Genomic DNA, 144,179 nt, shown 5'->3' on the forward strand with positions numbered 1-144,179 from the left:
AACTTTCCCAATCTAGCAAAGCAGGACAATATTCAACCCCAGGTAATACAAAGAACACCACAAAGATATTTTTCAAGAAGAGCAACCCCAAGGCACATAATCATTAGATTTATCAGGCTTGAAATGAAGGAGAAAATACTAAGGGCAGCCAAAGAGAAAGGTCAGGTTACCCACAAAGGGAAGCCTATTAGACTTACAGCAGCTCTCTCAGCAGAAACCCTACAAGCCAGAAGAGAGTGGGGGCCGATATTCAACATCCTTAAATAACAGAACTTTCAGCCCAGAATTTTATATCCTGCCAAACTAAGCTTCACAATTGAAGGAAAAATAAAATCTTTTATGAACAAGCAAGTACTCAGAGATTTTATTACCACCAGGCCTGCTTTACAAGAGCTTCTGAAAGAAGCATTATACATAGAAAGGAACAACTTCAGATTAGCCTTTCTAAAAATATACCAAAAAGTAAAGAGCATCAACATAAAGAAGAATTTACATCAATGAATGGATAAAATAGCCAGTTAACATCAAATGGCAGTAACCCTAAATTTAAGTTGACTAAATCCCCTAATCAAAAGATACAGCCAAAACCTAATGGTATGCTATATCCAGACCCATTTCACATCCAAAGATACACAAAGACTCAAAGGGATGGAGAAAGATTTACCAACCAAATAGAGAGCAAAAATAAATAAATAAATAAATAAAAAGCAGGAGTTGCAATTCTCACATCTGATAAAATAGAATTCAAAGCAGCAAAGATATAGTGGTAAAAGGATCAATGCAACAATAAGATCTAACGACCCTAACACCCAGATACATAAGACTCATAAAGAGATTTAGACTCAATGAGACAGAAAATTAATAAGGATATCCAGGACTCGAACTCAGATCCAGAACAAGTAAACTCAATAAATATTTATAGAGCTCTCCATTTTAAATACACAAAATATACATTCTCCACCTTAAATACACAAAATATTGATCGGCCATTATTAATACCCATTTTTAGAATAAAGCTACTTTCCCATTCTCTCTCTCTCTCTTTTTCTTCCTCTTTCTCCCTCCCCTTCACTCCTTTTTTTTCTTTCTTTCCAAAAAAAAATAAAAAGGAATGCTTGTGATTTTTGCACATTGATTTTGTATCCTGAGACTTTGCTGAAGTTGCTTATCAGTTTCAGGAGATTTTGGGCTGAGATGATGGGGTCTTCTAAATATACAATCATGTCCTCTGCAAATAAAGACAATTTGACTTCCCCCTTTCCTATTTGAATACCCTATATTTCTTTTTCTTGCCTGATTGCTCTGGCTAGAACTTCCAGTACTATATTGAATAGGAGTGGTGAGAGAGGGCATCCTTGTCTAGTGCCAGATTTTGAAGGGAATGCTTGTAGGTTTTGCTTATTCATTACGACACTGGCTGTTGGTTTGTCATAAATAGATTTGATTACTTTGAGATACATTCCATCAATACCTAGTTTATTGAGAGTTTTGGCTTCTCTGCATCTATGGAGATAATCATGTGGTTTTTGTCTTTGGTACTGTTAATGTGGTGAATTACATTTATAGACTTGTGTGTGTTGAACCAGCCTTGCATCCCAAAATGAATTTTTATTTTTATTATTTTTTTGAGACACAGTCTCACTCCCCCTCCAAGGCTCAAGTGATTCTCTTGCTCAGTCTCATGAGTAACTGCGATTACAGCCACCCACCACTAGGCCTGGCTAATTTTTGTATTTTTAGTAGAGACGGGGTTTCACCATGTTGTCCAGGCTGGTCTCAAACTCCCAACCTCAGGTGATTCACCCACCTCGGCCTCCCAAAGTGCTGGGATTACAGGTGTGTGCCACCGCCCCCAGCCCATAACCCCAGTTTCTTTTTACCATCATTGATTACAGAACTTGCCACGAGACCCAGATCCCCATAATGCAAATTTTTCTCCCCAATTATAACTGCCAGTTTGTTTTCATCCAAGAAAAACAAAACAAGACAAACAAAAATTGAAATGCTAGTCATTTCTGTGGACAAAAAGATAAGTATGGCCAGGTTCGGTGGCTCATGCCTGCAATTCCAGCACTTTGAGAGGCTGATGCGGGCAGATCACTTGAAGCCAGGAGTTCGAGACCAGCCTGACCAACACGGTGAATCCCCCTCTCTACTAAAAATACAAAAATGAGCGAGGCAGGGTGGCATTCACCTGTAGTCCCATCTACTCAGGAGGCTGAGGCAGGAGAATCGCTTAACCCAGGAGGCAGAGTTTGCAGTGAGCAGAGATCATGCCACTGCATTCCAGCCTGGGCAACAAGATCAGAACTCCAACTCAAAAAAAGGAAAAAAAAGTAATGTGACTGCTATTTTCTGGTTATAATCACAGAGTTCATGTGGAAAAGCTAAGCAATATGAAAAAATACAGCGTTAAAGTTTTTAAAAATTACCCCACATTGGATCAGCAAACCTTTTTTTTTTTTTTTTCCTCGAGACAGACTAGGTCTTGCTGTTGCCCAGTTGGTGTGCAGTAGCACAATTACAGATGACTGCAGCCTCGAACTCCTCAGCTCGCTCTGTGCTCCTGCCTCCCAAGGAGCTGGGACTACAGATACACACCCCTACACCCAGTTAATTTTTTGTTTGTTGGTTTTTGTAGAGGTGAAGTCTCACTATGTTGCCCAACCTGGTCTTGAACTCCTGGCCTCAAGTGAACCTCCCACCTCAGCTTTCCAAAGTGCTGGGATTACAGGCATGACCTTATCTGGAGACTGGGTCATTACAGACGTCATCAAGTTAAAATGGGTCATGAAGGTGGGGTCCTGATTCATATAACTGGTGTCCTTACAAAAAGGGAAATTTGTTGCCAGTAAAAGAAAAAGAAAGAATAAAATATTTTTTCTTGAGACAGTCTTGTTCTGTTACCCAGGCTGGAGTGTAGTCGTGTGACCATAGCTCAATACAGCGTCAATCTCCTGGGTTCAAGTGATCCTCCCACCTCAGCTTCCTGAGTAGCTGGGTCTACAGGTGTGTTCTACCATGCCCAGCTAATTTTCTGTATTTTATGTAGATGTATCTCACTATGTTTCCCAGGCTGGTCTTGAACTTCTGGCCTCAAGCAATCCTGCCTCAGCCTCTCAAAGTGCTGAGATTATAGGTGTGAGTCATTGTGCCTGTCCAAAGGTAAATGGACAGACATGCATAGAAGGACAATGGCCAGTATAAGTCAAGGGATACCTGAGCCAGGAGAGAGGCTGGGACAGATTTTTCCCCAGAGCCTCCAGAGGGAGCCTGGCCTGTGGACACCTGACTTTACACTTCTGGCCTCCCAACTGGGAGACAACAACTTTTTATCTTCTCTATTTATCAAAACAGGGTCTCGCTCTGTTGCCCAGGCTGGAGTGCAGTGGTTCAATCTCGGCTCACTACAACTTCCACCTCCTGTGTTCAAGTGATTCTCCCACCTGAGCCTCCCAAGTAGCTGGGATTACAGGTGTGCACCACCACACCTGGCTCATTTTTATATTTTTGTAGAGATGGGGTTTCAACATGTTGGCCAGGCTGGTCTCAAACTCCTGACCTCAGGAGATCCACTTGCCTTGGCCTCCCAAAGTGCTGGGATTACAGATCTGGGTCACTGCCCCCTGGTCGATTTCATGTTTTGGCTGGGTTGGGTCTGGCAGGTGTATGGTTAATAAACCAGGTCTAAAGATTTCTAGGCTGCTGGTGGCTCGGACACGCACTGACAGCAATGTTGTGCGTGGTGATATTGGCTTCGAACATGGATGAAAACAAGAGCTGGTCTCCTTTTTTTCACCCAGACGCTGTCGATGAGCTGACCTAGGAGATAAAAGGACAGGTACATGAGGCCATGTGTACATCCTGGGAAAGGGGATGCCAACTTCTGGGACCCCAGCCCCCCTGCCACCACCCAGCAGACCTGGCCAGTGGCTCTTCCATGTTCATTACAGCTTTTGAGAGATTCGCTATTCAAAGGAGGATGAATCAAGGAAAGTACAGAACTGTGGCACAATTCTGTTAAACATGACAAGGAATATGATTTGGTTCAAGAAAACCCATGGCCAGGCATGGTGGCTCACGCCAGTAATCCCAGCAGTTTAGGAGGCTGAGGTGGGAGGATCACCGGAGGTCAGGAGTTCGAGGACATCATGGCCAACATAGTGAAAATATCTCTACTAAAAATACAAAACTTAGCCAGGCGTGGTGTCACATGCCTGTAGTCCCAGCTACTGTAGAGGCTAAGGCCAGAGAATCCCAGGAGGTGGAGGTTGCAGTGAGCTGAGACCACATCATTGTACTCCAGCCTGGGTGACAGAGTGAGATTCTGTCTAAAAAATAAAAATAAAATGAGAAAACCTGACCCTTCTGCCAGGCATGGGGGTGCATGCCTGTAATCCCAGCTACTAAGGAGGCTGAGGTAGGAGAATCGCTTGAACCCGGGAGGCATAAATTGCAGTTAGGTGAGATTACACCACTGCACTCCAGCCTGAGGGACAGAGCAAGACTCCCCCTCAAAAAAAAAGAATTCAGAGAAGACCAAGATATCCGCAGATAGTGTACCATGTCATTTTCCCTGTGTACTTTTCCTGCCTCTTGGTAGACAGCTCCTAACATCACCATGAGATCCTGGTAAAGGAGGGGTGGATACTGGGGTTGCTACAGTTTAATGAACCATCTTTCCCCCAGAGAGAGATGCTCATCTTCTGTCAGATTCCCTTGAGTGTTTTCCCAACCCCTGCTGTGGGCAGTTTATGCTCAGGGCACTTCTCCATGTAGCCACCAGGTGGCGACATTGCTGCATAAATGAAACAAACTGACTCAAGATTAGAAAATCGTGTTCTCTTTTCTTTGAGGTGGTTGGGGTGGGTCAAACCTGTAATCCCAGCACTTTGGGAGGCTGAGGTGGGTGGATTACTTGAGGCCAGGAGTTCGAGACTAGCCCGGGAACATGATGAAACGCTGTCTGTACTAAAAATACAAAAATTAGCCAGGCATAGTGACACACGTCTGTAATCCCAGCTAATTGGGAGGCTGAGACAGGAGAATTGGCTGGGAAGCAGAGGTTGTAGTGAGCCAAGATCGTGACACTGCACTACAGCCTGGGTAACAGAGCAAGACTTCATCTCAAAAAAATAGTATTCCTAAGGACTGAGAGGGGAAACTGAGGTAGGCAGACTGGAGTTGGGGTGGGGCTTGCTGAGATAATGGGTTCAAGTAACCTGTGAAGGAATCTCAGAAAGTCACAGCAACTTAAAAATCATTTATTCTACCCCCCACTTCCACATTTTCCAGATATAGAAACCAAAGCTGATGTTGGTAGGGAGCACCCAAAAGCACCACGTTGGTAGGGAGCAGTGTTGCCAGAGAAAACACAGGACATTCAGTGAAGTGTGAGTTTCAGACCCTCAAATAATGCATGAGACTTAAACTACAACCTTATTCACTCTTTGTCTTCAAAGGTAACTGTGCATCTGTATGATGATTTGCTAATTCTGACAACCCTCATGAGGGTGAAATCAAGATTAGGAAAATATTTAAATGTAGTAAGTAAACATGCAAAATGAAGACAACTCTGTTCCCATTTTGCAGCCAAGGGAATTGCACGTTAGGGAGGCGACTTGCCCCAAGGCCACCCTCACAATCATCAGAGTTAGGATTTGAACCCAGTCCTGATTCCAGCGGTCTCAACTTCACTGTTGTGGCCGGGAACACCCCGCAGTCCTACTCCTGTGTGTGCCTGTTCTGTCTTGAATATGACTCTCTCCCCATCATGTAAGTGGACCATTCCCCTCCCTGACATTGAAGGACCCCATCTTCAGCAGGTGCCTCCTGACCCAGCAGACCTCCATGAGCCCAGATCCCTGGGACCTGGTGGCTGCCCTTATCATCTTCCCATCTTAGGACCAAAGACTGACCCCCTTCAGGATCTGCAGCTGTGTTACAGGAAAGGGGACTCAATTCAGACCCCAAGGGAGGATTCTTGGATCTAGTGCAAGAAACAACTCACTGTAAAGTGAAAGCACATTTTTTTTGTTTGGTTGAGTGGGGTTTTTCTTAAATTTTTTATTTATTATTATTATTATTATTTTTTTTTTTGAGATGGAATCTCACTGTTGCCCAGGCTAGATAGAGGGTAGTGGTGTGATCTTGGCTCACTACAACCTATGCCTCCCAGGTTCAAGTGATTTTCCTGCTTCAGCCTCCTGAGTAGCTGGGATCACAGGTGCTTGCCACCACCTGGCTATCTTTTATATTTCTAGTAGAGACAGGGTTTCACCATGTTGGCCAGGCTGATCTTGAACTCTTGACCTCAGGTGATCCGCCTAAAGGCCAGTTTTTTAGAAAAGTAAAGATGGAATGGCAACTCCATAGAGCAGCCCAGCGGGCACTGGTGCCCATCTTTAGGGTTATTTCTTCATGACATGCTAAATGAGGGGTATTCATGACTCCCCTTTTTTAGATCATATAGGGAAACTTTCTGATGTTGCCATGGCATTTCTAAACTGTCATGGCGCTGGTGGCAATGTATCACTGAGGACAACCAGAGGTCACTCTGGTCGCCATCTTGGTTTTGGTGGGTTTTGGACTGGCTTCTTTACTGCAGCCTGTTTTACTGGCAAGGTCTCTGACCTGTGTCCTGTGCTGCCCTCCTGTCTCATCCTGTGACTTAGAATCCCTTCACCGCCTGGAAATGCAGCCCAGTAGGTCTCAGCCTCCTTTTACCTAGCTCCTATTCAATATAGAGCTGCTGTGCTTCACACACCTCTGGCAGCTGGGTTCCTCGGGATCTCCTGACGTTCTGTCCCCTCTGTCCCCAGCTCCTGGGTCCCTTGACCATCGCTGTCTTCCTGAGCCTCCTCCCTCTGAATTTATTCATCACCAAGAAGAGGAATCAGGGTCAGGTTCAGCTTTTGGGAAAGGGATGGACCAGGCAGGAAGTAGGGAGTAAAACAGGCCTTGGCGTGGGCGATGGGGAGGGGAGAGATGAGTGGGAGCTGGTGGGTCTGGCTTTATTCTTGTCTCTGTGTGTTGTTCATTGTGCAGACCTTCCCCATTCCTTCCCCATCGCAGTGGATGGCGGCTCCTCCGTCCAGTGTTCAGCCCCAGGTCCTGGGTCAGATCAATGCCTTTTTCACCATCAGTCAGCAGATTTGCTTGGCGTCATCTTGAAAATGCATCCAGCAGCAAGGCCCTGGCTCACTTCCTACTTCTGCCCCAGCCTCTCTCCACTCCCAGCCACAGGAGACCTGTGTGAGCTGAATCCATTGCACCCTCCTCTGCTCAGACCCACAGTGGCCCCATTTTCCTCAGTCTAAGCCAGACGCCCCACAGTGGCCAACCAGGCCTGCCCTGAGCCACCTCATTGCCTCCAGCCTCACCTTCCACCCGTCTCCCTCCCTTTCCCATCTACCCCACTTCCCCATCCTCACACCTGCCTGATATTCACACATCTCTCCAGACATCTGCTTTAGCTGTTCCCTCCACCAGGACCACCCTCACTCCAGAAGACCCTTATGCCCTCCAGCACCCGCTGTAGTCAGGGCAGCCTCCCTCACCACTGTCCAGCAAGGATATGGCCCACCCATCTCTCTCCTCCCAGCAGCTACCTTCCTTGGCCTGTCCTGGGTTCATTTTTGCTTTTCCCCAGCACTTCCCACTTCCTAAAGGGCCCTGCAGGAAGTGCCTGGGAGGGGCTGATGGCCTCGCTCTCCTTAGACTGGAAGCTCCACAGCAGCATGAGTCACTCTCTGTGGCAGACTCAGTATCTAGTTAGTGTTTGGCATGCAGAAGGTGCTGGATCAGTGTTTGAGAACTACAGAAAAAAGGAGGGAGGTGAGAAATGTAGGAGAGAGGAAGGGAAGAATGGAGGGAGAATAGAAAGAAGGGAACTCTTATATTTAAGTCTTTAGTCCATCTGGAGTTAATTTTAGTGTAAGGTGTCAGGAAGGGGTCCAATTTCTGCTTTCTGCACATACCTACACAGTTTTCCAAACACCATTTATTAAACAGGGAATCCTTTCCCCATTGCTTGTTTTTGTCAGGTTTGTCAAAAATCGGATGGCTGTAGATATGTTGTGTTGCCTCCAAGGCCTCTGATCTGTTCCATTGGTCTATATCTCTGTTTTGGCACCAGTACCATGCTGTTTTGATTACTGTAGCCTTGTAGTATAGTTTGAAGTCCAGTAGTTTGATGTCTCCTGCTGTGTTGTTCTCTTATTGACTTGGCTATGCAGGCTCTCTTTTGGTTCCATATGAAGTTCAAGGTGTTTTATTCCAGTTCTGTGAAGGTCATTGGTAGCTTGATGGGGATAGCATTAAATCTGTAAGTTACTTTGGGCAGTATGGCCATTTTGATTATATTGATTCTTCCTAACCATGAACATGGAATATTTCTCCATCTGTTTGTGTCCTCTCTTATTTCGTTGAGCAGTGGTTTGTAGTTCTCCTTGAAGAGGTCCTTTACATTCCTTGTTAGTTGTATTCCTAGGTATTTTATTCTCTTTGTAGCAATTGTGAATGGCAGTTCGTTCTTGATTTGGCTCTCTTTAAGTCTGTTATTGGTGTATAGGAATGCCTGTGATTTCTGCACATTGATTTGTATCCTGTGACTTTGCTGAAGTTGCTTATCAGTTTCAGGAGTTTTTGGGCTGAGATGATAAGGTCTTCTAGAAAAACAATCATGTCATCGCAAATAGAAATAATTTGGGTTCCTCCTTTCCTATTTGAATACCATTTATTTCTTTTTCTTGCCTGATTGCACTGGATAGAACTTCCAGTACTATATTGAATAGAAGTGGTGAGAGAGGGCATCCTTGTCTAGTGCCAGATTTCAAAGGGAATGCTTCCAGTTTTTGCCCATTCAGTATGATATTGGCTGTTGGTTTGTCATAAATAGCTTTTATTATTTTGAGATACATTCCATCAATACCGAGTTTATTGAGGGTTTTTAGCATAAAGGGCTGTTGAATTTTGTCAAAGGCCTTCTCTGCATCAATTGAGATAATCATGTGGTTTTTGTCTTTGGTTCTGTTTATGTGGTGAATTACGTTTATAGACTTGCGTATGTTAAACCAGCCTTGCATCCCCGGGATGAATCCTACTTGATCATGGTGGATAAGTTTTTGATGTGCTCTTGCAATCAGCTTGCCAGTATTTTATTGAAAATTTTTGCATCTAGGCAAAACCATTCAGGACATAGGCATAGGCAAGGACTTCATGACCAAAACACCAAAAGCATTGGCAACAAAAGCCAAAATAGACAAGTGGGACCTAATCAAACTCCACAGCTTCTGCACAGCAAAAGAAACAGTCATTAGAGTGAATCAGCAACCAACAGAATGAAAAAAAATTTTTGCAGTTTGCCCATCTGACAAAGGGCTGATATCCAGAATTTACTAGAAATAAAACAGATTTACAAGAAAAAACAAATAAGCCCATTTAATAGTGGGCAAATGATATGAACAGACACTTTATAGAAGAAGACATACATGAGGCCAACAAACATGAGAATATGCTCTTCATCACTTGTCATTAAAGAAATGAAAATCAAAACTACATTGAGATACCATCTCATGCCAGTTAGAATGGCAATCATTAAAAAATCTGAAGACAACAGATGCTGGAGAGGATGTGGAGAAATAGGAATACTTTTACACTGTTGGTGGGAGTGTAAATTAGTTCAACCATTGTGGAAAACAGTGTGGCGATTCCTCAAGGACCTAGAAATAGAAATTCCATTTGACCCAGCAATCCCATTACTGGGTATATATCCAAAGGACTATAAATCGTTCTACTATAAGGACACATGTACACGAATGTTCACTGCAGCACTGTTTACAATAGCAAAGACCTGGCATCAACCCAAATGTCCATCAATGATAGACTGGATTGGGAAAATGTGGCACATATACACCATGGAATACTATGCAGCCATCAAAAAGGATGAGTTCGTGTTTTTTGCAGGGACGTGGATGAAACTGGAAACCATCATTCTCAGCAAACTGACACAAGAACAGAAAATGAAATACCGCATATTCTCACTCATAGGCGGGTGTTGAACAATGAGAATACATGGACATAGGGAGGGGAGCACTATACACTGGGGTCTGTTGGGGGAAACAGGGAGGGACAGTGGGGGATGGGGAGTTGAGGAGAGATAGCATGGGGAGAAATGCCAGATATAGGTGAAGGGGAGGAAGGCAGCAAATCACACTGCCACGTGTGTACCTATGCAACCATCTTGCATGTTCTTCGCATGTACCCCAAAACCTAAAATTCAATTTAAAAAAATGAGGGAGGGGGAGGAGTGAAAAGGAGGGATTGACAGAAAGATAGGAAAGGGGAGGACAAATGGGGGGAAGGAAAGAGTTGAAAGAGGAAAAGAAGGAATGAGGGAGGGAAGGAAGAAAGGTAGGAGAGAGGGAAAAAAGGAGAGAGGGAAGAACGAAAGGGCAGGAGAGCAGAAGAAAGGAGTAGGGAAGAAAGGAAAGAAAGGCAGGAGAGAGAGAGGGAGGGAAGGGGGATGGAGGGAAGAAACCTGTTTCCTCTCTGGGCCCAGCTATCTGTCACTTGGACTGTTTCTCCAGCCTTCTGCATGGCCTCATTCGGGCACAGTGACTAACACCTGTAATCCCAGCACTGTGAGAGTTCGAGGCAGGCCGATCACCTGAGTTCAGGAGTTCCAAACCAGCCTGGCCAAAATGGCAAAATGCCATTTCTATTAAGAAATACAAATATTACCTGATCATGGTGGCAGGCACCTATAATCCCAGCTACTCTAGAATCTCAGGCAGGAGAATCACTTGAACACAGGAGGCAGAGGTTACAGTGAGCCAAGATCATGCCACTGCACTCCAGTCTGGTAACAGAGCAAGATTCCATCTCAAAAAATAACAAAAAACCTTCTCCAGGCAGCTGCCTTCTGATGATGCCCCTCTCTTCCGGTGAAGCCCAGGAGACCCCAAACTCCTGGCTGACCCTAAAGTGCCAAGTGACCCTGCCCACACACTCCTCTGGCCAAACTGAGTGTCCTCCAAGTCATGTTTCTCCCTGTGCCTGGGTTTTTGCCTTGTGCCTATCTCAAAGCCTCCCCTCCCTCTTCCTGGCTCTATCCCCCTATCCTCTGCCTTCCCAGCACCTACCTCCTGGTCATTTAATGTGTAGCTCATGCTGTAATCCCAGCACTTTAGGAGGCCAGGGGCAGAGGATCACTTGAGCCCAAAAGCTTGAGGCCAGCCTGGGCAACATAGTGAGACCCCCCCCCAAATTCACCAAAAAAGTAAAAGAAAGAAAAAAAATGTAGCTCAGGCATTACCCACCTCCAGGTAGCCTTCCTGATGGTGCCATCCCCAGGTGGGCTCAGGAGCAGCCTCTGTTCTCTGGGCATCAGAAGCTGCCACCTCAGGGCAGTTGTCCCGGGTCAGCTCCTGCAGGAGTCCAGGCACAGGATGATGGTGGATGGATCAGGACTGAGGGTCAGAGATGTGGAGGCAGACAGCTTTGGGACACACTTGGTGAGATCAGTGGGATTTGCTGCAGGGTGACTGTCAGGGTACAGGGGAGAATTCCGGACAAGCCATGTCTTCATTTCTCTCTCCCCTCCAATCCCAGGAGAGCAAATCAGGTAGAAGGACTTGTGGGCCCGGCTCACCAGCTCCATCCTCAGGAACTTGAGGACCATCAAGTTTCATGGCTGGGAGGAAGCCTTTCTGGAAAGAGTCCTGGGCATCCGGGCCTGGGAACTGGGCACCTTGCGGACCTCTGGCCTCCTCTTCTCCATTTTGCTGGTGTCCTTCTAAGCGTCTACATTTCTGGTGATGTCACTCTAGTCTCAATGCTGAGCAGGACTGGGGAAAAAGTGTGGGGGTCAGGAGGTGAGGTAGGTGGAGCCTCCAGATTCTACCACCCTGTCTATCAAAACCCACACGTTCTGGATCCTATTCTATCAGGGATCCTGCTGTCTTCTGTGTGAACGAATGAATCACATAATTCTGGTGAAGGTGACAGTGGCTGGTGAGGTCTGCTCTTCTGAGAGTTCCAGGCCTCTACTGATGTGGGGAGGAGGGTTCAGGGGCAGGCAGGTTGCAGAGGTAGAATCCGGGATCTGAGTGGCTTTCCTGCTGCTGGCCAGCAGATATCCACAGCCACCCTGTCACTGATGTGATCTTTCTCCTGCCTTTCTGTCATTTATTTCTGATGGCTGTCAGAACACTCTACCTAAAGAACAGCTTTCAGAAGAATTTAAACATGTTGATGCATAGGCCAGGCACAGTGACTCATGCCTGCCATCCCAGCTCTTTGGGAGGCTGAGGTGGCTTGAACCTAGGTGGTGGAGATTGCAGTGAGCAGAGATTGTGCCACTTCACTCCAGCCTGGGCAACAGAGCAAGACTTTGTCTCAAAAACAAAACAAAATAAAACGACCACAAATGGGACAAACACCTAGAGCCCTCCCATGCTACTCTTCCCAGAAGTCCCCAGGCTCAGCCCTCATGTCTATCACCTTCACAGAGGCCTTTCCTGACCACCTTCACCACCACCAAGCACCCCTGCTTGTGCTAATGCACTCTAACCTGCACCTGATTTCTCTTTACTTTTTTATTTTTGAAGACAGAGTCTTGCTTTGTTCCCCAGGCTGGAGTGCAGTGGTGCAATGTCAGCTCACTGCAACCTCCACCTCTTAAGTTCAAGCAATCCTCCCTCACCCTCCTGAGTAGCTAGAATTACAGGCAGGTGCCACCACGCCTGGCTCATTTTTTTTTCTTGTACTTTTAGTAGAGATGGAATTTCACCATGTTGGCCAGGCTGGTCTTGAACTCCTAACCTCAGGGATCTATTCACCTCAGCCTGCCAAAGTGCTGGGATTACAGGTGTGAGCCACCGCACCTGGCTGCATGTGCTTTAGTATTTATTCTTCATAGCGCTCTCCACCTGATGTGCTGTGTGTGTTAATGGTTTGTTTATGGATCACCTGTCTCTTTCCCCCTCATTAGAATGATAGATCCATTAAGAGAGCAGCAACTTTGTTTTGCTCAGTGCTGTTTTCCCAGAGCCCGGAACCCTGCCGGGTATATGATAACCAGGCAGTAGTTATTCGTAGAATGAATGGACGTACGAATGAATAAATGGCTGGGTGCTGTGGCTTATGCCTGTAATCCCAGCACTTTGGGAGGCCGAGGTGGGTAGATTGCTTGAGGTCAGGAGTTCAAGAACTGCTTGGACAACATGGTGAAACCCCATCTCTACTAAAAACACAAAAGTTAGGTAGGAATGGTGGCATGTGCCTGTAATTCCAGCTACTCGGGAGGCTGAGGGAGGAGAATTGCCTGCACCCAGGAGGGGGAAGTTGCAGTGGGTCAAGATTATGCCACTGCGCTCTAGCCTGGCAGAAAGAGAGAGACTGTCTCAAATAAATAAAAATAATTTAAAAAGAGAATGAATGAAAGACAAGAAGGCCTAGATAGAAGGAATAAGTTACAGTAATCAATAGTGCACAAGGGAAGTTACAGAGATCTGGCCACCAATAGGTACCAGTCTGTAGCCTGTTTTTCTTTTTCTTTTTGTTTTCATTGAGACAGAGTCTCACTCTTTGCAGTGGTGCGATCTCGGGTAAATGTAACCTCCACCTCTGAGGTTCAAGCAATTCTCCTGCCTCAGCCTCCTGAGTAGCTGGAATTACAGGCATGTACCACCACACCTGGCTACTTTTTATATTTTTAGTAGAGGCAGGGTTCCACCATGTTGGCCATGCTGGTGTAAAACTCCTTACTTCAGGTGATTCACCCTCCTCATTCTCCCAAAGTGCAGGGATTACAAGTGTAAGCCATTTCACTAGGCCTTTATTTATTTGTTTGTTTGTTTTTTGACGTGGAGTTTTGCTCTTGTTGCCCAGGCTGGAATGCAATGGTGTGATCTTGGCTCACTGCAACCTCCGTCTCCCGGATTCAAGTGACATTCCTTTCTCAGGCTCCCAAGTAGCTGGGATTACAGGTATAAGCCATCATGCCAAGCTAATTTTTGTATTTCTAGTAGAGACAGGGTGTCTCTATGTTGGTCAGGTTGGTCTCAAACTCCCGACCTCAGGTGATCCACCTGCCTCAGTCTCCCAAAGTGCTGGGATTACAGGTATGAGCCACCGCGCCAGGCTCACCTGTTAGAAACTGGCCGTCAGCCCTGCAGATAAGCAGCAGGTGGGTGAGGGAGGTTTCATCTGTGTTCACAGCCACTCCTTATTGCTGGCATCATCACCTGAGCTCCACCTCCTGTCAGATTGGTGGCGTTGCTAGAGTCTCATAGGAGAGCAAGCCCTACTGTAAACAGCACATGAGAGGGAGCTGTACTGCATGCTCTTTATGAGAATCCAATGCCTGTTGATCTGTCACTGCCTCCCATCACCCCCAGAAGGGACCCATCTAGTTTCAGGAAAACAAGCTCAGGGCTTCCACTGATTCTACATTATGGTGAGTTGTGTAAGTATTTCATTATATATTACAATGTAATAATAATAGAAGTAGGCCGGGCACAGTGGCTCATGCCTGTTATCCTAGCACTGGGGGAGGCTGAGGCAGGTGGATCACCTGAGATCGGGAGCTCAAGACCAACCTGACCAACATGGTGAGACATTGTCTCTACTAAAGACATGGTGACAGTATCCCATAATCCAAACTACTTGGGAGGCTGAGGCAGAAGAATTGCTTGAACCCAGAAGCAGAGGTTGCAGTGAACCATTATCATAGCATTTTGGGAGACTGAAGTGGGCTGATCACCTGAAGTCAGCAGTTCGAGACCAGCCTGGCCCAGTGGTGAAACCCCGTTTCTAATAAAAATACAAAAATTAGCTGGGTCTGGTGGTAGGAGCCTATAAGCTGAGCTACTCAGGAGGCTGAGGCAAAAGAATCGCTTGAACACAGGAGGTAGAGGGTGCAGCAAAGTGAGATCATGTCCCTGTACTCCAGCCTCAGTGACAGAGCAAGATTCTCTTTTTTTTTTAAAAAAAAGGGCAAGCCAGTTACAACGGCTTATACCTATAATTCCTAGAACTTTGGGAGGCCAAGGTGGAAAGATCACTTGAGGCTAGGAGTTCCAGGTAAACCTGGGCAACATAGCAAGACCTCATCTCTACAAAACATTTTTTAAAAATTAGGCACAGTGGCATGTATCTGTAGTCCCAGCTACTCAGGAGGTTGAGCCAAGAGGATTGCTGGAGCCCAGGAGGTGGAGGCTGCAATAAGCCATGCTTGTGCCACTGCACTCCAGGCTGGGTGACAGAGTGAGACCCTGGCACTCAAAAAAAACCAGAATTCAGAGTAGAGAAAGGTATAAATTGTAAGTTCAAGCATGCCACGTCCCACATTTCCTTCAGAAGTGTTGATGCACGCCCCAAGAACTCTGCATTCATTTCCCAGCACTGCCTTAACAAAGTACCCTAAACTGTGTGGCTTCAACCACAGAGATTTATTCTCACAGTTCTGGAGGCCAGGAGTCTGAAATCAAGGGGTTTTTGATTGTTTGTTTGTTCTTCCTGTGAAGGCTGTGAGGGAGGGTCTGTCCCAGGTCTTGCTCCTGGATTCTCAGAGCCTCCAGAGTTCCTTGGCTTGTAGGTGGTCTTCTGTCTCTGTCTTGACTTTGTCTTCCCTTTGTAGGTATCTTTGTCCACACATCCCCTTTTTACAAGGACACCAGGCACACGAGATTAGGATTCACCCTCATTAGCTCAGCTTAGCTTGATCACATGTGAAGAGCCTATTTCCAAATAAGGTCGCATCCACAGACCCTGCGGCATAGGGCTTCAGCGTCTTTCAGGGAGACACAGGACAATGCATAATCCTATAGATTTGCAAATATTTTTAGTTTGAGTTTCTGGGTTTTATTTTTTCTTTTTTGCATCAGATGGGTGATGTGATGATACCGTAACAAATTGTGAGTAAGGCACATATCATAAAATAGCATGAAAACCCAATTGTCACGCTTATGTTTTTGTTTTTAATTTTAATTTTAATTTTTTTCTTGAGGCAGGGTCTTGCTCCATTACTCAGGCTGGAGGGCAGTAGTGCAAACATGGCTCACTGCAACCTTGACCTCCTGGGCTCCAGCGATCTTCCCACCTCAGCTTCCAAAAGTGCTAGGGTTACAGGAATGAGCCACCACCCCAGCTCTTTCCTATTTTTTGTTTGTACCTTGTTGGTTTTACTCAAAATTATACCTTTGCAGCTGGGCATGCAGGCTGATGCCTGTAATCCTCAGTACTTTGGGAGGCCAAGGCAGGTGGATCACTTGAGGTCAGGAGTTCAAGACCAGCCTGGCCAACATGGTGTAATGCTTTCTTCACTAAAAATACAAAAATGAGCTGAGTGTGGTGGTGTGTGCCTGTAATTTCAGTGACTCGGGAAGCTGATGCAGGAGAACCACTTGAACCCTGGAGGCGGAGGTTGCAGTGAGTCAAGTTCATACTACTGCACTCCAGACTGGGTGGCAGAGTGAGATTCTGACTCAAAAAAAAAAAAAAAGGTAATACACACACACACACACCTTGACAATTTTTTTTTTTTTTTGAGACGGAGTTTTCGCTGTTGTTACCCAGACTGGAGTGCAATGGCGCGATCTCGGCTCACCGCAACCTCCACCTCCTGGGTTCAGGCAATTCTCCGCCTCAGCCTCCCGAGTAGCTGGGATTACAGGCATGCGCCACCATGCCCAGCTAATTTTTTGTATTTTTAGTAGAGACGGGGTTTCACCATGTTGACCAGGATGGTCTCGATCTCTTGACCTCGTGATCCACCCACCTTGGCCTCCCAAAGTGCTGGGATTACAGGCTTGAGCCACCGCGCCCGGCCCGACAATTTTTTTATATATCATCATTCGCTGGTACAATTTAAATTATATGGTAGATTTCATTTAGATTAATACAATCTAAATACTATTCTATTAGGTTCTACAACTAAAAAAGTAGGCAATGCATTTAAATTATTCAAAGTTTAAAAACTATGAAAGAGTATAGAAATGAGTCTCCCATATGGCAGCCAGTGGCATATGTGTTTATTGAAGTCTAAGTGAGGCCAGGTATGGTGATTCATTCCTGTAATCCCAGTGCTTTGGGAGGACGAGTCAGGTGGCTCACCTGAGGTCAGGAATTTGAGAGCAGCCTAATCAACATGGTGAAATCTCATCTCTACTAAAAACACAAAAAGTAGCCAGATTTGGTGGTGAGCCCCTGTAACCCCATCTGCTTGGGAAGCTGAGGCAGGAGAACTGCTTGAGCCTGGGGAACAGAGGTTGCGGTGAGCCAAGATCACGCAGCTTCACTCCAGCATGGGCAACAGAGTGAGACTCCATCTCAAAAAAGAAAAAAAAATCTAAATAAATTAACGTTAAAGAAAATGAAGGATTTGGTTCTTTGGCTGCCTGGGCCACATTTCAGGTGCTCCATGGCTGCAGATGGCCTGGAAACATGGTTCTCATTGCAAAAAGTTCTATTGGTTGGTGCTGGTGCAGCCTTAAAGCTGCTCTCCCACCCCTCCCGAAAGCCATCCACTGTTAGGGTTTCTTTGGTGATTCCTTTCTGAGATGATCTATGCACACAATCAGCACGTGGCGTTAATATATCCACCTAAAAAATCGGTGTCTCCAGTGTAGTGCGAATGATCATATAATAGTCCATGGAATGGAATGTATTAGGCTGGGTTAATAATGAAGTGCTCTTGAGTTTCTCCCAGGTTTCCTCTCTTACATCTATTCTGTGGTGAACAGATAATTTGCTTTCTCTCCCTCCCTCTATTTCCTCTTTTCTCTTCTTCCTACCTCTTTTCTTCCCTTTCCCTTCTCTCTTCCCCTACATTTTCTCTCTTCCCCCGCCTTTTCTCTCTCCCCCACTTTCCTCTTTCTTTTACAAGGTCTTCTATGCAATGGCATAATCCTAAATCACTGCAGCCTTGAACCCCTGGGCCCAAGCGATCCTCTTGCCTCAGCCTCCCAAGTAGCTGGGACTAAGGCCTGTGCCACCATGCCCTTCCATTTTTTCATTTTTTTTTTCCTTTTTTGTGGAGATGGGTCTTACTATGTTGTCCAGGCTCATTTTTATCTTAGTAGGTGCTTTTCATGGGTTCTTACCCAAGAGTACCTGGATGGAACTTAGTCACTTGAAGCCCTTGTCATTGTGTTGAAGTTTTGTGTCTGTCTCCTCCATCCTGGGGAGAAGATTTAAAACTTCCATCCCCTTTTCAAGTAGATCGGTGACTTCAAAAAGTGTAAATATGTTGGGAGGTGAGGCGGGAGGATCATATGAGGTCAGGAATTTGGGACCAGGCTGGCCAAGAAGGTGAAACCCTGTCTCTACTAAAAATACAAAACTTACCTGGGTGTGGTGGTGCACGCCCATAGGCCCAGCTTCTCAGGAGGCTGAGGCAGGTGACTTGCTTGAATCTGGAAGGTGGAGGTTGCAGTAAGTTGAGATCGCACCACTGCACTCCAGCCAGGGTACAAATAGCAGCTTTAGACTTGACCCCACCAGGCATGATCACTGGGCATGTTCAGCAGTGGATCACTTGATTCTGCCTCAGTTTCCTGTGTCTTCTCAGAGGGACGGAGTGGAGCGTCTGAAGCCGGGCTGAATGTCTTGCTGCATAAATACCCTCTCCACTTCCAGAAGACCCATGATAGGGGAGAGCTGTCTTCCTCCTAAAGCCTCACCTGTCTGATGGTTGAGACTTCTGCCTCATTTCCAGAACTCCCAGGGGTCCTTGCACGTCTTGTTGTTTGCTAAATGTGCAAGCACAGATTGCCTGTACCTCCCCTCGGACTTCCTGCCACTCCCTGTATAGCTGTCTGAAGCCTGGAAATGTTTATTTGTCTTTGGAGAAATTCTAGTTCCATCCACTGCAGACTCATCACAATTACAGTAACAGTTGGTGCTCTGACATTCTGGAGCCTGTTCCAGCAGACAGGAGGTCCCTTCTTCAAGTCCTCTTTGTAACCCCATACAAGATGAGGAAACTGAAGCCGATGAGCTCATGAATACAAAATTCCAGAGCTTGGGTTCAATTTGTCTCATGAATACAAAGTGCCAGAGCTTGGGTTCAACCTCAAATCCCTGGGCCCAGGGGTTTGAGGCTTGGGTTCAACCTTAAAGTTTGTGGGATTTAAAGTTGGTGTGGGAAGTGTTCTGTTTGGCACCCTCCATTCCGGTGTGTGTGGGTGGGGTCCTGGGTTACATGGAGAGCCCCAGTTTATGCCTGCTGACCTGATGCATTTGTGACTAGTATTCTCTTTAACTGCAAAGTGTTGTGGTTTGGGAGAGAAATTCTGGGCTCACCCTGTTCACGTGCACCCTGAGGAAGCCCTGACACCACCGTGCAGCCTCTAATACACACTGGAGAAAGATGGCGCTAGGATGTGCCTGTCAGCAGGAAGAGCTGCGAGCATCTACATCCACATGTAGACATATCTGTACACATACATTCACATACACACATCCACATATATACACACGTCTTTACATATATCTGCACACATGTCTGTATACCCACACGTTCATACACATGTCTACATATAGACACATCAATGTACACATCACTGTACACACACATGCATATCCACACATTCATACACACATACCTGTGTATTTCCATATATCTGTATACATACACATCTACACACATCCATGTACAGATACATCTGTACACGCACACATGTTCATACACACATCTGCACACACGTCGGTGGGGATCAGGGAAACAGCATTAAGTAGTGATGGTCTGGTAATAGCGAGTATTGTTTGGACATCTTTTAGGTGAACTGACTAGCTAGTGGCTATCGGAGGGGTGTGTGGGGTGTGCCTGCAGGTTGGCAGGGCCATCAAAGATGATATTTGTAGTTGCTCATGGCTTTTCTAGAGTATCTCCCATGTGGAGCCTTGGAGTGTAGTGAGCTGCCCCCGTGGCCCACCTGCAAGTGTCTGTACCAGTGACCAACAAAGTTCTGGCTTCATGGGCCTCAAAAACTTTGGATTGTACTGTAAGAAATGCTAGTGCGCCATCACTGGACATGTCTGGTCACCACGTGGATATCAGTTGCCAGTGGCAGAATGCGAGCTGGGAGAGCCAGGAGGATGTTGCAGTCAGGCAAGCTCGATAACCAGGACTGGAGCTGGTGTACAGCAGAGGTGGCAGATGGGGTTGACTCTAGTCACATTCCACAGCGATGGTCGACTGAGTTCCTGATGGATCCAACGAGCGGGTTGTCAAGGAGAGAAGAGGAATCCTTTGGGTTTATGTCTGAGTTTATAACACAGTTTTCTTATTTTGAGAAATCCGGAGTTTAAAAAACTGGGGAAGGGATGCGCATAGTGGTTCACACCTGTAATCTCAGCACTTGGGAGGCCAAGGCGGGTGAATCACTTGGGCTCAGGAGTTTGAGACCAGCCTCGCCAACATGGTGAAACCCCATCTCTACTAAAAATACAAAAATTAGATGGGCATTATGGTGTGCATCTGTCATCCCAGCTACCTGGGAGGCTGAGGCAGGAGAATCCTTTGAACCCGGGAGGCGAAGTTTGCAGTGAACCTGGATCCTGCCACTGCACTCCAGCCTGGGTGACAGAATGAGACTCTGTCTCAAGAAAAACCAAAAATTGGGAAAGGATCGGCATAGAAATCCATTAGCTGGGCTGTCTTTTGCCCTCTCTCCAGTCCCAGCTTGTGTGATCATGGATGGGCTTGCTGGCCAAGCCTGTCATTCCAGGTGACACCACAGCCTTTTCAGAGCTAGAGACCTGCAGTCACCCATGGTCGGCAAGGCTGAGTGGTTCCAGGCACAGCTGGAGATGAAACTGGTGATGGGGGCAGCCCTGTCATCTTTATAGGGAACCTCACATGGCAGGCGGGCAGTAAGCTGGCCTCTCTGCATCGCTGAGCTATCTGCTGAGTGACCAGTCCCACGTGACAGGTAGGAGATGAAACCCCTTGTGCCCTGTCTCCTCCATGGCCAGGCTAGGATGTGGGCCAAATGTCTCCTGATGGTCCTCATCACCCCAGCCTCTCAATATCAACATCTCATCTAAGGACAGACGCAGGCTCAGTGTGAGCCCCCAGAACCTCCCAAAACCAACTGCCCCCACAAACCTTAAAATAGCAGATTTTGGGCAGTTTTTATTTTCACCCATGATAAGAAACATATGTAACATTTTGACCTAAAATACACGGGGCATTTAAAACACACACACAGGCTGAGCAGGTGCTGGCCCTGTGTCAGAGCCAGGGTGGTGACGCCTGGGTGTGCTGCTTATGTGTTCTGAAAGATTCCAAGGTAAGGACAGGAGCTGGGGCTGGGGGCACTTGGAGCAGTGGCTGTTGACCACCTCGTGTGGGTGTTTGGGAGTCATAACAGCTGGCCCATTTCCACCTGTGTGTTTTAGATGACCTTCAGTGTTGCAGAAGCTTCAGAAGGTGAAATTTACCCTACAACTTACGACGTGTGATTAATTCTGTCATCTGTCCTATTGGATTTTGTTTCATTCTACTTTTTTTTTTTTTTTCAGACAGAGTCTCACAGTGTTGTTGGGACTGGATGCAATGGTGTAATCTTGGCTCACCACAGCCTCTGCCTCCTGGGTTCAAGTGATTCTCCTGCCTAAGCCTCCTGAGTAGCTGGGATTACAGGTGCCCACCACCACACCTTGTTGTTTATTTATTTTTTTGTATTTTTGTAGAGACGGGGTTTCACTATGTTGGCCAGGCTGGTCTTGAACTCCTGACCTCAGGAAATCTGCCTGCCTTGGCCTCCCAAAGTGCTGGGATTACAGGCATGAACCACTGTGCCCAGCCTCATTCTACTTTATTCTTAAGCCAAGCACAGTGTCCCATGCCTATAATCCCAGAACTTTGGAAACCCAAGGCAAGAGAATTGCTTGAGCCCAGGAGTTCAAGACCAGCCTGGACAACACAGTGAGACCTCTGTTTATACAAAAAAAAAAAAAAATATATATATATATATATATATACACACACACACACACACAAACACACATATATACAAAAATTAGCCAAGGTGGTGGCACATGTCTGTAGTATCAGCTACTTGGGAGGCTGAGGTAACAGGATGGATTGAGTCTGGGAGGTCAAGGCTGCAGTGAACCATGATCAGGCCTGTCTGTGGGCTGCTGAGCAGGGTACGTGTTGACTCTTCAAGGAGCCCCCCAACCCAAGGCCCCTGAGGTATCCCGAGTCCCCTCTTTGCCTGGGGCTGGAGGTGTTGGTCCCTGGGGGCTGACCCTTTCACTGCCTGCTCTGTCCCTGCAGTACTGCTGGAAAGGAAAAAGGAGGATGGATGGTGGGTGGCTGCCCTGGATGCCAAGGTATTCATGCCAGGGCTGGTGGGGCTGCGTGCCCTTGGCCTGCTGCAGCAGCGGGACTGGCTCTGCACCAACTTCATGAGCATCCAGTACAGCCTCCTGGGTAGGGCACTGCGTGCCTGGCTGTGGGGCAGGTGGAGGTGGCAGGGCCTGCCCCATTTCCTGTGGCTGTGGTTCTGTGAGCTAAGATATGCTGTCACCACAGGATTTTCCATTAGTCATTCTGTGGGCTCTGAGTAGGACTTAGTCCCTGCTCATTAAAAAGAAAAGATGTGTCTGTTGAGGGGACATTTATCCATCTCTTAAGACCTCCCCATGGACAGGTTCTAATGGAGTGACAGTTGAAGCAGAGCACAGGGCGGGGAGTACATGGCTGAGGCCAGGCTGGGCTGAGCCCTCCTCCTCTTGGAGTGCTGGTGGAGGGCTGCCTGGCAGAGGAGGGCAGAGGTCCCTTTATCAATCCTCACAGTTCAGGCAAAGCAGTCAGCACACCAGTGCAGCACCAGCCAGAAGCTGCAGACAGAGAGCGACTCAGATGGCGCCTACAGACTGGAGCTGGGCCATGAGCTCCACTGCACACAGATCCCAGCCTTCAGCCACAAGGTGGGTGCCCAGGCCAGGTGGGATGTCCAGAGAGAGCACCAGAGTCTGGCAAGTGGTGATCTGAGTACCTTGAGCTCATCCCCAAAGAGATGAACTTGCTCCCAATAGCATAGCCATTTAGGAATGGATCCAGGGCTGGCACTTCAGCCTCAGTCTTATGTCTATTCATCCAGAATTGCTTCAGCCCAGGAGGTAGAGGCTGCAATGAGCCAAGATGGTGCCACTGTACTCCAGCCTGGGCAACAGAGTGAGATCTTATTCCTAAAATAAACAAATAATAAATTAAAAAACAAAACAAGGCCAGTCGCAGTGGTTCATGCTTGTAATTCCAGCACTTTGGGAGGCTGAGGTGGGCGGATCATGAGATCAGGAGTTCAAGACCAGCCTGGCCAACATGGTGAAACCCTATCTCTACTAAAAATACAAAAATTAGGCAGGCGTAGTGGCGGGTGCCTATAATCCCAGCTTCCCCAGAGGCTGAGGCAGGAGAATAGCTTGAACTGGAGGTGAGCTATGGGAAGAACTGGGACAAGAGCAGCAACAAAAGGCATCTCTGTGACAGCCAGACCTTCAAGAATGACTCGAGGCCCACTGTGAGCAATCACTTCATGGAGGTAAGCCCGGTCACAGCAGGAGAGCCGTGCCCTGTGAGTCCAGTGTGGCCAGCGGGAGCTAGGGAACTCCTCATGGCCCTCTGGCCCTTGCTGTAAGGATGCAGGCAGCTGAAACTCAGCCTTGGTGACTTTCCCTTTTGCATCTCCAGCCCCACATCCCCAGGGGTGAGAAACGCTTGTCACAGTGCCAAGGACTGGAAGGAGGGCTTGGGAAACACAGATGTCAAATCGTAAAAAAGGCATTTTGGAAACAGCAGTTCGCTTTGAGTTTTTCCCAGAGTACGGGTCCTTTTGCTGAGTGAGGAATGTTGGTGTGCTCAGCAGATGAACAGGTGGTGGTTCTTCCACAGCATGCATTTAACCCTGTACATTTTTTTCCCTTTTTACATCCAGTCCTGAAAATGGTGGTGGTTTATTTATTTTTTTTTTTTGAGATGGACTCTCGCTGTGTCACCAGGCTGGAGCGCAGTGGCACAATCTCAGCTCACTGGATCCTCTGCCTCCCATATTCAAGCGATTCTCCTTCCTCAGCCTCCCAAGTAGCTGGGACTACAGGCATGCACCACAATGCCTGGCTCATTTTTTTATTTTTAGTAGAGTTAGGGTTTTGCCATCTTGGCCAGGATGGTCTTGATCTCTTGACCTCGTGATCCACGGGCCTCAGCCTCCCAAAGTTCTGGGATTATAAGTGTGAGCCATCGTGCCTGACCCAACCTTCTTTTTTTCATGGGCTTCTGTCTTATTCTTATAAGGTCTCCAAGCTAATATCCCTTATGCCTCCTGCCTCAGTTTCTTCAGTCTTCTTCCTGCTTTCCTTTGAGTGTACAGCCTTGTTTCTGTGAAGCTCACTGCCACACGGTCTCTTTTGGGTTCCACTATGAGCTCTTTGCTGCCGTGTGGTCGTTAAACGCTCACAGCGGCTGCCCCAACTGCCCTCCTGGCAGGACCAGGAACTTCTGGCCTCTCCACCATCCGGGGCTAAGACCTTGCCCAATTCCAGGGTGGATATCCCTCTGAATGGCTATTGAATGTCACCTCCACATCCTCTGCTGTCCCAGAGTCCCATGGCCACCCACAGGGCAGTGAATTTGGAAGAGTGCTCCAGGACTCGGCACAGAACACTGTGCTGTTCTCAGCTGTCATTGACTACAGTGAGAGGAGGCAGGAATGTCAGCACAGGGTAGGGGGCTGGGGCGGAGTCCAGGGGGAACCAGGGCCAGCACCCAGTGTCCTCTCCCAGTCCCTGCACCTTCTCACAGGATGCACTTGGCTGTTCCAGCACTATGTCACCCAGGGTGTTTAGCGGGGCTGCCTAATTGGCAGGTGCTGCTTGGCTCAGAGCACACTGTCAGACTCCGAGGCAAGCAGGGGTCTGGCACAAACCACGTTTTTACAATCAGTTCAGGTGCAGAGAGCCTCATATCATTTCTAGGATCGGGCGAACCCTCCCTCAATCCAAGTTCCCAGACAACTTATGAGCAGGCCATGCAGAGGCGGCTTGGGTCTGCTGTAACAACTCACCTGCAATCTTCAGTGCCTTCTGCTCTATTCCTTTTCCCCCACTCCACCCACCATCTTAATCCCAGGAACAGGCCCTATCTCCTCGAGGCCTGGGCTGGGCCTCTGAGCTGCCCAGAGGACTCATGATGGGTGGTGGCTGCCCATTGTAGGGTCCCTGGCCACACTGAAGAACGCCTTCCTTGAAGTGATGCTGCAGCCCCTGAAGGAGGTGTGGTGCGAGTGGGCAGAGGAGGCCATGTGGTGGCTACAGCCCTGGGTTCTGGGAATGCCAGGCAACTGGGGTCCCAGGCCCATCAGGACAGCCCTGGGGGCTGTGAAAGTCACCCTGGAGCTGGAGAGTGAGACCAAGGATGGGGACATGGCTGGCAGTTGAGGATGACCAAGACAGCTCTCACTGTCCCCTCCCTCTCCAGGTGGCCCACCAGATGCTGTCCTGGGTTTAGGCCACGTTCTCATGGGCACTGAAAAGGCTCTGCAAACCCCTGCTGGACCTGTATGACCACGTAACCAGATAATGCAGGGTTGGGAGTGGCACATCCAGCATTCCTGCCACATATCAGGTGCAATGCTGAATGCTTCAACACGCTCTGACTCACTGACTACTCTGACCGCTCTACACCAAGGCTTCTTCACTCCCCATTTCACAGGAGAGAAAGCTGGGGTTTCTTCCTCACTCCACAGAGACCTCGTGAGCATGGTCCCAGTGCAGGCAGGATTTTAGTAGCTGCTGCGGAGGACCACAGTGGGCAAGGCTGACCCCTGCCTTCAGGAAGCTTTACTCAGAGACAGACACAAAGCACAAGAAATGTACAGCAGGGTGTGCACTGCTCCCTGCAGAGAGCCTGAGAGTCACCTCTTAAGCAGGCCATTCTGCTCTGTCACATTTCCTTGCTCTTCTTTTGTAATCATCTTTTTTTTCAGATGGAGTCTCGCTCTGTCTCAGTGGTGTGATCTCAGCTCATTGCAACCTCTGCTTCCTATGTTCAAGTGATTCTCCTGCCTCAGCCCTCTGAGTTGCTGGGACTACAGGTGTGTGCACTACTGCACCTGGCTAATTTTTTTCATTTTTAATAGAGACAGGGTTTTGCCACTCCAGGCTGCTCTCAAACTCCTGACCTTCAGTGATGCAACCCCTTTGGCCTTCCAAAGGATTGGGATTACAGGCATGAGCCACCACTCACCTGTTTTGTAATCTTTTAAACACATAAAAGCCCTTCTTTCTTGCAGGCTGTGCAGAAGCCAACCACAGGCTGAGTGTGGCCCACTGCCCATCATTTACCACCACTGAGCCATACATTAGGTGGCAAATGCTGGAGAAGGAACATTGTTGAGTTGGTGGGCTGGGGATTCTATGGTGTGGCCACGGCCAGCTTTGAGGAGAAGGTACAGTTTGAGCAAGAGCCATGGGGCCAGTATGGGAACAGAGCTCCAAGTGTGGGCACCACTGCACAGAGACCTGGGAGAGGAATGTGCTTGGCCTGTTTTTGAGATGGAGTCTCGTGCTCTGTCACCCAGGCTGGAGTGCTGTGGTGTGAACTCAGCTCACTGCAACTTCTGCCTCTCAAATTCAAGTGATTCTCCTGCCTCAGCCTCCCAAGTAGCTGGGATTACAAGCATTCACCACCATACCCGGCTAATTTTTGTATGTTTAGTAGAGATGGGTTTCACTATATTAGCCAGGCTGGTCTCCGAATCCTGGGCTCCAGAGACCCGGTGCTGTGATTATGGGCATGAGCCACCTTGCCTGGCCTGTTTGAATAGCAAGGTGATGGGGCTGATGCAACTGGGAGGTTCCAAGGCTGGGGGTGGTGAGGGGAGGAGTCTGGCTTCTGCTGTGACCTAGGAAGGACGTGATCACCCTTTCACTTCAAAAGGCCCCTTCTGTCCCTGTGTTGAGAACATGGGGGTGGTGGATAGAAGTGGGGAACCCAGCCGAGAGCAGGGGCCTGGGGACCCAGTATCCTTTTCCCTCACAGCCATGAGGCACAGGCAAAGGGGCTCCAGGCAAGGGGGCCACCCCTTCTTCCATGCTGGTGGCCTTGCAGAGCATCTGAACTCTGGCTCTGCCTCTTACTGAGATTCCTCTGCATCGTCTCTGTTTGCCTCAGTTTCCCCAGCTGTAGAATAGGAACTAAACCCACATCATGGGGAAAAGTCTCCATGTAACACAAGTTCCTGCTCCTGCCACCTTGCGGTCAGAATGTAGGCTGAGGAAGGGAAGAGCTCCCAGGGCGTGGCTTTGGCTTGGTTGAAGAATTACCTGCCTGGTTATTCGCTTACCTGGTGAGTGGGATCCGGTGGGGGTGCCAAAAAATGGATTCAACTGGCAGCGAGGGTGTTGAAGTTGCTTCCTGCCCCCAGCTGCAGGACCTCTGTGCTCCCTAAAAGGTAAGTGAGTCCACCTGTTCATCCCCCTCACCGGCCCATCTACAACGATTGTGCAGTGTTCCTCTTCCCACTCCACCCCGACGTGAGCCAAGATCTCCCTGATTATTGAGATCTCACAGGCTTGACCTACTCTACATATTGAGAAAGTTTCAGTCCCCCCCGTCGACTATAGAAATTTCCTAGGCCTGTTGGTCAGGCACACTGGCTCATGCCCTTAATCTCAGCACTTTGGGCATATCACTTGAGGTCAGGAGTTCGAGACCAGCCTGGCCAACATGGTGAAACCCCGACTCTACTAAAAATTCAAAAATTAGCCAGGCATGGAGGCTGAGACAGGAGAATCGTTTAAACGCAGAAGGCAGAGGTCGCAGGGAGTCCAGATCATACCACTATACCCGAGCTTGGGAAACAGAATGAGATTCTGTCTGAAAACAACAAAATTTCCTACACCTTCCAGCTCCTATCCTTGGCGTCCACACACACAGGCCCATGCTGCCCAAGACCCAGGGGGCAGATCAGACATGACATCAAGGACTGCCCCTCCCCGAGAGACATCCCAATGCTCTCCATGCCAGAGCACTTCCTGCAGACCTATGAACCTTCTGCCGCCAAAAGCAGCAAGGCTCGGCTAGGCATAGCGACTTGTCCTGTGTGTTCCCTCTAGGAACTACTCAGTGGTGGCAACGTTGCCACTGCCACCTCGGGGGCATGAGCCCCCAGACATGGTCCAGGTGACCAGCTACCTGGTGGAGTAGAAGCTGCTGCGGCTGCTCCGAGAGCTGTCCAGGGCCAACATGCTGGCCGAGTTCTACCAGCTCAGATGCTGCCTGCTGCAGGGTCTCTGGGAGTGCGAGTCCTGCCCCAAGCTGTGCCACCCTCCTCCCTGGGAGCCCCCTGCCCTGTGGGCACAGCAGCAGGGCCGTGCATGGGCAGGTACCGTGAAGGCACAGGGAAACTTGCAGAGGCTCATGGCATCACAGTGCCAGGTCCAAAGCTTATTGGACTTCCCAAGATCCTATGGGACTAGGGCTGAGGCTGCACATCCTGCTTTTCTCCAGATTATAAGGCCTGGCCCAGCAGTGCAGACAAGGGCAGTGCTGGGATGACCAGCTCTGGGCTCCTGGGGAGCTTGCATGTGGCTCAGGTGAGTCTGCTAACCTCTGTGGACTCAGCTTCCTCTACTGTGAAACGCAGGTAACCACGTGGCTCACTCACATAAGTAAGGGGCATGTACATTCTTAATGCATGAGGGAGCCCCTCATGTCCATGGGGGAGCCACGGTACCCAGGCTTGGCAAAAAGCAGTTTATCTGTGTGGGACTCACACGGAGGCCTACAGCTCCCTAGAAGCTTGGGTGTAGTCAGGTCTAAGCAGCACGCTGATTTTGTAGAAAACAGCCTGGTCTTCAAGTTCTGTGTGTGTGACCATCGGCTTCTCTGTGCCCCTCAGTTCTGACAGCTGACCACGGGGTGGTAGTGCCTCCCTCGGGATGCTGGCCCTGGCCATCAAGTGTCTGGCTGTGCACAATGGATGGTGCTTTCCCGCCATGGGCACGAGCACCCCCAAGGCACAGCTCAGGGGCCACGCTGGCTGGACTGGTCAGACCTGCTTCTCGCAGGCCATCTCTTTCCTACCCTGAACAGGGCAGGTCTGCAAGATCCTGCTGTCATGTTTGAGGGAGCCATTGGCCATCCACTTAAACAGTCAGTTTTCCGCCCCCCCCAACACAGTAGCTTCCTTGAGATTAAATAAATGATCTGCATGATTTTTTTTGAGACTAGATCTCACTCTGTTGTCATGGTTGGAGTACAATGGTGGGGTCTCGGCTCCCTGCACCCTTGACCTCCTGGGTTCAAGTGATCCTCCTGCCTCAGCCCCTCAAAGTGCTGGGATGGCTTAGTGCTACTGTGCCTGGCCGATGTGTGAATTTTAAATGCACGATTCAGTGGCTTCTAGTTTATTCAGAGTTGTGCATGCCTCACCACAATAGATTTTAAAACATTTTTATCATCCTAAAATGAAATCCTGCAGCTACCAGTCTGCCTACTGTGTCCATGGCTGTGCCTGCATTGGACATTTAATGTAAACAGAAGTATGACTATGTGGCCTCTGAGCCAGGCTTTGTCACTTAGCACAGCAATTTTGTAGCGGGTCTGGGGACTACATTTCTTGTTAGGGCTGAATTCGGCCGAAGCCCTTCAGCTCATGTCATTCTGAAGCAGGTGAGGGATCGCTGGTTTTCTGGCTGCTGCACTAGAGGAGGGGGACTCCTGGCCTCAGGGCAGGCTAAGCCGGGACTGTAGGCATTGAGGTGCCCAGCAGGCATTGGGCTCCCACTGCGGTAGGTGGAGCTGGCTCCACTCACGCTACCTTTGGGGCTGCTTCTCCCAAGTTTATGCCCTAGTGGCCCAAGCCTAGCATGTGGTGACTTTTGACAGCTGGGTGTGGGACCTCAGCGTCCAGTGTGGCAGCATCCTCCCGGCCCAAGACACTGCTCACTACACATTCTCCCTGATGCTGAGTCAGACAGGCTTGGGGCTCATGGCCCTGACTGTGGAGCTGAACCACCTGACTTCATCTTCTACCCCAGCCTGCAGGTGAGGAGGAGAGGCCCGAGTTTCTCCCGGAGACCTGTGCCTGTGGCAGTTTGCCTGGGGAGATGTCTCTTTCGAGCTTGTCCCCTGGCTGTGGGTCAGCCCTCCTGCCCACCCACTTTGGTCCACAGGCCTACAGGCTGTACAACTCCTCCCTGCCAGTGGAGAGCTGTCCAGACCTCCAGCTGCCTCTTGCCATGAAAAGGAGGGACATCCCCAGGATTGAGCTGGCCAGTGAGGAGGGGGTCTCTATCTCCTATGACATGCCCACCGGCCTCTGCAGCCTGACTCTGGGCCTCTGGCACCAAAGTGAGTCTGGGCCCCAGGAGGATTGGCCCTACCTCAAAAAGCCTCTTCAGGATGCACCATTCTCAGCTTCCAGTGCAACAGGTCCCCGGGCTACAGGTGGCCACTGTGGTTGAGATGATGGCACCGAGGCCCACATCCCTAGAATCTGTGGCTCCAAGGTGGAGTTGGCCTTTCAGTGGTCCATTTGCCAAGGAACACAAAGGGGAGGCCTGGATTCCGGCCACTCAAGCGGAGCACATGGAGAGGGAATGGGGGGACACACACTGTCCTCAGTCCCTGTGCTTTCTCTCCCTCTTGTGATGAGGGTTTGGAGCCAGAGCTCTGGGCTCTGGGAGTCCAGGGTGTAGGGATTCTACCAATCTTCTGTGTGCCTCAGGCTCGTCTCTCATACAGGTCCCCTGCGGGAGGATCACGGGCTCTCAGGACCTCCTCAGCTTCCCTGCTCCCCACAGGCATATCTGCTGGCCTTCTGGGCACCAACGACAATGAAGCAGGCAATGATCTGATGTTGCTGGACAGCTTTGTGGTCCACAGCCTGGAGGAGCTCAGCCTGGCCTGGCAGGTGAGCAGGTGCACCTGCCCTTCCTCCCTCTGGCTGAGGTTCTTTACGGCTGCTCACTGCAGAGTCCCAGGAGAGGCAAGTGGCCTGCTGGCTCTGCAGAGGTCTTTGCAGGCCCAGGGTTGGGGGGAGTCTCCTGCTGAGGCCGATGTATGTGGGGGAGCCACATGGTCCAGCGGGAGGCCTGAGTTTTGTGTCTGTCCTGTCAGGTGGATGGTGACTGTAGGGCCACCGAGAAGACTCAGCAGGCCTGCCCAGGACAGAGGCCTGCCTGCCCAGCCTTCTTCCAGGACCCCCGCTCCAGCTTGGGGAACTGCTTCTGGGTGGTGAGTGTGAGCCTGGCCCCTGGGGCACAGAAAGCCCTTTCCCCAATCTACTCTGGGAAGTGGCATGGAGGAGAGGCCTAGGCTAGAGACAGTGACTGGGTGGCCCTGACTTCAGGTGGAGCCTGTACCATTCCTTAGCCTGTGTGTGCAGGACACCTGTGGAACCCGGGAGCTCCAGCCTGCCTGCACTCTGGTGGCCGCCTACATCCACCTGTGTGCCCGTAGCTTCGTGTCCCTGGCCCCTCCTCCACAGTGTGGTAAGCTGCCCCCACCAGCTGGCACTCTGCCTTCCAGCCAGAGTGAAAACCCATCTCTCTCTCTTGCCAGGGAGGACAAATAATTGTCATTCAAGGAGCTAAGAGTCAAAACAAAACATTTACAGCCTGACACAGCTTGGATGTGTGTCCCCTCCAAATCTCATGTTTGTTAGAGGGGGTACATCCCTCATGGATGGCTTAGCACCCTCTGTTTGGTGAAGCATGAGTTCTTGCTTTATTAGTTCACATGAGAGCAGTTTGTTTATAAAGAGCCTGGTACCTCCTCTCTCTCTTTGTACCCCCTCCTGTTTCTGCCATAATTGTAAGCTTCCCAGGGCCTCACCAGAAGCCAAACAGATGCTGGGGCTGTGCTTGTACAGCATGTAGAACTGTGAGTCAATTATATCTCTTATTTATGAACTGTCCAGGCTGGAGTGTAGTGGCACAATTTTGCCTCATTTCAATTTCCACCTCACAGGTTTAAGCAATACTCCTGCCTCAGCCTCCCAAAAATACAGTCAGGTATTCTTGCAGACATGGTGTTTTGCGGTGTTGGCCAGGCTGGTCATGAATTCCTGACCTATGGTTATCCACCTGCCTCGGCCTCCCAAAGTGCTGGAATGACAGGCTTGAGCCACCATGCCCAGCCTCACTAGGGATTTGAATGTCCACTCCCATTTAGAGAAAATGCTCAGCCCCTGTTTTCCCTCTGCTCTTATACTGCAAAAATCATCATCAACAGAGAAGATGACTTCTGTGAGCAAATGTGTAAGAGTTTGTCCCCACTACCAGGGCGGACCTCTAATTCAGTTCTAACACTAGCTACCCTGAGATTCTTTAGCCAGTGCTGCATATGATTGCCACAGCCAAAGCCCCACTAAAAGGACATAGAGGTCAGTATCAACAAGAGGAGTGGACTTCCGAGAGCCACAGATGCCAGAATTACTGGCTACCATTCATAGACATTTAAAATTTAATCAACTGGAAAATACGACAAAAGGAGGATGAAACAAGAGGATCCAACATGTCTCAAAGAAATTCCAGGCCGGGTGTGGTGGCTCATCCCTGTAATCCCAGCACTTGGGAGGCCAAGATGAGTGGATCACCTAAGGTCAGGAGTTGGAGACCAACCTGGCCAACATGGTGAAAACCCATCTCTACTAAAAACACAAAAATTAGCCAGGAGTGGTGGTGTGTGCTTTTAATCCCAGCTACCTAGACCCATCAAAACAGAATTGCAGAAAAGACAAAGAACAGGTCCTAAAAGCTCCTGAGGAGGGTGGAAAGAAGGAAGAACATGTTGACAATTGCTTTTCCACCAGCAGCAACAGAAGACAGTGGAGTAAGAGAAAGTAAGCATGCAGCTAGAGTTTCTATCCAGCTCAACTATTACTTAATGAAATAACCTCTCAGCACTGATCTGTCTAGAGATCTCTTTACCACAAATGGACACTTACTCAAGGGACACATTCACATGTTCATTTACATACTGTCTCTGTCTTCTTTCCTGCGATGGGGCAGAGTATCTGCAAGGGAGACCACATTTTTGCTTCCTGAAAGACTCAATTAGGAGGATGGAAAGATAAGCTACTACAGATTGGAAAAAACGTTAACAAATCACCTAGCAGACAAGGACTCATCTCCAGAGACTCATCTCTAGAATACATAAAGAACTCAAAGCTCAAAAGTAGGCCAGGTGCAGTGGCTCCCGCTTGTATTCCCAGCACTTTGGGAGGCTGAGGTGAGATGGCTTGAACCCGGGAGGTCAAGGCTGCAGTGAGCCATAACTAAAACACTCCTGGCTGCATGACAGAGTGAGACCCTCTCTCACAAAACAGAACCATTAAAGTAAAAAAATGGGAAATAAACGCATGAACAATGTTTTCACTCCCAGCCATAGGGAAACAAGGTAGTGCTACACACCTGAGCTCCAGTGAGTTCTGGCACGGGTTGGTGAGTTGCAGGGACTCCGCAGCATAAAGCATTAGTTAACATCCAAATGGCCAGGTTGTGAATTCAGCATCCACTGATGAGTGTGCTCTTAAAAGCACTCTTCTAGTGCCAAAACGTGGTGGCTGATGAAAAAAAGTGAGGCTTAGAGGCAGGAATTGAGGTCACGGTCTACCAACCAGATCCTCTAGGGAAGCAGCATTGGACTCATGAAGTGCCAAGACAGGAGGTGGCTCCACGGGAAGCTTGGAGAATCTGGAATCAAGCAGAAGCACTCATTCTTCTGATCGTGTAAATACAAAACTGTCAGCTACTACAGCGATTAAGAGAACATCTGGGAGGACAGGCAACTCAGAAGATTTATAGCCACAGGGTAACAATGGAGTATTATGTGCAGTTAAGGTCCTCTGTCTTCCTCTTAGGGTTTTTTTGTTTGAGACCGAGTCTTGCTCTGTCGCCCAAACTGAAGTGCAGTGGAGCAATCTCAGTTCACTGCAACCTTCTCCTCCTGGGTTCCCGCAATTCTCCTGCCTCAGCCTCCTGAGGATCTGGGATTACAGGCATGTACCACTACGCCCTGCTAATTTTTTTGTGTTTTTAGTGGAGATGGGGTTGCACCATGTTAGCCAGGATGGTCTCAAAAGTCAAACCTCATGATCCATCTGCCTCAGCCTCCCAAAGTGCTGAAATTACAGGTGTGAGCCACCATGTCTGGCCAGGTTTATTTATTTTAAATCAAGGGCTAAATTATTCCCTTCTCTTGGACACCAGTGAAGTATTTAAGAAAAGCAGTCACCAATTACAGTTAAATTTAAAGGACAAATTTAAAGGTGTTTGTAAGTTACAAAATAAAGGCATCTTACGAACTCTCAAAAGAAAAAAAGAATATTATGATACTTTTTATTATCTTTTTGAGATAGAGTCTTGCTCTGTCCTCCAGGCTGGAGTACAGTGGCCTCCCAAGTGCTCCAAGTACTTCCAAGTAGTTGGAATTACAGGAATCCACACCATGTTTTTGTATTTTTAGTAGAGACAGGGTTTCACCATGTTGGCCAGGCTGGTCTCGAACTCCTGACCTCATGTGATCCTTCCACCTAGCACCTGACCAGAGAAATTAAGACATTCTCAGATAAACAAAAGCTGAGATAGTTCATTACATTGGGAACTTTCCTGCAAGAAATGCTAAAGGGAGTCCTGTAAGTCGAAACAAAAAGATGATAGGTGGACATTTGAAGCCACATATAAAGACCTGTATGATTGGAATTTTGATTCACATCTCTGATTTTAATTATTTTATTGGATTTAAAAGAGATGTGTAACCATAAGCCAATGTTAAATATGTAATTTATTTTTAAAAATTAGGCATGGTGGGGTGCACCTGTAGTCTCAGCTATGGAGAATCACTTCAGTCCAGGGGCTTCAGGTTACAATGAGCTATGACAGTGACACTGCACTCCAGCCTGGGTGACAGAGTGAGACTCTCTCTCTAAAATATAGATATACTTTGTAACATCAACAACATAAGACGGGGCAGAGCTGTCAAGGAATAGAGTATTAATATGTAATTGAACTTACTAGTTTAAAATCAAGGGCTAGGTGCGGTGGCTCACTCCTGTAATTCCAGCACATTGGGAGGCTGAGGCGGGTGGATCACGAGGTCAAGAGATGGAGACCTTCCTGGTCAACATGGTGAAAACCTGTCTCTACTAAAAATACAAAAAATTAGCTGGGCATGGTGGCGCATGCCTGTAATCCCAGCTACTCAGGAGGCTGAGGCAGGAGAATTGCCTGAACCCAGGAGGCGGAGGTTGCAGTGAGCCGAGATCGTGCCATTGCACTCCAGCCTGGGTAACAAGAGCGAAACTCCGTCTCAAAATAAGTAAATTAAAAAAATAAATTGCTATAATTTCAGGATATACTCCTCATGGTAATTACAAAGAAAATACCTACAGAATGTACACAGAAGGAAGTGAGAAGGCATTCTAAGTGTGTCACACAAAAAAATCAAACACAAAGGAAGGCAGAAGGAAGGAAATGAGAGAGAAACCATAATCCAAGCAGAAAACAATCCACAGAGTGGCACAAGGAGGTCCTGTAAATGGTGTGCTGGAGGCCTCCCAGAGGAACTGCAACCTTAGTCCCTGGCTGTGGGCCTCATGACACAGTCACCCACCAGGCTATTGAGTTTCATCAGATGATAATCTTTAAAAATGCAAATTATTTCCACCATCTAAAGACAGTAAGAGACTTACACATAGGATGAAAAAAGATACTTCATGGAAATGGTAACTGAAAAAAAGAAGAGGAGCTGGATTAATCTCAGACTAAATAGACTTAAGGTCAAAAGCTGTTGTAAGAGATAACGGTCCATTCACCAAAAAGATGCAATAGTTATAAAGGTACATGCAATGCACCTCAGAGCTCCTAAATATATGATGCAAACACTGACAGAATGAAAGGAGAAACAGATAGTTCTATGAAAAGTGTAGAAAACTTCAACAGCTCACTTTTTTTCCCCCCCAGAATCTTTGTTTCCCAGGCTGGAGTGCAGCTGCAACCTCCTGAATTCAAGTGATTCCCGTGCCTCAGCCTCAGAGTAGCTGAGATTACAGGTGTATGCCACCATGCCCAGCTATTTTTAGTAGTAACAGGGATTCACCACGTTGGCCAGGCTGATCTTGAACTCCTGACCTCAAGTGATCCACCCACCTTGGCCTCCCAAAGTGCTGGGATTACAGGCATGAGCCTCTGTGCCTGGCCCAATGACTACCTTTCAATAATAAATACAACACCCAGAGAGAAGATCAAGAAGGAAACAGAGAGCTTGAATGATACTATAGAAGATTTGGACCTACCAGATATATACAGATGAGTTAACCCAGCAGAAGAATACACATTCTTCAAAGTACATGTAGAATGTTCTCTGGGAAAGATTATATATTAGGCCTGAAAGCAAGATTTAATTCATTTTAAAGGACTAAAGTAATAACAGCAGAAGGAAAACTGGAATATTCACAAATCTATGGGAACTCAACAACATACTAAAAAACTATGAATCAAAGAAAAATAATAAGGAAAATTATAAAGTATTTTGAGACAAAACAATGTATCAGATCTTATGGAATGCAGCAAAAGCAGTGCTATGAGGGAAATTTATAGCTGTAATGCTTACATATAAAAAAAGCTTGCTGGAGGTGGTGGCTCAAATCTGTAATTTCAGCACTTTGGGGGGCTGAAACAGGCAGATAACCTGATGTCAGGAGTTTAAGACCAGCCTGGCTAACATGGAAAAACCCCATCTCTACTAAAAACATAAAATTAGCCAGGCATGGTGGCAAGCACCTGTAATCTCAGCTACTTTGGAGGCTGAGGCTTGAACCCATGAGAAGGAGGTTGCAGTGAGCCAAGATTGTACCACTACACTCCAGCCTGGGAGACACAGCTAGACTCCATTTACCCACCCCCAAAAACAAAAAAAAGGCAGCAGCAGCCAGGCTTGGTGACACTGTTCTATAATCCCACCTACTTGGAAAGCTGAGGCCAGGAGATTGCTTGAACCCAGGAGTTTGAGACTAACTCAGCAAGTGGCAAGACCCTCTCTCAGATAGAAAAAAAATGAAAAGCTCTCAAACCACAATCCAAACTTTGTACCTTAAATTATTAGAAAGAGAAGAACAGCCTAAACCCAAAGCTAGGAGAAGGAAGGAAATACTAAAGGTTAGAACAGAAATAAATGAAATAGAAGATGAATCAGTGACCAAAAACTTGACAAGAAAGTACAAGAACAGATGGCTTCATGGGTGACTTGTACCAAACATCTACAGAACCAATATCAATCCTGCTCATCTTCTTCCAAAATACTAAGGAAAGAATACCTCTAAACTTATTATGTGAGGTGAGCATTACTGATACCAAAGACAAACAAAGCAGCAGAAGAAAACACACCACTATTCCCGATCAATACAGAGGCAAAAGTGCTCAAGAAAATGCTAATGAGAATTCAACAGCATCATAGAAGAATTATACAACATGATCGAGTAACATTTATTCCTGGGAATGGGATTCAAAATGGCACAGAAAGAACAACTCAGGATTGCAGCTCTCAGTGAATGCGCAGAGGGTGAGTCAAAGCAGCATTTCCAGACAAATCTTTGTTGCCCGCAGAACAGGGAAATTCCCAGGTGTAGGAGAGACACAGGATGCCAGTGCAGCTGTTTTGGCTGGTGCAGCTGCTTTGGCCGGCGATGCAGCGCAGAAACACTGCAACACTCCGCCCAAAACACACTGGTTTGGGTGCCCTGTTAAACTGGCAATCTGAGATTTGGAAGGGCATATTAGCATATCCATCTGATTAAATGGGACTTGGACAGTGAGCCAGACCAGGAGACTCCTGGGAAGCAGTGTTTGAGCCAGCACAGTGGGTCGCTGCATGGGAAATCACACAGATCCTGGTGCCATAACAGCAGGCAACTGAAACACCTGGGAGAGAGCCAACTGTTCAACTTAAAAAAAAGAAAAAAAAAGGCACTCTGAGGCAGGGAGCCAGGTGAGCAGGCTCTGTGGGTTTCACCCCCACAGGGACAAAGAAAATGGCGATTCGAAATGCTCCAAGTGGAGAGTTTCACTGCTGGCACAGCTGAACCAAGGACAGTGAAGCTCGGTGGGGGATGGGCATCCACCATTACTGAGGCAATCCACCCCTACTGAGGTACACTCCCATTGCTGACGCAGCCTGCTGTTGCCAAGGCAACCCACCATAACAGAGAGACTTCGCCGCAAGGCAGAGCCCATGACAGCAGGGCAGAGACTGCGGCTTCAGGGCAGAGCCCGCAGCAACAGAGCAGACACCATGCCAGCAGGGTGGAGCCTCGGCAGGCAAATAGTGACTAGACTGCCTCCTAGCTGGGCATGACAGTGCAACAGACACTCATAAAGAAAGCTCTAACTCCCTGAGACAGAGCATCTGAGGAAAAAAAGGGGTTTTATGAGTTCTGCTGCAGCAGACTTAAATGTACCTGCCTAACAGCCCTGAATGAATAACAAAGCTCACAGCTCAGCACTTCAGCTCCTATAAAGTAGAGACTATCCCCTCAAGCAGCTCCCTGACCACTGTATATCCAAAGAGTCACCTCAAAAAGAACTGATCAAACTGACATTTGGTGGGCATCAATCTGAGACAAAGATAGCAGAAGAAGAAACTGGAGCATCCCTCATTGTTCTGCAGCTGCTACAGGTGTACCCAGAAAAGCAGGTCCTGGAGTGGACCTCAGCAGTTGTACAGCAGAGGGGCTAGACAGGTAGAAGGAAAACCAAGTAACAGAAATACTTCATCATCAACAATCTGGGTGTCTACTCAAAGACCCAATCAAAAAGTCAGCAAACACTCAGATGACAGGTAAATAAAATCCACAAAGATGGGAAAAAATCAGCGCAAAAAGGAGGAAAACACCTGAAACCAGAACACCTCGCCTCCTACAAAGCACCAAAACTCCCCACCAGCAAGGGAACGAAGCTGGATAAAGAATGACTGTGACGAAATGACGGAATTAGACTTCAGAAAGTGGGTAATGAGAAACTTCTGTAAGCTAAAAGAACATGTTCTAAATCAATGCAAAGAAACTAAGAACCTTGAAAGAAGATTTGAAAAAAAATTCAAGGAAATGATAACAAGAATGGATAACTTAGAGAGGAATATGAATGAATTGAAAGAGCTGAAAAACACAACACAAGAACTTCGTGAAGCATGCACAAGTTTCAACAGCCGAATTGACCAAGCAAAAGAAAGAATATCAGAAGTCGAAGATCAACTCAATGAAATAAAACGAGAAACCAAGATTAGAAAAAAAAGTGCAAAAAGGAATGAACAAAGTCTCCAAGAAATGTGGAACTATGTGAAGAGACCTAACCTACGTTTGATAGGTATACCAGAATGTCACGAAGAGAACAAATTCAAGCTGAAAAATACTCTTCAGAATATTATCCAGGAAAATTTCCCCAACCTAGCAAGGCAGGCCAACACTCAAATCCAGGAAATACAGAGAACACCACAAAGATATTCCACAAGAAGAGCAACCCCAAGGCACATAATCGTCAGATTCACCAGAGTTAAAATAAAGAAGAAAATACTAAGAGCAGCCAGAGAGCAAGGTCGGGTCACCCACAAAGGGAAACCCATCAGACTCACAGCAGATCTCTTGGCAGAAACACTACAAGCCAGAAGAGAGTGGGGACCAATATTCAACATCCTTAAAGAATAGAACTTTACACCCAGAATTTCATATCCAGCCAAACTAAGCTTCATAAGTGAAGGAAAAATAAAATCCTTTGCGAACGAGCAAATACTCAGAGATTTTGTCCCCACCAGGCCTGCTTTACAAGAGATCCTGAAAGAGGCACTACACATAGAAACAAACAACTAGTACCAGCAATTTCAAAAACACACTAAATGCTAAAGAGCATCAACACAATGAAGAATCTACATCAAATAACAGGCAAAACAGCCAGCTAGCATCAAAATGGCAGTATCAAATTCACAAATAACAATATTAACCCTAAATGTAAATGGGCTAAATGCACCAATCAAAAGACACAGACTGGCAAATTGGATAAAAATCCAAAACCCATCAGTGTGCGGTATCCAGAAAACCCATCTCACATGCAAGGATACACAAAGGCTCAAAATAAAGGGATGGAGGAAGATTTACCAAACAAATGAAGAGCAAAAAATAAATAAATAAATAAATAAGCAGGAGTTACAATTCTCATCTCTGATAAAATAGACTTTAAAGCAACAAAGATCAAAAGAGACAAAGAAGGTTATTACATAATGGTAAAACGATCAATACAACAAGAAGAGCAAACAATCCTAAATATATATGGCCCGAATACAGGAGCACCCAGGTATATAAGGCAAATTCTTAACGACTTACAAAGAGACTTAGACTCCCACACAATAATAGTGGGAGACTTTAACACTCCACTGTCAATATTAGACAGATCAACCAGACAAACAATTCACAAAGATATACAGGGCTTGAACTCAGACCGGGAACAAGCAAACCTGATAGACATTTACAGAACTCTCCACCCTAAATTCACAGAATATACATTCTTCTCAGCACCACATCATACCTACTCAAAAATAGACCACATAATTGGAAGTAAAGCACTCCTCAGCAAATGCAAAACAACTGAAATCATAAGACTCTCTCAGACTATAGTGATATCAAGTTAGAACTCAAAATTCAGGGGGAGGACTCAAGATGGCGCTGTGAGAACAACCCAGGATTGGAGCTCTCATTGAATCCGCAAACGGTGAGTCGGAGCTGCATTTCCAGACTGATCTTTGTTGCCCACAGAACGGGGAAACTCCCAAGTATAAAAAAGACACGGGACGCCAGGCAGTAGGTCTGCCTGGCGAAGCCGGCAGCCGGGGCAGTGGTGGCCGGCCCTACCCAGCAATCCCCACAGGGTGCGCTTGTCCGGGTGCCCTGTTGAACCAGCAACCTGAGACTTGAGAGGGCTGGACTTGAGACTGAACGAGACTTGGACAGTAGGCCAGCCCAGGGGATTGCAGGGACAGATCGTTTGGGACACCCAGTGGGACGAACAAAACCGTGATTTCAAACTATCCCGAGCAGACGGTCCGAGACGCTCTGTGGGGGAGGGGCGTCCACCACTACCGAGGCAACCCGCCCCAACTGAGATACACGCCCACTGCTGACGCAGCCAGCCATTACCGAGGCAACCCGACCCTACTAAGATACATGCCCACCGCTGACGCAGCCTGCCGTTGCTGAGGCAACACGCTACAACAAAGAGACTCTGCCGCAGGGCGTGGCGGAGACCACAGCAGAGCCTGCAGGAACAGGGCGAATCACACAACAGCAGGGCAGAGCCTCAGCAGCCAAACAGTGGCTAGTCTGCCTTCTAGCTGGGCAGGACACCTCATTGGACATCAAAAATAAAGCCGGAACCCCCCAACACTGAGCATTTGAGAAAAAAAGGGTTTTTTTAAGGAGCTCTGTTGCAGCAGAATCAAACATAGCAGCCTAACAGCCCTGAATGAACAACAGAGCTCACAGCTCAGCAATTGAGCTCCAAAAAAGTACAGACTGTCTCCTCAAGCAGCTCCCTGACCCCACTATATCCAAAAGACTGACATTTGGCAGGCATCATCCTGGGACAAAGATAGCAGAAAAAGAAACGGGTAGCATCCCTCACTGTGCCACAGCTGCTAGAGGTGCACCCCAAACAAGCAGGGCCTGGAGTGGACCTCAGCAGTCGTACAGTGAAGGGGCTAGGCTGGTAGAAGGAAAATCAAGTAACAGAAATACTTCATCATCAACAATCTGGGTGTCCACGCAGAGACCCAATTGAAAAGTCAGCAACTACGCAGATGACAAGCGGATAAATCCACAAAGATGGGAAGAAACCAGCACAAAAAGGAGGAAAACACCCGAAACCAGAACACCTCGCCTCCTAGAAAGGACCAAAACTCCTCACCAGCAACGGAACAAAGCGGGACAAAGAATGACTGTGACGAAATGACGGAATAAGACTTCAGAAGGTGGGTAATGAGAAACTTTTGTGAGCTAAAAGAACATGTTCTAAATCAATGCAGAGAAACTAAGGAACTTAAAAATAGATATGAGGAAATGATAACAAGAATGGATAACTTAGAGAGGAATATGAATGAATTAAAGGAGCTGAAAAACACAATACGAGAACTTCACGAAGCATGCACAAGTTTCAATAGCCGAATTGACCAAGCAGAAGAAAGAATATCTGAAGTCGAAGACCAACTCAATGAAATAAAACAAGAAACCAAGATTAGAGAAAAAAGCACAAAAAGAAATGAACAAAGTCTCCAAGAAATGTGGGACTATGTGAAAAGACCTAATCTACGTTTGATAGGTGTACCAGAAGGGGATGAAGAGAATGAATCCAAGCTGGAAAATACTCTTCAGGACATCATCCAGGAAAACTTCCCACACCTAGAAAGACAGGCCAACACTCAAATGCAGGAAATACAGAGAACACCACAAAGATATTCTGCAAGAAGAGCAACCCCAAGGCACATAATCGTCAGATTCAACAAGGTTGAAATGAAGGAGAAAATACTAAGGGCAGCCAGAGAGAAAGGTCGAGTTACCCACAAAGGGTAGCCCATCAGACTCACAGCAGATCTCTCGGCAGAAACACTACAAGCCAGAAGAGAGTGGGGGCCAATATTCAACATTCTTAAAGAAAAGAACTTTAAACCCAGAATTTCATATCCAGCAAAACTGAGCTTCAGAAGTAAAGGAAAAATAAAATCCGTTGCGAACAAGCAAGCACCCAGAGATTTTGTCACCACCAGGCCAGCTTTACAAGAGCTCCTAAAAGAGGCACTACACATAGAAAAAAACAACCAGAACCAGCCATTCCAAAATCACACTAAAAGTTAAAGAGCATCAACATAATGAAGATTCTACAACAACTAACAGGCAAAACAGTCACTTAGCATCAAAATGGCAGTATCAAATTCACACATAACAATATTAACGCTAAATGTAACTGGACTAAATACACCAATCAAAAGACACAGACAGAAAAATTGGATAAAAATCCAAAACCAATCAGTGTGCTGTATCCAGGAAACCCATCTCACATGCAAGGATACACAAAGGCTCAAAATAAAGGGATGGAGGAACACTTACCAAGCAAATGGAGAGCAAAAAAAAGCAGTACTTGCAATTTTCATCTCTGATAAAATAGACTTTAAAGCAACAAAGATGAAAAGAGACAAAGAAGGCCATTACATACTGGTAAAAGGATCGATAAAACAAGAAGAGCTAACGATCCTAAACATATATGGACCCATTTCAGGAGCACCCAGATACATAAGGCAAGTTCTTAATGACTTACAAAGAGACTTAGACACCCACACAATAATACTGGGAGACTTTAACACTCCACTGTCAATATTAGACAGATCAACCAGACAGAAAATCAACAAGGATATCCAGGGCTTGAACTCAGACCTGGAGCAAGCAAACCTGATAGACATTCACAGAACTCTCCACTCCAAATCCACAGAATATACATTCTTCTCAGCACCACATCACACCTACTCAAAAATTGACCACATAATTGGAAGTAAAGCACTGCTCAACAAATGCAAAACAACTGATATTATAACAAACAGCCTCTCAGACCATAGTGCAATCAAGTTAGAACTCAGAATACAGAAACCAACCCAGAACCGCACAGCTTCATGGAAACTGAACGACTGGCTCTTGAATGTTGACTGGGTAAACAATGAAATGAAGTCAGAAATAAAGAAGTTCTTCGAAACCAATGAGAACGAAGACACAACATGCAAGAACCTCTGGGACACATTTAAAGCAGTCTCTAGAGGAAAGTATATAGCAATAAGTGCCCATATGAGGAGAATGGAGAGATCCAAAATTGACACCCTATCGTCAAAATGGAAAGAGCTAGAGGAGCAAGATCAAAAAAACTCAAAACCCAGCAGAAGACAAGAAATAACTAAGATCAGAGCTGAACTGAAGGAGATAGAGACACGAAAAACCCTCCAAAAAATTAATAAATCCAAGAGCTGGTTTTTTGAAAAGATCAACAAAATAGACAGACCACTAGCCAGATTGATTAAAAAGAAAAGAGACAACAACCAAATAGATGCAATAAAAAATGATAAAGGGGAAATCACCACAGATTCCACAGAAATTCAAACCATCATCAGAGAATATTACAAACAACTCTATGCACATAAACTAGTAAACCTGGAAGAAATGGATAAACTCCTTGACTCCTGTGTCCTCCCAAGCCTAAACCAGGAGGAAGCTGAAACTATGAATAGACCAATAACAAGGTCAGAAGTCGAGGCAGCAATTAAGAGCCTACCACACAAAAAAAGCCCAGGTCCAGACGGGTTCACAGCTGAATTCTACCAGACACACAAAGAGGAGCTGGTACCATTCCTTCTAAAACTATTTTTAAAAACCCGAAAAGAGGGAATACTTCCCAAATCATTTTACGAGACCAACATCATCCTGATACCAAAACCCGGCAGAGACCTAACAAGAACAGAAAACTTCAGGCCAATATCCATGATGAACATAGATGCAAAAATCTTCAATAAAATATTGGCAAGCCGAATGCAACAGCAAATCAAAAAACTTATTCACCATGATCAAGTAGGATTCATCCCGGGGATGCAAGGCTGGTTAAACATACGCAAGTCTATCAACGTAATTCACCACATAAACAAAACCAAAAACAAAAACCACATGATTATCTCAATTGATGCAGAGAAGGCATTTGACAAAATTCAACAGCCCTTTATGCTAAAAACCCTCAATAAACTCGGTATCGATGGAACGTATCTCAAAGTAATAAAAGCTATTTATGACAAACCAACAGCCAATATCATACTGAATGGGCAAAAACTGGAAGCATTCCCTTTGAAATCCGGCACTAGACAAGGATGCCCTCTTTCACCACTCCTATTCAATATAGTTCTGGAAGTTCTAGCCAGAGCAATCAGGCAAGAAAAAGAAATAAAGGGTATTCAAATAGGAAAGGTGGAAGCCAAATTGTCTCTATTTGCAGAAGACATGATAGTATACCTAGAAGACCCCATCACCTCAGCCCAAAAACTCCTGAAACTGATAAGCAACTTCAGCAAAGTCTCAGGATATAAAATCAATGTGCAAAAATCACAAGCATTCGTCTACACCAATAACAGACTTAAAGAAAGCCAAATCAAGAGCGAACTGCCATTCACAATTGCTACAAAAAGAATAAAATACCTTGGAATACAACTCACAAGGAACGTAAGGGACCTCTTCAAGGAGAACTACAAATCACTGCTCAACGAAATCAGAGAGGACACAAACCGATGGAGAAACATTCCATGTTCATGGTTAGGAAGAATTAATATCGTAAAAATGGCTATACTGCCCAAAGTAATTTACAGAATCAACGCTATCCCCATCAAGCTACCATTGACTTTCTTCACAGAACTGGAAAAAACCACCATGAACTTCATATGGAACCAAAAGAGAGCCCGCATAGCCAAGTCAATTCTAAGCAAAAAGAACACAGCGGGGGGCATCACACTACCGGATTTCAAACTATACTACAAGGCTACAGTAATCAAAACAGCATGGTACTGGTACCAAAACAGAGATCTAGACCAATGGAACAAAACAGAGGCACCAGAGGCAACACAACATATCTACAACTATACAATCTTTGATAAACCTCACAAAAACAAGCAAGGGGGAAAGGATTCCCTGTTTAACAAATGGTGTTGGGAAAACTGGCTAGCCATGTGCAGAAAGCAGAAACTGGACCCCTTCCTAACACCTTGCACTAAAATTAACTCCAGATGGATTAAAGACTTAAACATAAGACCTGGCACCATAAAAACCCTAGAAGGAAATCTAGGCAAAACTATCCAGGACATAGGAGTAGGCAAGGACTTCATGAACAAAACACCAAAAGCATTGGCAACAAAAGCCAAAATAGACAAATGGGACCTAATGAAACTCCACAGCTTCTGCATGGCAAAAGAAACAGTCACTAGAGGGGATTGGCAACCAACAAAATGGGAAAAAATGTTTGCAGTTTACCCATCTGACAAAGGGCTGATATCCAGAATTTACAAAGAACTCAAACTGATTTACAGGAAAAAAAACAAGCCCATTCAAAAGTGGGCAAAGGATATGAACAGACACTTTACGAAAGAAGACATATATGAGGCCAACAATCATATGAAAAAATGCTCATCGTCACTGGTCATCAGAGAGATGCAAATCAAAACCACATTGAGATACCATCTCACGCCAGTTAGAATGGCAATCATTAAAAAATCTGGAGACAACAGATGCTGGAGAGGATGTGGAGAAAAAGGAACACTTTTACACTGTTGGTGGGAGTGTAAATTAGTCCAATCACTGTGGAAGACAGTGTGGTGATTCCTCAAGGCCTTAGAAATAGAAATTCCATTTGACCCAGCAATCCCATTACTGGGTATATATCCAAAAGACTATAAATTGTTCTACTATGAGGACACATGTACACGAATGTTCATTGCAGCACTGTTTACAATAGCAAAGACCTGGAATCAACCCAAATGCCCATTGATGATAGACTGGATTGGAAAAATGTGGCACATATACACCATAGAATATTATGCAGCAATCAGAAATGATGAGTTTGTGTCATTTGTAGGGACATGGATGAATCTGGAGAACGTCATCCTCAGCAAACTGACACAAGAACAGAAAATGAAACACCGCATATTCTCACTCATAGGTGGGTGATGAAAAATGAGAACACATGGACACAGAAAGGGGAGTACTAAACACTGGGGTCTATTGGGGAAAAAGGGGAGGGCCAGTGGGAGGGGGAGGTGGGGAGGGATAGTCTGGGGAGAGATGCCCAATGTGGGTGAAGGGGAGAAGGAAAGAAAAGCACACTGCCATGTGTGTTCCTACGCAACTGTCTTACATGCTCTGCTCATGTACCCCAAAATCTAAAATCCAATAAAAAATTTAAAAAATTAAAAAAGTAAAAAATAAACATATAAATTTAAAAATAAAAAAAATGAAAAGAACTCAAAATTCAGAAACTAACCCAGCACCACACAGCTTCATGGAAACTGAACAACTGGCTCTTGAATGTTGACTAAATAAACAATGAAATGGAGGCAGAAATAAAGAAGATATTCAAACCCATCAAGAACGAAGACACAACATGCCAAAATCTCTGGGACACATTTAAAGCAGTCTTTAGAGGAAAATATATAGCAATAAGTGCCCATATGAGAAAAGTGGATAGATCCAAAATTGACACCCTATCGTCAAAATTAAAATAGCTTGAGAAGCAAGATAAAAAAAACACAAAACCTAGCAGAAGACAAGAAATAACTAAGATCAGAGCAGCAGTGAAGGAGATAGAGACACAAAAAACCCTTCAAAAAATTAATAAATTCAACAGCTGGTTTTTTATTTATTTTTTATTTTTTAATTTTTTATTGCATTTTAGGTTTGGGGGTACACGTGCAGAACATGCAAGACAGTTGCATAGGTACACACATGGCAGTGTGTTTTGCTTCCATTCTCCCCTTCACCCACATTTGGCATTTCTCCCCAGGCTATCCCTCCCCACCTCCCCTCCCACTGGCCCTCCCCATTTCCCCCAATAGACCCCAGTGTTTAGTACTCTTCTCTCTGTGTCCATGCGTTCTCATTTTTCATCACCCACCTATGAGTGAGAATATGCGGTGTTTCATTTTCTGTTCTTGTGTCAGTTTGCTGAGGATGATGTTCTCCAGATTCATCCATGTCCCTACAAATGACACAAACTCATCATTTCTGATTGCTGCATAATATTCCATGGTGTATATGTGCCACATTTTTCCAATCCAGTCTATCATCAATGGGCATTTGGGTTGATTCCAGGTCTTTGCTATTGTAAACAGTGCTGCAATGAACATTCGTGTACATGTGTCCTTATTGTAGAACGACTTATAGTCTTTTGGATATATACCCAGTAATGGGATTGCTGGGTCAAATGGAATTTCTATTTCTAAGGCCTTGAGGAATCGCCACACTGTCTTCCACAGTGATTGGACTAATTTACACTCCCACCAACAGTGTAAAAGTGTTCCTTTTTCTCCACATCCTCTCCAGCATCTGTTGTCTCCAGATTTTTTAATGATTGCCATTCTAACTGGCGTGAGATGGTATCTCAATGTGGTTTTGATTTGCATCTCTCTGATGACCAGTGACGATGAGCATTTTTTCATATGATTGTTGGCCTCATATATGTCTTCTTTCGTAAAGTGTCTGTTCATATCCTTTGCCCACTTTTGAATGGGCTTGTTTGTTTTTTTCCTGTAAATCAGTTTGAGTTCTTTCTAAATTCTGGATATCAGCCCTTTGTCAGATGGGTAAACTGCAAACATTTTTTCCCATTCTGTTGGTTGCCGATTCACTCTATTGACTGTTTCTTTTGCGGTGCGTTTCACTAGGTCCCATTTGTCTATTTTGGCTTTTGTTGCCAATGCTTTTGGTGTTTTGTTCATGAAGTCCTTGCCTACTCCTACGTCCTGGATAGTTTTTCCTAGATTTCCTTCTAGGGTTTTTATGGTGCCAGGTCTTATGTTTAAGTCTTTAATCCATCTGGAGTTAATTTTAGTGTAAGATGTCAGGAAGGGGTTCAGTTTCTGCATGCTGCACGTGGCTAGCCAGTTTTCCCAAAACCATTTGTTGAACAGGGAATCCTTTCCCCATTGCTTGTTTTTGACAGGATTATCAAAGACTGTGTGGTTGTAGATATGTTGTGTTGTCTCTGTTCTGTTCCATTGGTCTATATTTCTGTTTTGGTACCAGTACCATGCTGTTTTGATTACTGTAGCCTTGTAGTATAGTTTGAAATCCGGTAGTGTGATGCCCCTCGCTGTGTTCTTTTTGCTTAGAATTGACTTGGTTATGCGGGCTCTCTTTTGGTTCCATATGAAGTTCGTGGTGGTTTTCTCCAGTTCTGTGAAGAAAGTCAATGGTAGCTTGATGGGTATAGCATTGATTCTGTAAATTACTTTGGGCAGTATAGCCATTTTTACGATATTAATTCTTCCTAACCATGAACATGGAATGTTTCTCCATCGGTTTGTGTCCTCTCTGACTTCGTTGAGCAGTGGTTTGTAGTTTTCCTTGAAGAGGTCCCTTACGTTCCTTGTGAGTTGTATTCCAAGGTATTTTATTCTTTTTGTAGCAATTGTGAATGGCAGTTCGTTCTTGATTTGGCTTTCTTTAAGTCTGTTATTGGTGTAGAGGAAGGCTTGTGATTTTTGCACATTGATTTTATATCCTGAGACTTTGCTGAAGTTGCTTATCAGTTTCAGGAGTTTTTGGGCTGAGGCGATGGGGTCTTCTAGGTATACTATCATGTCATCTGCAAATAGAGACAGTTTGGCTTCCACCTTTTTTATTTGAATACCCTTTATTTCTTTTTCTTGCCTGATTGCTATGGCTAGAACTTCCAGTACTATATTGAATAGGAGTGGTGAAAGAGGGCATCCTTGTCTAGTGTTGGATTTCAAAGGGAATGCTTCCAGTTTTTGCCCATTCAGTATGATATTGGCTGTTGGTTTGTCATAAATAGCTTTTATTACTTTGAGATACGTTCCATCGATACCGAGTTTATTGAGGGTTTTTAGCATAAAGGGCTGTTGAATTTTGTCAAATGCCTTCTCTGCATCAATTGAGATAATCATGTGGTTTTTGTTTATCGTTCTGTTTATGTGGTCAATTACGTTTATAGAGTTGCATATGTTGAGCCAGCCTTGCATCCCCGGGATGAATCCTACTTGATCATGGTGGATAAGTTTCTTGATTTGCTGTTGCAATCAGCTTGCCAATATTTTATTGAAGATTTTTGCATCTATGTTCATCATGGATATTGGCCTAAAGTTTTCTGTTCTTGTTAGGTCTCTGCCGGGTTTTGGTATCAGGATGATATTGGTCTCATAGAATGATTTGGGAAGGATTCCTTCTTTTTGGATTATTTGGAATAGTTTCAGGAATGGTACCAGCTACTATTTGTGTGTCTGGTAGAATTCGGCTGTGAATCCATCTGGACCTGGGCTTTTTTTGTGTGGTAGGCTCTTAATTGCTGCCTCGACTTCTGACCTTGTTATTGGTCTATTCATAGTTTCAGCTTCCTCCTGGTTTAGGCTTGGGAGGACACAGGAGTCCAGGAGTTTATCCATTTCTTTCAGGATTGCTAGCTTATTTGTGTAGAGTTGTTTGTAATATTCTCTGATGATGGTTTGAATTTCTGTGGAATCTGTGGTGATTTCCCCTTTATCATTTTTTATTGCATCTATTTGGTTGTTCTCTCTTTTCTTTTTAATCAATCTGGCTAGTGGTCTGTCTATTTTGTTGATCTTTTCAAAAAACCAGCTCTTGGATTTATTAATTTTTTGGAGGGTTTTTCGTGTCTCAATCTCCTTCAGTTCAGCTCTGATCTTAGTTATTTCTTGTCTTCTGCTGGGTTTTGAGTTTTTTTGATCTTGCTCCTCTAGCTCTTTCCATTTTGACGATAGGGTGTCAATTTTGGATCTCTCCATTCTCCTCATATGGGCACTTATTGCTATATACTTTCCTCTAGAGACTGCTTTAAATGTGTCCCAGAGATTCTGGCATGTTGTGTCTTCGTTCTCATTGGTTTCAACGAACTTCTTTATTTCTGCCTTCATTTCGTTGTTTATCCAGTCAACATTCAAGAGCCAGTTGTTCAGTTTCCATGAAGCTGTGCGGTTCTGGGTTGGTTACTGAATGCTGAGTTCTAACTTGATTGCACTATGGTCTGAGAGGCTGTTTGTTATGATTTCAGTTGTTTTGCATTTGCTGAGCAGTGCTTTAATTCCAATTATGTGGTCAGTTTTAGAGTAGGTGTGATGTGGTGCTGAGAAGAATGTATATTCTGTGGATTTGGGGTGGAGAGTTCGGTAGATGTCTATCAGGTTTGCTTGCTCCAGGTCTGAGTTCAAGCCCTGGATATCCTTGTTGATTTTCTGTCTGTTTGATCTGTCTAATATTGACAGTGGGGTGTTAAAGTCTCCCACTATAATTGTGTGGGAGTCTAAGTCTCTTTGTAAGTCTTTAAGAACTTGCCTTATGTATCTGGGTGCTCCTGCATTGGGTCCATATATGTTTAGGATCGTTAGCTCTTCTTGTTGTATCGATCCTTTTACCATTATGTAATGGTCTTCTTTGTCTCTTTTCATCTTTGTTGCTTTAAAGTCTATTTTATCAGAGATGAGAATTGTAACTCCTGCTTTTTTTTTTTTTTTACTCTCCATTTGCTTGGTAAATCTTCCTACATCCCTTTATCTTGAGCCTTTGTGTATCCTTGCGTGTGAGATGGGTTTCCTGAATACAGCACACTGATGGGTTTTGGATTTTTATCCAATTTGCCAGTCTGTGTCTTTTGATTGGTGCATTTAGTCCATTTACATTTAGGGTTAGTATTGTTATGTGTGAATTTGATACTGCCATTTTGATGCTACGTGGCTGTTTTGCCCGTTAGTTGTTGTAGATTCTTTATTATGTTGATGCTCTTTAGCAATTAGTGTGATTTTGGAATGGCTGGTACTGGTTGTTCCATTCTATGCATAGTGCCTCTTTCAGGAGCTCTTGTAAAGCAGGCCTGGTGGTGACAAAATCTCTGAGTACTTGCTTGTTCACAAAGGATTTTATTTTTCCTTCAATTCTGAAGCTCAGTTTGGCTAGATATGAAATTCTGGGTTGAAAGTTCTTTTCTTTAAGCATGTTGAATATTGGCCCCCACTCTATTCTGGCTTGCAGAGTTTCTGCCGAGAGATCTGCTGTGAGTCTGATGGGCTTTCCTTTGTGGGTGACCCGACCTTTCTCTCTGGCTGCCCTTAGTATTTTCTCCTTTATTTCAACCTTGTTGAATCGGACGATTATGTGCCTTGGGGTTGCTCTTCTTGTGGAATATCTTTGTGGTGTTCTCTGTATTTCCTGCATTTGAGTGTTGGCTTGTCTTGCCAGGTGGGGGTAATTTTCCTGGATAATGTCCTGAAGAGTATTTTCCAACTTGGATTCATTCTCTTCGTCACATTCTGGGTTGTCTGTCAAACGTAGGTCAGGTCTCTTCACATAGTCCCACATTTCTTGAAGACTTTGTTCATTCCTTTTTGCGCTTTTTTCTCTGATCTTGGTTTCTCATTTTATTTCATTGAGTTGATCTTCGACTTCTGAAATTCTTTCTTCTGCTTGGTCAATTCCGCTATTGAAACTTGTGCATGCTTCACCAAGTTCTCGTATTGTGTTTTTCATCTCCTTTAATTCATTCATATTCCTCTTTATGTTATCCATTCTTGTTATCATTTCTGCGAATTTTTTTTCAAGGTTCTTAGTTTCTTTGCATTGATTTGAAACATGTTCTTTTAGCTCACAAAAGTTTCTCATTATCCACCTTCTGACGTCTAATTCCATCATTTTGTCACAGTCATTCTCCATCCAGCTTTGTTCCCTTGCTGGTGAGGAGTTTTGGTCTTTTCTAGGAGTCGAGGTGTTCTGGTTTCGGGTGTTTTCCTCCTTTTTTCACTGGTTTCTTCCCATCTTTGTGGATTTATCCACCTGTCGTCTGTGTGGTTGCTGACTTTTCGATTGGGTCTCTGGGTGGACCCTCAGATTGTTGATGATGAAGTATTTCTGTTACTTGGTTTTTCTTCTACCAGTCTAGCCCCTTTGCTGTATGACTGCTGAGGTCCACTCCAGGCCCTGCTTGCCTGGGGTACACCTATAGCAGCTGCGGAACAGTAGGGATGCTACCCGTTTCTTTTTCTGCTATCTTTGTCCCAGGATGATGCCTGCCAAATGTCAGTCTTTTGGATATAGTGGGGTCAGGGAGCTGCTTGAGGAGACAGTCTGTACTTTATAGGAGCTCAAGTGCTCAGCTGTGAGCTCTGATGTTCATTCAGGGCTGTTAGGCTGCTATGTTTAATTCTGCTGCAACAGAACTCAAAAAAGCCCTTTTTTTCTCAGCTGCTCTTTTTGAAGGGGTTGGGGCTTTATTTTTGAGTGTCTGCCGGGTTGTCCTGCCCAGCTAGGAGGCAGTCTTGTCATGCCGCGGCTCTGCCCTGCTGGTGTGAGTTTCACCCTGTTTCTGCGGTCTCTGCCCTGCAGCCACGGGCTCTGCCCTGCGGCGGAGTCTCTCTGTTTTACCGGTTTGCCTCAGCAATGGCAGGGTGCGTCAGCAATGGGCGTGTACCTCAGTAGGGGCTGATTGCCTCGGTAATGGTGGACGCCCCTCCCGCACGGAGCTGCACCTTAAGGTAACCTCCTAGCAGCAAGCGTTTGGAATCCCGTTTTGTCACACTGCGCTACCCCTAACGCTTTGTCCTGGGCTGGCTCACTGTTCAAGTCCTGTTCAGTCTCAAGTTCAGCCCTCTCAGGTCTCAGGTTGCCAGTTCAACAGGGCACCCGGAACAGTGCACTTTGGCGCGGGCCGCAGCCGCACTGGCTGCTGGCTACACCAGTCAAGATCTCTGGCTGGCATCCCACATTTGTTTTATATCTGGGAATTTCCCCGTTCTGTGGGCAACAAAGGTCCATCTAGAAATGCGTCCCTGACTCACCTTCTCTGCACATCCAGTGAGAGCCTCAACCCTGGGTTGTTCTCACAGCGCCATCTTGAGTCGTCTCCCCTCAACAGCTGGTTTTTTAAAAAGATCAACAAAATAGACCACTAGCCAGACTGATAAAAAAGAAAAGAGAGAACAACCAAATAGATGCAATAAGAAATGATAAAGGGGAAATCACCACAGATTCCACAGAAATTCAAACCACCATCAGAGAATATTACAAACAACTCTATGCGCATAAACTAGTAAACCTGGAAAAAATGGATAAATTCCTGGACAGCTGTGTCCTCCCAAGCCTAAATCAGGAGGAAGCTGAAACTATGAATAGATCAATAACAAGGTCAGAAGTCGAGGCAGCAATTAAGAGCCTACTGCTCCAAAAAAGCCCAGGTCCAGATGGGTTCACAGCCAAATTCTACCAGACACACAAAGAGGATCTGGTACCATTCCTTCTGAAACTATTCCAAATAATCCAAAAAGAGGGAATCCTTCCCAAGTCATTTTATGAGACCAACATTATCCTGTTACCAAAACCCAGCAGAGACTCAACAAAAAAAGAAAACTTCAGGCCAATATCCATGATGAACATAGATCCAAAAATATTCAATAAAATACTGGCAAGCCGATTGCAACAGCACATCAAAAAATTTATCCATCACGATCAAGTAGGATTCATCCTGGGGATGCAAGACTGGTTCAACACACACAAGTCTATAAACGTAATTCACCACATAAACAGAACCAAAAACCAAAACCACATGATTATCTCAATTGATGCAGAGAAGGACTTTGACAAAATTCAACAGCCCATTATGCTAAAAACCCTCAATGAAGTAGGTATTGATGGAACATATCTCAAAGTAATAAAAGCTATTTATGACAAACCAACAGCCAATATCATACTGAATGGGCAAAAACTGGAAGCATTCTTTTTGAAATCTGGCACTAGAGAAGGATGCCCTCTTTCACCACTCCTATTCAATGTAGTACTGGAAGTTCTAGTCAGAGCAATAATGCAAGAAAAAGAAATAAAGGGTATTCAAATAGAAAAGGTGGAAGCCAAATTGTCTCTATTTGCAGACAACATGATAGTATACCTAGAAGACCCCATCGCCTCAGCCCAAAAACTCCTGAAACTGATAAGCAACTTCAGCAAAATCTCAGGATATAAAATCAATGTGCAAAAATTACAAGCATTCCTGTACACCAATAACAGACTGAAAAAGAGCCAAATCAAGAACATACTGCCATTCACAATTGCTACAAAAAGAATAAAATACCTAGGAATAAAACTCACAAGGAACGTAAGGGACCTCTTCAAGAAAAACTACAAACCACTGCTCAATGAAATAACAGAGGACACAAACAGATGGAGAAACATTCCATGTTCATGGTTAGGAAGAATTAATATCATGAAAATGGCTATACTGCCAAAAGTAATTTACAGAATCAACGCTATCCCCATCAAGCTATCATTGACTTTCTTCACAGAACTGTAAAAAAACACCATGAACTTCATATGGAACCAAAAGAGAGCCCGCATAGCCAAGTCAATTCTAAGCAAAAAGACACAGCGAGGGGGCATCACACTACCGGATTTTAAACTATACTACAAGGCTACAGTAATCAAAACAGCATGGTACTGGTACCAAAACAGAGATCTAGACCAATGGAACAGAACAGAGGCATCAGAGGCAACACAACATATCTACACCATACAATCTCTGATAAACCTGACAAAAACAAGCAATGGGGAAAGGATTCCCTGTTTAATAAATGGTGTTGGAAAAACTGCCTAGCCATGTGCAGAAAGCAAAAACTGGACCCCTTCCTGACACCTCACACTAAAATTAACTCCAGATGGATTAATGACTTAAACATAAGACCTGGCACCATAAAAATTCTGGAAGAAAATCTAGGCAAAACCATTCAGCATATAAAAGTAGGCAAGGACTTCCTGACCAAAACACCAAAAGCATTGGCAACAAAAGCCAAAATAGACAAATGGGACCTAATCAAACTCCACAGCTTCTGCACAGCAAAAGAAACAGTCACTAGAATGAATCGGCAACCAACAGAATGGGAAAAAATTTTTGCAGTTTACCCATCTGACAAAGGGCTGATATCCAGAATTTACAAAGAACTCAAAAAGATTTACAGGAAAAAAAAAGCCCATTCAAAAATGGGCAAAGGATATGAACAGACACTTTACAAAAGAAGACATACATGAGGCCAACAAACATATGAAAAAATGCTCATCATCACTGGTCATTAGAGAGATGCAAATCAAAACCACATTGAGATACCATCTCACGCCAGTTAGAATGGCGATCATGAAAAAATCTGGAGACAACAGATGCTGGAGAGGATGTGGAGAAATAGGAACACTTTTACACTGCTGGTGGGAGTGTAAATTAGTTCAACCATTGTGGAAGACAGTGTGGAAGACGATTCCTCAAGGCCTTAGATATAGAAATTGCATTTGACCCAGCAATTTCATTACTAGGCATATAACCAAAGGACTATAAATCGTTCTACTATAAGGACACATGCATACAAATGTTCATTGCAGCACTATTTACAATAGCAAACACCTGGAACCAACCCAAATGCCCATTGATGATAGACTGGATTGGGAAAATGTGGCACATATACACCATGGAATATTATGCAGCAATCAGAAATGATGAGTTTCTCTCCTTTGTAGGGACATGGATGAATCTGGAGAACATTCTCAGCAAACTGACACAAGAACAGAAAATGAAATACCACATATTCTCACTCATAGGTGGGTAATGAAAAATGAGAACACATGGACACAGTGAAGGGAGTACTAAACACTGGGGTCATTGGGGGGAATAGGGGAGGGACAGTGGGGGCAGGGAGCTGGGGAGGGATAGCCTGGGGAGAAATGCCAAATGTGGGTTGAAGGGGAGGAAGGCAGCAAAACACACTGCCATGTGTGTACCTATGCAACTGTCTTGCATGTTCTGCACATGTACCCCAAAGCCTAAAATGCAATTAAAAAAAATAAAAAAGATTTATTTTTGGAATGGAGAGTTGGTTACCATATAAATATTAGGGTAAGATACCACATTAACAGAATGAAGAAAAGAAAACATATGACAATTTGTTTCAATTAGTACAGAAAAAGCATTTAGTGAAGTTTAATATCCTTTCATGATTAAAAACATACTGACTAGAAATGGAAACAATCTCAGCGTAATGAAGGTCATATGAACAACCTCCAGCTAGTATTATTCTCAATGATGAGAGACAAAGTTTTCCAAGATGAGTAATAAAACAATGATGCCTGCTTTCATTATACTGGAAACACCAGCCAGAGTTATTAGGAAAGAAAGGAAAAAGAAAAGGCATTGAAATTGGAAAGGAAGAAGTAAAATTTTCTCTCTAAACAAATGACATAATTTTTTTAGTAGAAAATCCTGAAGACTGCACAAAATAAATTGTTAGAACTTATAATTTTTCCAAATTTCAGGATTATGAAATCAACATACAGAAGTCAGCTGCATTTCTTCACACTAACAGTCAACAATCCAAGAAGGGAATTAAGAAAACAGTTCCTGCTGGCTTGGTTGTGGATACCTGTAGTCCCAGCTACTTGGGAGGCTGAGGTAGGAGAATCGCTTGAGCCTGGGAGGTCAATGCTGTCAGTTTTTATAATAATTATGCCTGTGAATAGCCACCTTACCCTAGCCTGGGCAACATAGTGAGACACTATTAAGAAAGAAAGAAAAGAAAGGAAAGAAAGAAAGAAAGAAAAAGAAAGAAAAGAAAGGAAGAAAGAAAGAAAGAAAGAAAGAAAGAAAGAAAGAAAGAAAGAAAGAAAACAGTCAGTTTACAATAGCACCAAAAAGAATAAAACAGGAATAAACTCAACCAGGAGGCAAAGAGTCTGACAGGATTTTAAGTTCCAGAGACCAGTTGTGTAACAAAGGTAAAGGCAACTAATACTTATGTATTAAAAGGCTTAGTTTTGTTAAGATGTCAATGTGACTCAAAGTGATCTACAGGTTTAGTGTAATTGCTCTCAAAATCTCAGTGACATTTTTTCTTCAATTATAAAAAAATTCATCCTTATAAATTGTGTAAAGTTTATATGCAATTTCAAGAGATCTCAAATGGCAAAAGCAATCTTGAAAAAGTAACAAAGTTGGAAGTCTTTTTACTTCTCAATTTCAAAATGTATTATCAAAAACTACAGTGGGCTGGGCATGGTGGCTCAAGCCTGTAATCCTAGCACTTTGGGAGGCTGAGGTGGGCAGATCACGAGGTCAAGAGATCAAGACCATCCTGGCCAACATGATAAAACCGCATCTCTACTCAAAATACAAAAATTAGCCAGATGTTGTGGCACACACCTGTGGTCCCAGCTACTCGGGAGGCTGAGGCAGAAGAATCCCTTAAACCCAGGAGGCAGAGGTTGCAGTGAGCCAAGATTGCACCACTGCACTCCAGCCTGGTGACAGAGCAAGACCCTGTCTCAAAAAAAATAGCTACGGTGGTCAAAAGTGTGGTACGGCAGTAAAGACATACAGAGACCACTGGAATGGAATACAGAGTGCAGAAGGAAACTCTTACACATATGGTCAAATGAGTTCAATAAGGATGCCAAGATTTTTCAACCAGGGAAGGGACAGTCTTTCAACAAATGGTGTGGAAAAACTACGTATCCACAGGCAAAAGAATGAAATTAAAGCCTTACTTTATATCGTGTTAAAAAGAAAAAAAAAGAAAAGAAAATCTCAATAATGAATCAAAGATCTAAGTGTAAGGTCTGAAGCTATAAAACTCTTGTTTTTTTGAGAAAGAGTCTCACTCTGACACCGAGGCTGGAGTGCAGTGGCGTGATCTTGGCTCACTGCAACCTCTGACTCCCGAGTACAAGCAATTCTCTGCCTCAGCCTACCAAGTAGCTGGAATTACAGGCACCCATCACCACACCTAGCTAGTTTTTGTATTGTTCGTAAAGACAGGGCATCTTGGTCAGGCTGGTCTTGAACTCCTGACCTCGCAATTCATCCCCTTCGGCCTCCCAATGTGCTGGAATTACAAGGCGGGAGCCACTGTTGTCAGCTGACAACTCTTAAAACATAGAAGGAGAGCTTCCTTTGGCAATGATTTCTTGGATATAACACCAAAGGCCCAAACAACAAAAGGAAAAGTAGACAGATTGGATTGCATCGAAGGATACTATTAACAGACTGAAAAGGCAACCTATGGAATGACAGATGTGCAAGTTATATGTCAAAGAGTTCCCATCTGGAATAGATAAAGCACTCTCACAATGCAACAACAAAACCCAACTAAGGCAGTTCAAAAATGAGCAAAGGATGTGAACAGACAGTCCACCAAATAAGAGATGCAAGTGGCCAATCAGCACATAAAAAGATGCTCACCATCACTTTTAAGAAAACAAACCAAAACCACGTGGAGAGACTGGGCATGGTGGCTCACGCCTGTAATCCCAGCACTCTGAAAGGCCAAGGTGGGCAGATCACTTGAGGTCAGGAGTTTGAGACCAGCTTGGCAGACACAGTAACACCACTTCTCTACTAAAAATAGAAAAACTAACTGGATGTGGTGCCATGTGCCTGAAGTCCCAGATGCTCAGGAGGCTGAGGCAGGAGAATTGCTTGAACCTGGGAGGTGGAGGTTGCAGTGAGCCAAGATTGCACTGCTGCACTGTAGCCTGGGTGACAGAGTGAGACTCCATGTCGAAAAAAGAAAAAAAAAAAGAAGACCTACATGGTGAGTCCACCTCCGACTTATTAAGATGGCTGTAATCCATACAGAAAATGAAGTGTTAGTGAGGATGCTGAGTGGTTGGAAGCCTTGTGTACTCTTACTGGGAGTTTAAAATGGAGCTGTAGCTATGGAAAACAGTGTTTAAACTTTTCATCAAAAGGTTAAAAACAGGCCAGACATGTTGGCACACACTTGTAATCCCAACACTTTGCAAGGCCGGGGCAGGTGAATCACTTGAGGCTAGGATTTCAAGACCAGTCTGGCCAACGTGGTGAAATCCATCTCTACTAAAAACACAAAAACTAGCCAGGCATGGCGGTGCAGACCTGTAATTTCAGCTACTCAGGAGGCTGAGGGTTAAGAAGCACCCAGGAGGCAGAGGTTGCAGGGAGCCAAGATTGCACCACTGCATTCCACCCTGGATGACAGAGAGAGACTCTGTCTCAAAACAAAGGATTATCATATAATCCAGCATTTCCACTTCCGGGTATGTACCTGCTACAATTCAAAGGGCCTCACACATTTATACATTGATGTTCATAGTAACATTGTTGAGAGCAAATTCTGACATGTCTGAGAAATCATATTGTTTGCTGAGAAATCCTATTGAGAGCAGCGGCACGGGAAACCTAGTCAGCCCCCCAAAGAGGAAAACTGCCCCCAAAGCAGCAAACTGCTCAAAGCATTATAAAACAATATCCAATATAATTATGTCTCACGCCAGATGAATCAGTTCTTTGAACACAGGATGTGTGACCCTTTCCTTTGTTCCCTCGTAAAGAGCGCATTCTAGTTCATCTTTAACCTATAGTAAACACACACTAGTTGCCTGGTTAGTTTACCTTCAACCAATGAAAGAACACAGAGCATCCGCTTGTAAAACTTGTCACTGGAAAGTCAAGAATAAATACATAGGTCAGAGTCTGCTCTGGACTCTGAGCTGATGCTGTGAGACCCCTGGTGTTCCACTCTGAACCCACCTTTTGCTATCTCTGTGTCTGTTTCTTAATTCCTTCAGTGCCGCATGAGTTGGGGTCTCCAAGGCTGAGCTGGTCTCAGTGCAGCGTTATTCATAGGAGCCGAAAATTAGCAACAACCCAAGTGCCCACCAACAGATAAACAAATGTGGTCTCTCCATACACTCAAACATTATTCAGCCTTAAAAAGGAAGGAAATTCTGACACATGCTAGCACATGGATGAACCTTGAGGACGTTATGCAAAGTGAAATAAGGCAGTCACAAAAAGAGAAATACTGTATGAGTCCATTTATGGGAAGGACTAGAGTAATCAGATTCACAGAGACAGAAAGTAGAGTGGTGGCAGCCAGGAGCTGGGAGAGAGCAGTAATGGCGTATTTAATGGGGACAGAGTTTCAGTTTGGCAGAATTTAATGAGTTCCAGAGTTTGGATGCACAAAAATATGAAATTACTTACACTAAAATGTGTACTTTAAATGGTTGTAAATTTTTTGTGTTTTACCACATTTAAAATTTTTGACATTGGAAATGTATATTTATTGAGCACCTCCATGCTGGGCATGATGATATGATTATGAACACTGTAGTTATAAAAATCACTCTTAGGGAGGTAAAATTTTAAGTGTAAAAACTAGCACAGACACAATAATAGACACAGACCCACAAGACTCAGATAGTAGGCTTATTAGATTTCAGCAGGGAACCAGAAATTATAAAAATTACCAATCACTAAATTTAGAGTTTAGTAATTTAGCCAATCAGCTAATTTACTAATTACTGAAAATTACATACTGAAAAAGAACCAGAATGTAGTAGAAAGATGGCAGAAAGCCCACCTAAAGCCCATCTTTTAGACATTGCTCTTAGCAGATGAGGGAAAGAAGGGCACTTCCTGGACAGGCATGGTGGCTCATGCCTGTAGTCCCAGCTCCTCAGGAGGCTGAGGCAGGGGAGTCATTTGAACCCAGCAGGCAGAGATTGTGAGCTGATACTATGCCACTGCATTCCAGCCTGGGCAACAGAGCAAGACTCCATCTCAGAAAAACAAATAGCAGGGTGCGGTGGCTCACACCTGTAATCCCAGCACTTTGGGAGGCCCAGGTGGGTGGATCACTTGAGGTCAAGAGTTGGAGACCAGCCTGGCCATACCCTGTCTCTAATAAAAATAGAAAAATTAGCTGGATGTGGTGTCAGGCATCTGTACTCTCAGCTGCTCAAGAAGGTGAGGCAGAATTGCTTGATCCTGGGAGGCAGAGGTTGCAGTGAGCCACTGTACTCCAGCCTGGGTGACAGAGCTAGACTCCATCTCAAAGAAGTTAAATGAAGCCCGTCTTCTAAACAGTTCTCCTAGCAGATGAAAGTTAAAAGAGTGCTTCCTTACCCTGGTAGCTCTGAGTGTCCAATCCGTGCCCTTGCCCACCACACTTGATGGGGAAACAGTAGAGCAGCCTCCACTGCAAGCTGTACTGAAGATCCCACCCACACAGTGAGAGTTCCCTTTAGCCTGCACTTTGGGTTGGATGCATCCCGAGCTCTCAATGCATCAGGTGCTAAGATTCCACCCTCCCCTGGGCTGGGAAGTATGTCTTGGTCTTCTGTCTCCAGGGTGCTGGTGGCAGAGCCTGACATGGAGTGAGTGCTCCATAGATGCTTGTTCAGTTTCCTAGGAACTCAGTAGGCTGGGCCTAACACCACTACCTGCAAAGGCCTGGCAGGTGGAGGGACTCATCGACCCGTGCCTGCTGTTCTTACAGAAAGCAGAGAGGAAGATGGGTGGGAGTGGATGGAGAGTTGTCCTTTTAATAGGGAGGGCCAGGAGCTGTAATAGGGGCTTCAACATAATTCATCTCAGGAATAGGCCCTCTGGGGCCTATAGCCTGGCCTTTCTTCTCTCTTCTTTTCAGTTTGAGCTTTCATTTAAGCCAGCACTAGGTGACCAAAGACTTCAAACTCCTTCACCTTCTACTCTAATTCCAGCTCCATGACAAGGGCAAGATTCTTGGCTGGGACAGAATAGCCAGCATGGAATGCCATGAAACTCAGAACCACACGTGCTTCAGTGCAGGGAAAAATAGCTGTTAGCCATTGCGTTCAAAATACTTCTGAGGACATGAAACTCTCCCACTGTTCTGGGTTATTCTCCCACTTCCTTCACACCTCCACTGTAAACCAAGAGACAGCGTGGCCAGTGAGTCCCACCCTGAAGAGAGCACCCTACTGGCTCCTGTTCATGCCCAAGGTATTTATTAACTTACTCAACAGTCATGTGGGCAGCCACCGCTTCAGAACGCTGACTGTGCACAGGAGAATAGGAAGTCCGGTTCTCAGCTGCCTGGTCCTGGCTTTCCCTGTCTGACCCAGGGGTCTCCTGAGGCAGGAGCTTCTTTTAGGGGAACTGATAGCTCTTCAGACGCTTGATAGAGAGCTGCTTTCTGGGGTAGACACAGAGGGACTGAAAGCTTTCAAGGGCCTCTGTTTTGGTAGGCGCACCTGTGAACTCAGGCTCCCAGGCTAGAGCATTGAAAGATTTTTACTTTCTTTTGGAACATAACCTTTTCCTTTGAGTTTTCAACTGAAGAATAAACCTAGCAGAATCCAAGAATGTGTCTCTAGATTGCTGGGGCGGATCATCAACTCAGGCGATGGGGAGATGTGGGCAGCTATGCAATCTTCTCACCGATAGGGGGAGCCCTCGTTGGGCTGAGCATTTGGTAGTAGATTGTAGGGTCCAGATTCAAGAGCAAAGGGCCAGGCGTCAGCCACGGGGTCTGAAGCAAGCTGAGGGCCAGATGCCAGACTTGGCTGTCCCTGGCCTCCCCACCCATAAATCCCTGGTGCACAGCAGGTGTTAGATGAAGTTTAGAAGAAAGAACTCCAGGGTAAATGGGAATAAAAAAGTTCGTCCTCCACATTCCCACACTGGAGGGAAGAGAAGCAAGGGTGGCTGGGATCTGAGTGTTTGCTATGGTTACATCCTAAAGACCCCAGAGCCCAGGCACTGCTCCAAGTACCTTGAAAGATGTTTGATCTTAAGCTTTACAATAGTCCAATGAGGGGATTCCCCCAAGGTCACATAATCTACAAATGCCTAGGATGGTGCTAATGCGGGACTGTCTGCCTCCCAATGCTGCCCAAGTTTAATCACACCCCACCACTTCTGCTTTTGCCATAATAGCCTTATGCCACATATTCTACCAGTTACTTTATGAAAGAAAGTCAAGTAAACTTTAGCCATGTCCCAACCCATAATAGGTAGCTCCTGTTCAAAATACCCTGTAAATCAGGTCATGCAAGATCAGAAATGCACCCACAACTGTTACAGGTGCTGTGCTAGCCACTGTTTGGGAAACTCAGCCTAGGAATATGAGTAAAGAGACAATTCATAAAGCAAAGCAAATCATTGGCACACAGGGGACCCTGAGCAATTCAGAGTCAGAGGCAACTGGAGTGTGTAGCCCCCTGACCTGCTGGTTTCCCAATATGCTTAATGGATCCATGATGTCGGGTCCACAAAGGAAATGCAGAAGCCTTCCCTTCCTGCCTCCCACACTCTGTGGGTCAAGTATTTACCAAAAACACAGCAGTGGACTGGACACCAGCAGAGGTACACAGAGGGAAAATAGTTCTCCCTTCTCAAGGCAGATTGGACAACATCAATATTTTGCAGTTAGGGGGTGTGGGTGGAGTGTGTGTGCATGCCAAGAATTTAAAGACAAACAGATGGGAGAGGGAATGATTCCAGCAGAAAGATCAATAAATATTCACATCGACAATGTTCACTGAACTGCAGCCTACACAACATATCAAGGCTCTGTCTTTACAAAAAATTTAAAATTTGCCAGGCATGGTGGCATGTGCCTGTAGTGTCAGCTACCCAGGAGGCTGAGGTGGAAGGATAACTTGAGCCCAGGAGTTTAAAATTACAATAAACTGTGATCACATCACTGCACTTCAGCCTGGGCATCAGAGCAAAGCCGTATCTCTAAAACAAAACAAAATAAGACATTTACATAAAAATCAATGTATAAAAATCCAAAATAAAATGTTAGCAAATAAACCCCACTGGGGCTTAAAAAAAATCTTACCTAAACCAAGTGAGACTTGTACAGTGCGAAAAGGATGGCTCATTAAAACTTTTCATTTCATTTATATTAATATGTTAAAAATCATAATCATAGATGTTCAAAAGGCATGAGAAAATTTACAAAATTTATGAAAGAAACTTAACAAATTAGAAAGAGGGATACCACCTTAAATTACACACAATAAAGGAAATTACACCCAGACACACACTCATCAAGCCAAAGCCCAGCATCATTTGTAAGAAATGGAAGCAATAGAAGCTTCCATCAACCTTTGGAACAAAAGAATGCCCTCTGTTACCACTATTATTTTGGAGTCCCTAGCTGATGAAACTAGGCAAAGAGGAAAGTAAGACATTAAAGAAAAAAGAAGAAGGTGAAATAGTTATATTGACTCTGAAAAATGAGGCAGACAGATTTTGCTAAGGAGTCAGGTACAAAAGTAACATACTAAACAGCCTTCCTTTTCTTAATTTTTAAACTATAGAGTTGGGGCCAGGCACAGCTCATGCCTGTAATCCAAGCACTTTGGAAGACCAAGCCAGGCAGATTGCTTGAGGCCAGGAGTTTGATACCAGCCTGGTTAACATGGAAAAACCCTGACTCTACTAATAATACAAAAATTAGCCAGGATGTGGTGAAACACAGCTGTCATACCAGGTACTCAGGAGGCTGAGGCACAAGAATTGCTTGAACCTGAGAGGTGGAGGTTGCAGTGAGCCGAAACTGCACTACTGCACTCCAGCCTGGGTGACAGAGCAAGACCCTGTCTCAAAAAAGAAAAAAAAAATAGAGGTGGGGTCTTACTATGCTGCCCAAGCTGGTCTCAAACTCCTGGGCTCAAGAAATCCTTCTGCCTCAGTCTCCCAAAGTGCTAGGAGTACAGGCCTGAGCCACCAAGCCTGGCCTCTGACAGTTTTTCTATGTACAAACAAACAGTTAGAAAAGAGAAGAAAACAACCCATTTGCAACAGCACACCCCAAAAAAACAAAATTCTCAGAAATAAACAGGTGAAAATATGCACACACATATGAAGAAATCTTTCAATGAAACACCTTGAATGCAAACACACTGCATATGTTATTGAGAAAGGTTCAACATTAAAAAGATGTCATGGCCAGATGTGGTGGCTCGCACCTGTAATCCCAGCACTTTGGAAGGCCAAGGTGGGAGGATCACAAGGTCAGGAGTTTGAGACCAGCCTGAGCAGCATAGCAAAACACTGCCTCTACTAAAAATACAAAAAAATTAGCCAGGCATGGTGACTTGGATCTGGAGTTCCAGCTACTCAAGAGGCTGAGACAGGAGAATTGCTTGATCTGGCAGGCAGAGATTGCAGTGAGCTGAGACTGTGCCCCTGCACTCCAGCATGGGTGACAGAGTGAGACTCCATCTCAAAACACAAACAAAAAGATGTCACTATCAATATCAAGTGGGGGTGTGTGGAAGTGGAGCCTTCACCCATGCTGGGGGAACATAAGACAGCATGGCCACTCCAGAAGACAGTTTGGCAGTTTCTTAAAAGGTAAATATAAATTTACTTTATGGAGTCAGGTGCAGTGGCTCAGGCCTGTAACCCCAGCATTATGGGATGCCAAAGCAGATAGATCACCTGAAGTCAGTAGTTCAAGACCAAACTTGGCCAACATGGTGATACCACATCTCTTCTAAAAATACAAAAAAGTATCCCAATGTGGTGTCAGGCGCCTATAATCCCAGCTACATGGGAGGCTGAGGCAGGAGAATCACTTGAAACTGGAAGGTGGAGGTTGCAGTGAGCTGAGATCATGCCACTGCAGTCCAGCTTCACTGACAAAGACAGACTGTCTCAAAAAACAAAACAAAAAAAGGTGTGGTGGCACATGCCTATAATCCCAGCTACTGGGGTGCCTGAGACAGAAGAATCACTTGAACCCAGGAGGTGTAGTTTGCAGTGAGTCAAGATCATGCCACTGCACTCCAGCTTGGGCAACTGAGTCAGACTGTCTCCAAACAAATAAATAAAAATAAAGTATCCACATCAGTGGCTCTTTGTATACTCACAGAATGGTGCATTCATCACCACCATCGATTTTAGATCATTTTCTTTTCCCCAACAAGGAACACTGTTATCCTTAGTCATCACCCCTCCCAATTCTTCCTTCCACCTCCAGCACTAGGTAACCAATAATCTGCTCTCTGTCTCTCTAAATTTTCCCATCTAGGCATTTCATACAAATCAGATCATACAATATGTGGCCCTTGGTGACTGGCTGCCTGGACTTGGCATACAGTGTCAGGCCTAACCCATGTGGCCCATGTGTGTGCTTCATTCCTTTTCACTGCCTTATTGCCCAAGTGGTGTCATAAGCACTGCAGGTGAACTGTGAAAAAGATGTGTGTTGTAATCCCTAGAACAATTGCTAAAGAAAGCACATGTAGCTAAAAACATAGAGCAAAAAGATACAGCCAAAATGTCACTAGAGATGAAAGGATACGTGAAGAATCACTCCATTCATCCAAAAGGAGGCAGGAAAGGAAAAAAACAAACAAACAAACAAAAGAGAAATAGGCCAGGCACGCTGGCTCACTACTGAAAATACAAAAAAAAAAAAAAATCAGCCAGGCACAGTGGCGCACACCTGTAATCCCAACTACTCAGGAGACCGAGGCAGAAGAATCGCTTGAATCTGGGAGGCAGAGACTGCAGTGAGCCGAGATCACATCATTTCGCTCCAGCCTGGGTGACAGAGCAAGACTGTTTCTCAAAAAGAAAACACACACACACACACACACACACAAATGGCATAAGTTAGAAACTCCATTAAACTGTAAGTGAACTTAACACTCCAAGTGAAAGTGAGATAGTGAGATTGAATTTTAAGAAACACGCAAAAAAAGACCCACCTATATAATGTGTAGAAGAGGCACCCTTTAAATACAGAACACAGCTAAGATGAAAACAACAGGATGAAAAAAGATATCTATGTAAACATAAGTTACAAGAAAGCTCTATTAACATTAGATAGATAAGTAATATGTGGGCTTCCTACTTCTTTGATGGAACTATTAAAAACTGAGAATATGAGATTGGTGCAGTGGCTCGGGCCTTTAATTCCAGCACTTTGGGAGGCTGAGGTGGGCAGATCACCTCAGGTCAGGAGTTCAAGACCAGCCTGGCCAACATGGTGAGATCCTGTCTGTACTAAAAATACAAAAATTAGCCAGTCACGATGGCAGGTGCCTTTAACCCCAGCTAGTCAAGGGCCTGACATGGGAGAATGGCTTGAATCTGGGAGATGCAGGTTGCAGTGAACTGAGATTATGCCATATACTCCAGCTTGGGTGACAGAGTGAGATGCCATCTCAAAAACAAACAAACAAATACCAGAGAATGGTACACTTTAGATTGCTGCATTTAGTGGTATGTGAATTACATGTCAATTTCTTAAATGACTGGTAGGAGAAGGAAGGCACTACAAATGATATTTTGGTTTTGTAATTAAACAAGAGATTTCTTCCTCTCTCCCCAAAAAACGTCCACTTTCAGTTTCTACAAACTTCCTCCTTCCCCACCATCCATCCACCAAGAGGAACTGTTATCTGTTCCCACCCAACCAGATTGGAAGCCTTTGTTTGTCTTTTAATTTGCGGCCTGGTAGGTAAATTAGAGGAGTCAAGAAAGAGAGGAGTCCCAGAATCCTGTTCCATCTGAGCCTCCCACTCCATGACTCACTTTACCCTGGAACATCCTTCCCTTCTGGTTTACCATCTGGAATAAAGAATAAACTTATTTTTCTTATTCACCAATAATTTATATAAACCAAAAATTGCAAACAAGGGTGTCCTTAGCAACCTGATCTCATTCCCTTCAAATACCAATTGCTTTCCAGTAAAGGGATTGTCTTTCGAGACAACATAAATTCACTTGGAAATCTCACTTAGAAAAGTTAAGGTCTTCAAAGCTTTGCTGTGGGCAAAGCATTTGCAGAAATGCATGGAGCTGAAGGTCAAAAAGAAAACAAGGCATAAATTCTTTTGCCCTCATTTTATTTGTCCTTGTACACCCATGGTTAGTGATTAGTAAGATCACTTGGCAGTGACAAAAATCTGCTTTTGAAGGGTTTTTCTTTTTTTTGAGAGTGTCTTGTTCTGTGGCCCAGGCAGGAGTGCTGTGGCACAATCTCAGCACACTGCAACCTCCATCTCATGGGTTCAAGAGATTCTCCTGCTTCAGCCTCCTGAGTAGCTGGGATTACAGGCACCCACCACCATGCCCAGCTAAGTTTTGTATTTTTAGTACAGACCAAGATTTTCCCACTGACATTTATTTCTCATGCCAAGTCCGGGCCTGCTGCCAAACTGGGGATACCAAGATCCCAGAGCCAATGTGCTCACTCTCCTTAAAGGGCTGTGACACTAGCCAGAGAGGCGTAAAATGAGGTAAGGGCAGGGAAAACACTATCTCACACTTAGGAAGACAGAAGAGGTCTCACAATAGGCAGGGCAGCCCTGGGAGGAGGTGATTCACAATAGCAGGAATAAATATTACAGCAAGTGCATCCACACATGGGAGAAATTTAACAAGGCTGTTTTTTTTGTTTGTTTGTTTGTTTTTTTTGCGATGGAGTCTTGCTTTGTCACCCAGGCTGAAGGACAGTGATGTGATATTGGCTCACTGCAACCTCTGCCTCCTAGGTTCAAGCAATTCTCCTTCCTCAGCCTCCTAAGTTGCTGGGATTACAGGCATGCATCACCATGCCTGGCTAATTTTTTGTACTTTTAGTAGAGACAGGATTTCTCCATCTTGGTCAGGCTGGTCTCGAAGTCCTGCCCTTAGGTGATCTGCCTGCCTTGGCCTCCCAAAATGTTGGGATTACAGGTGTGAGCCACTGCACCCAGCCAATACATTTTTTTTAAGCTCCTAAGTTTGTGGCGATTCATTACCAGCTCTGACCAGAGATCTCAAGCACCAACCCCGGTTGTCATACCTATGGAAAATGCCAAGTCCTCACATGCTTCTCCAGGCTTCCAAGAGAGCTTCTGTAGTCCCATCAGGCTCCTAAAGGCCCCTTAGGGCACTGTCACTACTCTCTCGACAGGAGCCACTTGAGGGCAGTGAGAAGAGGAGTGTCTGTGGAATTTGAAGCTTCTAAGTCCTGGCCTCCCAAGGCCTCACGTACCTTACCCAGGTGTGCTATTAACATGATATATCACTTGAGGTTAACCTTGGCTGGCTGGCTGGGGCAGTCTGTCAGGTTTTGCCACTGTAAAGTTACTCTTTTATCCCCCTTCCATTCTGGAAGAAAGTCACTGTGCACAGCCCACACTGATGGAAGAGGCATCCTCAACTTTTATTTACTGAGTTTGGCAACTCTGCCTGTTACACCAGCACATTCCAAGTACTCCATAGATCTATGAGGCTGCTGACAATTACATTAGACAGCACAGCTCTACTCTAGAACATCAAGGAATAGCAAATACCCACACATCAGTCACTCAGGTACCACTGTACTATTGTTTACTTAATAGTTTTCTGTAAAAGGGCTCACTTTTTGTGTGTGTGTGAGATGGAATCTCACTCTGACACCCAGGCTGGAGTGCAAAGGAGTGATCTCAGCTCACTGAAACCTATGCCTTCTGGGTCCAACCAACTCTCTTGCCTAAGCCTTCCAAGTAGCTGGGATAGGCACACACCACATCCGGCTAATTTTTATATTTTTAGTAGAGACAGGGTTTGACCATGTTGGCCAACTGGTCTTGAACACCTGACCTCAGGCGATCTGCCTGCTTTGTCCTCCCAAAGTGCTGAGAGCCCAGTCACAGGGCATTTTAAAAAGGGAACTTCATATCATTACCTTGAAATGGAACAGTATCAAGGATAGCCCTGGACATTTAGGAGGTAGAGCAGCTCTATTCCTCCACATGGGCTTTTCCAGCCTCCCTTTTTTCTCCTCCTCAGAAGCCTGAAGCAGGCGTGGACCCCTTGTTCCTGGTCCCCTGGGCTCCAGCGTCTCCACTCAAGGGAGCCTTCGCCAGTTCACAACCAGCATCAGGGGAAGCTCTGACCTCCTGTGCTCCAGGTGTCTCTGGGCCAGAAAGCTGTAGATCCATGCCTGCCAAACCTGATTGATGAGGAGACTCACCGGAGAGCTTTCTAAAAGCTTAGACTTTCTTAAGCACTCAGCACGTGGATCCTAATTGAAGATATGGGTAGGGAACCAGATTAAAAACAGCACAGGTGGAGCTCATAATTAGCTGTCTACCAGAGTCCTACATGCAGGACAACCAGGTTTAGCTGTGCTCTGGGAAAATTTTCACGTGCAAGTAATGCACATCTGTCTGATGGAAGACCCCAGGGCAGGCCCTGACTCTGACTCTCTTTCTTTTTTTCTTGAAACAGAGTCTCATTCTGTGGCCTAAGCTGGAGTGCAGGGTCATGATCTTGGCTCACTGCAACCTCTACCTCCTGGGTTCAAGCAATTCTGCTTCAGCCTCCTGAGTAGCTGGGACCACAGGTGTGTACCACCAAGCCTGGCTAATTTTTGTATTTTTAGTAGAGACATGGTTTTGCCATGTTGGGCAGGCTAGTCATGAACTCCTGGCTTCAGGAGATCTGCCCGCCTTGGCCACCCAAAGTGCTGGGATGACTGGTGGGAGCCCCTGCACCTAGCCTAATTCATTTTCTAAAATGAGCAGTACCTGCGGAAAGAAAGTGTCTAGCTCAGCCTTCTCCCAAGCTCATAGGACATGAAACTAAGTGCAGACAGACCCTTTGGAGAAACTCCTTTCCCTGTCCTGTGTGACCAGGAGGAAAGGAGGCTGAATGGTCTGGTATTTCTGGGTGTGCAGCCTCTTTGTTTATTCCTTATCTTTCTTGACCATAGCACATATCAGGTCCCTTGGATCAGGGACAGAACTAGATTGTACCCCTCTGGGTGGCCGCTCACTACACTTTAGGGCCAAGTAACTGGTTTAGTGAGTTCCAGGTTCACAGAGGGAGAGGAACTGCTCAGGATGGGTCACCCCTAGAGTCTCCCCCATGCCAGATTGAGGTTTTAGGTGACGAGATTTAGAGCAGATTTTGGACTCCTGAGTTGATGTTATAATGGGATGAGGCCTTGGGGTAGGGTGGATGTATTTTGCATTTAGGATGAACACACATCATCAGGGTCTAGAGGGCTGACTAGGTGGGCTGACTAGGTGGGCAGACTGTCCATGCCCTAATCCCAAGAACCTCTGAATACATCACCTCATGTAGCAAAAGGGACTTTGCAGGTGGGATTAGCAAGGGGTTTGAGATGGGGAGATTGGCCTGGATACCGACGAGAGCCCAATCTAACCACACACATTCTTAAAAGCACAGTACTTTCTCGGGCTTAAAGAGGAACGATGAGGAGGAATGGGAGATCCGAAAAGTCACACTGCACAGGGAGCTACCATGTGTCTTGTTCACCACGTGTATCCCCAGAGCCTGGAACCCAGCAGGTGTTTGGCCACAGTAAGGCCAATAAAGTGAACTTTTGTGGTTTCTTTTTGTTTTTGAGATGGAGTTTTGCTCTTATTGCCCAAGCTGTAGTGCAATGGTGCAGTCTTGGCTCACTGCAATCTCTGCCTCCCGGGTTCAAGCGGTTTTCCTGTCAGCCTCTCAATTAGCACATGCCACCATGCCCAGATTTTTTGTGTTTTTAGTAGAAATGGGGTTTTATCATGTTAGCCAGGATGGTCTCGAACTGCTGACCTCAGCTGATCCACCTGTCTCCACCTCCCAAAATGCTGGAATTACAGGCATGAGTCACTAAAGTGAACTTTTAAGCACTGGATTCCAGCTGGAAGCCACGTGGGTGAATTATTTAACCTCTCTGACCCCATGTCATCCAGTTTCTATGGATATCAGAAGTAAGGGCAGTGAAATAAACCACCCAAGGTCATCCAAGGAATGAACAGTGGGGCTGACCCCACCGCAAGCCCTTCAGAACCCATCTGGTTCCCAAATCCAGCAGCCTTCCACCTCCACCTCGGCCTGGCCATAATGGGCAGAACTCCTGGGTAAACAGGAGTGAAGCTTCTCATGGCCCCATTTTGTTCCTTTGCTTCATTCTGTGCCTTTGTTATCTGGTAAGTGGCTGTCATCCCATTTCCTGAGCACAGACCAGCAGAGGGTGCCAGTGCCCATGAAGCTCCCAGAGCTGCCCAGGGGAAGAGCTGCCATGGGGAAGGGACTGGTCCTGGTCACCCACAAAAACAGAGTGTCCTTAATGATGAGGGGCACCTGCTGGTTCATAACCTGGCTCTGTGGCTGGACAGAGCCCCTGGAGAAAGGACTTCATCTCCATGGCTGTAGTTTTCACAGCTGTGAAAGGGGACAGGGAAAACAGACCTCCCAGGGGTACTGGGACAGTAAAATGAAGCAACTCATGAGACGGCTTCTAGCACAGTCCCTGCCACTTAAATCTTTGCTGAACTTCCATTCTTTTTGTTTTGTTTTGAGACAGAGCCTTGCTCTGTTGCACAGGTTGGAGTGTAGTGGCACAGTCTCAGCTCATTGTAAACTCTGTCTCCTGGGTTCAAGTGATTCTTCTGTGTCAGCCTCCTGAGTAGCTGATATTACAGGCACCTCCACTCCACCATCCCTCCACAACTGGCTAATTTTTGCATTTTTAGTAGAGACATGGTTTCGCACTGTTGGCCAGTCTGGTCTTGAACTCCTGATCCCAGGTGATCTGCCCGCCTTAGCCTCCCAAAGTGCTGGGGTTACAGGTGTGAGCCACTGAGCCCAGCTGCATTTGCATTCTTTAACAAGAGTCAATCTCGAAGGCTTCTCATTTCAGGTTCTGCCCAAAGCACATGAGTTATTTTTTGGATTCAGCTGTCTAGCTCCTTTTCCTCCATGCTTTTACATCTTTACCAAGTCTTCCCTCTGTACTTAAAGAGCACTCCCCAACAGTCTAGCCATCACCCTCAGGTTCACTATAAAGTATACAGGGGGCCCAATTCAAAAGGCCCTCCTAAACAGAGGGCTCCTTTTATTTGAAATCTGCTTCAGGCAAAGTGTAAGTTCAAGACACTGTGCCTTTGCTTGTATATTTCCACTGTCTTCCAGCCTAAAACCCAGCCAGTCCTAACACTGACTGACTGCCCATGTATGTTACATAAGACCCCCATGCTGGGCAGGGATACTGAGATAAGTTAGACACAATCACACATCACTGGAAGCACCTGCAACAGAGAGAGAGATAGCAACAGATGATTTCAGAACAGCGTTTGTGCCTGTCTACAGACACCCACTCTCAGAAGGGGAAACCTAATTCAGTTCCCAAGAACCTACCAGGTACTACCCTTCAAAGGAATAACGGTCTCCACTTCACAGACTGACTTTCAAGGCCAAAGTCAGACAGGAACCAGCAGGACCAGGACCAGACCCCAGGTTTGGCTGACATCACTATCTCCCTTATCTCAAGGAGGCAGAGGCCCCTTGAAAATGTCCTTTTGCACGAGCTCTGAAATATCTACTAAATGTAGGTCATTATGGCTGAAAATGCATTTTCCCCTTGTCCTTTCAGCTGCTCTGTAAGTTTGGGCTGTATCCTGATGTTCATCTGCCCCAGCCCTAGCCAACTGCTGGCGAACAGATCACAGGGTTGACCCTTGGAATTGGAAGGCATTCTACACACAGTGTCTCTTCCAGGTGCTTTTTCTCATCAACCATTAAACCACAAACAGGCCAAGTGACAAAGCACTCAGTTCCTTCACATGGTCATTCCTTCCCCCTTCTGCTTCGCCTGATGCAGAAGAATTTGTCAGTCAAACTTGAACATTACAAGAATATGCAACAGAAAGAATTAGAGAACTCAGCAATCCAAAAGCTGCTAGATGAGGGTTTTCTGCATTTTGGGGGGTAATGTAAAGCAGTTCCAAGAAAAGTGAAGTCACAGCCTCTGCAACTTATTTTCAGTTCTTAGAAAAGAGCCAGTGTTGAAGGGGAAGCGGCTCTGCCCCAGCACACAGACTCCACTGTCTGGCAGGGGCATTTGCTGATAAACCAGCTTGGATTTGGCACCAGAAACCCAAAACCTCTGACGTGTTTTCATTTGGTGATGTCAAGGAGGAAACACAGGCCAAAACCGTGAAAGTTATTAACATTCAGAGAAACCACACAGCTCAGCTAACAGGCTGGGGTGACACCCTTCCAGCACCAAGCTACCAGCAGTTTCAAGGTGACTGTCAGAAAAACACAGTGGCCTCCTTTTTCTATCCCACCCCCCTCATACATTCCTGAGATGTGTTGTCGCTCAGACCACCATGTCAGCCCAACCAGCATTTTTCAGTGGGCATTATTTACCAGAAGTTGAGGGAGGACAAACGGGGCAGGATATGGTACAGGTGGTTTTTGGCAGCTTGGGCCTGTTTTCTGGCATACAAGCAGGTTTTGCCACAGTAGGGCAGACTTCAGGTTAAGATCTTGGGAGTCTACTACACAACCAGCTCAGGGGCTACAACCGGGTGCCCTATAATAATTTTGTAAATAAGGTTTGCCTTTTTTGTGGGGGGGATAGAATCTGGCATCCAGGCTGGGGTATGGTCATGCAATCTCAGCTCACTTTAACCTCCACCTCCCGGGTTCAAGAAATTCTCATGTCTCAGCATCCAGAGTAGCTGGGGTTACAGGTGTGTGCCACCATGCCTGGCAAACCTTTTGTATTTTTAGTAGAGACAGGGGTCTCACTATGTTGCCCAGGCTGGTCTTGAACTCCTGGCCTCCAGTGATCAGTCCACCTCGACCTCCCAAAGCGTTGGGATTACAGACATGAGCCACTGCACCCAGCCATTGTGACTAAATTTTAACCTAAGAATTCTGCAACAGAGATGTTGTTGTCTGTTACATTGAAATTAAATTTCAATGTAATCAAAAGAAACTCATCAAGTGACACAGCCAGGGAGAGTGCCTAAGGAGAAATGATAATGAAATGGAATGCGGTGTCCCAGCTGGGACCCTGGAACAGGAAAGGTCTTTAGGAATAACCCAAGAAATCTGAATGAAGTACAGACAGGTTCATAAAAGCATCTCGATATTTGTTCATTCATTTTAACAAATGCACCATACAAATGTAAGATGTTAATAGGGGAAGCTGGGTACAGGTACATGGGAACCCTTTGTACTATCTCTGCAATTTCTCTGTCTCTCTGTCTCTCTCTCTCTGTGTGTGTGTGTGTGTGTGTGTGTGTGTGTGCGTGTGTGTAGACAAGCCAGAATGTACTGATCCTCCTAGCAATAATGATTTGGTATCTACCAAGTGTCACATACCATGTAAAAGCGATCTGCTCATAGCTTGATTTATTCCTCACACCAGTGCTATGAGCTGGGCATAATCTGCATTTTACAGATAAAGAAACTGAAGAACAGAGAGATTAGGTACTTTGCTCATAGTCGCAAGGTTAGTGGCAGATAACCTCAAATTCAGGTTGGCAGGGCAGCTCAGCAACATTGCCTCAAAAAATCCCAAACTGTGAACATAAAACAGTTCAAAACAAGCTTCATGTGGGCAATGAAAGCAAGGCACACTTTCCAATCTTCCCCAGTTTAAAAAGAAAAGAGTTTAAAAGTGGAGCACAGGCCAGGTACAGTGGCTCATACCTGTAATCCCAGCACTCTGGGAGCCCAAGGCAGTCGGATGATGAAGTCAAGAGATTGAGACCATTCTGACAAAAACTGTGAAACCCCATCTCTACTAAAAATACTTTTTTAAAAAATTAGCTGGGTGTGGTGGCGCGTGTCTGTATTCCCAGCTACTCGGGAGGCTGAGCCAGGGAATAGCTTGAACCTGGGCAGGGGAGGTTGAAGTGAGCTGAGATTTTGGCACTGCACTCCAGCCTGGGAGACATAGTGAGACTCCCTCTTAAAAAAAGAAAAATTGGGGGGACCGGATGCGGTGACTCACACCTGTAATCTCAGTACTTTGGGACGCCTATGTGGGTGGATCACCAGAGGTCAGGAGTTCGAGACCAGCCTAGCCAACAAGAAGAAATATATAAGAACTAAAAATTTTAGTTTCTACTAAAAATACAAAAATATATATATATATAGACACATATACATGTGTATATATTTTTTAGCTGGGCAGTCACCACTACCCCATTCACCACCAATTTTTGTTGATGTCTCTTGCTTTTTTTTTTTTATTTGGAAATGGAGTCTCACTCTGTGGAGCCTTCCAGGCTGGAGTGCAGTGGTGTGATCTCGGCTTACTGCAACCTCCACCTCCTGGGTTTAAGCGATTCTTCTTAACTCAGCTTCACAAGTAGCTGGAACTACAGGCATGGACCACCATACCTGGCTAATTTTTGTATTTTTAGTAGGGATGGGGATGGGGTTTCACCATGTTGGCCAGGATGGTCTCGAACTCCTCACCTCCAGTCATCCACCTGCCTTGGGTTCCCAAAGTGCTAGGATTACAGATGTAAGCCACCATGCCTGGATTTTTTTTTTTTTTTTTTGAGATGGGGTCTTCCTATGTTTCCCAGGTAGGCTCTCAAGCAATTCTTCCACCTCAGCCTCCTGAGTTGCTGAGATTATAGGTGAGTGTCACCTTGCCTGACACTAGAAGCATGATTTTGTCACCACAGACCCCTCTCATTCCCTTTCATAGGAAGTCACTGAGCACCAGAGAGGCTAGAGCCAAGAACTAGGGACACCGATCTTTGAACTCATTTCTGTTGGGTGCCAAATTTTTCTGTGCCTCTGTGATATAGCTACCTATAGTTAGAACCTGTACACTGCCATTTTATAAGGAGACGAAACTGTTTCCATTCTCCTCACAATGACTGCTAGCCATGGCCTCTGTAAACTGCTAAGTTTACTTTGCAAAATGCAAAGAGAGGTAAAGCTGCATACCTTCTCTTATCTGTAACTTCCAGAATTGCCGGCCTCTGTTTACCAGTACTGACCAGAGTAAGCACCCCCAGATAATTCCATTCTAGTGCCACGCAACTAAAAAATCTGTGGACCCCCACACCTGTCCAAATAATGTATAAACTAATGTTTATCTTGACTTCTGTAAACCACTTAAGTGGCAATTGGAATGACAAAAGTCCCTTGGCCCTTGGAATGTCTGGAGCCCCCTCACCCTTGTCTCAGCCTAGAAGGTGATTGACAGCTTTCATTCTCATCTCCACTCCTCACCCCCACTCCCAAAGTGGTTTTGTGGGTATAAAAGGGTCTTGTCACTCTTCTTTCTCTGCCACGGGTTGGAGAGATGTGAGTCCTTCATGGTCACCAGCAATAAACCCTGCAATTTGGCATACTTCTGTCTTGGTGTTGACTTTCTGTGCTCGGACTGATACAACACCTCCTTCTGGGAAAATTGGAGGTCACAAGATACAGTGGCTCACACCTATAATCCCAGAACTTTAGGAGGCCTGGGTGGGTGGATCACCCAAGGCCATTGCAGTCCAGCCTGGACAACAAGAGTGCAACTGTCTTAAAAAAAAAAAAAAAGAGAGAGAGAGGGAGAGAGAGGGAGAGAGAGGGAGACAAAGAAAGAGAGAGAGAAAGAAAGGAAAGGAAGAAAGAAAAAGAGAAAGAAAATCAGAGGCTTTGGTCCATTTGTCTGCCACACTCTGGAGTAATTCTGTCCCTGCTTGAATGTGATCTCCTCAAGGCAAAGTCTGGGTCTCCTTTCTCTTGCACACCCACCCTGTCCTGTCTGTCACACACCAGCTGCTCAATGAAGGTTCGCCCATGTAGAGTATGGGTTTGAGGCATCCCAAGACTTGGAGTTGTAGAAGATGTGAGTGAGAAGCCTTGGAATGCTCTGCCCATTGGGAAATGTGTCTATCCCAGAGTTCAGCTGAGAAGCTGTGCTCTTTCCGATTTCAGTGCTCAGAGCTCCCCTACCCAGGGTGGAACCTTGGATGGCCAAGTACATTGGCTCAATATTTGCCTTGAGTAGCTGGGTGCAGTGGCTCCAGCAACTGTTGGATCTGTAATCCCAGCACTTTGAGAGGCTGAGGCAGGAGAATGGTTTGAGGCCAGGAGTTCAAGACCATCTGGGGCTATTTGGAAAACTCTGTCCCTGTCATGAAAGCTCTCCCTCCCCCCCACACACAAAGAGGCTCCCTTATCTTTCACTCTACATACCGTTCTGGCCTTCCCGCCCAGCTGCAGCCACCTCCCGTCCGACAACCGGCTGACTAATCACCACCTGCCTCATCAGCTCTCCCCAGCTTCCCGCCGCCCAGCTTCCCGCAGAGGGTAAGTCAGACAAGTGGTGCCAAAACCCGGGAGCTGGGGCCGTTGGCCCGGCCACGGCCCCCTCCCCCGACCTACCCAACACTGGCCCTGCCACCTCCATGCTCCGATTAAGGTAAGCCAAGTTTTTTCTTGCTTTACCTCCCCCCCCCCCCACGGCACGGTGCAGTTGCTCCCCTCCGGCGTTCTGCACAGACTCCTCGCCTAGTCTCGGCTGAGCCGAGGAAGTCCTCCATTCCGGCTCCAGGAGCCTTCGGAGGGGTAGCTGCCAGACGGGGGACGCCCCTCTGACCGCTTCCCTAACTGTACTTAACTGTACTCCAGGGAATTTGCAACGAAAGGGGGCGCCTTTTCTTTGCATCTACCCAACCACGCCAGAGGGTCTGTAGCTGCGCCCGCCATGGGAAATTTGGAGTCCAAAATACCTTCCAGCACCCCCCTTGGGTGCTTGCTGCAAAATTTTACCAAATTGGAATACTCCCAAACCCTCAGAAAGAAAAAGCTTGTCTTCCTGTCCCAGGTGGCTTGGCCCCAATACAAACTCAGTAACCAGTCACATTGGCCCCTGACTGGCACTTTCGATTTCAACACCCTCTGAGATCTCGACAATTTTTGTCGCCACACAGGCAAAGACAATGAAATTCCTTACGTTCAGGCTTTTTGGTACCTCCGTACCCACCCTGACCTATGTTCTTCCTGCTCCACCTACCAAATCCTCTTAGCTTGTACCCCTCATAAATCTTCCTCCACTACCTCTCCCCCTCCCTACTCCTCACCGGAAGATCTGCCTGAACATCTGTCCCCTCCTGCCAACCTCAGCAACCAGTCGCCTTCGACAACACACTCTTCCCCCACTCCCTCTGCAACTCCTACCTCAGAGGCCATGCCTTGCCCTTCCTCCACTCCCTCTGGGCCCCCTCCCTCGGAGGCCACACTTCCTCTTGCCTCCCCGGTGGCAGCCCACACCCGCTCTCACCAACCAACTATCCTGGCCCCACTCCAAGAAGTAGCAGGCACTGAAGCAGATAAAGATCATGCTATAGATAACCAGATCCCCCTAGGCCCCGAAGTAATCCCAAGTGAAGACCCCCAATGGGACTATCAGGCTAGTCAGGGTCTGATATACCCAAGAGAGACCGCATGATTAGATACCTCCTCAGGAGAATGGATACTGTATCTAACAAAGTTGTAAACTATGATAAACTAAGAGAAGTCACCCAACTACCCAATGAAAACCCTGCCCTGTTTCTCACCCGTCTTCAAGATGCCCTTACCTGCTTTACTCACCTAGACCCAGCCTCACAAAATGGGGCGACTGTCCTAGCATCTCATTTCATATCTCAGTCCGCCCCTGATATCTGGAAAAAACTGAAGAAGGTAGGAGATAGCCCCGAAACCCCTATACAGGACTTGGTAAAAATGGCCTTTAAAGTATTCAATGCCAGGGAGGATGCAGCTGAGGCTGCCCGCCAAACTCGCATGAAGCAGAAAGTCGCTCTACAGACGCAAGCCCTAGTAGCAGCCCTTTGGCCGGCAGAAATAACAAGGGTAAAGCAAATACCCGCACCCCTCCTGGGGCATGTTTCAAATGTGGAAAAGAAGGGCACTGGTCAAAAGCCTTCCCCCAGCCATGGCCTCCTACCAAGACCTGCCCTATTGTCAGCTCATGGGACACTGGAAGTTGGATTGCCCTAACTCACCTCAGGCCTCAGTTCCTCAAAACTCTGGCACGAGGGGGCAGCAGGGCAACATCCCCCAGAGCCAGGCTTCTGCCTCAGCTGGTCAGGAGCCAGGCATTCAGGAATCTCCAATCCCAAAGCTGTTAGGGTTCAGGGATGATTAACAGGGCCCTGGCTCCTCAACCTCAGTTACCCTTGCTGAGCCCAGGGTCATGCTCCAGGTAACGGGTAAGAGTGTACACGGGGGCTACCTACTCCGTTCTTCCCTCCTTTTCAGGCAAAACCACCCCTTCCCAGGTCCCTGTTATAGGAATTGATGGGTCCCCCTCCACTCCTCACCAAACTCCACCCTTAACCTGTCTGTTTAGCCCTTCCATTTTTACCCACTCCTTTCTAGTCATTCCTTCTTGCCCTGTACCTCTCCTAGGGTGAGATATCCTAGTAAAATTGCAAGCTACCATTACTTTTCCACACACAGAGACCTTCCTCTTACCCCTCATCGCCAACTCACCTCCCCCGCTTCCTCCGGCCGAACTCCTCCCTGATGTAAATCCCAAAGTATGGGATACTGATACCCCCACTGTAGCCTCACACCACTAACCCATACTCATACACCTAAAAGACCCCACAGCCTTCCCTTCTCGCCCTCAGTTTCCTATCTCCAAAGTTCACCACCTCGGCCTCCTACCTATCATAAATAAACTGAAAGCTCAAGGACTACTCATTCCTGCAAACTCCCCCTGCAACACTCCCATTCTGCCTGTGAAAAAGCCCTCAGGTCAGTACCGCCTGGTCCAAGACCTCCACCTTATCAATGCAGCAGTCATTCTGGTCCATCCAGTAGTCCCCAACCCCTATACCATCCTCTCACATATCCCACCGTCCACAACCCACTTTTCAGTCCTAGATCTTAGGGATGCTTTTTTCTCTATCCCACTACACCCCGACTCCTACTTCCTCTTTGCTTTTACCTAGAAAGATCCTGTCACCAATCTGTCTCAACAGTTAACATGGACGGTCCTCCCTCAAGGCTTCCGGGACAGCCCCCACCTGTTCAGCCAGGCCCTGGCGACAGACCTGCAGCAATGTAACATCTCCCCTTCTTCCTTACTCCAGCTGGATCAAAGCTTTCCCCACAGCTTATAAAACCGCAGGAGTTGTAGCTGAGCACCTCATCCGGGACATCATTCCCCGATTCGGCCTTCCTTCTACCATCCAGTCAGACAATGAACCTGCCTTTATTTCTAAGATCACCACTGCTGTTTCCACATCCTTAGGGATTCAGTGGAAACTGCATGCAGCCTACCATCCCCAATCCTCGGGTAAAGTAGAACAGGCCAACGGCCTCATCAAAGAACACCTAACAAAACTTGCCCTCGAACTCCGCCAGTCCTAGGTTACCCTACTTCCTATCGCTTTGACAAGGCTCCAAGCAAGCCCCCGGGGCCCCTCACAACTCAGCCCTTTTGAGCTGCTATACGGACGGCCCTTCTTACTCTCCTCCCCACTACCACCAGACCCCCCTCCTCTATCTACCTACCTCCAAACCAGCAAATAACAGTCTGCTATGCGAACAGCTCTCCCACCTGCAACCGAACTATACCCATAACCACCAATCACCGCTCCTCACAGAACCTTTTTATGGTGCAACAGAACACTTTTTAAAACCCTCAACCCCTCTACACACTCCCGCAGCCTATGCTTACCAGTAACCCTCGTACCCCATTAACCATTTACTCCCCAGCAGAGTTCCAACAACAATTCATACATCATCGTGTATGATGGGCCGCCTTTTTCACCTCATGGTAAGTCTCTCTCTCGCCGGATCAGCCATAGGAGCTGGACTGGGGGGAGGAGCCCTAGCCCACTCCCATCAGGCCCTAGCACGACTAACCTCTCAATTTCAGGCCGCCATCGACAATTCTGCAGAATCTTTAGCCTCTCTCCAAAGACAGATCACCTCAGTGGCTCAAGTCGCCCTACAAAATCACCGGGCGTTAGACCTCCTCACTGCCGAGCGAGGAAGAACCTGCATCTTCCTACAAGAAGAGTGCTGCTACTACATTAATGAATCCGGCCTAGTAGAAACCCGAATCGAGAACCTCCAGAAACTTAAAGTTAACCTGCAGAATCAAAAATTCTCAGCTGAAGCCACAGCATAGTAATCTTCCTCTATGTATACCCTCTTGTCCCCGTTGCTTGGGCCCCTGATAGCCGTTTGCCTAATCTTACTTATTGCTCCTTGTTTTCTACAGTTCCTACAATGGTGCTTTCAAGAACTAGCTCGAGTCACCATCCACCAAATGCTGCTCCAACCTTACCCCGAACAAGTGCTGGAAGCAGACCTCTCCCGGAACATCCAGGCTCCTTAAGAAAAGAAACCTCTTCAAAACCCCCCGTCGACCCTTGTCAGCAGGAAGTAGCCAGAGAGACAACCAACGCCCCTGTCCCCCCTCTCTTTTCTTTTCTTTAAGGAGTCGGGAATGTTTGGAAAACTCTGTCCCTGTCATGAAAGCTCTCCCCCCACACACACAAAGAGGCTCCCTTATCTTTTACTCTACATACCGTCCTGGCCTTCCCGCCCAGCTGCAGCCACCTCCCGTCTGACAACCGGCTGACCAATCACCACCTGCCTCATCAGCTCTCCCCAGCTTCCCGCCGCCCAGCTTCCCACTGCCCGGCTTCCCCGCCCGGCAGTTTAAACTGGCCAACCGTTGCCCGCCACCTCGGCTCTCCCGGCCTTCCCACTCCCTCGGCCCTTCAGCCCCCTATAAAAGAACCCTGCTCCTCTGAGCACGCACGGCCATTTTCCTTTTCTTCCCGGCTGGCCCGCCCGGAGGCTCTTTCCTCTCAATAAAGCCTGAACTTAAGACTTTCTTCTAACCTGCAGCCCGGTTTTTTCTGAACGAGCTCAATCCTCCCGCAGAGGGTAAGTCAGACAGGGGCAACAAAATGAGACCCCATCTTTACAAAATATTTTAAAAGTAGCCAAGAAGCTGAGGTGGGAGGATTGCTTGAGTCCAGGAGTTTGAGGCTAGAGTGAGCTGGTATCATGCCACTGCACTCCAGCCCAGGTGGCAGAGCAAGACCCTACCTAAAAAAAAAAAAAACAAAAAAAACCCCAAAACCAAAAAACAACAAAAATTTTTGCCTAGAAACTGAAGCCTAAGGAGGAGAATGGGGTGCCCATTTTGACAAATGAGAAAACTCAGCTCAGGGTAGAAACAGACCAAGAAATTGACTCGTGAAAAGGGCAAAGCTATTCATGCAGCATTTATTTACTCCTTCATTTATTTGTCACCTAGCCTCCAGCATGGACTGACTATGCCCTCAGACCCAGCCCTGTGCTGGGGGAACAGCGGGAATCAGACCCAGCTCCTGCCTTAGGGAGCTCATGGTGGGCTGGAGGGACAGGTGTGAAAGCACTGAGGGACATGAGGATGTGCCTGGGGCAGTGGCACTGGGGTGTGGGCACCCATAGTGGATCCTCATGGCCTGAGCCTGGGTAACCCCTACAACCCTTAAAAGCAGGACCTGGGGTCAGGACTGTTGAGCAGGAGGATTCTTTGGGGAAGTGGATCCAGGGAGCCGTCTGCAGGACTGGGAGGGTGAAGGAGAGAGAAAAGCAAGAACAGGGTGTGCCACAGAGATGGCCACACTAAGGGCAACGAAGGCCTAACCCAAAGAAATTGTAACTGCCCAACAGGTTCATTTAGCCTTCTGCCTAGACAGAGCCAACTTATCAGGACATGGGACTTGCAATGGAGGAATAATTCATGCAGAGCCAGTTATGTGGGAGATTGGAGTTTGTTTTCAATTTAAGTTGTACTTTGTCACCCAGGCTGGAGTGCAGCTGCATGATCTCTGCTCAATGTAACCTCTGCCTCCCAGGTTGAAGAGATTCTCCTGCCTCAGCCTCCTGAGTAGCTGGGAGTACAAGTGGGCACCACCATGCCCAGCTAATTTTTGTATTTCTTTTCCAAGATGGAGTTTCACTCTTGTTGCCCAGGCTGGAGTGAAATGGCACGATCTCCGCTTACTGCAACTTCTGCTTCCTGGGTTTAAGTGATTCTCCTGCCTCAGTCTCCTGCCTCAGTCTCCTGAGTAGCTGGATTACAGGTATGTGCCACCACCGCCGGCTAATTTTGGATTTTTAGGAGAGACAGGGTTTCTCCACGTTGGTCAGGGTAGCCTTGAACTCCTGATAGCAGGTGATCCACCCTCCTTGGCCTCCCTAAGTGCTGGGATTATAGGTGTGAGCCATCACACCAGCCTGGAGTTTGATATTACTCAAGGCAGTCTTCTAGAGCAGATCAGGGATTAGAGTTTTTAAAGATGACCTAGTGAGTGGAGGGGGCCAGCAAGGGGAGTGCTGATTGTTGGGTCAGAGATGAAGTCATAGGGAATGGAATGTGTCCCCAAGCTGAATCAGTTCCTGGGTGGGGCCCACAAAATCTGATGTACCCGTTTTTCCATCTGGGTTATGCCAGCTGATACACTGAGTATGGGGTCTGCAAAATAGCTCAAGCACCGATTTTACGTTTTACAAAAGTGATGTTATCCCCAGGAGCAATTTGGGGAGGGTTGGAATCTTGTAGCCTCCAGCTGCGTGAACCCATTAGAAACCACAGTTTCTAATCTTTTGGCTAACTTGTTAGTTCTACAAAAGCAGTCTAGTCCCCAGGCAAGAAGGTGGTTTTAGGAAAGGGCTGTTACTGTCTTTGTTTCTAATTGTAAACTATTAACTAAGTTCTTCCCAAAGTTAATTTGGCCTACACCCAGGAATAAACAAGGACAGCTTGGAGGTTAGAAGTATGATGATGGAGTCGGTTAGATCAAATATCTTTCACCGTCTCACTTATAATTTTGCAGTGGCGATTTCAGAATTCCCAGGGACTCATCTAGCAATGTATTATAGGCCAGGTGTGGCTCACACCTCTAATCCCAGAACTTTAAGAGACTGAGTCATGAGGATCACTTGAGGCCAGGAGTTCAAGACCAGCCTGGTTAACACAGTGAAACTCTGTCTCTACTAAAAATACAAAATTTACCTGGGTGTGGTGAGGCATGTCTATAATCCCAGCTACTCAGGAGACTGAGACAGGAAAATTGCTTGAACCAGGAGGTGGAGGTTGCAGTGAGCCAATGTTGCACCACTGCACTCCAGCCTGAGTGACAGAGTACTCAATCTCTAGAAAACAGGAAATGAGCAGAAAAAAGAGAGAATGGAGGTTGCTTGTTATTGCCTCATAATCTTGTTTATCCTAATTGATGCATTAGAGGAACAGTTTCCTGAGACACAGTTTACCGACTATGAATTTCCTCCAAACCCCAGAGAGCAGACTTCTCAAGAGGAGGCTCAGTGTAGAATCTCTTTCCAAGGTAGACCCTGATTCAAGTTCCAGCTACAAACCCTCACCACCTGTGAGACCTCAGGCAGTTCCCATCCCCTCTCTGCGGCTCAGTCTGCTCAGTTGTAAAATAGGTTAAATCCCAAAAAATCCCTCACATCTAAAATCTCAAAAATTACAATCCCCCAAAATTTAAATCCATTATGTTGAAATCCTGAGAGATGAATTCTGGGGAAGGGATATGTTTTCAGTTGTATGCCAGAGGGTTGCATCATGCTAGTTTCATGACAGGTGAATGATTACCTTGTTATTTATTTATAAATTAAGCATGGGTTGAGGAGATAGAGAAGGGTACCTTGTTGACAACAGATGGGCTTGGGGACTTAATTTTAGGTGTCAATCAGGCAAGGTGGCTCATGACTGAAATCCTGAAACCCCAGAACTTTGGAAAGACAAGGCAGGCAGTTTGCTTGAGTCCAAAAGTTCAAGACTAGCCTGGCCAACATGGCAAAATCCCATCTCTACAAAAATTAGCTGGGTGTGGTGGTGCCTGCCTGTAGCCCCACCTACTTCAGAGGCTGAGGCAGGAGGATCGCTTGAGCATGGGTGGTCAAGGCCACAGTGAGCTGAGTTCCAGCCACTGCACTCCAGCCTGGGTAACAAAGCAAGATTCCATCTCAAAAAATAAAAAAACTTGTAGGTGTCATGTTGACTGAATGAAAGAACACGTGGAAACCAGGTAAAAGATGATTTGGGGTGTGTCTGGGAGGGTGTTTCCTGAGGAGATTACTGTGTGAGTTTGAGTGGACTAGGAAGGGAAGATCTGCCCTTGAGTTGGCAGGCACCGTCCATCAGCCAGGGACCCAGACAGAACAAATCCAGAAGGCAGGCCAGTCTCTCCTTGAGCTGGGGCAGCCATTCCCTCCACTGCCTTGGACATCAGATAGGCGACTCCACAAAAGTACATTATCAAAATGTTAACTTTGTTTTTCAAGAGGGAATCTCACTCTGTCACCCAGGCTGAAGTGTAGTGGCATGATCTAGGCTCACTGCAACCTCCCCCTCCTGGGCTCAAGTGATTCTCCTGCCTCAGCCTCCTGAGTAGCTGGGATTACAGGCACCTGCCACCATGCCTGGCTAATTTTTGTATATTTAATAGAGATGGGGTTTCTTCACGTTGGCCAGGCTGGTCTCAAACTACTAAACGTAAGTGATCTGTCCACCTTGGCCTCCCACAGTGCTGAGATTATAGGAATGAGCCACCAAACTCAGCCTCACAATGTTCACTTCATATGTAAGCATTGGTACATAAAAAACACTGAAACTCCTTCAATAAATGAAGACACATCCTTTTTGTACATCTGCATTTGTGAAAGACATTTCTCTAAATCTTGGCTACTCTGGTGACTGCATATGCACTGGAGACCCATTGAGCTTTTCTTTGTTTTGACACAGGGTCTCACTCTGTCACTCACAGTGGAGTGCAGTGGCGAACATGGCTCACTGCAGCCTCGATCTCCTGGGCTTGAGTGATCCTCCTGCTTAGGACTAGAGGTGTGTACCTGCTGTGATTTAAAAAACATTTTCTGTGGTTCACACCTGTAATCTCAGCAATTTAGAAGACTGAGGTGGGCAGATCACCTGAAGTCAGAAGTTCAAAACCAGCCTGGTCAACATGGTGAAACCCTGTCTCTACCAAAAATGTAAAATTAGCTGGGCATGGTGGTGGATGCCTGTAATCTCAGCTACTCGGCAGCTGAGACAGAATTGCTTGAAATCAGGAGATGGAGGTTGCAGCAAGCCGACACGGTGCCACTGCACTCCAGCCTGGGCAACAGAGTGAGACTCTATATAAAAAAAAAAAAAAAACGCTGGGCATGATGGCCTGCCCCTGTAATCCCAGCTACTTGGGAGGATGAGTCAGGAGAAGGAAGTGGAGGTTGCAGTGAGCCGAAATCACACTGATGCACTCCAGCCTGGGGGACAGAGCAAGACTGTCACAAAAGAAAAAAAAAATGCGCCTGGATAGAGCAACAACAACAAGCAACAAAACCCCCAAAATGATAAGAACAACTGTTTCCAAGACATTTCCTCATTTATTAATTGATCAATTTTTTTTTTTTTTTTTTTTTTGAGACAAAGTTTCCCTCTTGTTGCCCAGGCTAGAGTGCAGTGATGCGATCTCGGCTCACTGCAACCTCCGCTTCCCGGGTTCAAGCAATTATCTCGCTTCGGCCTCCTAAGTAGCTGGGATTAGCCGTGCACATCACCACGCCAGACTAATTTTTGTATTTTTAGTAGAGACAGGGATTCTCCATGTTAGTCAGGCTGTTCTCCAACTCCTGACCTCAGGTGATCTGCCTACCTTTGCCTCCCAAAGTGCTGGGATTACAGGTGTGAGCCACCACGCCTGGCTGCAGCTCATACCTTTTTTTTTTTTTTTCCCACGCACCTTCTTAAGAAAAGTTTGGTTCTGGATCCTTCCTAAGCCTCTGATTTCTAATCCTTCCTAACCCAACTCACTGCCCCCCTACCCCCACGCCCACCATTCTGCCTCACTTTCTCCTTTCCTGATTCCCACCATTTCCTACAATCAGTCCTGGCCTCAGATTCCCGCCCTTCAGGTTCCAGTGTTCCTTGGGTCCTCCCTCTCCCCTGATCCTCTCTGATTAGGGGTGGGGCTGTGAGCTGGAATTAAAGCCAGCCTTTACTGGAGTCCTGGGCCTGGATTCTGCATTGCGCTCCGCTGTGTCATTGCACCTTCTTGTTTCCGCTCTTTCTGCTGTTTCATCCTCTTCATGTTCTAACTCAGCCAGCAGATGCTGACCTCCCCACCCCGCCCCGGTGGAGTGCGCTCCTTACCCCCTGCTGCTCCTCCATCTCCATCTTCCATCTTCTGCTCCTGGTCTTTCCTGGCACGGGCCCGAGCTCTGAGCTCTTGCACATTTCTAGGGTGCCATCCTGCTCTTCCTCACCACCACGAGGCAGTAGGCGTGGGTTTGTCCTCCAGCTGCTGCGGGCCCGGGTCCGTGTAGCCGGCCGACAGCACAGTTCCCGCCCCAGTGTGGTGCCGGCAGGTGCAGCCCTGTAGGCTAGTGTGGGAGCCGCCTGGAGGTTGGTGCCACGCACCATAGAGGCCGGTGTGGGCGCTGCCTGGACGTTGCTGTGGCGCTTGTTGGTGCCCAGCACCCTGCCCGGGGCTTCCTGGCGGCCTCCTCCCTGGGTGGTGGGGCAGGATTCCACTTGGCTGCATCTTGTCGCAAGGCGCCTTAGCGGTGAAGCCACCGAGGCCTCTGCTGCTCAGGTCGCCATATTCCCCACCGGGTCCAGCTGGGCTCTCGCCCCAGGCCGCCACCGCCCCAGGCCGCCACCGCCTCTCCTTTCCCGCGGCAGGAGGAGGCAATGGAGCCACTTCCAGGCACCGGCCGCTCCCGCAAGCAGCCGGTGGGGTGAAGGAGAAAGACTCCAGGAAGCAGAAGGTCCCCACCGGCAGGAGGCTCGCCCCGGGGCTGCCTCCCCTGGTTCCTGCCAGCGAGCAGCTGCCAAGACACTCCCTGCCATGTTGCTCCCCGGAAAGCTCTAAGGCTCTAGGGCCTGCAGGGTGGGACATTTTCTCCCTCACTGTGAGTCTGCAAACTCAGGGCCAGGCATTTTCTACATATTCTTAAATAGGATGCTTCAGTCAAAGGCTGATGACAGAACCACTCTTTCTGATTATTGCCTGCTGATAATGAGACCGTCTGAACAGAAAATAAGAATATTTATGAATAGGTTTCAAACTTTGGAGGGATCAAGTAGGGAGGAAAAACAAACGCTTCCACTCACCTCTGTTCACAAAAGTGTGCTTTACCAAATCTGTGTGAATTATAGATAACTTATTAAATAAACGTTTCTTAAATCTAGAAAACAAGTAAAGGGCAGGCGCGGTGGCTCATGCCTGTGATCCCAGCACTATGGGAGTCCCAGGCGTGGGGAGGGAGTGGTGGGGATCACCTGAAATCCAGAGCTTTCGACCAACCTGGCCAACGAAGTGAAACCTCATATTTACTAAAAATACAAAAATTATCTGGGCATGGTGGTGAATGCCTGCAGTCCCAGCTACTTGGAAGGCTGAGGCAGGAGAATTGCTTTAACTCAGGACGTGGAGGTTGCAGGGTGTTGAGATCGCACCACTGTACTCCAGCCTGGGCGACAGAGTGAGATTCCATCTCAAAAATAAAAATAAAAGGTAATAAATCAACAATGTTTAAACTACATGTTATAGTTATAAAGACATTATCTTAATTTTATGGATTTTTTTTGGTTTCATCTTGCTTGCAGTTTTTTGAACACTTAAGTTTCTTTATTAGAGTTCTAAAAATTGTTTTTTAGTTTATTGATTTTTATTTTTATTTTTGAGATAGTGTCTCACTCTGTCACCCAGGCTGGAGTGTAGTGGCACAATTTTGGCTCACTGCAACCTCTAGCTCCCAGGTTCAAGCAATTTTCATGCCTCGGCCTCCCTAGTAGCTGGCATTACAGGCATGCACCATCACGCCTGGCTAATTTTTGTATTTTTAGTAGAGACAGAGTTTCACCGTGTCGGCCAGGCTTGTCTGGAAATCCTGACCACAAGTGATCCACCTGCCTTGGCCTCCCAAAGTGCTGGGATTACAGGCCAGGCGTGAGCCACTACAGAACTTGGAAGGAACAACAGGGCTGGCACAGGCGGTCATTGCCCTGTGTGGATCACCCAGCTCTGTTGGGCAACCTGAACCCCATCTGCAGGAATGCGAGGAGGAAAATACAAAAGTCTTTACATGAGAAGGCAGATGCAGCAGAAACCTCCAGGAGGTACCTACCCAGTCTTGTACCTCTATGGTGGAGAGAGAGCATATTGGTGATCATGTGTACTTACACTCTAGGGTCACCAGGTGGCACTATGACCTTGTCTGTGGCTCTGCAAAGGAAGATTTAGAAGGAGTTCATCACAGCTAATGTTTAACAAGCCCCTACTATGTGCCAAATCACTCACCACTGGCAAGAACCTAAGAAGCTGGGGATTCTTATTATATATCTTTATAGAGAAGGACACGGAGACATAAAGATGTGAATTATCTTGCCCAGATCATTCAGCTAATAAGTGGTGGAGGCCGAATAGGACCTAACAGTGTGGCAGCAGAGCCCACATGCATTGATTGAACAAGTGCGTATTGAGCACCTGCCATGTCCAAGGCCTTGTGTGATTAAATACTGTTATGATTAATAACATAACAGTGACACATCACTGATACTTGGAGACATAAGATTTTCTCTTTTGCATGTTTCAGGCATAGAACTGTATATCCAATAATAGTGAAATTGATCCCACTAGTTATGACAGAAATGATGATACATTTAAATGAATTGGGTGTTTTAGAATCCTTGACAGAAACTGAATGAGGAATGAAAGTGTTTCCATTTCACACAAAAGGAAACTGAGGTGAAGAGGGGTAAATTAATTTTGCATAGCGTGAAGTAGAAATACAAAGTATAGGAATTGGAACTTGCTTCTGACCTTTTCTGAGGCCCCCAATGCTCTTGACCACTATAGACTCAAACATTACCTTGTTTTCCCACTCATTCAAGAAACTTTTTAAAACATTTAATTATCTAATAGATTGGCACTCATCATGAGCTTCTGTTCCTATTCTGTAGGTGGTGAAGCCCTCTATTGTCCTGACCCCACAGTTCCTGCCCCATGGCCAGGGCCAGCTCACTAAGGAACTGCAGCAGCACTTAAAGTCAGTGCCATCTCCTATGCGAGTACCTGAGGAAAGTGAGCACAGACAGATGGGGCCCAGCACCCTTGAACAGTTCCTGGGTCTCTGCTGCCCCATGTCTCACAGGGGGCCATGCTGGGGGAAGCATAGGCAGTCACAGTACTGCCTTTTCCCTCCTTTTTTGTTTCAGGCAAGTGGCTTAGGGATGGGGTAGAGTACTTGACTTATTTGGATAAAAACCACTATCTCGGTCAGAAACTCAAAAAGAATAATTGCTGGCATGTTAACTTAAAGAAAAACAACCAGCCAAGTGCCCAGCAGTACTTTGAAAGGCTAATTATCCTGCAAAATTTAGGCAGGAGTTGTTGCTCATGCCTGTAATCCCAGAACTTTGGGAGGCTGAGTCGAGTGGATCACCTAAGGTCAGGAGTTCAGAACCAGCCTGACCAAACCTCGTCTCCACTAAAAACACAAAATTACCAGGCAGGGTGGCATGTGGCTGTAGTCTCAGCTACCTGGGAGGCTGAGGCAGGAGAATCGCTTGGACCTGGGAGTCAGAGGTTGAAGTGAGCTGAGATTGAGCCACAGTACTCCAGCCTGGGTGACAGAGGGAGACTCTGTCTTTAAAAAATAAATAAATAATATATATATATATTATATAACATGTATATTTTATATTTATAAACATATTTACAAAATTTGAAACAGAAATCAAAATCAGTAGCTTCTATACAATTTTAACATGATTCATAATTAGAAATACATTTTACATTATATATAGTTCTATTTTTGAATAAAATAATAAAATCATTTATTTTACAACATCTAATACTTTTTTTATTCTCCTTCATTTTGAATGCTCTGTGCAATCTACAAAAAGTCTAATAGTAATAATTAAATTATTCATTAAATTAAACATTATCTTGTCATTTGAAATGATTTCATAAATGATCATTTGTTTTTGAGATTATATGTGTGTGTGTATATATATATATATGTACACGATCTTGGCTCACTGCAGCCCCCACCTCCCAGGTTCAAGCTTTTCTTATGCCTCAGACTCTCAAGTAGCTGGGACTACAGGTGCATGCCACCATGCTTGGCTAATTTTTGTATTTTTAGTAGAGACGGGGTTTCACCATATTGGCCAGACTGGTCTCAAACTCCTGATTTTGTGATCCACCCACCTTGGCCTCCCAACGTTCTGGGAGTACAGGTGTGAGCCATTGTGATGGGCCCAAGATAAAAAAATTTTAGCAATATACTATTAAAAGAAAAACACTGGATACGAAAGAATATTCATAATTTTATCCTGTTTAAATAAAGATTGAAAGAATACATATACAAATAAGTTTAATTTTTTTTGGTAATACTTTGCTGCAATGCCTGAATATTGACAATCAATATGCATCATGAAGTTCCATGGCTAATACAAAGTACTCGCTGTGTGTGCCAGGCCCTGGGCTCAGTGCTCTAATGCATTTTTATTTTGTTTTATTCTCTCCACAACCTGAAGTCTATAACCAACCCATTTTACAGAGTTGAAACTGAGGCTCAGAAACTGAAAGTTAAATGCCTGAGGTTGCAGTTAATAAGAGGGAGAGCTGGAACTGAAGCTTACATGTGTCTTACAACCAGCTTATGTTCTGTATGTTCTGACAGTAGGCTAGCCTGCTTCACAGAGCATGGAACAGATGGTGCCTGTCTGCTAGGATGGACCAGGTATCATTATAGCTAATAAACAGTCCCCCCAAAATGGAAATTTACAACACTGAAGGCTCTCTGTCTGTTCATGCTGCATATCCTCCGTGGCTCTCCTGGGCCCTGTGCTCCACATCCCCTCATCTGCCACCAGAATAAAGGAGCAGCCTCTATATGGGACCTATCAGTGGCTCTATGAGATGAGGGAAAGGGTGGCCAGTCTCAATGGCTTCCAACTCTTTTGCCTCAAGGTGACACACTTCACTTCCACTCACATCTCCTGAGTCAAAGCAAATCCCATAACTACCTCCAGCTTCAAGGGGCCCAGAGGAGAACCTGAAATACTTGGTGGACTCCATTAGGGCCACCATACAGTATCAGCCTGTGTGGGAGACTGTGAAGGGGCAGAAGAGGAGAGTGGGGAATTGACGGGAAAGGACAGCAGGACTGAGTCACCTCAGATTTGCTTTTTCCTCAACCAGGTGGAGTTTGTCCCAGAGCTGCACAAAATCAGCAGCAGCATGATCAAACAGGGTAAACTTCAGAAAAAGCGGTTTGTTCAGACGTGACCAGTATGAACTCAGAATCAGCTGAGTGACATTGAGTTAGTAAATCTGACTGCCTCAGTTACCTTGTATGATGTGAAGATGGGAGCATTGAGAGAGTTGATATGGAAGGATATCAGGAGTGTGAACATTCAACATTTTAGTTCCTTTAAGTTAAATCCAGGCACTGTCTTTTCTGCAAGTCTCCTGTTTCTTTCAGATTGCACAGGTGAGAGTGCTCAGATTAGGGCTGGAGGTCATAAAATATTGGCTCCCACACCAAGAGTTCTCCTGTGTTGTGCATGCATTCTGTGCACTTTCCTGTGTTGAACACTGTCCCAAAACATTGTGGGGCCTGATTCTTCCTCCTTGTTTCAGTGGCCCTGGGTGGCTTAAGTTCCCATTCAATGACCAGGACACAGAGGTCTTACAGTGATGTTCCATGAGGCCCCAGGTGCCAGCCACTGCCCTGTCAAAGTGTCAGGCAAGGGACAGGGCATCTTCTGTGGGGGCAGTGGTCAGCCAGGCCTGGTGACTCTACTTGGTGGACAGATGATCCTACACCTGCCACCTCTGATGGATTCACTGCCTCTGTGGCTATTAGTCCTGCTGATGCTCCAGTGGCTGCCCCAGCATCCCAGCCTAGGCCCAGTGCCACTGAAGACAGACCTGGCACCTGGGGACCCAGGAGTCCTACAGGATTCACTCAGCTGTCCCCAGGAGTCCCCAGACCCTCATTCTTATCAAGAACCTAGGAGCTCTACCCCCTACCCTCCATCATCAGCCATAAGTGATGATTTGCTGCTGTTGTCATCATCACTGCCTTTAGTGGCCAAGGATCTTCCAAGGTGCCAGCTCTGGAAGGAATAATGTTCTTGGGAGGTGATGACACTTGGTACACAGGTGCTCAACAGGTTGCTTCCCCCTATCCTCAGACAGTCTTTGACACAGCCATTAACACTCCCATTGTGTGGAAGGAAACCAGCCCAGGGTCACACAGCTGGTCTCAAATATAAGGTGTCTTGCTCTGCCTCCATGAGGGACCTGCCTCCAAAAGAGGTCGACTCTGACTTTGGGGAGCCTTTCCTGGGCTGCATGAATCACATCCCCTGTTTGAGGCCCCAAATTCTGCTCACATCTCCTTTCTTCTGAGTCATCCATGTCTTCTCTCTTGGGGGCTGACTCTAGGGAGTCTGTGTCCAGTCAGTGTGATGGGAGCTGAGAAGCCCATCAGATGAAGAGGAAAGGGCTGCATCTGCTGGGAGGTTTGCAATATGGGAGTCACTAGGAGTGACATGACCAGGATGTGAATAAGTACTGTACTGTCCTTTATTTTGTAAAATGTGTGTGGTGCAGATCACTGATTGACCCAAAGGAGAAAGGGTCATAAAGTCCTTGTGTTATCCAAATATAAAGAAATTACAGGCCAGGTGTGGTGGCTCATGCCTGTAATTGAGAGGCTGAGGCTGGCAGATCAGTTAAGGTCAGGAGTTCAAGACCAGCCTGACCAACATGTTGAAACCCTGTCTCTACTAAAAATACACAAAATAGCCAGGCATGGTGGCAGGCACCTGTAATACCAGCTACTCAGGAGGCTGAGGCCAGAGAATGGCTTGAACCCAGGTGGCAGAGGTTGCAGTGAGCCAAGATTGCACCACTGCATTCTAGCCTGGGTGACTGAGCAGGACACTCTCAAAAAAAATAATAAAATAAAATAATTTTTTGTGATTCTTCTTTTTGAGACAAAGTCTCCCTCTTGTTTCCCAGGCTGGAGGGCATGGAGGCAATGGCAACATCTCAGCTCATTGCAACCTCTGCCTCCCTCTTTCAAGCCACTCTTCTGCCTCAGCCTCCTGAGTAGCTTGGATTTCAGGTGCCTGCCACCACATCTGGCTAATTTTTGTATTTTTGGTAGAGATGAAGTTTCTCCATGTTGGCCAGACTGGTGTGGAACTCCTGACCTCAGGTGATTTGCTAGCCTCAGCCTCCCAAAGGGCTGGGATTATAGGCATGAGCCACAGCGCCTGGACTTTTTGTGATTTTTTTAGATCAACAGCTATTGTTAGTGTTAATGTATTTTAAGTGTGGCCTAAGGCAAGTTTCATTCTTTTAATATTGCCCAGGGAAGCCAAAAAATTGGATATGCCTGCTTTACATCAATAAAAAGAAAAAAAAGACACTCTAAATTTAGAATGCCTAAAAACATGACCAGCCATGCAACAAACATGAGACTGGTGACTTCCAATCTTTCTTGAAGCACTGGAATCCCCTGGCGATATCTGAGGGTTGTGGTTACCTCTTGGAGGAGGTTGATGGTTTCTAAATATTATCATTTTTACTGAAATATTGTAAATGTCACTGAGTTTTATTTCAACTATTATTATTCCAGATGATCATTTTTCCACCTGATTATTTGAAGCTGGGCATGACTTCCTTGGCATTCTGTGGATGCCTATCACTATTGTGTTTCTGAAAGTTTCTACAGTTGGCCTTTTCCTCCAAAAAATTAGCTTATGTGAGAGTATACTAACTTCCTGTAGAGGTATACTTGTAATCATACATAAGGAGAAATTACTGAAAACAATTCATGGTTCTGGACTTTATTATGAATATTGGGTTTTACCAAAAACATCAGGGAAATGATTTATTAGCATAAGAATTATAAAAGTATTTGCCATTTACATTATGAAAATCAAATAGGTTGGTGTTTGTTTAATAGAATGTCAACAGAGCTTTGGGTCAAAAAATAAGTGTGTTTTTTTAACCTTTGTGCTTTTTATCAGAAATGGAGTATGAAGTTTTGGCCCTTAAATGGGAAATTCTGTCTAAACTTTTCTGCTTTATAATTCTATTGTATGGCTGGAAGGAAAGCTTTCACTTTCCTCTCTAAAGGTTCACTGCAGAAATGAACTAACAACAGATAGCTTAACAGTAGAAGAAAAACACAGAACAGGCATAAACATGGGAGCCAGCCAAAACATGAGACAGTAGGAAGGGTCAGATGGTTGATGCTTAAACAGTGCTGTCTTTTCAGGAGCCAGGGAGACAGATGGAGATGGAGGCAATGTAGAGGGGGAGTAAGTGAATTATAGGGGAAATGAAAGAGCCCAAGGAACAGTCCTTTTGTTTTCCATTTGTCAGTGCAAATATTTAATCCAAATCTTTCTCCCATGGACCCTATAGACTTGAAAACAGTGGCTATAGATTAGAGACAATTCTGATATTCCAGGGATCCCTGACCAGAAGAATATAAAATTACCATAATTTCTCAATTGCTAGTACCATACACATAAATTGCATCACACACACACACACACACACACACACACACACACACACACAGAGGCAGGCTTACCTATTTCTCAGAAAATTGCAGATTCAACAACAAATAGTAATTAATGTGTTCCTTAATGGCTAGTGAGTAATAATGTTAACTGAAACAAAAACAAGTATTATTTTTAAACCCACTATTGCCCCTTACGGAATATTTAAATCATGAAGTCTAAACTGACAGAACAGCAAATTAATACAGTCCTTTGGGAGGGAAATATGGTGATACATATTAGAAACCAATCCTGTTATTTGTTGCTTTTTTAAAAAAATGACAAAAAATAATTACAAAATGCTGTTTCATAAATCACAGGATATTCTTAAAATGAATACTATGTAAACACTTTAAAACTGAGATGCTTCTGTGAGAACTAGCTTTCAAGGAGACACAAGGTATTTACAAATTACTATATTGAATGATAGCTAGTGTTTGTGAAACATGTACTACGGCTCTGCTGACTGATTGTACACCTGCTGTTTAAGTTTATAATAACCTTACAAGGGAGGTGGCATACTAACCCCATTTAACAAATAAAATGGAAGCAGAGGCTTAGGTTTATTATCTAGTATCACTGAAGGAGGACATTGCAGAATCAGAATTTAAAACCATGAAACCTTGATTTCAAAACCTATACTTCCACTCACTGTGCCAGTGTGTTACAAACTATACATACATTTGAATAAATCATTATTTAATATGCATAAGTTATATATTTCTTAATATATAGCAATGTACATAAAACATCAACATTATGAATGTATGTAATATACATCAATGTATGAGTTCACAGCTCTTATCACCAAGGATTTTTGGATTTCTTTAGTATATTTTAAAAAAACTGTTATGAATTAACAATACAGATGATACAAATACATGGCAAAAGTAACAAGGAGGAACATCAATGACTGAAAGTTTGGAGAACAAAATTCTCATCTTTTCAAAAGGCACTTTCTTCTTTATATACTGCAATATTGTATAAAATTTTCACAACAATTTTGTATTACCTCAAAGAGGTTTTTCAAAAAACATACCCCCTGAAACATTTTTCCAATAAAACAAGAGTAAAGGCACTATCTTAATGTGTACTCTCAAAAACTAGAAACATCCCTTTTATCTAACATAAGAGTTAAGTACAGTTATCAACTTGATTAAATAGTCCTTAATCATTAAATTAATGACAATAAGAGAGATCATACTACACTGCCAATTGTTACAGGAGCCTGAGTATATGTATGCCATATATCACGATAAAGTCTCTTCAGACCCAAAATTAAAGGTGAAAAGTGAAGTGAAAACAGGAAGAGATGATATGAGGTTTTTCTCTCAACTAATTTGCTCTAATACTATGTTTGTAATACATGTGTTTAGAACAAAACAGTGCTACAATGAGCATCTAGGTTAAAACTGTTATCAGAGAGGCAACTCCAGAATAAACAGATACAGTATGCTCCTTGACAGAAAGACATGCTAGTGAGAACTGACTTCTTCCCATATTCATCTATAAATTTAGCACAATTCTAATCATAATCAATGGGATTTGTCTTAAAACTCATCAAAATAATCCTAAAATTCACCAGAAACAGTAAATTCATGGGAACAGCTAAGAAAAATTTGAAAACAAGCATATTTGTCCTATCAGGTATCATACTTTTATAAAAACCCACAGGGGAGGGGAGGTAGTGGAATAAACACAGACAGACCTGTCACCAGAACAGAACTGAGAATCCAGAAAGAGGCTTTATGTATGCAGAAAGACCTTGTGGTATTTGAAATATAAGCAGGTCAATGAATTGAGAGACACAAAAGCCTATCCATTTGGGAAAATGTTGGATTCTTATCCTCACACAAAACACAAAAGGAAATTCCATACAAACTAAATGAGCTCAGTGTGAAAAAAATTTTCCACATAAAATATATGAAAACGTTTTAAAGATAATCTTGGGATGGTACAGATTTGCTAAACAATTAAAACACACACACACACACCAAAGCTAGAAAGAAGTGAAAGATTTTCAAGTTGAATAATGAAGAATTTTTTTAAGAGAAAGATCTGACCATGTACGTTAAAACTTCTATATAAAGACACCATTAACAAAACTAAAAGATAAGTAACAAATGAGGAGAAAATGCATGTAACATATATAACTAAAGATTAGCCATTGTGATATCTAAAAAACACCTATAAAGCAATAAGAAGAAAAGATAAACAACCCAGAAGGGGGAAAAAATGGGCAAGAGTATGAACAGGCAATGTCCAGAAGACTAAAATAACACCTAGTAAACTACAATCCAGGGGATTAAAGAAGTCATGTTTTTAAAAACTAACAAATTACACATATTTACATGATATCAGAATTGGAAAAGCCCTTCTAAACTTGAATCTACAGATAAAAATTACCAAGAAAGGTTATTAAAATTTTCATAGACTTATAAAGACCTTTGTACTGACATTTGTCTAAATCAATGTGAAAAATTCTAAGATTTTTCTAAACAGGGGAAGAAACACAGTTAATAAAAACATGAAAACCACATTATTAAACAAAGTGATTATAAATTTAAAAATGCTATTTTTATATGTGAAAATCATTAAACCTCGCTGATGCTTGGGGAAAATGCAAATCAAAACAATGACATGACAGTTTTCACATGTCATATTGGCAAATATCTAGAGTGAGAATGCCCAATATTGGCAAGGGTACAGGGCACCCAATATTCTCTTACATTACTGGTGGAACTTTTAACAACATGGGAAAATAGTTGTGATATGTTTTTTGTTTCTCTTTCTTTCTTTCTTTCTTTCTTTCTTTCTTTCTTTCTTTCTTTCTTGACAGAGTCTCATTCTGTCACTCATACTGGAATACAATGGCACAGTCTTGGCTCAATGCAACCTCCACCACCCCAGTTAAAGCAATTTTCCTGGCTCAGCCTCCCAAGGAGCTGGAATTAATTTTTGTATTTTTAGTAGAGATGAGGTTTCTCTATGTTGGCCAGGCTGATCTCAAACTCCTGACCTCAGATGGTCTACCCACCTCAGCCACCCAAAGTGCTGGGATTATGGCCACTGTGCCCAGCCATGATAATGTTAAGTGAGAAAAAGACATATTAAACATAAAGTAGATCTCAACCATGTTCTAAAATAAAAATAACTATATTTTATGAGTGTCTTTATGCCAGGGATGAGGACTGTTTACATGTACTAGTGCACTTCATAGTAACAATTATCCTATGAGTTAACACTATTATTACTCTCATTTTATGGAGGAAGAAATGGACAAGAGATAAAGTGATAAAGCCAAGACTTCAACTCAGGTTGACTCTAGAGTCTCAGATCTTAACCACTAGCACAATGTACAGAAATTCATTAAAATCTTTAAACACAGTGGAGTTGAGTGTACTGTCTACTTTAACTCCCTATTATGTCATAGATTTTTTACTATGTTATTTCTCAAATACAACAATTTTTAAAAGGATCAATAATGACAAGACAGCAACAATATCCCTGAAATGCCCCTAGAGATGTTAACTACAAAATAAAAATTATAATCATAATCCAATCACTTTAAATATTTTAGTACAGGAGCATTTTTCTAAAAGAATTTCATGTGGATCTATAACATAAGAAACAGATTAAAGCAGTATTTTATTTTATCAGTGCATTTTAAAGCTCGAATGGGGTTGAGTACGGTGGCTCATGCCTGTAATCACATCATTTTGGGAAGCTGAGGTGGGAGGATCATTTGAGGTCAAGAGTTTGAGACCAGCCTGAACAACATGGTGAAACCATGTCTCTACTAAAAATACACACACACAATTAGACAGGCATGGTGACACATGCCTGTAGTCCCACCTACTCAGGAGGCTGAGGCAGGAGAATCACTTGAAGCTGGGAGGAGGTTACAGTGAGCTGAGATTGCGCCACTGCATTCCAGCCTGGGTGACAGAGTGAGACTCCATCTCAAAAAATAAAACAAAAAACCTCTAATGTAGAACATGTATAATGAGAACAATACAATTTTTCTGATGAACACAAACTTTAAGTCATGGATGATTAGGCAGTCTTACATCAAATTTGTTTTGATTGCATGGTATCAAGAAGAACCTGATCCACAAAGATGAGTAGATGATAAAGCATGCTTTGCAAATGATAAAAAATATTTTCTTTGTGTTTTAAAAATAGTATATTAATGCTACCTAAGAATTTAATTACAGTACACCTATCTATAAGTTTTAAAAGTAGAAAATTTCTAAATTAATTCTGTAATAATGTTAAGGAATGTGAATACTTGGTAGTTATAAACTTTTTGGTAAAAAATAAAACTTTACAATATGTACTAATGCTGATATATGCATAAGGTAGTCACGTTATTGCATAATGCAATTAGTTCTGATAGTACTGAATGTGCTTATATAATGTTACAGGAGCAAACAAGCACCACCCTAAAATTTTAAAATATCAACATAAAACTACAGTCTTACTAATCAATAACATTTTTATCCTTTCTAAGGAGAAAAAGCAAAAAAAATTTTAATTAAAAAATAATCCCCTCCCTCTCCGAGACAGAATCTTGCTCTGTCGCCCAGGCTGGAATGCAGTGGCATGATCTTGGCTCACTGCAACCTCTGCCTCTTGGGTTCAAGTGATTCTCCTGCCTCAGCCTCCCTAGTAGTAGCTGGGACTATAGGTACATGCCACCACACCAAGCTAATTTTTGTATTTTTAATAGAGAAGGCATTTCACCACGTTGGCCAGGATAGTCTCAATCTCTTGACCTCGTGATCCACACACCTTTGTCTCCCAAACTGCTGGAATTACAGACATAAGCCACCACACCCAGCCTAAAACATAAAATGGCATTTAAAAAGTTTCAAGTCTGGGCCGGGCGCGGTGGCTCACGCCTGTAATCCCAGCACTTTGGGAGGCCGAGGCGGGTGGATCACGAGGTCAAGAGATCGAGACCATCCTGGTCAACATGGTGAAACCCCGTCTCTACTAAAAATACAAAAAATTAGCTGGGCATGGTGGTGCATGCCTGTAATCACAGCTAGTCAGGAGGCTGAGGCAGAAGAATTGCCTGAACCCAGGAGGCAGAGGTTGCGGTGAGCCAAGATCACGCCATTGCACTCCAGCCTGGGTAATAAGAGCAAAATTCCATCTCAAAATAAAATAAAATAAAATAAAAATTTCAGGTCTATACACAAGGTGAGAAACTATTCCAAGGATTGTTTTCCTGGGTATGAACATTATAGAGAATTTACACTTCCATCCTTTTGATTACTTTCTCTCAAATACTCTAAATGCTTTGTTCTTTTTGTTTTTAAGGTTTTGTTTTGTTTGCTTTGCTTTTTTGCTTTATATTTTGAAACAGAGTTTTGCTCTGTTGCCGAGGCTGGAGTGCAGTGGTGCGATCTCAGCTCACTGCAACCTCTGTATTTCAGGTTCAAAGCAATTCTCATTTCTCAGCCTCCCAGATGGCTGAGACTACAGGTGCACACCCCACCATGCCCGGCTAATTTTTGCATTTTTGGTAGAGATGGGGTTTCACCATGTTGGCCAGGCTGCTCTCCTGACCTCAGGTGATCCACCTGCCTCAGTCTCCCAAAGTGCTGTGGTTACACGTGTGAGCCACGATGCCTGAACAACTTTTTATGTTAAAAGTACTATAATTACAAACCACAGGAATTTGCAAAAAAGTATACAGGGAGGTCCCAAGTATGCTTGCCCAAAGTCCTCCAATGTTATAACTTATATGACTCTAGTACACTGTCACCATCAGGAAACTGACCTTGGTACAATCCCAAGTTTATTCAGGTTTCAACAGTTTTGTATGCAAAATGGGACTTAAGAATGCTAGGACTTGTATGCAGTATGTGTGTGTGGTTGTATGAAATTTTATCACATTTGTATAATCACACCTGAGATAAAGAACTGTTCCAACCCTACACAGCTCCCTCATGCTACCACTTTACAACCATGCCACCCCTCACCTCCCATTCTGAACTCCTAGTAACCACTAAATCTGTTCTCCATCTCTGCAGTCTTGTTATTTCAATGATGTTACATAAATGCAATCATACAGTATGTAACATTTAACTCTAATTTTTTTTTTTTTTTTTTTTTTTTGCTTTTGAGATGGAGTCTTGCTCTGTCACCCAGGCTGATGTGCAGTGGTGCAATCTTGGTTCACTGCAATCTCTACCTCTTGGGTTCAAGTGATCTCCCACCTCAGCCTCTCCAGTAGCTGGGATTACAGGTGTGTGCCACCATGCCCAGCCTTCACTCAGTATAACTCTCTTGAGATAACCTGGTGGTACAAATCAGTTGTCCTCATATATTAAAACTTAGCATGATATGCACCTGAGTGTATATAAACATATATAACATTTTAAAGGTTAAAATATTAAAATGTGAATCAAAGGCATATGAAACCCCTGTTTCACTGACACAGAACAAGGATTCTGAGATACAAATTTTGAAAACTGGTAATCTGGTACAATCAATTACATGTTGAGTATTCCTTACCTGAATGCTTTGGAGCAGAAATACTTTGAATTTGGATTGTTTTCAGATTTGGGAATATGTGCATCATATACCAGCTGAGCATCCCAAATCTGAAAGTGCAAAATCCAAAATGTTCCAAAATCCCAAAACTGTGAGTGCCAATATGACACTCAGAGGAAATGCTCACTAGGGAATTTCAGAGTTTGGATTTTCTGATTAGGGATCCTCAGCCTGTACAAGCACTTTATAGAAGAAAGGCCCAGGGCTCAGTGCTGTGTCTAATCAGTGTTTGCAAGAGTTCATGGTTTACAAGAATGCCTGGTTTTGTAATTTTATGACCAACTTCTAGATTCTGGTTCTTTCCCAACCCAGTTGAGTATGTTACATTCAAATATGACCACTTGCTCTTCTTCTCAATCGACCACAGTTTACTACCCTTTCAAGTTCTTCCTAATGATTGAGAAAATGAACTCCTCTGAAATGGAAATGGAGTTTTGCTCATGGCCCAGGCTGCAGTGCACTGGGATGAACTTAGCTCACTGCACCCTTTACCTCCAGGGTTCAAGTGATTCTTCTGCCTCAGCCTCAGGAGTAGCTGGGATTACAGGTGCACACAACCACGCCCAGGTAATTTTTAATATTTTTAGTAGATACGGGGTTTCACCATGTTGGTCAGGCTGGTCTGAAACTCCTGGCCTCAGGTGATCTGCCCAACTCAGCCTCCCAAAGTGCTGGGACTACAGTTGTAAACCACCACACCTGGCCCTAGGTTTTATTCTAGAAGTTGTATTATCTCAATGGGATAGTATATAGATGGTATTTTTTTTAAGATGTGAGAGAGGTAATAATCCAACATTTTGTAAAACAAGGCAACTTTTTTGTGGACATTGTTTTCATGGACCCTTGAACAACATGGGTTTGAGCTGCATGGGCCCATTTATATGTGGATCTTTTTCAACTAAATGCAGACCTGCATATATGGAGGCTCAACTTTTCACATACCTGGGATCTGCAGGGCCCACAGCAGGGACTTGAGTGTGCCAGAATTTTGGTAGAAATAGGGGTCCTGGAACCAACCCTGGATGGTATATGTCCTATGCTTATGCCATAGGACAACTGGACTACTTTTACAGTGTTAAGAAACATAAATTTGTCAAGCCAATTAACCTTTCCAGATCACTTATACTATTCTTACATAGAAACCCTTCTTAGGGGGGGTCTAACATATAGAAAATACCTACATACAATATTCTGCATATTAGGGCTGGGAACAGTGGCTGATGTTGGTAATCTCAGAACTGTAGGAGGCTGAAGTGGGCAGATCACCTGAGGTCAGGAGTTCAAGACCAGCCTGGCCAACATGGTGAGACCCCCATCTCTACTAAAAACATAAATATTAGCCAGGCATGGTGGTGGGTGCCTGTAATCCCAGCTACTTGGGAGGCTGAGGCAGGAGAATCGCTTGAACCCAGAGGCAGAGGTTGCAGTGAGCCAAGATTGCACCACTGCACTCCAGCCTGGTTGACAGAGCAAGACTCCATCTCAAAAAAAAGAATATTCTGCATATTAGTTTTTCTTGCACAACTTTAAAAGTGTTTTAAATGAACACATCTTTATGCTATGCCATAATCAGCAATAAAATACATTAAAACATTATTTAAACATACAAATGACTATATACAAGAAACTTATTATACTTAAAGGCATTTATTATCAAACACAGAAAAAAAAAGTAACATCTCCAATCAATGGTAACAGCTATAACTGAGGACAGACTTTATTTCAAAAAGGTATATGTAATCACTTTTCATCCTAACATTTATCTGGCTAAGTAGGTTTGTTTGTTTGTTTTTTGAGACAGGATCTCTCTCTGCCACCCAGGCTGGAGTGCAGTGGCACTAACATGGCTCACTCCACAGTGACCTCAGCCTCCCAGGATCAAGTGATCCTCACACCTTGGCCTCCCAAGAAGCTGAAACTAAAGGCATGCACCACCATGCCCGGTTAATTTTTGTATCTTTTTAGAGAGGGTTTTGCCCTGTTGCCCTGGCTGCCAGGAGATCTGCCAGGTGTGAGCCTCCCACAGTGCTGGGATTACAGGTGTGAGAAAACCTTTAAGTAGATATAAAAATCCCTACTGGCTGGGCACGGTGGCTCACGCCTGTAATCCCAGCACTTTGGGAGGCCGAGGCAGGTGAATTATGAGGTCAAGAGATCGAGACCATCCTGGTCAACGTGGTGAAACCCCGTCTCTACTCAAAATACAAAAAATTAGCTGGGCATGGTGGCGTGTGCCTGTAATCCCAGCTACTCAGGAGGCTGAGGCAGAAGAATTGCCTGAATTCAGGAGGCGGAGGTTGCAGCGAGCTGAGATCGCGCCATTGCATTCCAGCCTGGGTAACAAGAGCGAAACTCGGTCTCAAAAAAAAAAAAAAATCCCTATTTAACAAGAAATTGTGGGACCATGAACGTAAGTCCACAAGTTTAAGAACTGGGAGAGGAGATCGATCCAAGATGGCCGACCACTAACAGCTCAGGATTGTAGCTCCCAGTGAAAGCTCAGAGAACGAGACGACGCCACATCTTTAGACGAATTTTCGTCACTCACCGATTAGCTGATTCCCAGTGGAGGAGCCAAACGGGTCGCCAGCGCAACTCTTGTTGCTGATGGAAAAGGACTCACTGCAACCTCTGCCTCTGGGTTCAAGCGATTCTCCTGCCTCAGCCTCCCAAGTAGCTGGGATTACAGGCACCCACCACCATGCCTGGCTAATATTTATGTTTTTAGCAGCGGTTTTGCCGGCATCTCGGTGCAGCAGCTCTTCATGCAGAGCCAACGGGACTGCTTCCCCTACTGACCGGAGATTGGAGCTCCGGGAAGTCAGAGCCGCTTGTTGCGGACTCAAGAGGGAAGCCAGACCAGAGATTCCTGGGCAGAAGAGCACCATCAGTCTTATCGCTGCTATTTAGGCTGCCACAGTGGGTTGCTCGGATCCCAGCACTGGGAATCAATAAATCGGACGTCGACTCAGAAACCTAATTAGAAAGGAGGTGCATCCACAATGAAGGGAAAAAAACAGCCTAAGAAGGCCGAGTATACCCAAAATCAGAATCCATCAGCAACAAAACAAGCCCTGATGGAAAAGGACTCATCAGCAACGGAACAAGCCCTGATGGAAAAGGACTCATCAGCAACCGAACAAGCCCTGATGGAAAAGGACTCATCAGCAATGAAACAAGCCCTGATGGAAAAGGACTCATCAGCAACGAAACAAGCCCTGATGGAAAAGGACTCATCAGCAACCGAACAAGCCCTGATGGAAAAGGACTCATCAGCAACAGAACAAGCCCTGATGGAAAAGGACTCATCAGCAACGGAAAAAGTCCTGATGGAAAAGGACTGTGTTCCATTATCTGAAGTAGGCTTTAAAAGGTGGATGATAAGAAACTTCTGGGAGTTAAAGGAACTTGTTCTAACCCAATGTAAAGAAACTAAGAACTTGGAAAAAAGGTTAGACGAAATGTTGAAAAGAATAGACAATATAGAGAGGAATACAAATGAACTTATGGAGTTGAAAAATACAACACGAGAACTTAGTGAAATATGTACAAGCTTAAACAGCCGAATGGATCAAGCAGAAGAAAGGGTATCAGAGGTCGAAGACCAACTTAATGAAACAAAACGACAAGACAAGAATAGAGAAGAAAGGATAAAAAGGAATGAGCAAAGTCTCCAAGCAATATGGGACTATGTGAAAAGACCTAATATACGCTTGATTGGTGTACCTGAATGGGATGGAGAGAATGAATCCAAGCTGGAAAATACTCTCCAGGACATTATCCAGGAAAATTTTCCTAATTTGGCAAAGCAGGACACTGTTCAACCCCAGGCAATACAGAGAACACCACAAAGATATTCCTCAAGAAGACCAACCCCAAGGCACATAATTGTTAGATTCACCAAGATCGAAACGAAGAAGAAAATATTAAGGGCAGCCAGAGAGAAAGATCAAGTTACCCATAAAGGTAAGCCTATTAGGCTTACAGCAGATCTCTCAACGGAAACCCTACAAGCTAGAAGAGAGTGGGGGCCAATATTCAATATACTTAATCAACAGAACTTTCAGCCCAGAATTTCATATCCTGCCAATTTAAGCTTTACATTTGAAGGAAAAATAAAATCTTTTAGGAACAAGCAAGTACTCAGAGATTTTATTACCATCAGGCCTGCTTTACAAGAACTTCTAAAAGAAGCATTATACACAGAAAGGAACAACCAGTATGACCCTTTCTAAAAATACACCAAAAAGTAAAGAGCATTAACATAAAAAAGAATTTTTATCAATGAAAGGACAAAATAGCCAGTTAATATCAAATGGCAGCAACCCTAAATTTAAATCGACCAAATCTCCCAATCAAAAGATACAGACAAAATCTAACGGTATATCCAAAGATATACATAGACTCAAAATAAAGGGTTGGAAAAAAAAAATGTACCAACCAAATGGAGAGCAAAAATAAATAAATAAAAAGCAGGAGTTGCAATTTTCACATTTGACAAAATAGATTTCAAAGCTACAAGGATACAAGGGTAAAAGGATTAATGTAATAATAAGAGATCTTAACACCCAGATACATAAGACCCATAATGAGATTTAGATTCAACGAGACAGAAAATTGATAACGATATCCGGGACTGGAACTAAGATCCAGAACAAATAAACTCAATAGAGCTCTCCATTTTAAACACACAAAATATACATTATCCACAAAATCTAACGATATATCTAAAGATATACAAAGACTCAAAACACGGGGATGGAAAAAAACTCACCAACCAAATGGAGAGCAAAATAAATAAATAAAAAGCAGGAGTTGCAATTCTCACACTTAATAAAATAGATTTCAAAGCTACAAGGATGCAAGGGTAAAAGGATTAATGCAACAATAAGAGATCTTAACACCCAGATACATAAGACACATAATGAGATTTAGATTCAACGAGACAACAAATTGATAACGATATCCAGGACTTGAACTCAGAGCCAGAACAAATAAACACAATAGAGGTCTCCATTTTAAACACATAAAATATGCATTAACCACTTTAAACACTCAAAATATTGATCGGCCATTATTGAAACCCATTTTAGGAATGAAGTAATATTCCTTTTTCCCTCTTTTTCTTTTTTTCCCCTTCTTTTTCTCTTTTTCCCTCTAAAAAAAATAAAATAAAATAAAAAAAGATAGGATCTCACTCTGTCACCCAGTCTGGAGCGCAGTGGCACCATGATAGCTCACTGTAACCTTGAACAAAAAAAAAAGAACTGGGAGAGCTGGAAGCCCCACCGCCCCCTCCCCCCATCTCTTAGATTTGAGCTCAGTATACTAAACCAAGGGAGCAGGGAGGACTAATGTAATGTTAGCTGGCAGGCTGATGAAAGTTTGTAGCAGAATTTTCATCAATTTATGAGAAAATGGGGAAAAGTAAGCACACAGAATAAACTTTTTTTTTCTTGAGGCAAAGTTTCACTCTTGTAGCCCAGCTGGAGTAAAATGGCACCATCTCTGCTTACTGCAAGCTTTGCCTCCTGGGTTCAAGTGATTCTCCTGCCTCTGCCTTTGGAGTAGCTGGGATTACAGGTGCACATCACCACACCCAGCTAATTTTATATTTTTAGTAGGGACAAACAGGGTTTCACCATGTTAACCAGGCTGGTCTGAAAGTAAACTTTTCAATATAACTAAATGATTCCATTTAAAGATCTTTTATTCTGGCTGGGTGCAGTGGCTCATGCCACTCAGGGGGCCAGATGCAGTGGCCGGTAATCCGAGCATTTTGGGAGGCCAAGGTGGCCAGATCACCTGAGGTCAGGAGTTCAAGACCAGCTTGGCCAACATGGTGAAACCCTGCCTCTATTAAAAATACAAAAATTAACCAGGAGTGATGATGGCCTCATGTAATTGCAGCTACTCAGGAGGCTGAGCAGGAGAATTATTTGAACCTAGAAGGCAGAGGTCACAGTCAGCTGAGTTGCACCACTGCACTCCAGCCTCGGTGACAGAGCAAGACTCCATCTCAAAAAAGAAATATATTTCACAAAAGTGCATTTAACACAGGCAAATTATAAGCATCAGAGAAATTGGTCTGGAGTCCAGAGACACAGTGTTGCATTGGTTACAAGAGTAGTTCAGAACCCCAGTTTTACCGCATTAATAGCTGTTCATGCTAAGCAAGGTACTTAACCCCCACTTCCCTCAGTATCTTCTCCATAAAATGGGGATGGCAGTAGTACAGTGGTCCATGCCTCAGTGGGTTTGATGAGGATCAAGTAGTGAGCACATAGTTAGTGCTCAGTAAGTGCTAGAGCTATTATCTTTATTTTTCTCTCTATGAGTGAAAGAAAAATCCAACACTGGATCAGATTAAATTCTCCCAGAGCAATGGCTTAAAATAACTGCCATTCAAAAACTATGTTGCCCAGACTGATTTTGAACTCTTGGTCTTGAGAGATCTTCCCACCTTGGCTTCCCCAAATGCTGGGGTTACAGGCATGAGCCATCACACCTGGCCTCACATATTAGGATGTATAAAACACCAAAGATCTTTTGAAGGAGCTGAACAAACCAGTAATTTTTAAAGAAAAAGTAGTGGGAGGGTCTAGTACAACCAACCCAGGCATCAAAGTCAGCAGTTAAACATTGCAGGCTGGGCATAGTGGCTTACTCTTGTAACCTCCAAACTTTGAAAGGCCCAGGAAGGAGGACTGCTTGAGCATGGGAAAGCAGAGGTTGCAGTGAGCCATGACCATGTCACTGTATTCCAGCCTGGAAGACACAGTGAACCCTGTCTCATAAATAAATAAAGAGTTTTTGGAGGGGTTTTCAAGATGGTGCAGTAAGAACAACTTGGGATCGCAGCTCTCAGCAAATGCTCAGAGGGTGAGTCAAAGCCGCATTTCCAGACGGATCTTTGTTGCTCACAGAATGGGGAAAGTCCCAGGTGTAGGAAAGACACAAGACGCAAGTGCAGCTGGTTCGGCTGTTGTGGCCACTTCGGCGCCGCAGCGCAGGCACTCCCCAAAAATCCACACAAAACACACGGGCCTGGGTGCCCTGCTAAACTGGCAATCTGAGATTTGGGAGGGCAGATTAGCATATCCATCTGATTAAACGGGACTTGGACAGTGAGCCAGACCAGGAGATTCCTGGGAAGTGGTGTCTGAGCCAGCGCAGTGGCTAGCTGCATGGGAAATCACACAGATCTTGGTGCTCTAACAGCAGGAGACCGAAACACCTGGGAGAGAGCCTTCCGTTCAACTTGAAAAAAAAAAAAAAAAAAAGAAAGGCACTCTGAGGCAGGAAGCCAGGTGAGTGGGCTCGGCAGGGTTCACCCCCACAGGGACAAACAAAATGGCAACTCAAAACCCTCCAGGTGGAGATTTTCACTGCGAGCACAGCTGAACCCAGAATTGTGCAGCTTGGTGGGAAAAAGGCATTCGCAATTACCGAGGATATCCACCCCTACGGAGGTACACTCCCATTGCTAACAAAGCCTGCCATTGCCAAGGCAACACGCCATAACCAAGAGACTTCGCTGCAGGGTGGAGCTGGTGGCAGCAGGGCGGAGTCTGCCATGGAACCCGTGGTTGCCAGGCAGAGCCCGCAGCCACAGGACCCACACCACATCAGCAGGGCGGAGCCTCGGCAGGCAAATAGTGACTAGACTGCCTCCTAGCTGGGCAGGATAGTGCCACGGATACTCATAAAGAAAGCCCCAATGCCCCCAAGATAGAGCATCTGAGGAAAAAAAGGGGTTCTAAGAGTTGTGCTGCATCAGAATTAAACGCACCTGCCTAACAGTCCTGAATGAACAACGGAGCTCACAGCTCAGCACTTGAGCTCCTATAAAGTACAGACTGTCTCCTCAAGCAGATCCCTGACTCCTGTATATCCAGAGTAACCTCAAAAAGGACTGATCAGACTGACATTAGGTGGGCACCATTCTGAGACAAAGATAGCAGAAGAAAAAACTGGTGGCATCCCTCACCATTCTGCAGCTGTTACAGGTGTATTCCAGACAAGCAGGGCCTGGAGTGGACCTCAGCAGTCGTACAGCAAAGAAGCTAGACTGGTAGAAAGAAAACCAAGTAAGAGAAAGACCTCATCATCAACAATCTGGGCATCCACTCAGAGACCCATTCAAAAAGTCAGCAACTACTCAGACGACAGGTGGATAAATCCACAAAGATGGGAAGAAACCAGCACAAAAAGGAGGAAAACAGCTGAAACCAGAACACCTTGCCTCCTAGAAAGGACCAAAACTCCTCACCAGCAAGGGAACAAAGCTGGACAAAGAATGACTGTGACGAAATGACGGAATTAGACTTCAGAAGGTGGGTAATGAGAAACTTCTGTGAGCTAAAAAAACATGTTCTAAATCAATGCAAAGAAACTAAGAACCTTGAAAAAAGATTTGAAAAGAGATTCGAGGAAATGATAACAAGAATGGATAACTTAGAGAGGAATATGAATGAATTAAAGAAGCTAAAACACAGTACGAGAACTTTGTGAAGCATGCACAAGTTTCAACAGCTGAATTGACCAAGCAGAAGAAAGAATATCAGAAGTCGAAGATCAACTCAATGAAATAAAACAAGAAACAAAGATTAGAGAAAAAAGTGCAAAAAGAAATGAACAAAGTCTCCAAGAAATGTGCGACTATGTGAAGAGACCTAACCTCCGTTTGATAGGGGTACCAGAATGTGACGAAGAGAATGAATCCAAGCTGGAAAATACTCTTCAGGATATTATCCAGGAAAATTACCCCCACCTAGCAAGGCAGGCCAACCTTCAAATTCAGGAAATACAGAGAACACCACAAAGATATTCTGCAAGAAGAGAAACCCCAAGGCACATAATCATCAGATTCAACAGGATTGAAATAAAGGAGAAAATAGTAACGGCAGCCAGAGAGAAAGGTTGGGTCACCTACAAAGGGAAGGCCAACAGACTCACAGCAGATCTCTCGGCAGAAATTCTACAAGCCAGAAGAGAGTGGGGGCCAATATTCAACATCCTTAAAAAAAAGAACTTTCAAACAAGAATTTCATATCCAGCCAAACTGAGCTTCATAAGTGAAAAAAAAAATAAAATCCTTTGTGAACAAGCAAGTACTCAGAGATTTTGTCACCACCAGGCCTGCTTTACAAGAGCTCCTAAAAGAGGAACTACACATAGCAAGTAACAACCAATACCAGCCATTCCAAAATCACACTAAATGCTAAAGAGCATCAACATAATGAAAAATCTACAACAACTAACGGGCAAAACAGCCAGCTAGCATCAAAATGGCAGTATCAAATTCACACATAACAATATTAATCATAAACGTAAATGGACTAAATGCACCAATCAAAAGACACAGACTGGCAAACTGGATAAAAAAACAAACCCATCGGTGTGCTGTATACAGGAAACCCATCTCACATGCAAGGATACACAAAGGCTCAAAATAAAGAGATGGAGGAAGATTTACCAACCAATTGGAGAGCAAAAAAAAAGCAGGAGTTGCAATTCTCATCTCTGATAAAATAAACTTTAAAGCAACAAAGATCAAAAGAGACAAAGAAGGTCATTACATAATGGTAAAAGAATCGATATAACAAGAAAAGCTAACGATCCTAAACATATATGGACCCAATACAGAAGCACCCAGATACATAAGGCAAGTTCTTAATGACTTACAAAGAGACTTAGACTCCCACACAACAATAGTGGGAGACTTTAACACTCCACTGTCAATATTAAACAGATCAACCAGACAGAAAATCAACAAGGATATCCAGGGCTTGAACTCAGACCTGGAACAAGCAAACCTGATAGACATTTACAGAACTCTCCACCCCAAATCCACAGAATATACATTCTTCTCAGAACCACATCACACCTACTCAAAAACGGACCACATAATTGGAAGTAAATCACTCCTCAGCAAATGCAAAACAACTGAAATTATAACAGTTTCTCAGACCACAGTGCAATCAAGTTAGAACTCAGAATTCAGAAACCAACTCAGAACCACACAGCTTCATGGAAACTGAACAACTGGCTCTTGAATGTTGACTGGATTAACAATGAAATGAAGACAGAAATAAAGAAGTTCTTCGAAACCAATGAGAATGAAGACACAACATGCCAGAATCTCTGGGACACATTTAAAGCAGTCTCTAGAGAAAAATATATAGCAATAAGTGCCCATATGAGGAGAATGGAAAGATCCAAAATTGACACCCTATCGTCAAAATTGAAAGAGCTAGAGGAGCCAGATCAAAAAAACTCAAAACCCAGCAGAAGACAAGAAATAACTAAGATCAGAGCAGAACTGAAGGAAATAGAGACACAAAAAACCCTTCAAAAAATCAATATATCCAAGAGCTGGTTTTTTGAAAAGATCAACAAAATAGACAAACCACTAGCCAGACTGATAAAAAAGAAAAGAGAGAACAACCAAATAGATGCAATAAAAAAAAGATAAAGGGGAAATTACCACAGATTCCCCAGAAATTCAAACCATCATCAGAAAATATTACAAACAACTCTATGCATATAAACTAGTAAACCTGGAAGCAATGGACAAATTCCTGGACTCCTGTGTCCTCCCAAGCCTAAACCAGGAGGAAGCTGAAACTATGAATATACCAATAACAAGGTCTGAAGTCGAGGCAGTAATTAAGAGCCTACCACACACAAAAAAGCCCAGGACCAGATGGGTTCACAGCCAAATTCTACCAGACACACAAAGAGGAGCTGGTACCATTCCTTCTGAAACTATTCCAAATAATCCAGAAAGAGGGAATACTTCCCAAATCATTTTATGAGACCAACATCATCCTGATACCAAAACCCAGCAGAGACCCAACAAGAAAGAAAACTTCAGGCCAATATCCATGATGAACATAGATGCAAAAATCTTCGATAAAATATTGGCAAGCCAATTGCAACAGCAAATCAAAAAACTTATTCATCATGATCAAGTAGGATTCATCCCGGGGATGCAAGGCTGGTTCAACATGCGCAAGTCTATAAATGTAATACACCACATAAACAGAACCAAAAACAGAAACCACATGATTATCTCAATTGACGCAGAGAAGGCATTTGACAAAATTCAACAGCCCTTTATGCTAAAAACCCTCAATAAACTCGGTATCGATGGAACGTATCTCAAAGAAATAAAAGCTATTTATGACAAACAAACAGCGAATATCATACTTAATGGGCAAAAACTGGAAGCATTCCCTTTGAAATCCGGCACTAGACAAGGATACCCTCTCTCACCACTCCTATTCAATATAGTACTGGAAGTTCTAGCCACAGCAATTAGGCAAGAAAAAGAAATAAATGATATTCAAATAGGACAGGAGGAAGCCAAATTGTCTCTATTTGCAGATGACATGATTGTATATCTCGACGATCCCATCGTCTCAGCCCAAAATCTCCTGAAACTGATAAGCAACTTCAGCAAAGTCTCAGGATACAAATCAATGTGCAGAAATCACAGGCATTCCTATACACCAATAACAGACTTAAAGAGAGCCAAATCAAGAACGAACTGCCATTCACAATTGCTGCAAAGAGAATAAAATACCTAGGAATACAACTAACAAGGAATGTAAAGGACCTCTTCAAGGAGAACTACAAACCACTGCTCGACGAAATAAGAGAGGACACAGATGGAGAAACATTCCATGTTCATGGTTAGGAAGAATCAATATCGTGAAAATGGCCATACTGCCCAAAGTAATTTGTAGATTCAATGCTATTCCCATCGAGCTACCAATGACCTTCTTCACAGAGCTGGAAAAAACCACCATAAACTTCATATAGAACCAAAAGAGAGCCCGCATAGCCAAGTCAATTCTAAGCAAAAAGAACACAGTGAGAGGCATCACACTGCTGGACTTCAGACTATACTAAAAGGATGCAGTAATTAAGACAGCATGGTATTGGTACCAAAACAGAGACATAGACTAATGGAACAGAACAGAGGCATCAGAGGCAACACAATGTATCTACAACCATGCGATCTTTGATAAACCTGACAAAAACAAGCAATGGGGAAAGGATTTCCTGTTTAATAAATGGTGTTGGGAAAACTGGCTAGCCATGTGCAGAAAGCAGAAGCTGGACCCCTTCCTGACACCTTACACTAAAATTAACTCCAGATAAATTAAAGACTTAAACATAAGACCTGGCACCATAAAAACCCTAGAAGAAAAGCTAGGCAAAACCATCCAGGACATAGGAGTAGGCAAGGACCTCATGAACAAAACACCAAAAGCATTGGCAACAAAAGCCAAAATAGACAAATGGGACCTAATCAAACTCCACAGCTTCTGCACGGCAAAAGAAACCGTCATTAGAGTGAATCGGCAACCAACAAAATGGGAAAACATTTTTGCAGTTTACCCATCTGACAAAGGGCTGATATCCAGAATTTACAAAGAACTCAAACAGATTTACAGGAAAAAACAAACAAGCCCATTCAAAAATGGGCAAAGGATATGAACAGACACTTTATGAAAGAAGACATATATGAGGCCAACAATCATATGAAAAAATGCTCATCATCACTGGTCATCAGAGAGATGCAAATCAAAACCACATTGAGATACCATCTCACGCCAGTTAGAATGGCGATCATTAAAAAATCTGGAGACAACAGATGCTGGAGAGGATGTGGAGAAAAAGGAACACTTTTACACTGTTGGTGGGAGTGTAAATTAGTCCAACCATTGTGGAAGACAGTGTGACAATTCCTCAAGGCCTTAGAAATAGAAATTCCATTTGACCCAGCAATCCCATTACTGGGTATATACCCAAAGGACTATAAATCGTTCTACTATAAGGACACATGCACACGAATGTTCACTGCAGCACTGTTTACAATAGCAAAGACCTGGAACCAACCCAAATGCCCATTGACAATAGACTGGATTGGGAAAATGTGGCACATATACACCATGGAATATTATGCAGCAATCAGAAATGATGAGTTCGTGTCGTTTGTAGGGACATGGATGAATCTGGAGAACATCATTCTCAGCAAACTGACACAAGAACAGAAAATGAAATACCGCATATTCTCACTCATAGGCGGGTGATGAAAAATGAGAACACATGGACACAGGGAGGGGAGTACTAAACACTGGGGTCTATTGGGGGGAAAAGGGGAGGGCCAGTGGGGGGGGAGCTGGAGAGGGATAGCATGGGGAAAAATGACAAATGTGGGTGATGGGGAGAAAGGAAGCAAAACACACTGCCATGTGTGTACCTATGCAACTATCTTGCACGTTCTGCACATGTACCCCAAAACCTAAAATGCAATTTAAAAATAAATAAATAAATAAATAAACACAGAATCAGTGCTCACTTCAGTAGCACGTATACTAAAATTGACATGACATCAATAAAATAAATGAATCAAAATAAAGGGAAGACTCTGGTGATTCCTTTGATATGAGAAAAAATTGGCCAGGCACAGTGGCTCATGCCTGGAATCTCAGCACTTTGGGAGGCTGAGGTGGGTGGATCACTTGAGGTCAGGTGTTTGAGACCAGCTGCCAACATGATGAAACCCTATTCCTACTAAAAATACAATTAGCCAGGTATGGTGGGAGATGCCTGTAATCCAGCTACTTGGGAGGGTGAGGCAGGGAGAATGGCTTGAACTGGGGAGGTGAAGGTTGCGGTGAGCTGAGATCAGCCCACTGCACTCCAGCCTGGGCAACAGCGCAAAAGTTCATCTCAAAAAAAAAGTACAAAAATTAGCCAAGCGTGGTGTTATATGCCTGTAATCTTAGCTACTTGGGAGGCTGAGGCAGGAGAACTGCTTGAACCCAGAGGTGGAGATTGCAGTGAGCTGAGATCATGCCACTGCACTCCAGCCTTTGTGGCACAGTGAGTCTAAAACAAAAAATAATAAACAAATAATTTTTATCTACAATTCTGAGTTTGGCAAGAAGAGTGAGCTGTGGCCCAGTGAGTGGCACACACATTTTACTTTCTTTTTTTTTTTTTCTTTATATATATCTTTTATGAACCACCCACCCCCCGGCCGCCCCCAGCACATACATTTTAGAGTTCACAGTGTGCTCTCTCGGGAATTATTTTAGCCAAAATTGTGTCATCATAACTGGCCGCTCACTTCATTCAAAAGACTTGACTCACAATGACTATTTATGGAAATCAGCTTCAACTCTAGCCTCAAAAGACAAAAACATTGTAGTTCTAAAGATATTCAGAAGATGGTAATTAAGGTTATTAAAAAGCAATGAAGGTCAAGGCACCATGTCTCACATCTGTAATCCCAGCACTTTGGGAGGCTAAGGCAGAAGGATCACTTGAGGCCAGGAGTTTGAGACAAGCCTGGGCAACATAGTGAGATCCTGTCTCTACAAAATAATTTTAAAAATTAGCTGGGCATGGTGGTCTGTGTCTGTTGTCCCAGCTACTCCAAAGGTTGGAATTGGAGGATGACTTGAGGCCAAGAGTTTGAGGTTGCAGTGATCCAGAATTGTACCACTGCACTCCAGTTTGGGTGACAGGGAGACATTTCATCTCTTTAAAAAGAAAAAAAATGAAGCAAGAAAGAGCTTCTCCTACAAATACTCCCTCATCATTTGGGGCAATTAAAAAATTCTAGAGAACATGTAAAACCTACCGTGAGTACCTTTTTGGATGTATGTTTGTTTTTTTATTTTTATTTTTATTTTTTAGACGGAGTTTTGCTGTTGTTACCCAGACTGAACTGCAATTGCACAATCTCAGCTCACCACAACCTCTGCCTTCTGGGTTCAAGCAATTCTCCTGCCTCGGCCTCCTGAGTAGCTGAGACTACAGGCATGCACCACAATGCCCAGCTAACTTTTTATATTTTTAGTAGAGACGGGGTTTCACCATGTTGACCAGGATGGTCTCGATCTCTTCACCTCGTGATCCACCCGCCTTGGCCTCCCAAAATGCTGGGATTATACGCGTGAGCCACCGTGCCTGGCCGGATGTATGCTTATAAGAAAACAAATGTCTGCCAGGCCCGGTGGCTCAAGCCTGTAATCCCAGCACTTTGGGAGGCCGAGGCCGGTGGATCATGGGGTCAAGAGATCGAGACCATCCTGGTCAACATGGTGAAACCCCGTCTCTACTAAAAATACAAAAAATTAGCTGGGCATGGTGGCATGTGCCTGTAATCCCAGCTACTCGGGAGGCTGAGGCAGGAGAATTGCCTGAACCCAGGAGGCGGAGGTTGCCGTGAGCCAAGATCACGCCATTGCACTCCAGCCTGGGTAACAAGAGCAAAACTCTGTCTCAAAAAATAAAAAAAATAATAAAAATAAAAATACAGGATAGACATAATGCCAAATGAAACATGCATAAGTGTAAGGTCTAAATTGGGTTTCAGGACAATTGTACATATATACAATCAGAAAGTCAAACCTTGAAAGTAATCCTTGTGAAAATTATTGTGAGTTACAGCTCGAGCTAGAGATTGCTCTATATGTGCCCTATAGAAATATGTGTTTATGTAAGTACTACCTAAATAATCAGAGCCAGAGAGAATGAGGTCTGCCTTAATCAATCCCCATTCCTAAATGGCATATAAGGCCCTATCATCAAAATAAAATGAACAGGTTAGCTCTACTGAGTCTTTAAAGAGGGCTAGGCAGTATTTTAAGTACTTTATATGCATAATCTTAATTTTATCATTATTTACATTTCATGAAATAGCCACCGTCCATTTCCATTTAACAACCTAGAAAACTGAAGCATAAAAAGGATAATGAACATGTCCAATGTAAAACGGCTAAAGAGAGGATAAGTTCTGACTTCAAAACATTCTTGATACAACACCCATTTTTTGTCACTGTAACATATAACCTCCCTAGTATAGAGGTTAGAAAGCTAGAAACCCTGAGACAGGTTCTTAGACAAATTATGTATACCAGCTGGTAGGAAGAGAAACAACTTCTTTAGTGTAATTATATGTCCTCAATAGCACACCCCTAAAAATCGCTTCAACAAACATTGCTGTTAGCTGTCATACAGAACTCATTCTCAATTAATTTCAAATTAAAATAGTCCTTGACTAATACATTTAAAATTTAGTTCAACAATGATAAAGCAATACTACTGCTGGACCTAAAAATTACATTTTAGAATGTCTAAATAATGTACAAAGGAAATCACCGAATCACTTTATTTGATCATTATTGGAGTTTTCAAGAAACTGCTAAGCTTAGGGTAATTGCAGAAAGTGGACATAGACAGATGTCAATTAATATTTTAAAAGGATAAATATTATTTATCCTTTTAAATGTCAAATAATATTAAAAGGTGCATTTAATGGGTCCAATAATATTTAAAAGGTGCATTTTCTGTAACAGAAGACTAACTCTCCTGTGAAGGACAAATGGAAAAACTGGAAAATATGGAAGAGAGGCCACCAATAAAATCCTCTTCAGAAGAAAAAACACCATTCTAGACCTCAGATTATGTCCATAAACAATTTCTAAATATAATATTCAACAAACAAAAATGAGATAGCAAAGGTAAAGTAACACTAAATTTATAAAAAAATATTTTAAAATTAATAATAGCACATTGAAAAGGAGATTGAATACATTGTAATTATTAGACTTAAACTTTTAAATAACTACTTGTTTTATTCGAGTTTGAATAAATATTTCAGCAGAAAACAAAACTATAAAATTATTTTGCAGCTTTAAAAAACCAAAAATCTTTAATTTACAAATACAAGAGCTACAAGTTTAAAATGAGATGTGTTTAATAGAAATTAGACACAGCTAAAGAGATAATTGGAAAACTGTAAGTTACATCAGAAAATATTTATTGAGAATTAAGCATAGCAGAGAGACAGAAGCAAGACTGGGTAAGAGAAATATTGGACACAGTGCAAAGTCCCAACATATGTGTACTTAGAACTTCAGAAAAAGAGAAGTATATGAAACAAAGGCAGTATTAACCAAGAGTTTTCCAAAGCTAATGAAAGACATCACTTTACGGATTCAAACATTCAATTATTCCCAAAGCACACTGAATTAAAGAAATCTGCGCAACGATACCTTATGGTAAAATGGAAGAATACAAAATACAAAGAGCTAAATTTTCTTTAAAGTTGATTTCTTGGCTGAGCACGGTGGCTCAAGCCTGTAATCTCAGCACTTTGGGAGGCCGAGGTGGGTGGATCACGAGGTCAAGAGATCAAGACCATCCTGGTCAACATGGTGAAACCCCGTCTCTACTAAAAATACAAAAAGTTAGCTGGGCATGGTGGCATGTGCCTGTAATCCCAGCTACTCGGGAGGCTGAGGTAGAAGAATTGCCTGAACCCAGGAAGTGGAGGTTGCAGTGAGCCGAGATCACGCCATTGCACTTCAGCCTGGGTTACAAGAGCGAAACTCCGTCTCAAAAAAAAAAGAAGTTGATTTCTTAACAGAAACAATGGAACCAAGGGAAATAAATTAGTATTTTCAATGTCATATTAGTTCGTTTTCATACTGCTATAAAGAACTGCCCAAGACTGGGTAATTTATAAAGAAAAGAGGTTTAATTTAACTCACAGTTCCAAACATGAGTGGGTGAGGAGACGGGTTCCTTGGGAAACTTAGGGCAGAACACTCCGCTCCACGGGGCAGCAAGTAAGAGAATAGCTCAAGCACAGGAAATGCCAGATGTTTACATAACCCTCAGATCTAGTGAGCCTAATTATCATGAGAACAGCATGGAGAAAACCACACCCATGATTCAACTACCTCCACCTGGTCAACTACCTACACCTGTTCAATTACCTCCACCTGGTCCTACCCTTGGCCTGTGGGGATTACAGGGATTACAATTCAAGGTGAAATTTGGGTGCAGACACAGAGCCAAGCCATATCAAATGTGCAAAAAAATATACAGCTACTAACATTAAATTCCACACCCAGTGAAGATAAGAGTGAAAGTATGATGAGGAAATTTTTATACAACAGACTTTAAGAAAAAGAATCATGTACAGATAGATACATATTCACATACACATAGACATCCATATAGATGGATGAAATAGAGATTTATACATAGGTAGATTGATTTTAAAGTGTCCTAAGATCTTTGCATTGCCTGGGAGAAGGATAGAAGACTAAAGGTACTAATTAATATTAGATTTAGTAAGTCAAATGTGTTTTTAATAGCCTCTAGCACACCAGACTGAGCATAGAAAGTCAACACCAAGAAAAATGTATGCCAAATTGCAGGGTCTTTATTGCCGGCAACCACGGAGGACTCATGTCTCTCCAACCCGTGGCAGAGAAAGGAGGGTGACAAGACCTTTTTATACCCATAAAACCACCTTGGGAGTGGGGGTGAGGAGTGGGGATGGGGATGAAAGGCTTCAGGCATTTTGAGGGCTAGTGGATTTTGTAAATCACCTCCTGAGCTGAGACGAGGCGGTGGGGAGCTCTGGACATTCCAAGGGACAAGGGACTTTTGTCATTCTGATTGTTACTTACGTGGTTTACAGAAGTCAAGATAAACATTAGTTTATACATTATCTGGGTAGGGTGGGAATCACAGATCTTAGTTGCTTGTTACAAGTTGCAGGAGCTAGGATGGAATTATCTTGGGCTGCTTATTCTGGTTATAGCAACTCTGGCAGTTATTGATAAGAGAAGGTAAGCAGCTTTACCTCTGTGCATTCTGCAAAGTAAACTAGCAGTTTTATTTACAGAAGCCAAGGCCCGCATTTATTTCGAGGAGAATGGAGCAGCCTTTACAACTTATTTTAAAAACAGTTTTGTCTTATAAAATGGCATTATTCAGGTTCCAACTCTAGGCCAGCTATATCACATTCCCCCCTGTTCTTTTAATACATGTCTTTAAACATGTATTAGATCTTTAATAGGTTTCTTCTTCTTGACACAAGGGCCCATAGTGGAATCTCAGAACCATTAATTTGACCGAGTTTATTCTTTCCTGGATAAATTTGAGGAGCATGTTTAAAAGGCATGGTCCAAATGTTAACCCTAGGACCATTAACACCAAGGGCCCTGCTAATCCAGTGATCAGAGATGTTAGCCAGGGGACCAGGAGAACAGTTTTTGGTACCAGCTTTCTGAGGTTTCTCTAAAGTGCTTTCTTCTTTCTATATTTTGTCTAACCAATGCAAGGCTGTCTCAGATAATTCCAGAATTATTTGCATAGAAGCAACATTGCTCACCAAGAGCCGTGCACAGTCCTCCTTCCTTCAAGAACAACAGGTCTAACCACCTTCTATTTTGTAATACCATTTCAGCCAACGAGTCTACTTGTTCAGCTAATTTGGTGATGGAATTTTCCAGATGGGTAATATCTGCATCTATTTGGTGTGAAAGAATTTTGAAATTTTGGTCCCCAGTGACTAAGGCAGATATTCCTATAGTGGTGGACCCTGCTATTCCAAGCCCCACTAATAGGGGTAAAATTATGAAGGCCTATTTCCAACGTCTGTCTGTATTGGGTGCTATGAGAATTTTTCCTTGGTGTCCACTATAAACATTTACCTGGGGCAGTATATATACGGGGGTACAAAGAATGGGTTTTGAGGAGTTGCTGAACTGGTAGGTGGAAATACAGCTTGTGAGGCCAAAAGTACAGGTGAACCAAACAGAGTCTGGGGTGGTGTAGTAAAAACCTGTCTGATTATAACTCAAAATGAGGGTGTTTTTGCAATAACCTCGGTATGGGGAGCTGGTTAGATCATAGTTAGGGGAATGGAAACATCTGCCTTCCCCCTCTAGATCCCCTAGTGTTATGTGGAACTGCCTTTCAGTACATGAGGTACTTGAGGGGGCTATATTGGGTTGGGCTGCTAGGCCTATGTAAAATGGTGGCTGTGGATTTAAGCATAGCCAGCAATCTTTTTCTAGATCTGGGTTTGTCTGGGGGTCTTCTGTGAATAGGTTAGGCATGGAGATAGCAGAGCTAAGAGTGGAGGGTAGGTTGGGAGTAGCAGGGCTAGGAGTGGGGGCTCTCTGGACCTTGGGGATGATTTCTGGGGGGTCTTAGGACCTCGGCTATGGGTCCTACTGGGCGGTCAGTTCTGGGCAACGGTATACGCTGGATGGTAAAGATGTTTCCCTTATCCCCTCCACTCATATATACGCTTAAGACCCCAGGTTCGTCCTGTTGCCCATCTTCCATCTGAATATAGGACTGTTATTTTGAGTGGGTTACAAGAACTGGTGTAGCAAGGGCTTGGGGGAGAGTCTCGGGCAAATGAGATGAAAGTGTCTCTGTTTGTAGTATATCCTGTTATAGTGGAGATAGACTCACAGCCCCAATAGGGGCAGAAGAACTCATGTAAGTCATTACAATTCCATCTCTAATCTGGTGTGGACCCTGGGCATAGATATATCCCCATAGTCTGAAGCTGTTTTTTGGCCTCTACGTTACCACACCCCATTTCCTTTGCTTTCACCACATTTTCCTGCCCCCATCTCTTTGTTGATATTTTTATATTTAGGCTTTTACTTAAGAGAGTGCAGAGGTCTAGGGAGAAGGTTATGGGCTCTCTGGGAATGTATTCTAGGGTTAAGTCGACAAGGGTGGTTCTAGCCCCGAGTACAGTACTAATGAATTGTCCCATCTCCATGATGACCCACTGGTAATAAGTGAGGGTTAAGGGGGGTCCCTTTTAGGGGGTGGTTACAGGGATAAGGGAGATTAGGATGATGACTCTGAATGGCACAAACCTTAGCTTTAGGGCATCCATTTAGGACGGGACCTCTTCCCATCTAGTATTGGGGGGTTGGCAGCCTTGACGTGTAAATGGTGAATCCAGGCAGTCAGTCCATCCACCTTGACTGCCGTGGAGATGGCCAGAATCACGGTGTAGGTTCCCTTCCAGCGAGGAGTCAGGCCAGAGGTGGTGAATCTCTTTATCAGGACCTTGTCCCTGGCTGGAAGGGGTGTACTGGCTGGTCAGTGAGGTCCACTAGAGTGGGTTGAATTCCCCTGATGAGCAAGTGCACCAGGGACTGAACAGACTGGAGGGCCTGCAAGGACTTAAGGAGTGTATGGTTATGGACTTCAGGATGTATGGTGTCTGCAAGTTTGGGGAGCAAGGTGGGGGGCCTTCCAAACATAATTTCAAAAGGAGTAAAGCCTTTCTTATAGGGAGTACATCGGGTATGGAGGAGAGCGAAAGGAAGCAGGTTGTCCCAGTTTTCACCAGTTTCTAGAATGAATTTTGTTAAAGTTTCCTTTATGGTCCGGTTCATTCTTTCAACCTGCCCTGAACTCTGGGGGCGATAGGCACAGTGTAGATTCCAGGATATGCCCAGGGCCTTGGCCAGGCCCTGTGAAACCAGTGCTGTAAAGGCAGGGCCATTATCTGATCCCAGTGTCAGAAGCAAGCTGAACCAAGGAACCAGGTCCTGTAACAATCTTTTTGTTACTACCAGTGTGTTTTCTGACCTAGTAGGAAAAGCCTTGACCCATCCAGAAAAAAGTGTCTACAAACACAAGGAGGTATTTATAGTCGCATGCTGGGGGCTTTATTTCAGTAAAATCTACCTTCCAGTGTTTCCCTGGGCTAGTACCCCTAAGTCTTATTCTTGCCTGACTAGTTCTACTGCCTCCTGGATTTACTCTGGCGCATACATCACAATGAGTAGCACTTTCCCTAACAATCATGTATAAATGTGGAATGTAGTATCTGGCCCTCAGCAGCTCAGTTAATTTTGTTTGCCCTAACTGAGTAGCCTGGTGTATGTCTGTAACTAGAGCCCTCCCTAGAGCCTTGGGGAGCACAATCCTTGTGTCTGGTAGAGCCCACCATCCTGTGGAATCTTGCTGTCCCCCTGTTCTTTAGCCAAGTTTTCTTCCTCAGACGAGTGCATTGGGGCAGGAGGCAGGTTTGGGGCCGGCAGAGTCCCAAGAAGAGTCAGAGGTTTTACTGGCCCCAAGGCTGCCTGTCTGGCTTGCAGTTCAGCTGCCCTATTTCCCCTTGCCTCTGGTGAATCTCCCTTCTGCTGTCCTTTGCAGTGTATTAATGCCACTGCCTTGGGCTTCCATATAGCTTCTATCGGGCTAGAATTTCCTCTTTGTTTTTGATATTTTTTTTTCTCTGTGGTAAGCAGTCCTCTTTCTTTATAAATGGCTCCATGTACATGGGCCATAGCAAAGGCATATTGACTATCCATGTAGATATTGGCAGTTTTGTTCTCCACCCAGTCCAAGGCCTTTATCAGAGCTATGAGTTCTGCCTTCTGGGCTGGGGTCCCATGTGGGAGAGCCTGGGCCCAGATAACCCACTCTAGGGTGACCACAGCTGCCCCAGTGTACCTGACTTCATCCACCATGAAACTGCTGCCATCTGTATACAGTACCTCTTCTGGGTTCTGCAGGGGGATGTTGGTGAGGTCTGGTCGAGCAGCCTGGAGGACATCTATAGTTTGTTGGCAATCATGCATGGGCTCCTCTGGCTTGCTGTCAGGTAGCAATGTGGTGGGGTTTAAAACTGTAGTCTTCAAAAACTTTATGCAGGGGCCAGTCCAAAAGTAAGGCCTGATATTAAACTATGTGGGCGTTTGACATCCATTTTCCCGGGGCTCCACGGATTAGTGACTCCACCATGTGGGGAGCTACTAAGTTTAACTCCTGCCCCAAAGTCAGCTTGTCTGCCTCCTTGATTAATAGGGCTTTGGCCACCACTGCTCTTAGGCAAGCCAATCATTCAGAGGCTACAGGATCAAATCTTTTAGAGAGGTAGGCAACTGGCTGGGACCAGGGACCTCGAGTCTGGGTGAGTACCCCCTTAGCGACCCCCTGTCTTTCATGCACGAATAGCTGGAAGGGCTTAGAGATGTTCGGCAAGACCAAGACCAGGACCATAGTCAAGGCTTCTTTTAGTCTGTTAAAAGCATGCTGTTCTGTTACCATCCAAGTCAAAGGCTGGTCCCCTCCAGTACAAGCGTACAAGGGTTTTGCTATTTCAGCAAATTCCAAAATCCATAGCCTACAGTACCTTACTGCTGAGGAATTTTCGAACTTGATGTTTGGTAGTAGGGGTGGGTATCTGCAGTGCCCAGTTGCCCTTCTCTATAATATATTCCAGATAAGTGACTCTCGACTGGCATGTTTGGGCCTTCTTGGATGAGATCCAGTAGCCCAAATTCTGTAGGGTCCTTAGTAGGGAAAAAGTGGTCTCCTCACAGTCCTCCTGGGTTTTGTGGCCAAGAGTAAGTCACTCACATATTAGAGGAGGGTACACCTTGGGTGTTCAGCTCGGAAGTCCACGAGATCTTGGCTCAGTGCATCATGAAACAGAGCAAGGGCATTTTTAAAACCTTGCGGCAGCTCTGCTGGATTTCTGGTCCCCGTGAGTTAACTTGGGTTTCCTGGAGTGCTGCTATCACTGCCTTAGTAACTTTTCTATCTTGCTTGGCCTCTAAGGTGTCCTTATTGTTAAAAACTTTTTGGGCAATCTCCAGCAGCTGAGCTAAATTCATTCCCTGGAACCTCTCTAATTTTTGCAATTTTCTTTTGATGTCTGGGGCAGACTGGGAAATGAACGCCAGATTCTCCGGGGCCTCAGGGTCAATAAGAGTGTAGGTGTGGTAGGCGTCCTGTAGGTGCTCAAGGAAAGCTGCTGGGGCTCCTGTGGACCCTGAGTTATAGTTCCTACCATGGAGCAGTTAGTGAGCTTGTGGGCTGCTCCCCAACCCCTTCTAAAAGACACCAGTGAAAAGTGTTCAGAGCCTGGTGACCCCCCAAGGTGTTGGGGTCCCATTGCAGTCAGTTAGAGGAAAAAAACCTTTTAAATTCAGTCCCCCCCACCCTTTATTTATTTATTTTTTAGCTGTTCCTTGCCCTGGACCTATGATGGCTTTTTCAGGGCTTCCTGTCTAATTTTGCTGCTTTTCTCTGTGGTGAACACTCAGCAATAATTGTTGGCAGTCATCCCAAGTGGGGCAATGAGTCTGTAGTACAGATTTTAAGAGACCTAATGGGGGATGTTGAGCTTTCTGACAGAACTTACTCCATTGTAAAACCCTGCCACTGCCTTAAGATCCACAGCCTCCCAGCATGACCCCCTCCTGGGGAATTTTTGATCTCAGCAGGTTTCTAACCCTCCCCCTCTCACCATGTTAGCAGCTCCCCAGCCCTCCCAGGAACTATTAAACTCAGCAATTCCCCAGTCCCTCCCCTCTTGCACAGCCCCTTACCCTGGAGGCATTTGCTGGCTTGCAGGCCATAAAAATCCCCTTTGCCATGCCACAGATGCTGCATGCCAATTTTGGGTGCAGCCCAGCAGATTTTCCCTTGCTCTTAATAAAGCTTGTGCCAGCACTTGGTGTTTTGGCCCTCTCTTTAATTTCTATCACCTTCCAGTTATGTAAGTTACTTGACAAGAAGGGGATGTGAACAAATGTGCAACCCCGATTGTCTTCTCCTGTTGGGGGTGCCTCTTGGAAAGGAAGGACCACAGGTGTGTGTGGGACCCTGCTGCAGGTGTGCAGGGGGGACAAGGTTTAGTTACTAGTACTGTTGAGGGGAGTACTGAGGCTCTGGTTCAGAGGGCATTGAGTAGGGTAGAGGTAATTCCTGATCCTCTGCTGGGGTGGGGAACATGGCTGGCCCAGAAGAAGCTTTCTTTGGGCCGGCTAACATGACCTGAAGTCTAGCCTGTTTTGTGCAGCATTTCAGCCACAGCAGGATTGTTGGACTAAATCCAACCATCGGTTAATGTATAGAAACTGATCAGGGTGTCCAGGAGTCCCTGCGACCATTTTCCATACAGCCTGGGTAATTCTTTATTATTATTATTATTATTATTAATAATATTATTTTGAGGTATAGGTCCCAGTGTCAGGCCATCTAATTCTAAAAGACGGTCATTCTAGTTTAGATAAAGAGCAGAGTTCTCTAGGGGCTAATTTTACCCCCTATTGGCCTGAAAACCTAACCTTGAAGTTGGCCATCATGCATTGGAGGAGGGGGTGCAAGGCCAGTAGCTAGATCACCCCATTTGGTTTTTCCTTCAGTTTTTGAATTTACCCCAAGAGATTTCACTAATTTAAGACTGGCTTCACTGAGGATTTGAACCAACAACTTTTCAGTTGCAGGCCTTACACTTTAATTACTGTGCTAACAAGTAACTTGCATTACAGAGTTAGAAAGCTGTTCTTAAAGCCAGATGTTAGATGCAAATACTGCACCCTGAGGCAGTGTGGCCTGCCTGAAAGCTGGGTGGGGCTGTGGGCAGAGAAAGTAAAAAAACTCTTTTTGTGTCAGTTTAAAAACTGAGCTCTAAGCTGCTGGGCCAGCTGTGAGTTCCCCGCCCCTGCAGCTTTCGGTCACCTTGACACAGGGACCCTAAAAAGCATTAAATTCCTGTCTCCTTATCTCTCTCTCTTTGCTCTCTTTTTTCTTTCTCTTACTTTCTTGTCCTCTCTCCTCTTTCCCTCCCTGTTTCTGTTTCTTTTGACAGAAAAGACAATTACTTCTTTTTTACTCTATATGGGCAAAGAGGGGTGGTAGTTTCTTGTTTAAAGTTTGATTCTCTAAAACACAGAAAAAAAACTACACTCAAGTCATCGGGGGCAGAATTTTCTCTCAGATATGGAAAAAGGAAGAATGAGGCCCCAATGATAGCATAAGAAGAAGAAAAGCAAAGAGAACAGAATTATTTTAGAGGTGTAAACTCAATTAGAGTTTCTTGAAGTCAATGTTCACTTAGCCAATGGAGAATATTATCCACCTCAAGAATAACAGGTCTAAACTGTCCGACCTACCCTCTGCGGGAAGACTGAGCTCGTTCGGAAAAAACCGGACCGCAGGCTAGAGGAAATTCCTTAAGTTCAGGCTTTATTGAGAGGAAAGAGCCTCCGGGCGGACCAGCCGGGACGAAAAGGAAAAATGGCCGCGCTGCTCAGAGGGGCAGGGTTGTTTTATAGGGGGCTGAAGGGCTGGGGGGTGGGGAAGCCAAAAGCCGAGGTGGTGGGCAACTGTTGGTCAGTTTGAACTGCTGGGCGGGAAGCTGGGCGGCGGGAGGGCTAGGGCCGGTATGTAAAGTGAGAGATAAGGGAGCCTCTTTGTGGGGGAGGGAAAGAGAGAGAGATTTTGCGGTAGGGGCAGAGTTTTCCAAACATAAACCACTGTTTTTCAGCTAACAGAAGTCTAATAAAACTGACGAATTTACAGATGAGACAGGACCACATACAAGAGTGACAAAGCGTGGGAACCTCCCAGAACAGGGGCCAATCAGTTGCCTGCCCGGCCACATTCCCAGAGGAATGTTTCAGGGGCATCCTGGCTAAGGTGTACCCATATAATCCCCAGGTCTGGTCACCTCAGGATGGAAGTCTGAGTAGGACAGCTCTGAGGTGAATCACTGTTATGCCTTATGATGCTTCCATGGAACCGCAGGTGAAGGCCCACTCAAGCCCCGTAGCTTTTTAGCCATGGGACTACATATATACACACTCACTCTCTCACTCACACTGAGGTTATGGAAAAAAATCGAATGCTGACACCCACTATGCCAGCTACCAGAAGGCTGCGAATGCTGTCACCCACTATGCCAGCTACCAGAAGCTGATATGCACTATACCAGCTACCAGAGGCCTCAAGTGATGTGTTGGTGAGGCCTGCCTGGTAGGAGTTGCAATGACTTGTCAGTCCCCCGACTCAGGCCCTTCCTTTGAACTAGTTCCCAGATTCCAAACCAAACTTACCTCCGGAGGCTTTTAGAACCCTGAGGAATTTCGGGTGAATGTCGGCCAGGTGGTTGCTTTTCCTCCACAATGGCACTCCAGGGCCCTGGGACAGCTCAGGGGGCACCTTCCCTAGAGGCTTCTGAGGTTGGAGTGGCCACCCAGGCAAGACACTGAGATGGCTTTTGTCTGGTGATGAAAAATAGAATATCTTGGTTGGACCACCAAATATTATACTGGACCGAGCATAGAAAGTCAACACCAAGAAAAATGTATGCCAAATTGCAGGGTCTTTATTGCCGGCAACCACGGAGGACTCATGTCTCTCTAATCCGTGGCAGAGAAAGGAGGGTGACAAGACCTTTTTATACCCATAAAACCACCTTGGGAGTGGGGGTGAGGAGCGGGGATGGGGATGAAAGGCTTCAGGCATTTTAAGAGCTAGTGGATTCTGTAAATCACCTCCTAGGCCAAGACGAGGGTGGGGGGGTGGCTCTAGACATTCCAAGGGCCAGGACACTTTTGTCATTCTGATTGTTACTTATGTGGTTTACAGAAGTCAAGATAAACATTAGTTTATACATTATCTGGGTAGGGTGGGAATCACAGATCTTAGTTACTTGTTACAAGTTGCAGGAGCCAGGATGGAATTATCTTGGGCTGCTTATTCTGGTTATAGCAACTCTGGCAGTTACTGATAAGAGAAGGTAAGCAGCTTTACCTCTTTGCATTCTGCAAAGTAAACTAGCAGTTTTATTTACAAAAGCCAAGGCCCGCATTTATTGCGAGGAGAATGGAGCAGCCTTTACAACTTATTTTAAAAACAGTTTTGTCTTTTATAAAATGGCATTGTTCAGGTTCTAACTCTAGGCCAGTTATATCACAATAGCAAGTAAAATAATGTATGAATTCCAAATAAGTGGTAAACAAAATGAGATAATATAAATGAATCTACCAATGGAAAGAAACAGACATTTTTTAAGGAAGCAGGTTTGGGAAATAGGTAGCATAAAGATTGTAGAGTTAAACTCAAAAAGATTAATAATTATATTCATTATAAATAAATTGGAAGCTTCAATGAAAAGACAAAGACTGTAAGATTATAATAAAAGACACATTTGTATATAGAACATATCGAGAGGTTACTTCAAAGTAAAATAGTTTCTTAAATGGTACCATGTAAAAACAAAACTGAAATATATGCATTATTTCAAACTGAGTAAACTTAAGGGCAACAGGCATTTAAAGAAATAAAGTGAGGCATATTTTAAGAATAAAATGTTCAGTTCACCAGTAAGATAAAATACTTCTAAATTTGTATGCAACTAATATAATCATTTGAAAATATTCTAAACAAAACTGATATAACTACAAAGAAAAATTCATAATTATTATAGAGGTTTTTAAATTAACTTTCTCAATATCACAGAAAAGACAGGAAAAATATAATAAAGCATAGAAGATTTAAACAAAGGATTAGCAAATTTGACTCAATAAAACATATGGTTTGTTGCACCCCACAACCATAGAATGCAAATTATTTCCAAGAATACCTAAAATATTTACAGAAACTGACCAAAGAAAATCCCAATACATTTTAATTATTAAAATACTACAGAAAATGTCTGATCATAGTAGAATAAAGATAGAAATTAATAACAATAATATCTTGCCATAAATTTTTGGAAATTAAGAGACATAATTATTTACAACCATAGGTCAATGAATAAAGTACAAGAAAATAAAAAAATATGTTCAATTAAAAGATAGCTAAGATTCTATATATCAAGGTTATGAAAAGCAACTAAAGTTAGAAATTTACAGCTTCAATTTTATAGATGAGAAAAAGGACAGGACTAAAAAATTAGTAAGTTCTGAATTTAGCTCAAGATGTTAGAAAAGAGTTAAAGATAAACTAAATGTAGATAAAAGGAAATAATAACAATAAAAACAAAAATTAATGAAATAGAAACCAATGTAAAAGAAAGAAATTTCAAAGCCAGAACCCCATTCTCTGAAAAGATAGTAAAATTAAGGCCGAGGTGGGTGGATCATGAGATCAAGAGATCGAGACTATCCTGGTCAACAAGGTGAAACCACGTCTCTACTAAAAATACAAAAATTAGTTGAGCATGGTGGTGCGTGCCTGTAGTCCCAGCTACTCAGGAGGCTGAGGCAGGGGAATTGCTTGAACCCACAAGGCGGAGGTTGTGGTGAGCCGAGATTACGCCATTGCACTCCAGCCTGGGTAACAAGAGCGAAACTCTGTCTCAAAAAAAAATAATAATAATAAAATTAATAAACCCCTAAGTAGAATGATCTGGAAAATAAGAAATAAGACAAAGGTCAAAAATTATCAATTTCAAAGAGAGAAAATGTATTATCATCTAATATCCTACAGACATAAAATATATATTAGGCAACATATAAGAAGCTATATGTTGGCCAGGCGTGATGGCTCAAGCCTGTAATCCCAGCACTTTGGGAGGCCGAGGTGGGTGGATCATGAGGTCAAGAGATTGAGACCATCCTGGTCAACATGGTGAAACCCTGTCTCTACTAAAAAAAAATACAAAAAATTAGCTGGGCACGGTGGTGTGTGCCTGTAATCCCAACTACTCAGGAGACTGAGGTGGGAGAATTGCCTGAACCCAGGAGGCGGAGGTTGCGGTGAGCCGAGATCATGCCATTGCACTCCAGCCTGGGTAACAAGAGCAAAACTCCGTCTCAAAAAAAAAAAAAAAGCTATATGTTACGGAAAACATGCCAATAAAATTACCAAGATGTAAATAGCCTTATAACTGTATTTTTTAAAAAACCTGAATCCATATTTAAAATATTGCCAAAAGGAGAACTGACTCCAGTAGCCTCAAAGGTGAACTCTATCAAACATTTAATGTTATTAGTTCAACTGAAATGTCAAGATACTCTAAGGATACCTTGTGAAAGAAAACTTACAGACCAATTCCATTTATAAACCAAGATACAAAAATATTAATCTTTGCAAACTGATTTAGAAATAAAAATAGATATAAAAAGGAAAATGAAGTTTATTTCAGGAATAAGATATTAGATAAACATTTTTTAAGAAACAACTCCATCAAAAAGTGGGCAAAGAATATGAACAGACACTTTTCAAAAGAAGACATTTATGCAGCCAACAAACGTATGAAAAAAAGCTCATCATCACTGGTCATTAGAGAAATGCAAGTCAAAACCACGTTGAAATACCATCTCTTGCCAGTTAGAAGAGTGATCATTAAAAAATCAGGTGACAAAAGGTGCTGGGGAGGATGTGGAGAAATAGGAACACTCTTGCACAGTTGGTGGGAGTGTAAATTAGTTCAACCATTATGGAAGACAGTGTGGCAATTCCTCAAGGAGCTAGAAATAGAAATTCCATTTGACCCAGCAATCTGATTACTGGGTATATACCCAAAGGATTAGAAATCATTCTATTTAAAGACACATGCACACGTATGTTCAGCGCAGCAATGTTTACAATAGCAAAGACCTGGAAGCAATTCAAATGCCCATCAACGACAGACAGGACAAAGAAAATGTGGCACATATACACCCTGGAATACTATGCAGCCATAAAAAATGATTTGAGTTCACGTCCTTTGTAGGGACATGGATGAATCTGGAAATCATCATTCTCAGCAAATGACACAAGAACAGAAAACCAAACACCACATGTTCTCACTCATAGGCAGGTATGGAACAATGAGAACACATGGGCACAGGGAGGGGAACATCACACACTGAAATATGTTGGGGGGGATGAGAGGCTAGGGGAGGGACAGTGAGGGGTAGGGAGGTTGTGGAGGAATAACACTGGGAGAAATACCTGATGTAGGTGACTGAGGGATGGAGACAGCAAACCACCATGACATGTGTGTACCTATGCAACAAACCTGCAAGATCCACACACGTACCCCAGAACTTAAAGTACAATAAATAAAAATTTTTTAAAGCCAGAGGATGAAAGGGGAAAAAATGTGCTTAGCACAGTGTATGGTGTAATTTAAATAGGTGACACATTGAAGTTATTTTTATTGTAGCCAAAAAATTTAAAAATATTTCAATAATTGTGAAGATTGATTCTGTGAAAGCTGTGTCTATTTGGCTTAGTAACATCTATTACTATTAATGCAATAAAATATGAAAGGTAAAATTTAAATTATTTCTATAACTCCTCTAAAAAAGTTCAGAAATTTTGAAAAACATACTTCATGGTTATTATAGAAGTGATTGAAAGCACTTGTAAGTATTTCCAAAGATAAAATATATTTTTCTAGATAAGAAAAGAAGAAAAAGACAGAGAAAAGACAGAAGAGATCAAAAAGCACCAACGCTTCCCATGAACATTCTCATTCTTTAGGGTCAAAATTATGGTGATTTTTAAATTTAATTATTTTACTATTTTGTTAATATTGGTGCCACATTTTGGCCTTAAGGTTCACTTTTGTTTTGTATGTTATGGGATATTAGCCATGCATCAAAATTTGTGGGATTCATCACTTGAGGCTGATTATTCTAGTGATGAGAATGTGCTCTCTCATAATTATTTTACTTCAGTTATTTAAAAGTTTTGATCAAGTGTTGCCTTAAAAGGGGGAAAGAGATGAAATTAACACCCTTACTCACTTTCTACTCTCTCAATATTCCTTGGATTTAGTTTTCAGTTTTTTTATACTGACATTATTTTTCTTTTAAAAATGTTACTTTATTTTCTTGCAGAAATTTTTGTTAGGTAATGTGAATAATTGAGTTAAGATGCATGAAATTATTTAAATAGCTTAAGGATATAAACTACCAGCAATTAAAATATATACCAGGAATGATTTCTGGCAATTTTTAAATTACTGTTACTGTACATACACTTAAAATCTTCTTAGTGGCTGTGAATTTATCGTTTTACCTTCACTTGTTTTACCTGATTGAATATGAAATTGTATGCCTCCATTTAAAAAAATAATAGAGGTTTGTGGCATTTGGCTTGAACCAATCCCCCACCTCTTTCTCTTAATTAATTAAGACCAAGGAAAAACTCTAATACTAGGGTGTAATGTATATAAGAAAACCTTCTGAAGAACAAGCCAGTCGTATTATAACTAGATGCTTCTTGAGTACCTAAATCTTCAACTAAATTTAAATGTTTTTCAAAACAAGTGGACTATAAAATGCTCACTATCAGGCCGAGCACGGTGGCTCACGCCTGTAATCCCAGCACTTTGGGAGGCCGAGGCAGGTGGATCATGAGGTCAAGAGATTGAGACCATCCTGGTCAACATGGTGAAACCCCATCTCTATTAAAAATACAAAAAATTAGCTGGGCATGGTGGTGCATGCCTGTAATCCCAGCTACTCAGGAGGCTGAGATGGGAGAATTGCCTGAACCCAGGAGGTGGAGGTTGTGGTGAGCCGAGATCGTGCCATTGCACTCCAGCCTGGGTAACAAGAGGGAAACTCCGTCTCAAAAAAAAAAAGAAAAAGCTCACTATCAGTATTACAGTCATAAGAAAGAAATAAATGGAAAATGGCTTTTTTCCCCCAAGAGTTACTTAGTATATCATATTATTGATGTAGACATAAAACTCTGGGTACCATACTTGAAGCCTTTAATGGGATATTTTGTGACAGATAAAGCCAGTGATTGAATTATCTTTTTCTCTATACAGAAAAATAAATTATAAAAAACCTTATTCAATATATATCATTTTCCCCATTTATTTCACTTTAGAGTTACCAAACTGTTTATCACATAGAAATTTAGCTTGCTTCTATTTTGGATAATGATATCTCAACTCCATCACTGTTTGAATAACTAAAATAAGCTAATCAATTTAAATAATCCATCTTGAAAAAGATTGCACTTCTGAGATATATTGATTTCTAGCTATAGAATATTTTATGGCTGTTTTTATAATGTATTTTATTATAATTTAATATATGACAAATACTAAAATAAAAGTGTATCTGTGTACTAAATATAAAATACAAAATATGAATGAATATGACAAAAAAGATGACTTTAAAATTGGTGGGCTTTAATTTGGGAAAGAAAGAGAGTCTACTAAAAAGCACCAAAACTGTGTTCTGGACGAATTTTAAAAGTCAGACGAACATAGAGATCAAAATATTCATCAAAAAATGTTATTAAATGTGACAAAATATTTATAAAATGTTAAATGTACCCTTATTCTCATCTCCTGAATTATATACACTTATCCATCCACTCATAGTAGCCAAGAAAGCTTTGGGTCCCTCCACTAGTACTCTTGCCTCTCTCAACTCTAAGGCAGTAAAGAGCAGAACAAAGTGTATGATCTCCTGACAAGCACATCCAGAGGAGGAAGAAGAGTGGGGTGGAGTTCTCATGGGCAGCCTGTTTTCTACACTAAGCCCTTCTGTTAACTCACTGCAGCTCTGTGGGCCATCAAACACATGGTAACAGTGAGGACTGTTTGCAGAAAATACTTTCTCATGTACAGGAATGTAGGAAAAACGTTCTCTTTTCCGAATATTTACATATATATTGTCATTTAATCCTGAAATAAGTTTTGATATATATGTATATGATATATATACATATCATATACATCACATATATATGCCACATATATGTGCCACATATATATGCCACATATATATGCCACATATATGTGATGTATATGCTATGTATGAAACACTTTCATACATATGAAACACTTTATATATGTATCACAGATATATGATATCACATATATCCAATATAGACCACATATGTGATATATATATTTGGTCATATATATATAACAAAACTTATTTCAGATCAATTTGATAATATAATAAGATTTGTTAATTTAGAAAAACTTTGAAGAATAGTTTTTATTCTAGGCAACATAAAAGCAAGTTCAGTTTGACCACCATTATTGAATGTACAATTTAAAAAGCTATAATTAAATTTTTAGCAGAAATAGCTACAACATAGTTTGTTTAATTTTTTTCTGAAAGTGTTTCTTAAGATAATGTATCTTTTAATTACTATATGGCTAAACAAGAATATTTTAGATACTTAATTTTGTTTCAATACAAAAATATTTTCTCCATTGCTGGAATAAAAGAATACATGATCAATGTGCAAAAATATTATTAACTTCAATAGTGATTTAAAATAATGTACACTACCTCAATTATCCCATAGTATGTGTGCGTGTGTGTACAATTATGTCTACAATGTAGTTCGCATATCTCAAAAGTTTTATAAAATATTGTGTGTGTGTGGGTGTGGGTGTGTGTGTCTTTTTTTTTTTTTTTTGAGGGGATGAAGTTTCACTCTTGTTACCCAGGCTGGAGTGCAATGGCACGTTCTCGGCTCACCGCAACCTCCGCCTCCTGGGTTCAGGCAATTTTCCTGCCTCAGCCTCCTTGTGTGTCTTTTTAAAAAGTGTAAGTCAGAAGTTAGTAAGATACAATATGGATAAAATATCAATTAGATTTTTTTTCTGGTTACTTGCGTAAGAACTCTCAATATGCTCATTTAATTTCAGAAATAGTTAATTCTTACTTTTCAGTAGGTGAATTATGTTCTGTATAAGTATTCACAGTTTTTAATTCTTTGTTATATGACACCTTCTTTCAAAATTAACTGCTGTTGTTCTCACTTTCACTTGGTCTCAGGTAGTACAAATTTCTTTCACTTTAGTTTATAACATAATAAAGTGAATCCACCAAATACACACACACACACAAATAATTTATTTCTTATACAAATAATCACTTGAAATGCATGGAATTACTTTCTCCCTTAGAATATATATTCTGTTTTAAAGGAAAGGAAAATAAATGTTTTTGAAGATTCCTATCCTAGGAAATAATCGAAATAAATGTGATTGAAGGGGAAAAAGGACTGCTATACTGATATTTATTAAAATTAATCTTAAGATTACTGATATTTCTTAAGATTATATCAGTTTCTCTCTCTCTTGTTCTCTCTTTATCTCTCTCCTTCATGATTCACTGGCAAATAAGATAAACTATCTGAAGTTGAAGCAGTGTCGTTAATCCTCTTTTAATTGTTCACAAGGCAGTTATCTATTGAAGTGATTTAAAAATCACTTATGTAAATAATAAGCAGCAAGAGAAAATGTAATTAAAATGTATGTCAGTTGATCTTTGTAAAGGTATTCCTGGCAAACAAGGTAAAAGGTAAATGTTATGTTGTAGAATATTGGACATTAGATTATCTATTTTCTGTTTCTTTTATATAGCACCTTGATAAGGTAAATAAATCACCTGTCTACTTTTTTGACAAATATATACAGAGTTACTTTTGACAGTGCAAAATTCCCAAGATTTTTCTTAAATGAACACTCAGGTAACTGATAAAGACAGACATTTGACTTGGTAATAAATGTTATTATGGCTTAAAAACTCATTACTTGAGTGTGGTCCATGAACCAAAAGCATCAACATCACTTTGGAGCTTGTTAGAAATGCAGAATCTCAGATTCCATCCCAGATTAATGAATCAGGATTTACATCTTAACAAGATCTCCAGGTGACTTATATGCACATTAAGTTCGAAGAGCACTATTTAGAGTATCTATATAAATTTAAAATATAATCAACTGTTCTGAGAAGTCAGCTTTACAAATAATAGCAGGAGTTTGTAACTATATGTACCAAAAATGTTTTTAAAAATACTTGTTATGTCATTGTAAACAGCTCCAAAATTAGAATTAACCTAATTGTATTTCACTTGAGGTAGATTCATTGTCACCTAACCTCAGACCTGTTTCCAGTCCCGTATTTTCTTTTCTTTTCTTTTTTTTTTTTTTTTTTGAGATGGAGTTTTGCTCTTGTTACCCAGGCTGGAGTGCAATGGTGTGATCTTGGCTCACCTCAACCTCCGCCTCCTGGGCTTAAGCAATTCTCCTGTCTCAGCTTCTCGAGTAGCTTGGGACTACAGGTGCACACCACCATGCCCAGCTAATTTTTGTATTTTTTAGTAGAGACGGGGTTTCACCTTGTTGACCAGGATGGTCTCGATCTCTTGACCTCGTGATTCACCCACCTCGGCCTCCCAAAGTGCTGGGATTACAGGCTTGAGCCACTGCGCCCAGCCCCAGTCCCTGTATTTTCATGTTGTCATACTACTATAGAGAGTACCATGTTACCTTCAAATTTGCTTCAAAATTATATAGCCTTTTCTTGGGGGTAACTTTTAATAATCATAAGGTCAGTTGCTCCTTTGGGATGCTTTGCAAAACATGTTTCTTTGCCAAAATGATATCACTTTAGCTCTTTCCTTCTCATAATATATTGGAGAAACCAATTGGTGTTAAGCCAACATGTCTATTTCTTATTATGGTGTTAAGCCAACTAATATATTTGGTTCTGCTTCTTGCCAAAGGACTATTTCTCTAAGATAGTTGGTTTTCTTCTGATGTATATTTGTTTCTAAAATACTATTTTTTCCCACAATACCTTATTAGCATATTAGTAGATAGATCTCACCAGGCTGTGTACTTTTAACATGTGGAGCTTAAGAAGGATGATTATCAGCCCTGAGAGAAACATATAACTGTAAACTCAATATAATTTCAAAAGGGCAACAATATCACAACATATTGTAAGGCTTTAGCACAAGTAATAATGTGGCTTCTCCCTGCCAGAAAGTCAACCACATTTCCGAGGCAAAAGGCTACATCAAAAGCAAAACCCACAAACAATTACATTTAAACAATGTTTTCAGTGTTTACTTCTGTGAGGATTTGCATTCAAATAGCATGTTTTAATAACTACAAATCACTCCAAAGCAAAACAGGCTTGGGACTCAAGATGGCGCTGTGAGAACAACCCAGGATTGGAGCTCTCCTTGAATCCGCGGAGAGGTGAGTCGGAGCTGCATTTCCAGACTAATCTTTGTTGCCCACAGAACGGGGAAATTCCCAAGTATAAAGGAGACACGGGATGCCAGGCAGTACCTCTGCCTGGCGAAGCCAGCAGCCAGGGTGGCAGTGGCCGGCCCTACCCAATGCTTCCCACAGGTCGCGCTTGTCCGGGTGCCCTGTTGAACCAGCAACCTGAGACTTGAGAGGGCTGGACTTGAGACTGAACAAGACTTGGACAGTGGGCCAGCCCAGGGGATTGCAGGGACAGAGCATCTGGGGTAGCCCAGTGGGACGAACAAAACCACGATTTCAAACAATCCCCGTGCAGATGGTCCGAGACAGTCTGTGGGAGAGGGGCATCCACCATTACCGAGGCAACCCGCCCCAACTGAGATACATGCCCACTGCTGATGCAGCCAGCCATTGCCGAGGCAACCCGTCCCTACTGAGATACACGCCCACTGCTGACGCAGCCTGCCATTGCCGAGGCAATCCACTACAACAGAGAGACTCCGCCACAGGGCGTGGCAGAGACCACAGCAGAACAGCAGCGCCTGCAGCAACAGGGAGAAACACACAATAGCAGGGCGGAGCCTCGGCAGGCAAACAGTGGCTAGTCTGCCTCCTAGCTGGGCAGGACACCTCAACGGACATCCAAAAATAAAGCCTGAACCCCCCCAACACAGAGCATTTGAGAAATAAAGGGTTTTTTTAATGCGCTCTGTTGCAGCAGAATCAAACATAGCAGCCTAACAGCCCTGAATGAACAACAGAGCTCACAGCTCAGCAATTGAGCTCCTATAAACTACAGACTGTCTCCTCAAGCAGCTCCCTGACCCCTCTATATCCAAAAGACTGACATTTGGCAGGCATCATCCTGGGACAAAGACAGCAGAAAAAGAAACGGGTAGCATCCCTCGCTGTGCCACAGCTGCTAGAGGTGCACCCCAGACAAGCAGGGCCTGGAATGGACTTCAGCAGTCATACAGCAAAGGGGCTAGACTGGTAGAAGAAAAACCAAGTAACAGAAATACTTCATCATCAACAATCTGGGTGTCCACTCAGAGACCCAATCGAAAAGTCAGCAACTACACAGATGACAAGCGGATAAATCCACAAAGATGGGAAGAAACCAGCGAAAAAAGGAGGAAAACACCCGAAACCAGAACACCTCGCCTCCTAGAAAGGACCAAAATTCCTCACCAGCAAGGGAACAAAGCTGGACGGAGAATGACTGTGACGAAATGAAGGAATTAGACTTCAGAAGGTGGATAATGAGAAACTTTTGTGAGCTAAAAGAACATGTCTTAAATCAATGCAAAGAAACTAAGGAACTTGAAAAAAGATATGTGGAAATGATAACAAGAATGGATAAATTAGAGAGGAATATGAATGAATTAAAGGAGCTGAAAAACACAATACGAGAACTTCGCGAAGCATGCACAAGTTTCAATAGCCGAATTGACCAAGCAGAAGAAAGAATATCTGAAGTCGAAGACCAACTCAATGAAATAAAACGAGAAACCAAGATTAGAGAAAAAGTGCAAAAAGAAATGAACAAAGTCTCCAAGAAATGTGCGACAATGTGAAAAGACCTAACCTACGTTTGATAGGTGTACCAGAAGGGGACGAAGAGAATGAATCCAAGCTGGAAAATACTCTTCAGGACATCATCCAGGAAAATTTCCCCCACCTAGCAAGACAGGCCAACACTCAATTGCAGGAAATACAGACAACACCACAAAGATATTCCACAAGAAGAGCAACCCCAAAACACATAATTGTCAGATTCAACAAGGTTGAAATAAAGGAGAAAATACTAAGGGCAGCCAGAGAGAAAGGTCGGGTCACCCACAAAGGGAAGCCCATCAGACTCACAGTAGATCTCTTGGCAAAAACACTACAAGCCAGAAGAGAGTGGGGGCCAATATTCAACCTCCTTAAAGAAAAAAACTTTCAACCCAGAATTTCATATCCAGCCAAACAGAGCTTCAGAAGTGAAGAAAAAACAAAATCCTTTGCAAACAAGCAAGTACTCAGAGATTTTGTCACCACCAGGCCTGCTTTACAAGAGCTCCTGAAAGAGGCACTACACATAGAATGGAACAACCAGTACCAGCCATTCCAAAATCACACTAAATGGTAAAGAGCATTAACACAATGAAGAATCTACAACAACTAATGGAAAAAACAGCCAGCTAGCATCAAAATGGCAGTATCAAATTCACACATAACAATATTAACCCTAAATGTAAATGGACTAAATGCACCAATCAAAAGACACAGACTGGCGAATTGGATAAAAAGCCAAAACCCATCAATGTGCTGTATCCAGAAAACCCATCTCACATGCAAGGATACACAAAGGCTCAAAATAAAGGGATGGAGGAAGATTTACCAAGCAAATGGAGAGCAAAAAAAAGCAGGAGTTGCAATTCTCATCTCTGATAAAATAGACTTTAAAGCAACAAAGATCAAAAGAAACAAAGAATGCCATTACATAATAATAAAAGGATCAATACAACAAGAAGAGCTAACAATCCTAAACATATATGGACCCAATACAGGGGCACCCAGATACATAAGGCAAGTTCTTAATGACCTACAAAAAGACTTAGACTCCCACACAATAATAGTGGGAGACTTTAACACTCCACTGTCAATATTAGACAGATCAACCAGACAGAAAATCAACAAGGATATCCAGGGCTTGAACTCAGACCTGGAGCAAGCAAACCTGATAGACATTTACAGTACTCTCCACCCCAAATCCACAGAATATACATTCTTCTCAGCTCCACATCACACCTACTCTAAAATTGACCACATAATTGGAAGTAAAGCACTGCTCAGCAAATGCAAAACAACTGAAGTCATAACAAACAGCCTCTCAGACCATAGTGCAATCAAGTTAGAACTCAGAATTCAGAAACCAACTCAAAACCACACAGCTTCATGGAAACTGAACAACTAGCTCTTGAATGTTGACTGAATAAACAATAAAATAAAGGCAGAAATAAAGAAGTTCTTTGAAACCAATGAGAACGAAGACACAACATGCCAGAATCTCTGGGACAAATTTAAAGCAGTCTCTAGAGGAAAGTATATAGCAATAAGTGCCCATATGAGGAAAATGGAGAGATCCAAAATTGACACCCTATCATCAAAAGTGAAAGAGCTAGAGGAGCAAGATCAAAAAAACTCAAAACCCAGAAGAAGACAAGAAATAACTAAGATCAGAGCAGAACTAAAGGAGATAGAGACACGAAAACCCCTTCAAAAAATCAATAAATCCAAGAGCTGGTTTTTTGAAAAGATCAACAAAATAGAGAGACCACTATCCAGATTGATTAAAAAGAAAAGAGAAAACAACCAAATAGAGGCAATAAAAAATGATAAAGGGGAAATCACCACAGATTCCACAGAAATTCAAACCATCATCAGAGAATATTACAAACAACTCTATGCACATAAACTAGTAAACCTGGAAGAAATGAATAAATTCCTAAACTCCTGTGTCCTCCCAAGCCTAAACCAGGAGGAAGCTGAAACTATGAATAGACCAATAACAAGGTCAGAAGTCGAGGTGCAATTAAAAGCCTACCACACAAAAAAAGCCCAGGTCCAGATGGGTTCACAGCCGAATTCTACCAAACACACAAAGAGGAGCTGGTACCATTCCTTCTAAAACTATTCCAAACAATCCAAAAAGAGAAAATCCTTCCCAAATCATTTTATGAGACCAATATCATCCTGATACCAAAACCCAGCAGAGACCCAACAAGAAAAGAAAACTTCAGGCCAATATCCATGATGGACATAGATGCAAAAATCTTCAATAAAATATTGGCAAGCCAATTGCAAAAGCAAATCAAAAAACTTATTCATCATGATCAAGTAGGATTCATCCCGGGGATGCAAGGCTGGTTCAACATACGCAAGTCTATCAACGTAATTCACCACATAAACAGAACCAAA

General features: G+C 44.1%; 1 protein-coding gene, 1 long non-coding RNA gene and 1 pseudogene across 3 annotated transcripts; 1 reads left to right on the plus strand and 2 right to left on the minus strand.

Moving 5' to 3' along the window:
* Nucleotides 1-15,884: 15,884 nt before the first annotated feature.
* LOC118145437 (small nucleolar RNA U13) lies at nt 15,885-15,982 on the minus strand (annotated as a pseudogene).
* A 3,710-nt stretch (nt 15,983-19,692) lies between these two features.
* On the minus strand, nt 19,693-121,294 carry LOC103791097 (uncharacterized). Of its 2 annotated transcripts, none has more exons than XR_013521681.1 (4): nt 121,204-121,294; nt 33,439-33,720; nt 27,363-27,463; nt 19,693-23,208 (listed from the first exon to the last, which is right to left on the minus strand). It is a non-coding gene; the product is annotated as an uncharacterized LOC103791097 (long non-coding RNA). The 2 variants fall into 2 exon arrangements; XR_008474300.2 differs by lacking the exon at nt 121,204-121,294 and adding an exon at nt 35,041-40,044.
* On the plus strand, nt 78,659-83,268 carry LOC108590379 (ERV-BabFcenv provirus ancestral Env polyprotein-like). The gene is made up of 4 exons (XM_054239687.2): nt 78,659-78,829; nt 82,141-82,198; nt 82,301-82,554; nt 82,649-83,268. The coding sequence occupies exons 1-4, from the start codon at nt 78,816-78,818 to the stop codon at nt 82,674-82,676; spliced, it is 354 nt and encodes a 117-aa protein (XP_054095662.2). The 5' UTR covers nt 78,659-78,815; the 3' UTR covers nt 82,677-83,268.
* Nucleotides 121,295-144,179: the final 22,885 nt, after the last annotated feature.

This window comes from Callithrix jacchus, chromosome 8 (genome assembly GCF_049354715.1).
Source record: "Callithrix jacchus isolate 240 chromosome 8, calJac240_pri, whole genome shotgun sequence".
Taxonomy (NCBI): Eukaryota; Metazoa; Chordata; class Mammalia; order Primates; family Cebidae; genus Callithrix; species Callithrix jacchus.

Bases quoted from the DNA above. Each gene is read 5' to 3' on its own strand.
- LOC108590379 (XM_054239687.2), top strand. The intron at 82,199-82,300 runs GTAAGTCTCTCT...TCTCAATTTCAG, and splicing joins GCCGCCTTTTTCACCTCATG to GCCGCCATCGACAATTCTGC. The intron at 82,555-82,648 runs GTAATCTTCCTC...TGTTTTCTACAG, and splicing joins TCAGCTGAAGCCACAGCATA to TTCCTACAATGGTGCTTTCA.